Source organism: Canis aureus, chromosome 19 (genome assembly GCF_053574225.1).
Source record: "Canis aureus isolate CA01 chromosome 19, VMU_Caureus_v.1.0, whole genome shotgun sequence".
Lineage (NCBI taxonomy): Eukaryota > Metazoa > Chordata > Mammalia > Carnivora > Canidae > Canis > Canis aureus.
In genome coordinates this window covers 58,781,909-58,912,230 of record NC_135629.1, presented here as the reverse complement: position 1 = coordinate 58,912,230, position 130,322 = coordinate 58,781,909, and the positions used below count along the sequence as shown (strand labels likewise).

At 66.5% G+C, this 130,322-nt stretch overlaps 8 protein-coding genes and 2 long non-coding RNA genes across 36 annotated transcripts in view; 6 read left to right on the top strand and 4 right to left on the bottom strand.

Moving 5' to 3' along the window:
- Nucleotides 1–37,589, bottom strand: part of SBNO2 (strawberry notch homolog 2) — a 46,671-nt gene extending 9,082 nt beyond the window's left edge. Inside the window, exons 1-14 of one of the 5 annotated variants that reach the window (XM_077860758.1) lie at nt 37,434–37,589; nt 23,851–24,042; nt 19,044–19,117; nt 18,332–18,443; nt 6,366–6,527; nt 4,276–4,359; nt 3,937–4,033; nt 3,415–3,569; nt 3,180–3,313; nt 3,000–3,090; nt 2,776–2,919; nt 927–1,044; nt 709–814; nt 181–334 (exon numbers count right to left, since the gene is read on the bottom strand). In XM_077860758.1, the coding sequence (XP_077716884.1) occupies nt 181–334; nt 709–814; nt 927–1,044; nt 2,776–2,919; nt 3,000–3,090; nt 3,180–3,313; nt 3,415–3,569; nt 3,937–4,033; nt 4,276–4,359; nt 6,366–6,527; nt 18,332–18,443; nt 19,044–19,117; nt 23,851–23,970 (1,551 nt within the window). In that variant the 5' untranslated portion in view covers nt 23,971–24,042; nt 37,434–37,589. Of the gene's footprint in view, nt 1–180; nt 335–708; nt 815–926; nt 1,045–2,775; nt 2,920–2,999; nt 3,091–3,179; nt 3,314–3,414; nt 3,570–3,936; nt 4,034–4,275; nt 4,360–6,365; nt 6,528–10,297; nt 10,458–18,331; nt 18,444–19,043; nt 19,118–23,850; nt 24,043–34,863; nt 34,885–35,758; nt 35,912–37,433 lie in introns of those variants that run through there. The other 4 variants (XM_077860757.1, XM_077860759.1, XM_077860760.1 and 1 more) reach the window with 4 other exon arrangements.
- Nucleotides 37,590–43,384: 5,795 nt separating this feature from the next.
- LOC144291000 (uncharacterized) lies at nt 43,385–49,365 on the bottom strand. Its single transcript, XR_013358454.1, has 2 exons — nt 48,443–49,365; nt 43,385–48,268 (listed from the first exon to the last, which is right to left on the bottom strand). It is a non-coding gene; the product is annotated as an uncharacterized LOC144291000 (long non-coding RNA).
- Nucleotides 49,366–50,824: 1,459 nt separating this feature from the next.
- On the top strand, nt 50,825–71,033 carry STK11 (serine/threonine kinase 11). 3 transcript variants are annotated; one of them, XM_077860740.1, is made up of 10 exons: nt 50,825–51,260; nt 60,615–60,698; nt 61,916–62,005; nt 62,989–63,121; nt 63,229–63,365; nt 64,031–64,158; nt 66,218–66,275; nt 66,415–66,611; nt 69,136–69,349; nt 70,013–71,033. In XM_077860740.1, the coding sequence occupies exons 1-10, from the start codon at nt 50,971–50,973 to the stop codon at nt 70,380–70,382; spliced, it is 1,701 nt and encodes a 566-aa protein (XP_077716866.1). In that variant the 5' UTR covers nt 50,825–50,970; the 3' UTR covers nt 70,383–71,033. The 3 variants fall into 3 exon arrangements, with proteins under 3 accessions (XP_077716866.1, XP_077716867.1, XP_077716868.1); XM_077860741.1 differs by having other exon boundaries at nt 50,827–51,260; nt 69,131–69,349; nt 70,013–70,152; XM_077860742.1 differs by lacking the exons at nt 69,136–69,349; nt 70,013–71,033 and adding an exon at nt 66,958–67,174 and having other exon boundaries at nt 50,827–51,260.
- CBARP (CACN subunit beta associated regulatory protein) lies at nt 70,870–84,964 on the bottom strand. 11 transcript variants are annotated; one of them, XM_077860731.1, is made up of 13 exons: nt 84,199–84,964; nt 82,817–83,828; nt 82,356–82,469; nt 76,837–76,946; nt 76,621–76,760; nt 76,380–76,444; nt 76,231–76,280; nt 75,937–76,081; nt 75,615–75,786; nt 75,272–75,460; nt 74,647–74,857; nt 73,315–73,498; nt 70,870–72,445 (listed from the first exon to the last, which is right to left on the bottom strand). In XM_077860731.1, exons 3-13 carry the CDS (start codon nt 82,400–82,402, stop codon nt 71,392–71,394), a joined length of 2,367 nt encoding a protein of 788 aa, XP_077716857.1. In that variant the 5' UTR covers nt 82,403–82,469; nt 82,817–83,828; nt 84,199–84,964; the 3' UTR covers nt 70,870–71,391. The 11 variants fall into 11 exon arrangements, with proteins under 11 accessions (XP_077716857.1, XP_077716855.1, XP_077716862.1 ...); XM_077860729.1 differs by lacking the exons at nt 82,817–83,828; nt 84,199–84,964 and having other exon boundaries at nt 82,356–82,707; XM_077860736.1 differs by lacking the exons at nt 82,356–82,469; nt 82,817–83,828; nt 84,199–84,964 and adding an exon at nt 79,884–80,465 and having other exon boundaries at nt 75,272–75,419; nt 75,615–75,710.
- ATP5F1D (ATP synthase F1 subunit delta) lies at nt 80,197–82,302 on the top strand. The gene is made up of 4 exons (XM_077860755.1): nt 80,197–80,355; nt 80,682–80,835; nt 81,465–81,553; nt 81,707–82,302. Exons 1-4 carry the CDS (start codon nt 80,215–80,217, stop codon nt 81,827–81,829), a joined length of 507 nt encoding a protein of 168 aa, XP_077716881.1. The 5' UTR covers nt 80,197–80,214; the 3' UTR covers nt 81,830–82,302.
- Nucleotides 84,965–85,230: 266 nt separating the features above from the next.
- On the top strand, nt 85,231–94,493 carry MIDN (midnolin). Of its 7 annotated transcripts, none has more exons than XM_077860743.1 (9): nt 85,231–85,390; nt 86,599–87,225; nt 88,247–88,334; nt 88,511–88,573; nt 90,576–90,704; nt 90,790–91,104; nt 91,232–91,442; nt 91,637–91,897; nt 92,503–94,493. In XM_077860743.1, the coding sequence occupies exons 2-9, from the start codon at nt 86,993–86,995 to the stop codon at nt 92,778–92,780; spliced, it is 1,578 nt and encodes a 525-aa protein (XP_077716869.1). In that variant the 5' UTR covers nt 85,231–85,390; nt 86,599–86,992; the 3' UTR covers nt 92,781–94,493. The 7 variants fall into 7 exon arrangements, with proteins under 7 accessions (XP_077716869.1, XP_077716872.1, XP_077716871.1 ...); XM_077860746.1 differs by having other exon boundaries at nt 85,232–85,390; nt 91,298–91,442; XM_077860745.1 differs by having other exon boundaries at nt 85,232–85,390; nt 91,295–91,442.
- LOC144290998 (uncharacterized) lies at nt 92,935–95,971 on the bottom strand. The gene is made up of 3 exons (XR_013358453.1): nt 95,741–95,971; nt 94,370–94,416; nt 92,935–93,323 (listed from the first exon to the last, which is right to left on the bottom strand). It is a non-coding gene; the product is annotated as an uncharacterized LOC144290998 (long non-coding RNA).
- Nucleotides 95,449–107,990, top strand: CIRBP (cold inducible RNA binding protein). 5 transcript variants are annotated; one of them, XM_077860752.1, is made up of 8 exons: nt 95,450–95,690; nt 104,260–104,380; nt 104,462–104,568; nt 104,680–104,818; nt 104,910–104,991; nt 105,109–105,179; nt 107,511–107,641; nt 107,822–107,990. In XM_077860752.1, the coding sequence occupies exons 1-7, from the start codon at nt 95,556–95,558 to the stop codon at nt 107,513–107,515; spliced, it is 660 nt and encodes a 219-aa protein (XP_077716878.1). In that variant the 5' UTR covers nt 95,450–95,555; the 3' UTR covers nt 107,516–107,641; nt 107,822–107,990. The 5 variants fall into 5 exon arrangements, with proteins under 5 accessions (XP_077716876.1, XP_077716878.1, XP_077716880.1 ...); XM_077860754.1 differs by having other exon boundaries at nt 95,453–95,690; nt 104,910–105,003; XM_077860753.1 differs by lacking the exons at nt 107,511–107,641; nt 107,822–107,990 and adding an exon at nt 105,579–106,349 and having other exon boundaries at nt 95,453–95,690; nt 104,910–105,003.
- Nucleotides 107,991–108,786: 796 nt separating this feature from the next.
- Nucleotides 108,787–110,350, top strand: FAM174C (family with sequence similarity 174 member C). Its single transcript, XM_077860756.1, has 3 exons — nt 108,787–109,085; nt 109,447–109,563; nt 110,009–110,350. Coding segments are annotated over exons 1-3 (402 nt in total). The 5' UTR covers nt 108,787–108,801; the 3' UTR covers nt 110,010–110,350.
- Nucleotides 110,351–115,377: 5,027 nt separating this feature from the next.
- Nucleotides 115,378–129,890, top strand: EFNA2 (ephrin A2). Its single transcript, XM_077860727.1, has 4 exons — nt 115,378–115,520; nt 124,130–124,443; nt 127,806–127,871; nt 128,402–129,890. Exons 1-4 carry the CDS (start codon nt 115,378–115,380, stop codon nt 128,521–128,523), a joined length of 645 nt encoding a protein of 214 aa, XP_077716853.1. The 3' UTR covers nt 128,524–129,890.
- The last annotated feature ends 432 nt before the right edge of the window (nt 129,891–130,322 follow it).

Here is a 130,322-nt window from a genome sequence, read left to right as displayed (position 1 = left end):
TAAAGTCCCGGAGGAGCTGCCCACGCCATCGAGGCGCTGGCCTCCAACCAAAGACCAGGCAGGCAGGCCCGACAAATGCTGTCAGGGGCCCTCTGATGACAGATTCCGAAGGTGACGGGCACGGTTCCGATGGGAAGCATACACACGTGTCCACGTAGAGGCTCCCGCCGCTCTACCTACCAGCAGCGCCGCGCGGTTGTAGACACGCTCGAAGGCCGGGGCCAGCGGGATCTCCTCGATGCGGAAGGTGACGCCGGAGAAGCTGAGCTGACGAGCAATGTACATGCCGCTGACCTTCATGTCCATAGCCACGATCTCCATGGCACCCACACCCCTGTGGACAGAGACAGGGCCACCCGACCACATGCTGGGTCCCACTGATCAACAGAGTGACTTGGTGAGAGGGGGAAGGCGCAGCTGCGGGTGAGGAAGGGCCAAGGACACAGACAGTGGAGGATGCACATGCAAAGGCCCCCTGGTCAGCTTGGGCCGAGGCGGGGCAGGTGGCCAGGAGGGGCTCCGACCCCCAGAGTGATGGGAAGCACCGGGCAGACAGAGGGTGAGATCGGATGTTTAAGATCCCTCTGGTTGCTGGACGAGTTCAGGCCAGGAGGTGGAGCAAGCACAGCCGACATCAGGCCCCAGTGTGTGAGGAGCAGGGCCCCGATGGTCCCCGCCAGCCCGTCTCGGGCAGGGAAGGGCACCCACCTCTTCTCGATGGCGTGCAAAAACTCCTCAAAGGTTCGGAAGGGCGTGCCGTCGCCCCAGATGCCCAGGCGGCTCATGTAGATCATGTTCCGGGGCTCAGAGGCACCTGGGTTGGGGCGCTGTGGTCAGCTCCTCTGGCCCACCAAGGTCAGGGCCCTGGACACAGCCCCAGGAAGGACTCGAGGGCTGGATACAGCACCCCCCACCTGTGTGCCCACCTGTGGCGCTGGCGTAGACCACCCTGGCCAGGGGCAGCTTGTTCTGCAGGTCCAGGACAGCCTTGCCCATCTTCGTGGAGCTGGCATTCTTGGCTTTGTGGCACTCGTCAAACACGATCTGGTGCGGGAGGGGTTAAGGACTGTTCTGGAAGGCGGGCAGCCCCAGAGGCCCTGGCCTGATGCCCCAGGGGGACCTCAGCAAGGTGCCTGGAGGCCGTTGGGGCGAGGGGGGAATAGGCATGAGGCCCCCTGAGCACTGCTGGTGCACGGCTGACGGTGATGCCTTTATGAAGACCTTAGGGAGCACAGCGACGCAGACACGCACACAGTGAGCAGAGAAATGGGGTCTCTGAGCACGGGGGGCGGGCTGGGAGCAGGCCGGCATCCTGGCTGTCGCTGTCCCCCCAGAGGAGGAACTCTGGGGTGTCTGCGTAACTGCCCGCAGACGCTGAAGGCACTGAGCTAACGGACTGCAGCACGGGGTGCGGGAGGCACGGTCCACGCAAGTATGCGGATCGTGAACCTATTCTAAAGCAGGGTGTTCCTGCACACACGTGTGCACGTATACATACGACGTGTGTGTAAGTTCACTGCAGAATTTACGAAAATAAGACTGAGCGGCAGGGGCAGGAGCACGAAGCAAGCACGCAGCCTCCGGGGTGTTCTGCGTGCTGTCATTTGGCCAGGCGGTGCGTGCAGAGGGGTCACCGGTCCCGTCTTGAGGCCCGTGGGAGCCGCTCTATAGCCCGGCCAGTGTCCGACCACAGTAAACCCGTGACCTGCCCATCGAACTGTGAGGACACAGAGGGCCAGCGTCCCTCTTCCTATCTGTGGCTGGGACCAGAAGCGACAGGGGCTTTTGGAGAGTGCCGGGTGGCCTTGGGGCCAGTCACCCCGCTTCTGGGAACGGGCCCGAGGAAAGAGAAGCAGTGATGGGGCACCTCGGCCGGGCCCGACCACTCAGGGCTGTTTACAACAGGGACGCTGGAAACCCCCGCAGTGTCCCTGACACAGGGAAATGGCTGAGTAAGGACAGGGCGGCAGGACACGTGGTGATGAGCAAACATGCCCAGGGAGGAGGAAAGTGACGTGCCAAGGTACACAGGGCACAGCGTCTGGGGCGGAACATCCTACGCAGAGCCCCCCCCCCCAAACCCTTCAGTGAGGGCCGGGCCCTGCCCCAGAGCAGTGGCAGCGGTGCCGAGACAGCAGGCCCACCAGGGGGCAGGGCCCCGGGGTATGGAGCGGGCAGCAGAGCAGAAACCCCCAGTAAGGGCCGTGGGCCCCACACCGGGCACCTCACTGGGGCAGACGGACAGGGATCTGCTGGCAGAGTGCTGCCGACACCCGATGTGCGTGACGGACAAGCGGTTAACACACGACCCACGCCAGACTGCCCCGCTTGTGCTTAGACCTTCTTGCGTGTAGCTGGAGCCCACACGGATACCAACACCTACCAACGGGCCAGCAGAGCCCCCAGCCCCGCAGCCTGGCCTCCGGCCCCACTGTCCCCTAGCTGCCCCCCCAGTGGAGGGGGAGAGGAGGAGGTGCATTCCTCACCTCCTCCCCATTCCTGCAGCCACAGGCACCCGCCCCCCCGGGCCCCTTCCCACGCCTGTGGTCAGGGGTCCGGCCTGCTGGAGCCAGGAGGCCAGGCAGACAGCAGAGGACAGCAGTGCTCCCTGGGGGCGACCTCCTGCCAGGAATTCCTTGCACCCACGGCTCCACCCCTCCCTCTGACCCCCACCCCCACACCCCCTCTGGCTTTCCGGCCCTCCAGTTCACTACTGCCTAACCGCCTAACCCGCCTGGCCCCTCGCTCCCTTAGACCCGCCTCCAGCCAGGATACGACGCCGTCGAAGGCCTCCCCGCACCACTCCAAGATCTGGCGGATGCGTGTGCGGTGCTGCCCGCCGGCCTGGCTCTCCCCGATCAGGGCAGAGTAGGTGGCGAAGAGGACGCCCTCTGAGGTAGTGTTGTCGCCGTACTTGATCTGGGGGAGAGGGGCGGGTGTGGGGGCGCGGCCGGACTGAGCTGGGGGGGCCCCCCCCCAGGAGGGGCGACCCCACCCACCTTGCTCAGCGCGTGCACCGCGATGCCCCGGGCTTCGATGTCCCGCAGGTCACGCTCCGCGTCATACTTGAGATCGTTGGAGACGCTGAACCTATGGGTACAGGCTGGTGGGTGCCACGGCGCCCACTCCCCCCGCCCGCTCCCCCGCCCGCCTGGGTGGAGGGTGGAGGGCACACTCACCACAGAGACTTTTTCCGGCCCCGTAGGTAGTTCTCCAGGATGATGCCGGCCACCGTGCGCCCCTTGCCGACGCCTGCGCCATCGCCGATGAGGAAGCCGGCCCGCTGCCCGCTGGGGAGCAGGACCTCGTGTTGCTGCAGGCGAGGGAGGCGGTCAGGGCCTGGCAGGCTGGGCCTCCCCGTGCCTGGCGGGCCTCCCACACGGGACGTGGGCTGCACGGGAGCCCCGGGGTCACCTGGCAGGCGTAGGTGATGGCCTCTAGCTGCAGCGCCGACAGGGCCCCGCTGTCCGAAGCGGGCAAGGCAAGCGTGTAGGTGATATCTGGCGGTGGGACACTGGACAGTGTGCTGGTCTCCACCACGCGGTCCGGATGCTGTTTCCCGATCTTGGCTGGAGAGGCACAGCCAGGGGCAGGTCAGGGGCAGGTCAGGCTGTCAGGGTTGGTGGCCAGGGGCTAGGGTGGGCTGGGGGAGGCTCCCAGAAGGGAGAGGGGCAGAGCAGGGTCCAGGGGAGGGGGCCCATTGGTGCTTTGCAGATCCATAAACTCCTGCTCACAGAGGAACGTGGGCTTACTTCTCAACTACTCTCTGCTACCCCCGACGTGGGGATGACACAGCTGCCCCCAGGCCTGCCCACAGCTCCCGAGCCTTCCCCCCTCCAGAAACCCAGGAGTCAGCTGGCAACCTCCAGCCCTGCCCCTGCCTATGGCTGGAGCCCACTGGGGCCATGTGGGCCTGGCGGTGCCGCGGGCACTCACATTTGGACGGCACGTAGTCTGCGTAGGTCTCTGTGTGGCCCAGCTCCTCTCCTTCGTCTTCCTCTGCCTCATCTTCTTCCTCAGGCTGACTCTGAGACTGAAGGTTAGTGCCAGAGCTGTAGCCAGGGCTGGATGGGCCTGTCCTGCCCGGCCCGGCCGGCCTTCCCCCAGGGCGCCGCCTGCGCAGTGAACAGGGCTGGGGAGTGGCCCTCCCGACCCCAGTGTGCTGCGTCCCCAGGGCCTGTTTCCTCATCTGTAGGATGGACAGACCCATCTTCTAAACAGGTGCTTCTGAGCATCTGCCAGGGGCAGGCAGCGCTGCGGAGGGGCCCAGCCTACCTGGTAGCTGACAAGAAGTGGGGTGCTGGAAAGGGAGGACACAGGGTCCTCGAGGCCCGTCCACGGCCCATTGGGCAGGAGCAGCTAGAGGGGAGAGCGGACGAGATGTGGGGAGGAAGCGCCTGCATGGCGCCCCCAGCCTGGCCCCCCTTCTTGCACTGTCTGCATGCCCCCCCACCCCCGCCAGCTGCCTGCCTCCCTCCCACGGCCTGCCAGCTGGTTGGAGCGACGGGCTACAACCCCCATCACGCAGAGAAATGAAGGAAGGACACGTCCCACGTCCCAGACCACAGTCACGGCCTAGGGAGACAGAGCACCTGAGGCTGGTCCAAGGAGACCCAAGAACCTGGTGCACAAAGCGGGTACCTGGGGGCATGAGGCCCACCTGGGGTCAGAGCCCACAGATGGACCAGGCCAGGAGACCCAAACCCTCGGGGACCCTGTCACCCCTGGCCCTCGACCTAGCCACCCTCAGGGAGTGACCACACCCTTGTCCAGTGCACTGAGGCTGGGGGGGCGGGGGTTACTGCTCTGCCCCAGGACACAGTGGGGACACAGCAGGGGCCCGACCAGGGTTGGCAATTCCAAAACAGGCTTCCCCTTAAGATAAAAATCACATAGGTCATGTGGCTGTCCTGAAAACCGTGAATGTGAAAAACAAAATAGAAATGAAATCTAAATAAATAAGGAAAAGAAAAATAAATGAAGAAATCCCTTCCAGGCCCCGCCTCCTCCCAAGACTGGTGACCGCAAGCACTAGGGGCTCACTGCTGGGCACATGTGGAGCTCCAGGGTCCGTTACGGTCCTGGGGGATGACAGGGGTCCCGAAGGGGCTTGGTTGTGAGATAACCCGCTTGATTTTTACTGACTCCAGCTGTTCTCAAAGGTTAAGAACATGCCCAAAGTTTTTGGGAAAAAAAATGTGATGAAAGTACTAGGAGCCAGAAACCCATATTCAAATCCCTGGCCCCTTTTTTTTTAAGTTAACAAAAACAAACAGCCTCAGGCCCGGGTTCCTGGAAGGCTGAGTCAGGGCCCTGGCGGGCTGGCAGCAGCAGGCTGTGGGCGCCAGGCTTCAGCCGCCCTCCTGCCGGCCGCTTCGTGCCGCCTCCGCCTCACGGTCACCGCCAAGCAGGGCGCCGCTCACAGGCCCTTCACCCCGACTGTGAAGGGGGCCTGGGTCGCCCCCAAGGCTATCAAGGGCAGGGACCGCACCAGGTGGCCCTGGGCACCTCCTGTCCCTCTGCCGGCCCCAGGCGGGGCCCCGGGCCTCCCAGACCTGTCCACTCGACCCTGCCTAAGGGGCCAAAGGTGCCGAGGAAGCTCCAGGTGGCTGGGCAGACAGCACGTCCGCTCGCGGTGCCACCGGGCAGGGCTCCGTGGGCTCTGATGAAGAGCCTGCCCTCCCTCCGGCGCACGTGGCCCTCCTCCGCGTTCCCAATGCCGTTTCAGAGCCTCGAACCAGGCTTCTGGCTCCCGAAAGCTCGGGGCTGCTCTCCGGGCAGAGAACCCCGGCCGGGCCCGGATGGGGCGGGGGTCCCTCACCGACGCGCCCGCTGCCCGGCCCTGGCACGCCTGAGGACCCTGCTCACCATCTGGCCTCACGTCACCCACGCTTCCCCGTCAGAGTCCTGCACCAGGAGCTTGACAGATGCCAAGCCAGCTCTTTGGCTCATGGGCTCCCACCCATTCAAAGCCAGGAGCACCCACCCCCCACCTGCCCGCCGCAATGCCTCCAGACCTTGCCCAGAATCACCAGAGGGAGAACCAGCGCTGGAAGCTGCCCTTTGCTTGTCTCCTGGTGAACCCCTGGTGAACCCCGTCTGCCCTGCAGAGCACGGTGTGGAGACGAGCCCCCAGAGGCCGTGAGCAGGGTCTGCCTGGGACGGGACCCTTCGCAGAAGGACGGCTGACGAGCCCAGCGCAGGAGCTGCCCCCTGCCACCCCCGCCTCTGTATTTTCTGGGTCGTGCAGAAAACACGAGGACCCCTGAACCACCACCTCACTGGTGGGCGACCTGGATCTGCCCCCAGCCTGTGGAGGGGTCCCCGGGGCAGCAGCCCGTGCAGAGACCTCAGGGTGAGCTGACCTTGTCTTGAGCGGAGGGGCCGGTGCTCACATCCCAGATGGTGGGCACCTGGCTGAGGCTGTCAGCCGGCAGGAAGTCAGGCGTGTCTGCGATGTCTGAGAGGGAGTCCACGGACGAGGAGAAAATGGAGGCGTTGGAGAGGTCGTCGAGGTACGCGGAGTCCTGGAAGACGAGCAGGATGAGAAGGGCCCAGCCACACGATGGACACTCCTGCCACCAGCAGGGGCGAGGCCCCTCCACCCGCCCCCAGGACAGACCCGGAGCCCACGACGCTCAGGGAGGGACCCAGACACAGGAGGCCCACGGGGTGGGAGTCCACGTGTGTGACACGTGCAGGACGGGCTCCTCCACGGATGGGGAGGGGGCTGGGGGGGGCTGGGAGGGGGGCTGCGGAGAGGGTGAGGGGTGACAGCTGATGGGGATGGGGTTGCCTTTGTGATGGAATGTTCTGGAATTAAGTGACACCGGGAGCATGTGACACTAGTGCTCACATGTCCAGACACAGAGAGCCCCGCACCTTCAAGGAGGAAGTTTGCTGTACAGGTTACACGTAGTTTAGGAACCTAAACTTTTACTTAAAGGTTTTAATTATTTATTCACGAGAGACACAGAGAGGCAGAGACACAGGCCAAGGGAAAAGCAGGCTCCCTGCGGGGAGCCCGATGCAGGACTCGATCCCAGGACCCCGGGGTCAGGAATGGAGCCCAAGACAGACGCTCCACCGCTGAGCCCCCCAGGCGCCCCTAGAAACCTAAATTTAAAGGCTATCGCGGGATCCCTGGGTGGCGCAGCAGTTTAGCGCCTGCCTTTGGCCCAGGACGCGATCCTGGAGACCCGGGATCGAATCCCACGTCGGGCTCCCGGTGCATGGAGCCTGCTTCTCCCTCTGCCTGTGTCTCTGCCTCTCTCTCTCTGTCTCTCTCTCTCTGTGACTACCATAAATAAATTAAAAAAATAAAAAATTAAAAAATAAAGGCTATCGCTGCAATGCCAGGGGTGTTCCCATGCTGCCCCGCCCCAGGGCCACGGCCACGGAGCCCCCGTGAGGACCCGGCTAGCACTGGACACCCGGAGGCTCCTGGACCAGCCAGGAGTGAGCCCCGAGGCAGGCGCCCCACACAGGCCCTGCGGGTTGCGGCGTCCGTGCCACTGGCCACCAGGAGAGGGCAGTAGGTGTCCGTTTCACAGACAGAGACCCTGAGCACCTGAACTGGGGAGGGGGCAGGCCCAGGTCAGGGGGGCGGGGGCGGGGCACAGCCCTCAGCCGACTCCTCACAGGGAGGGAAGCCCCACAGACCCTCCCAGATGAGGCTCTTCTAAGCCAACCTCGTGACAGAGGCCCCAGTCACGTGGACGTGTCACATCAGTGGGGGCATTTCCTGAGCAGAGCGTTGGCCGGCGTGCAGGAGCAATGGAGGGGCCCCCAGGAGCTCCCGGGCCCTGCGCGACTGTCGGGGCCGTTGGAGGGCCCGGGCCAGTGGGCTGCGACGCCTGCACACTAACCACTGCGGGGTGGGGCAGGAGACGGCCAGGGCCAGCCAGTGGGGTCTGGGAGTCTGGGAAGGAAGGAGACCAGTGGGCCGGGAGCCCACCCTGCTGTACCTGGCTCATTCCAGGTGAGCTGGCTTCTAGGGGTGGAGGGCAGCATCTGCGCAGCCCCCAGGTCAGTGGGACCAGGCCCTGGTCTCGGCCAGGGCTGGGGACCGCCCCATTCCACCGGGGAGCTCCCCTCCCATCACTCTGTGCTGGAATCAGATCCCTGTTCTTTGGTGGGGGGGGGGGGGGTCTCCAGGAGATTGCACTCAGCTTCCCGAGGGCCTGTTTGGGCCCCAGAGCACACACAGCCCCGGGACCAGGCAGGCTCGGGTCTGTCGTGCAAGGCCCCTCGGGAGGGGTGGGTGGGGATGGGGCAGGAGCTGCGGTCATCTGTGTGCTGGATGGGGTGGTCACACAGCCCAGCTGCGACTCAGCCTGCGCAGGAAAGACCACCCTCGGCCACGTCAGTAGCGTGAGGCTGTGTGCCTGGACCCCGGTGGCTGCCGGCATAGGGGGGCAAGAGGGGCCACCACTCGCTCCCGCCCCTGGGCTGCACCCACCCTGGACCCACGGGAGGAAGACCCTGGCCGGACCTGCCAGCCTGGGCAAGTGTGGGCGAGGAGGCAGCCAGTGGGGGCAGGACCCGCCCGGGCAGGCAGTGGCCTGGAAGGTTTAGGAGTCTGCAGCACAAGGAGGCAGGAGGCCACAGCGACCCGAGAGGCCAGAGGCCACCGTGCCATTCCTTGGGGTGCCCAGTCCCTGCGCGGGGGCCCAGCAGCCAGCGCCCAGAGGGGCCGGGGGTCGGGCGGGGGCGCCGAGGTGCTAGGAGGGGTCTGGCCCGCTGACCCTGAGGCCTGCTCTCCGCCCACTGGGACCTCCTGGGACTCTGCCACTTCTGGGAGGCTGGGGTCAGAGGCGGGGAGGCCACAGAAGCGGGCCTCTCGGTCCCTGTGAAGCACCCTGAGGCAGGGACCCCCTCCTGGGGCTGGCGGGGGCGGGGGCGGGTACAGGGGCCAGGGGTCTTTGCTAACATCCCCATGGAGCGGCGTCGGAGCGTGGCCTTCCCAGAGGGCGCCACCCAGCCTGGTCAGGGCGACAAGAGCCCCTGAGCCCATCAAGCTGGCAGCCCCCAGAGGCCCCGAGAGGCGGCCCTGCTTCCTGAGGGGGAGACAGCTACGAGCCGGGGGGCAGTAGCCCTGACGAGGGCAGGAGACTAATGGACCAGCCAAGGTGGATGCTCAGGGTGGTCCTCCACGGGGACAGCACCCCCGGCCAGGAGACCAGCGCCAGCGTCCACAGGGACCCCGACGGGGCAGCGCGAGCAGGGCTCTTCCCTCAGAGCTGTCATGGGACGAGCCCGGCCTGGGGACGTCCTGCAGGACCCGGCCAGTCCTCCTCCCGATGCCCAGGGCGTCCACACGAGGATAGGTGGACAGCGTGTCAGCCCGGAGGACAGAGGTGCCATGAGGGGTCCTGAGCAGGGGACACAGGTGCCGCGGGGACCTCTGGTTGATGATGACGTATCGGTGCCTGGTCAGTGGGGACACAGGCAGCGCACTACGGTGAGAAGGGGCCGCGGGGCTCGGTGCTGTCCCCTTCCTCCCATGGGAGACGCTGCTCCAAGGTAACGGGTTCCACCCACTCTGGGGATGCCGCGTTCCCCGGATCCCCGACCCTCCCAGACTCTTGGGTCCGAGGGATGCAGGGCCTCACGGGGGTCACCGGGGGTCCCCCTCAGCCCACTCCCTTACGCAGTGGGTAGCAGGAAGGGCCCGCGCGACCCACTGCATCAGGACGTGATGCCCGGTGGCCCCAGCAGCCCTACAAGGTGATCCAGTCACAGTCACCGTCCACGGACACCCCACGGAGACGTGCTCGGACCCCAGGCCCCCACCCTACTCGGTGGACTGCAGCCCCTCGGGGGCAGGGAGTGGCGATCACCCTGACAGCTTGGGGGACCAGGGAGGCTACAGGGTCAGCTACCGTGGTCACCAGCTCTCAGAGTTTGGGGTTCCCTGGACCAAGCGAGGACCTGGTGGGACCTGGTGCAGCCGCCAAACGGTGTCCCCCAATTCAGCCAGAGACCAGCGGGCCGGGCTGGGCTGCCCCCAGACCCCTCTGGGCCTCCCTGGGGGCGCCGCCCCGACCCCAGCAGCGCCCGGCAGACACAGGTGCGTCCGCTAGCCCTGGGCAGGGCGCCCGTCCTGCTCCCCGGGGGGCTCCGCCAGCCGTCCGGGGCGGCCACCCTGGGGCGGGGGGCGGCGGGCGGCCGAGCGATCCCAGCCCGCGGAGCCGGAGCCGGAGCCGGAGGCGGAGGCGGCGGAGCAGGGGGAGGAGCGGGGCAGGGGGAGGCGGAGCGGGGCGGCGGGCGGGGGAGCGGGCAGGCCGGGCCTTACCTGGTTGAGGGCCGCGAAGTGCAGCCAGAACTGCAGCTGGGACATGGCGGCGCGTCCCCGTCCCCGTCCCCGTCCCCGAGCCCGAGCGCGGCCGGGTCCCCGACGGCGGCTCCCTCATCCCGCGGCCCCGCTCCCGCCCCGGCCCCGGCCCCGCCGCATTTGCATGTGGCTTTAGTCAGCGGCGGCGCCTACTTCCCCTCGGGCGCGGACTTTCAGGAAATGATGGCTGCCTGGGAAGCGCCGATTACCGGCAGGGCCAGGATTCCTGTACTGGGCGGAATCTACCGCAGGCCCCGGCCCCCACCCGCGCCGCCCGCCGCCCGCCTGCAGGGACCCGCGGCCACCCGGGCCTGTGTCGGGGCCCCACTGGGCGCCCCCAGCAGGCCCTGCCCGGGCCACGGCCCCACCCGCGGGCCTCCCCCGTGGGAACCTGCCCCCGCCCCCTGCTCCTTGTCTTGGAACCTTGCCAAGGGGTACGGCTGTCCCGACACCCCGCTCCTTCCTCTCCCGCCGCCCCAGGCCCCTGGGCCCTGCACACAGCGGACACGGGCAGGGCAGTGCCCTCAAGCTCCGAGTGGGGTCACAGAGCTTGCACCAGGCCCCAGGCGCCCTGTCCCACGGGAACAACAGCTGCGTTCAGCAGCCCCGCTTCGGGGGATGGTTCTGTGTGGCGGTGTCGCCCCTCGGCCGAGAGGAGCGAGCTCGGGGTCACGGCCACCTGCGGGGCCACGGCCTGGTCAGGGCCTGTGAGGGGTCACGGGCCTCAATGCCGCGGGTACAGCAAGGCCTCCCCGGCCGCCCCCCGCCTGTGTGCACCTCACAGGCCGCAGACAGCACACCCCCCGCCTGGCCCCGGCGCCCGCGCGGCCTGTGAAAGGGAAAGTACCAGCAGCGACACCCCAGCAGGCGGCCCAGCGCCCTGGGCCCAGGCACCGCACCCCAGAACCCGGGACACGCGGCCTGCCCGCAACATACGATGACAAGTGGCGGCGAGGACGCGAGGACGCGAGGACGCGGAGCCATCAGAACCCCACCAGGCCGGGGGCCGTGACCTGGGGCAGCCACTTCGGACACGGCCCCGCAGTCCCTGGAAGAGCCGCACACAGTCATCGACCGACCCCGCGGTTCCGCGGCTGCGCACGCGCCCGGGGGGCAACGAAGACGCGCGTCACACAAAACCCATCGCACGTCCACGGGGGATGTGACCCAGCCACGTGCGGGAGCGTCACTCGGTCGCCAGTGGGAGCGAGGCCCCCCCAGATGCCGCCCCGGGGACGGACCCCGAGTCCCCAACGCTCGGGGAGGGAACCAGACACAGGAGGCCCCACGGGGTGCGAGTCCACGCGTGTGACACGTCCAGGACGGGCTAATCCACGCACAGGGAGGGGCCTGGGGGGGCCGGGGGATGACTGATGGGGATGGGGTGCCTTTGAGGTGATGGAATGTTCTGGAACTGGATAGGCTGGTGGGTGCACGACCCTGTGAATTTGACCTTGCAAGGGTGGATTTTCCTTTACTTTCTGTAACGGTTTTTATTCACTCATTCTTTTTCTTTCGTAAATAGCCTCTACCCCCAACACGGGGCTCAAACTCAAGACCCCGATATCGTGAGTCCCACACTCCTGATTGAGCAAGCCAGGCACCCCAGAAGCGTGGATTTTGACTCTGTTTTAAAACAATCACGAGGAACAGGGGATCCCTGGGTGGCGCAGCGGTTTGGCGCCTGCGTTTGGCCCAGGACGCGATCCTGGAGACCCGGGATCGAATCCCACGTCGGGCTCCTGGTGCATGGAGCCTGCTTCTCCCTCTGCCTATGTCTCTGCCTCTCTCCTTTTCTCTCTATTATAAATAAATAAAAATTAAAAAAAAAAAAACAATCACGAGGAACCAAAGTAGAAGACGCACAGTGCGTACACCAAGCTCTCATCGTTCGAGGTAACAGGCATAGAGTCTGTCACGTTGCCAAGACGGATTCTGACCTCTGACTTCCGTCCCCGAAATCTCAGCGCCACACAGTTCACTGATGGGCAAGGGTGGCCTGGACGAGACTGGGAAGCCAGCACCCACCGGGCCACCCTGTCCCCTGGCGTCACAGGCCTGCGTGACTATGTGCCTGGATGGAGGTGGCGGGGCTGCTCAGCCCCAGGGGAAGTCACACTCGGTGACCTAGGCACACGCGCAAGCAGGGCTGCAGCCGAGGACATGACTGGCTCCGTCCCTGTCTGGCTGCCTCGGAGCTGTGGGGCCGTCTGGCGGGGCCCTCTCTGGCCCCAGGCTGACCCTCTGTCCTGTGGCCAGCCCGGGGGGTGGAGGGACAGGCATGGCCCAGCTGCCCTGTGCTTCCCAAGAACCCCCAGTCTGTTCTGGGGCTCCCCGCTGCCTCATCCCAGTCCTCCCCCAACTGGCGGAGCCTCCGGAGGGGCCCTTGGCCCCAGAACCGTGAAGGCTTGCTCTGTGGTTTACCAGAGCCCCACTTGGGGTGCTTTGTGGGGGCTGCTCCAGCTCACGTGGCGCCCTAAGGAACTGCCCTGTTAGCCTAGAGCTGTGGGGACAGTGGCCTCAGCCAGAAAACTGCCCCTGAGCACTTCACGGTGTAGCAGCCGAGGGGCGCTGGACCCCGACCAGGGGCTTTCTGCAGGGCCCACTCTCCAGGAGCCTGTTCATGCAGTAGCCCTGGCCTCCCAGCCCCTCACTTCCTGGTCCCCTGGCTCCGGGAGTCCAGTGTCTGTGCAGAGACCCTCTGGGGACAGCCATGCTCCTGCTCCGCTGGCCTGTGGCCCTCAGGACAGACCACGGGCGGGGGTCCCGGCCGGAGCTGGGGGAGGGCTCTTGGCCGCGGCTCAGTGTGAGCCGAGCCAGGGGCTTCCGTAGAGGAGAAACGTCTTGCTCACTCTTGCTGCCAGTAACTGCTGGGGGCCTGCTGGTGGGGGTGAGCCTGGACCTCTGATCCCTGCTGAAATCCATTTGCGGAGCAGTCGATGCCGCCCGCCCCTCAGCGGAGAGCTGCTGAGAGTTTGCAAAGCACTTTTCTGAGCTGTGACCTCATCCTTGCTTCCCAGAAGCCCCAGGCTGGCAGACGGAAAGTGTCCGTACTGGGTGGATGCAGGACCCACCCGGCATGCCTAGAGGGACTTTCAGGGCCGCTGCCTGCCCCGCTGACTGCATGCTGCACACATGTCAGTGTGCAGGCTCCCCCCAGCTCCTCCAGGGCCTGGCCAGGATGTTAGGGGTCCAGGTGGACTTGGGAGGAGGGCTCAGGGCAGCACCCGCTCCTAGGGCACGTGTGCCAGGCAGCGTGAGAGGGCAGAGCGGCCACACCCACAACAGGACCCCAGAGATAACCAGGTGGGGAGAACGCAGAGGAGGGCTGATCTGCAACGCTGAGTCGTCCCCCGCACCTGACCTCAACATGTCCCCAAGCAGTGCCCCCAATCAGATTCAGCCACACCTGGAACACAGGTCCACACGGAAGCTTGTTCACGGGTGTTCACAGCAGCACAATTCACAATCACCAAAATCCACAGTGTGGGAACCACCCAGGTGCCCATCAGCGAGGAGCAATAAACGGAACACATCCCCCACCCACGGGCGCATCCCTGGGCCCCCGAGCAGGAGTGAGGCGCCGACACGCCGCCCCAGGGATGGACCCTGAGCTCCCGACGCTCAGGGAGGGCTCCAGACACAGGAGGCCCCGCAGGTGGGAGTCCACGTGTGTGACATGTGCAGGACGGGCTCGTCCATGCACGGGGAGGGGGCTCGGGGGCTGGGGGCTGGGGTGACAGCTGGTGGATCTGGGGTTTCCTTTTGGGGTGATGGAATATTCTGGAATTACTGGAATATTCTGGAAGAGGTAATACTCACATGACCTGCAAATTTACTAAAAACCACTGAGTTGATGTGCAATTCACATCTTAAGAGTGAAGAAGGAAAGGAACGCCATGCACCCACGGCAACGCCCAGCCCTCCCAGGGTAGGAGGTCCCCACGGGGCCCCTCGACTATTCGGGTCACCGGCGAGAGCCGCAGGTGCCAAGTCAGGAGAGGCCCTTCCTCGGGGAGGCAGGTGGCGTGAAGGCTGAGGGGGGTCTCCATGGGCTCAGCCTGGACCACCCCTACGGCTACAAGGGGGGACAGGGACGGACACTCCCGAGGCCAACACAGACGCAGGGAATAGGACGGCACCCGACCGTGGCCCAGGCCGTCAGCAACACGTGACTAGGGACAGGGAAGGGACAGCTCTCCCTGAGGAAGCCCTCCCAGGGACCAACACACAGGAGCAAGGACAGAGCCCGGTGACCGTCACCGTAGGGCACACTCTCCGGTGCAGGGTGAAATCCATCGCCACCACCACGAGGGCCGGGGGCCGGGGGAGGGGGCAAGGAGCGGAGGGGGCGGGGGCTCGGGGTCAGCACCGTCTGCGGCGGGGGTGCGGGTGGGACGAGCTGCAGGCGACGCCCGGAGGGGACACGGCGCCGAGAACACAGCGCCCCTCGCACACAGGGGCCCCGGAGCCGACCGGGCTGCTCTGGTGCTCACGGCGCGGCAGGGTCCTCGCTGTGAGGACAGACCAGGGCTGTGCCCCACGGCGACGCGCCAGGAAACCCGAGGGCGAGCGGGGCTGGCGCTCTCGACAGACCGCGACTACCCTGAAGTTCATTTTGTTACAAAAACCTTCAAACACACAGAAAAGGGTGTGAGACCTTGAGGTTTTAGACGAGCCCTGGGCGCATGTTCCGGCCTCCACACGGGGGCCGCCGCAGTGGGTCCGTGGGACCGGCAGGCTGCCTCGGAGCTGCCCGGAGCAGGGCTTAGCCTCGACCTTCTGCATTCCCCACTGCGGGGTCCCGCGGGATGTAGGCCCCACCCAGAAGTGGTAAAACGGGAGCCCCAGGGCGCCCGGCCGGCTCAGTCAGTGGAGCATGTGACTCTTCATCTCAGGGTCGTGAGCTCAAGCCCCACTTTGGGCGTGGACTTTACCTAAAAATAAAAATTAAAACAGAAACAAAACCACCCCCTCTGGGCCCATAGAGGGGCACAGTCAACCTGCCACCAGCTGGCTCCTGTGTGGAAGCAAGGGAGGGCCCCAGGCCCCACAGTGTTCAACCGTCCAGCCCTAGTGCCATCAGACGGAAGGCAGGCCCTCAGACCGAGGCTGGAGGCTAGAGCAGCTGCGGCTGCGAACCAAGGGCACACGTCCCGGGAAGGTGGGGGAGGGGCGCTGACCCCGACGGAAATTGGGAGAGAAGCTTTCTCCTCGCAGGCGACAAGAGTCACACTGCTCATCTCCTTTCTCTTTTTGCTCTGGCTGCCAGGAAACTCAGGGCTCGGGTTCAATTAGGAAGAGGTACATTGTCCTGTAGCTTTGTGTGCACCTCTCGCTGCAGCCCAGCTCCAGTTTGTTTTTTTTTAAGATTTATTTACTTGAGGGCAAATGAGAGAGTGCACGAGTGGGGGAGGGGCAGGCAGGCTCCGAGGAGCAGGACTCTGGGCTCACGACCTGAGCTGACGTCAGATGCTTCACTGACTGAGCCACTCGGGGCTTCACACAGACCTCAGTCTCCCGTGGGTACTGAACAAGCTACCACACACGTCACGGCCCACAACGGCACGCGTGTTACCCTGCGGTCCTGGAGTTCAGAAGTCCAAAATGGAGAGCTACGTCCCCCGGGCCCCAGGAAGACCCCCTGCCCCCCACCTTCCAGGAGCGCCCCCTCCCCAGCCCCTCCTCCGTCCTCAACGTCAGCAGTGCGGGGTCTCCCCGTCTCTGGGGTTCCCCCCGCCTCCTTCTCGGGGGGACCTGGTGAGGACACCAGGCCCCCGGGAACCCAGGGTCACCCCACCGTGGGGCCTCGACCAGGAGGTGACATGCTGCAGGAGGTGACATGTTCTGGGTCAGGTCCCAGGACCAGGACGGGGACATCCTCGAGGCTATGGCTTCGCTGGTCATCGTGGTATGTCACCTGGTCAGGCAGGAACAGAGGGTGCCCGCGGTGGGTCCACTGGCCGAGGCTCAGTCTCCTCTGGCACCCTGCCTGGCTTGGCCCGCAGGCCCAGGGGTCACGAGGGGGGGATGGAGGCCAACAGGGCCACAGAGCCCTTCACCCCAGCTGAACCCTGGCCTCACATCTGTCTAACCTCACGCTTGGCACCGGGGTCAGATTCTGCCTGAATGCGGTTCTGCTGCTTTAGAAGCAGGATTCAGGTCCGAGGCCCCCGTGTAGGGCAGGCCGTGGCCGTGTTCAGCAGGCGCTCAGTAACGTCGGCGGACGGAGGCAGCTGCTGTCCGCTCCACCAGGGAGTGACAGGCAGCGCCCCCAAGGCTTGGGGAAGGAACCGTGTTGGCTCTGGGCAGGCCGGATGCATGAGCGTGCTGCGGGGGGGCTCAGTGTCCTCAGCCTGTCGCGCAGGTGACCCCCCGCAGAGGACACAGGTCACAACGTGGCAGGTCTGGGACGCGCGTGGAGGACCTTGGCCAGAGCTCAGGGCCAGGGACGGCAGGCTCGGGGAGGGTCTCAGGCCAGGGACCGTCGGCCGCTGCAGCCCCTCGTGGAGATCAGTGCCTCCCGGGCTGAGCCTCAGCAGCCACTAAACCAGGGAGGCAAAAAAAATAAAAAAATAAAAAAATAAAAAAATAAAAAATAAACCAGGGAGGCCAGCGTGTCCTCGTGCTTCATGGCCGCAGAAGACACCGAGTGCACCTGGCAAGGCTGGCGGGCCGCTCCACAGGCCCTCCCGTGCCCCTTGTACTGACACCCCCCGGGAGGGTCGAGGGCCAGACGAGCCCACCGTGCTCGCGTCTCCTCCAGGCCCAAGATGGAGGAGGGCTTGCACAGCAGATGTGTCTGCTCCCGTGGTCCTGCGGGGCGGACATCCCGGTCAAGGCGGTCAAGGCGCCCCAGGCCACTCTCCCCAGGAAGCTCCAGGGAAGGCCCTTCCTGCTGCCCCAGCTCCCGGCACCTCTGCCATGCTGCGGGCTCACCGTCTCCGCTGTCGTGCTTTCTCCTCTGTGTCCCACCAGACCCACTGGGTTTAGGGCCACCCTGCTTCAGGATCACCCGGTCCCCATCTTTAACCAAATGACATCTGCAAAGCCCCGGTTTCCTCATGCGGTCCTGTTCTGAGATTCTCGGTGGGCTTGGATGGGTGGGACGCTGGTGCAGGTCCACGGCCCTGCTCGGCGCTGCATGGACACCGGCTGGGCTCCACGAGGAGGGAGCCAGGCCGAGCTGACCTCGCGTGGGCCCAGCAGATGCCAGCTGGCGGCTCTGAGCCTCATCCTCCCAGACGGCCACCCGGCCGGCCCCACACGCCCCACTGCTCAGGGAAAGCTGCGGCGCAGGGGAGCTGAGACCCTGGGGCCAGCCAAGCCGGAGAGCTTCCACACGGGGTGCTGGGCGCCCCCAGCTGCGGGGGAACCAGTGGCGCCAAGTGCCCCACATTTCTGAGGACACCTCACCACTGCCAGGCTGCCGCCGGCCCCAGCCTCAGATCCCACCCAGGCCCTTCCCACACCTCTGTGGCACCTGGTTTTCAGGGCCCGCCGTGAGGCACACTTGCCGGAGTTGCTCCACCTCGTTCCCCCCCAAAATGAAATCACACGAATCTCTTCCTTCGGTTCGGCCGGGTTACACTGCCAATGGCGGCCGTTCGGGGACCTCAGCGCCAACGATGGCGTGTGCACCTGACGGAGTGTCGCTCTGGCCAGGCACACGGGCAGCGTGGCGGACCCTTGCTGAGATACCGAGGCCCAGACAGAGCAAGCACGGGGGCCTCTGTCCAGGGCAGGAAGGTGCTGCGGTTTGGGAAAGTGGATCGGGCACTCCCGGAGGCTGCCCCACAACCCACGCCTGGGGCACGAGCGGCAAGCTGACGGGGATGTGGCCCCGCCCCAGGTGGGAGCCGCGGGGACACCAGCCGTTCTCAAGTACAGGCCGCGGCTCCACGGGGCCCAGAGCCTGGCCAGGGCTGCCAGTGCGAGGCAGGGGCCTCCTGGGCCCCAGGGCACCGAGGGGTGGCTGTGGCTCGAGGTCCCTACCTGAGGAAAGTCACCCGTCTTTGGCAGGAAGCTAGGGGTGGTGGTGGAGGGTCCATAGCTGGTGTCGGCGCAGGGCTGGCTGGCGATGAAGGAGGTGGAGCTCATGAACTGGCTGCGGGAAGACAGGGAAGAGGGGCAGGTGTCGGGACTGAGGGAGCGCTCTGGCACCTGGGGAGCTCAGCTCGGCGGAGAGCCCACGTGCCCGCGACCAGGGCACAGTGCCCCGCAGAGACCCCGAGGCTCCGGCTCCGTGCTGCTGGGCCCTCTCCGCAGGCGGCTCCTGGGCCTGGTGTTGTCTGCGTCTGCTGCCCACCCACCCCCGGCCCAAGCTCCTACTCACTTTGCAAAACCCCTCCTGCCGCTGCCCTCTGCAGGAAAGTGCCCTCCCAGCTCCTGTGCCCCCAAAGTTCTCACCCCCCACACCCCGGTCAGCGTCCCCCTCCACCCCCGGCCAGAGGGAACCCACAGAGCTCTTCTCCCTTCTTCCTGGCGGGCTCTTCCTGAGACAGGCCACAGCTGGTCAGTCTCAGGGGCCTCCATGTGGCCAGAGCCTGGCCCACGACCCCCTCCGCAGGATGCTGAAGCCCTTCGCTGGCCGTGAGCTCTATTCTTGTTTAACCAGTGACCACAGAACCTAGAAAGCCCTTGAGGGTATGGCCACGGAGTGGGGCGTGCTGGAGCGTGTCGGGCCCTGGAAGCCACAGGAACTTACTGGCTTTCGCTGGAGAAGGCTGGGTACGGCGTGGGCGAGAAGGGACTCCACCAGGAGCAGTGCAGCATGGTGTTCTGAAACAGAGCGAGTGTCAGGAGCGGCCCTGCTACCCCTGCCCGGGCAGCTTCACCCAGGGGTTCCCCATCTGGGTCGTCCGGGAGGGCTGCACAGCTCCATGCGTCCATCTGCCCGTCTGCACGGGAACCCACCCAGTGCAGCACAGCACAGCAAAGATGAAGGAACCTCTCGGGGTGTGTGAGGGGCTCTGAAGGCAGGGCTGGGACTGGGGCAAGCAGCACGAGGCCCAAGGGACGTCTGTGTGGCAGAGGGCTTGTCAGGGGGCTCCCACCAGCCCCTACCAGGGGCCTGGCCTTCTCAGAGCTCCCTCAGGCCAAGCCTGTGTGGCCCAAGGCTGCAGCACAGGTGGGGGTTCTGGGGAGCCTGCTTTGAGAAGCATTCAGTGGATGGCTGGAAGGAGAGCCTGAGGTCCGCGGGGGCTTGGGGGGACCCTGCACTGGGCTTTGACAGGACCAGCTTCGGGGAGGACGGTGGACACTCGTGGCCCCCGGACGAAACAGGTGGGTTGTCCCACCCTGACACACAGGCCTGCACACAGCATGGCCTGTGTGGGATCACGTCAGGGCGGTCCCTGCCCGCCGCTGGGGAGAGGCCTGATGGCTACAGTCGCTGTCCCCACAGGGACGGGGGACCAGCGGGCGTCCTGCGCTCAGTAAGGCCGCCGGAAGCAATCCCCAGCCACCGCTTCCTGCTGTCTGCAGGGCTCTGCACACAGAGCTGGCCCGGAACCAGCCCAGATGGCGGGGAGACGAGGAGCCTTCCCGGGCGCCTGTGTCTGGAGGAAGGAGCCGGCCCTGACTTCCCACCAGGGTGCGCCCCCCACCCCGACCCCACAGGGAGAACCAGGATGCAGGAAGGAGAGAGACACGCCGTCAAGGGGTCCCGCCTGCTGTTCCAGAGTCTGCACAGGCTGTGAAATAACCCTATCGAGACGGAGCGGGACAAACAGCACAGGACCCTCCCCAGCATGAAGGCTGGTGGGATGAACACTTAGGAGAAACCGTGGAAGCCTCTGGAAGGCTCCCCTCTGGGAGAGCAGGCTGAGGTCACCCCAGGGCCCTGGTCTAGGGTCACTTCTCTCCAGCCCCGTTCAAAGAGAAGAATCCAGGGGTGCCCAGCTGGCTCAGTCAGTGGAGCCTATGACTCTTGGTCTGGGGGTTGTAGGTTCGAGCCCCACACTGGGTATGGAGATTACTTTAAGAAAAAAAAGAAAAAGAAAGAAAGAAAGAAAGAAAGAAAGAGAGAGAGAGAGAGAGAGAGAAGAAAGAAAGAAAGAAAGAAAGAAAGAAAGAAAGAAAGAAAGAAAAAAGAAGAAAGAAAGAAAGAAAGAAAAGAAAGAAAGAAAGAAAGAAAGAAAGAAAGAAAGAAAGAAAGAAAGAAAGGAAGGAAGGAAGGAGAGAACTCCAACTCCAGAGAGGGATGTAAACTTCCCAGGGCCACAGGCACTCCCAGAACATTCTGTGAACTAGCATGAACTGTCCTGAGTGCACACAAGGCACCACGGGCCACTCGGGACCCACAGCAGGCAGAGCCAGCCTTGAGGGGGCTCCCCCGCCTTTCCTGCTGTGCCCAGACCCCCAGGTCTCCTCGGATTGATGCATCGTCCAGGAAGCCAGGTGCTAGCCCCAGCGCGGGGCTCTGCGAGGCTGCCAATCAGGGCCGCCCGAGTCCTCCCCCAAGGGCACACCACACAGCCAATCAGAGCCTTCCTTGGGTTTTTTCCCCGGGGGGGCCAGAGGCGTACCTCTGCCTTTCCAGGGCAGGCCCCTGGGACGCGACTGATCTCGAGGTGGGCGCCTGACCCCCACCAGCCAATCCGAGCCTGCCTGGGGAGGTTCCAGGCTTTCCTCCCCTGGAAAGCCACATGCCCTGGGACATTAATCCAGAGCTGCCTGGGCCACGTGTGAGCTGATGTAGGAAGGTGACACTTTTCCTTGGGCAGCAGATGAAATACAGCTGTCAGATAAAATACAAGGTACTAGGGGATCCCTGGGTGGCGCAGCGGTTTGGCGCCTGCCTTTGGCCCAGGGCGCGATCCTGGAGACCCGGGATCGAATCCCACGTCAGGCTCCCGGTGCATGGAGCCTGCTTCTCCCTCTGCCTGTGTCTCTGCCTCTCTCTCTCTCTGTGACTATCCTAAATAAATAAATAAAATATTAAAAAAAAAAAAAAAAACAAGGTACCTAGCGAAACCGAAATTTCTGACAAACAGTAAATAATTACAGTGTAAATACTAAGTGGGAAACACACTAAAATATCGCTTGTGTTTATGTGAAACTTAAGTTGCATTAAATGTCTCTATTTTTATTGCTAAATCAGGCCACCGTTAGTGACAGTGACAGTCCTGGGGGTCGGTCCCCTCCTGAGCTTGGTTCAGCCCAGCTGGGACAGAGGGGCGGGGAGGAGTCTGACCACACACACATCCGAGGTCAACACGAGCTGGATCGGTGTGGCCTGCTGGGGGCGGGTGCCCTCCTGGTTGGAGTCCTGCGGGGACAGGTTCCGTGTACACCCCGGGGACGGGTGGCCCAGCCTCAGAAGCACCATGGAGAGCGCTCCGCTGAGTTCTGACAGCCGAGGGGCTCCTGGCCAAAGTGGGCTCGGCTCACAGAGGCATCTCCCTTGCATCGGGTACACGTTGCGGCCCCAGGTGCCCCTCCGCGCCACCATCCGGGAGTGCTGGCATCCTAGACACCACCCCGGGCCACCATAACGGTGGCATGATAGGCGCACGGTCCTGTGGAGCTGCCCCAAGCTCGGCGACCCCACCCAGTGCTCTCTCTGATCCAGGAATCTGATTCAGAAGGACACCCCCGGCCTAATCCACTATGGGGGGGGACATACTGGTGCTATTTACAGCAGCAGAAAACTGGAATCACCCCAAAAGCCCAACAATAGGGAAATAATTCAGCAAACCATGGGATGCTGACAAGAGGGAAACATTATAGGAATGACAAGAGCACTCTCTGAGCCTACATAATGGGGTGAGAGCGAGCCCTGGGAACGCACACGTCTACCACCGCAGACCAGGTGGCACGTGGGGAACAGGAAGGCATCAGCCACGGCAACGTGGCCGGAAGTCCAGAGGGAGGCGGGGGGGATAGGGAGGGTCAGAGGATGTGTGGCCACGGCTCCCACAGGAAGGGCAGAGAGAGGAGGCACGCCGCGGGGTCTGGGACCCTGGCCAGAGGCACTGGATGCCAGCCACGGCCTGGGATTGGCGTCTTCAGCAGGAACTCATTTTTGCCCTCCCCAGGCGGTTGTGGCCCCTGCTAGTAGTTCGGATTCTATGCCCATTATGTCAGGTGACAACGCGGGCACACCTGGACACAGGGTGAATTCTGGGCCCACAACTGCTTTCCAACACCCTGATTACAGACCCAGGATGCCTCCTGATGGCTCTGGGCACTTCACCCAGAGCTGTGCCTGACCCTAGTGGCCCACTTCCCGGCTCCTCTGAAACCCAAGCGTGATTCTCATGATTCTCGCTCTCTCCTGCCACCTGGCCGCCTCCCAGTCCAAAGCCAGCAGGATGGAGGGGACGGAGGGCCCCGTGGCAGCCACAGCCATGTGTCCCTTGCTGCTGTGCCCTGGCACCCCTCTTCCTGCCCTCCAGGCAGCTCTAGTCTCCCTGCTGAGAAACAGTTTGCTTTTCTACATCAGAAAGAACCCTGGTTTTGCCCCAGAAGAGGGGGCTCCAGGCCTGACTGGAGCAGAATTCTGGATCTTTCATACATTCCACCATATGAGGAGGCCAGGCTGGACCCTACGTGGCTTTGTTACTTATGATACTTCATCACACTCGTCAGAACTTAGGAGCAACTGAGGTGCCGTTCAGTTGTGGATGGACAGACTGCTCCACCCAGACAAGGGAGTGTCATTCAGCCCGGAAAAGAACCGAGCCGCGGAGCCAGACACAGGGAAGCCACACACCCGTGGCTCCAGGTCTAGGACCTTCTGGAAAAGGCGGAGCCGTGGAGGAGGTGGTGACAGGGCCTGTGGTGCCCGGGGTGGGGATGGTGCTTCGGTGGAGCAGGGGGTCTGTAGGGCCGGGGCCTCCTCTGGGCCATGCGGGGACGGTGGCTCGGTGTCTGTGACATTCATGTGAACCCACAGGGCGTGCAGCAGCGACGGTGAGCCCTGGTCACCCACGGGCTGTGACCGATAATGCCCTGATGCTGGTCGTCAGTTGTTAAGAACTTAGCATGAATGTTGATGCAAAACGTTAACAATGGGGAAAGGAGGGTGTGTGGAAACTTTGTGTTTTATTTTCCTGTAATCCTAACACTGTTTAAGATGTAAACTTTGGAGCCCCCGGTGGCTCAGTCAGTTAAATATCTGACTCTTGATTTCCGCTCAGGTCATGATCTCAGGGTCCTGGGATCGAGTTCTGCCTCGGCCCCGCACTCAGCAGGGAGCCTGCTGGAGACTCTCCCTTCCTCCCCGTCTGGCCCTCTCCCTCCTTCTCTCTCTCAAATAAATAAATAAATAAGTCTGTTAAACTGAAAATAAAAAAAACTTGAGCGTCCCCCTGAGCACCAGTCGTGGCCTTGGCAAAACAAACCTGGTGGCTCACGTTCGAGAAACTCGGTGGCAGCTGAGGCCAGGGGTCCTCCTCTCTCCAATGCTGGGGGCTGGGACATCCCCTCGAGGCCCCAGAAGGGAGGCTGCAGCTGCACCCCCAGGGCGGCGCCCACCCTGGGCCGACCTTGGGGTGGCCAGCACTCACCTGGACACTGGACCCGCACAGCGGGGTCTGCAGGGGGGGTGGGCTGTAGAGGATGCTGCCCGCTGGTGGGGGCTCATGCTGAGGAAAGTCCCCGTCCATGGCGGGCCCCACTGCCAGCATCAGGTGGCTCCACGACCCAGGCCGTGGGGGCGTCTATCTGGGCTTCTTGCTCCTCGGTGGCGGCATCATGACCTGAGGAGACACGGCACACGCCGAGGTCACCCTGTGAGGCCCTACGGGCGTGTGCACACCCCGCAGGGACAAGGGAGAGGGGGTGGGCTTGGGGCGGCGGGCCCGCATCCAGGAGGGAGGGTGTGAGCCGAGGCTGCCCAACACTGCAGGGTGGCCAGGGCGCCTCTGGGTTCCCAGCCTCCTCCCAGGGGCTGTGCTGGGGCAGGGCGGGGGCCTCTAGCTCAAGTCCAGCCTGAACATGCTTGAGCAGACGCTCGGCTGCCAGGACAGGACCTGGGCTCGGCTCCCACCGCCACCTGGTGGCCCCTCCTGGGGACACTGGGCCTGGACTCCTGACCACCAACCCGCCCTGGGCATCAAGTGCCACCCAGTGGGGCTCCTGGCCACAGGGAGCGGTACCTGGGGCAGCACGGAGACAGGCTCCGGGGACGGCCCCCAGGATGGTGGCAGGCCTTCCAGAGCGGCTGGGCCACCCCACCCCTGCTGTTCACACGGCCATGTCAGGCTGCCCGGCCCACCCAGTAACAAATAACTCGGGCCCTGGGGGGCCGCTCCTGCCACCCACGGAGAGAGCCACGGGCCCTGCTGTGAGCCGGGACCCTCAGCGGCTCCCACGGGCCTGCCTCTGTGACCCAGTCTCAGGCTGGGAGGCAAAGTCCAACCCTGTCCCTCTGCAGCCAGGCTAGGCTTGCAGGGGGGTCCCAGGGGAGCCAGGGCCAAGCTGAGGCAGGAAGGGGTAAGGACACACAGCGGCCCCGCCGAGAAGCCTCTGGTTCTCCAAAGCGGCCAGGAAGGTGCCGCGGGGCTGACAGCAGATGCACAGGATTTGCCACCCGGTTCCATCTGCCCCCGGCCTGCGCCCTGGACTCCCCTGGGCCCCACCCACCGCTGCTGGGAGCCCAGACCCAAGGCCGGCCGGTGCACCTCCTCGGGCAGGCAGTGGCTGAGGACATTAATCACACAGGGGGCAGGAAGGGGAGGCAGCTGCCACTCCCGGCCAAGCCCTGGATGAAGAAATCCTCGGGACTTCCAGTAATCACTGTCCGCCGCGGCAGCTTATGCAATCCCTCAGGGGGCGGGGAGGGGCTGCCTCTACCCCAGCTCCGGCCAGAAGAGGGGCCTCCGGGCCGAGCTCCGCTGACTGAGGCGTCTGGGCCCTCGAGCCTTGGCGCTGCCCCGCTGGGCTCCAGGCCTGCACCGCTCCCGCCTGCTGCCAGGACCCCACTTCCACAGTGCCCGTGGGCCCGGCCTGCTCCCGCCTGCGCCTGGGCTCCTGCGGGCCGGGGCCCGGGACAGACTGAGCAGCCCGGAGTGGAAAGTCCTCGGGTGTCCCTTGACAAACACAGCGAATGGTGATTCAGGGTCTCGGCAGTTCCTTTGAAAGATTCTGGGGTCATGCAGACAGAGTCAGAACCCAGCTCAGCCTTCCAACAACCGGATTATTGTCTGACAACTCAGGGCACCGCAGCTGCGCTGAGCCCCAGGATTGCTCAGCAGGAGAACTGGGTTGTTCGGAGGTCCACGGGCAAGGCTGGTCAGGCACTCAGCAGGGACCAAGGCCTCTGCAATCTGGGCCTTGCCACTTAAGTGACCACTGCCTTCACTGAGGCCCCAGAACTCTCCTGGATTTGGGGGATTTCCCAAGGGGGCTCTGTTCCCAGCACCCGGGACAAGAGTCAGGCAGGAATGACCTTTACTCAACAGAGAAAGCTCACATAGCTGACCACAGGTGCTGGCTGGCTTGCCCTTGTCCCTGGGGTCGGATCACCAGCCCCTTCTCTGCGGCAGGTATCCTCCCCCCACCCCCACCCCAGGCAGCCTGATAAACCCGGTCCATGCCCCGCCCACCACAGCTTCCCTCTCTTGGCAGCCCCGTCCTGGAGCAAAGCTGAACCCCTTCCCACAAACACCGTGCTTCCAGGCTCTGCAGCCACCGAGCCCTGGGCTGCCCCCTTAGAAAGCACCATCCAGAGGCCAGAGGCCAAGGAGCATGGGGGTCTACTACGGGCAGCTTCCCAGGAACCCCAGGAGAAACGAAAACATTTGTCCACACGAAACCTGTATGCACATGTTCACAGCAGCATGAGTCACAAGAGCCAGCGAATGGAAGGACCTGATGTCCATCAATAGGTGAATGGAGGGCAGCCCGGGGTGGCTCAGCCGTTTAGCGCCACCTTCGGCCCAGGGCATGATCCTGGGGTCCCGGGATCAAGTCCTGCATCGGGCTCCCTGCATGGAGCCGGCTTCTCCCTCTGCCTGTGTCTCTGCCTCTCTGTGTCTCTCATGAATAAATAAAATCTTAAAAAAAAAAATAGGTGAATGGATAAATACAACATGGTCTATCCACGCACGGGCACGAACAGGAGGTGCCCACATGCCGCCTGGGGACAGATCCCGAGCCCCGGACACTCAGGGAGGGAACCAGACACGGGAGGCCCCACAGGGTGTGAGTACACGTGCGTGACATGTGCAGGACAGCCTCGCCCGCAGATAGGGAGGGGGCTGTGGGGGCTGGAGGGGTGACGGCTGGGGGGGTGGGGTTGTTGGGGTGATGGAATATTCCAGAACTAGATAGTGGTGATGTCTGTATAACGTTAGGAATATAGGAGGGGCACCTGGGGGGCTCAGTGGTTGAGCATCTGCCTTCGGCTCAGGGTGTGACCCCGGGGTCCTGGAATCGAGTCCCCCATCGGGCTCCCTGTGGGGAGCCTGCTTCTCCCTCTGCCTGTGTCTCTGCCTCTCTCTGTGTCTCTCAGGAATAAAAAAAAAAAAGTCTTTTTAAAAAATTAGGAATACAGAAAAAACACTGAATTGTATGGTTTGAAAGAGCGAATCTTACGTTGAATTAATTTCACCCCATGCTCCCCACCACCCCATGCCCTCGGAGGCCACCCTACAGTCCCCCGTTCCTTCAACACCCAGGTTCAATGTCACTCTCGCCACCGCAGAGCCTCCACAGCCTCAAGCTTCCTGTTCCCCAACCCCCCAAGTCACTGGGGCAGCCCCCAAACACAGCCCTCCTTCCATCTACCCTCAGGACTCCCTGTCCCAGCCCCAAACCTTCTGGCCTCGGCTGACTCCTCTCATCTCCCACTCCATGGTGCTGCCCGGGAGCCCTGCTCCTGAGCCCCCAAACATGAATGTCACTGGGCAGTCCAGCCGCCTTGGGTCCAAGCCCAGTGGGTGCCAGGTGGGGTCTCGGGGCACAGAGGGACGTAACAAGACCGCACCCAGCTGGGTCAGAGCTCAGCACCCATGCAGTGGGCCCAGTGTGTATTTTTAGAACATCCCATGACAGGTGAAGCGTGGGTGCTCACAGGCCTGCACTTCACAATCGTGGTTTATGTTCACAGAATTTCCTTCCGAGATCAGGTTTTCAAATGAGTCATTGTAAAAGAAAAAGACCAAGGAATCAGCGGCCCAGACAAGACAAATGGGCAGTGCAACGTGGGCAGAGGCCGAGGCCTGGGAGAGCCTGACCCGCAGCCTGACCCCCTGGCCCCCAGCCTCTCCGCTGACCCCCTCAGCCCTGTCACCCCAGCTCTGCTGGCTCAGCCCCCCAGACTCTAAGCAGACCGTCCCGACCCCGCCTGGGGGTGCCCAGACCCCGCTGGCCGCCTGGACTGCCCACCCACCGCGGCTCGTTGCCCCATCTGCACCCTGCCAGGCTGGGATGAGGCCGCCCCTGGGACTGCGTCTCGGGGCACGGGGCCTTGCTGGCCCCCCACTGGGCACACCATGGCAGCCTCTCTGGCCACCTTTCCACTCGGCTGAGTGAAGGTCCTGGGATCCCAGGGTGGGGCGGGGGGGGAGGCGGGGGGGGGGCAGAGGCCCTGGTAAAATAGGAGGCCTGATCTTGGGGCCCCACCCTGGCCAAGCAGGACCATCTGGGGAGGGTCCGCACATCCCCGCGGGCAGGGAGCCACCGGTCAGAGCGGCCGGGGCCGTCCCCAGCGCGGTGCCCAGCCAACATGGGCCCTGCCGAGGCCGGCGGCGGGAGAGGCCAGCGGCCCTGACACGGCTCGGTGTGGGGTGAGACCCAGCGGTCGGTCCTGGGGGGCACCAGTCCCGAGCTGAGGTCCTAGCTGGGTTCTGGGCGTGCCTCGGCTCACCCAGGCCTCCGACGGGGCACACGCCCCAGACAGCTCCTCCGGGGGGTGCTGGACCCGAAGACTGAAAGCAAGGGGAGGGAGGAGCTAGGGTCCTGAGGGAGGATGGTGGGGCGTGCTCGTTGCTCCCTCACCGACGGACTACTGAGGCCAGAGCGGCGGGCAAAGCGGCGAAGGGGGGCCGCGGGCCAGACAGGGGACTGAACCCGGCTGGCGGGGGACAAGGGTGGCCTTGGAGGAGCGCGGGCCCAGTGGAGGGCGAGCAATGGGGCAGCAGAGCTGTGCGCAGCGGATGGTCCATAAGTTCACGTCCCCTGGGAACCTGCGAACAGGTCCTCACCCGGACACAGGGTCCCTGCAGTTGTAGCAGGCAGGGCGGGCCTGGTGCCAGGACAGACAGAGAGCAGGTGCCCCGTGCCTCTGAGGCAGGGGAGTGAGGTGGCCCCGGGCCCCCAGGAAGGACCCTCCCCAGGAGCCTCGGGAGGCAGCCCGGCCCCGCCACACCTCCACCTCAGGCTTCTGGGCTCCGGCCTGGGAGACAGGAAAGTTCTGTGGCTTAAGGGGCCCAGTGTGAGGCCAGTTGTTAAGGCCACCCCCCAACATTAGGACTGGAAGGAGAAGCAAACCCCAGCTGGAGCCCTCCCCCGCCCAGTCCAAATCCCTGTGACCCCTGGGGGCCGGGAGCTCTGCTGAGGGGAGCTCCGGGGAGGCTGGCACCAAGCATGTGACCTCACATTTCTAGAGTTCCCAGGAGGCATCTGAACACAGCAGCTCTGGGATGCCAAAGACGGGCAGGGGCCTAGGCCCCGTGCACAGGCCAGGCCGGGCAGGAAGGGGAGCCCCCCCGCCCAGGCCCACCCAGAGTCCCCACTGGAGAGCACAGCATCCAAGGGCTGAACTTCCGGTTCTGTTACCAAGCAGTGAAGGTGACCTGTATAGGACCCCACAGGCCCCTGCAGGCCCGTCCCCCAGGAGCACTGCCCCAACTGATGGGGCTCCCACAAAACCTCCCGTCCTGCTGGGTCAGAAAGAGAGGGCGTGCCGGGGATGGGCACGAGGAGGAGGCCCCAACAGCGAAGGGTTTGGCACAGGCGGCGGCCACGCTGGGCTGGGCTGGGCAGGGCCCCCCTACATCTCTTCCATCCCAGACCACCTCAGCCCTGGCCTGGCGCAGCCAACACCCAGCTGAGGGCAAGACCAGGGAGCTGAGAGTGAACGGAGGTGCCCCGGTAGGAGGACCAGCACGCGGCCCGTTACCCCAGCCTGAACCCCGAGAGCAGAATCAGCAGAGCTAGACCACGTGGGGGACACACACAGGACCCGCGGGCCACCCCAGGAGCTGAGGGCAGGGACGTGCACGTGCCGAAGGACAGACCCAGGCCCTGCAAAGTGTGAAAGGCCAGCCCTGCAGGAGAACCTGCATCTGGGGAAGCAGAACGGGTCCCAGGTGGTACGACCGGGGAAGTGGTGTTGCCCCCCAGGAAAACACGGAGCGCGTGGAGCTGGCTTCCGGAGATCGGGGGTCACCGGTGGCTCGCTGTCCGCTCCGCAGTCAGCACGTCTGCTGGCCATGGGCCCACAGACCCCTCTGCCCGTCAGGGGGACCAGCTGCCCCAGAGCGGCCGCTGTGACAGCCCCACGAAGGGCACAGCAGGTGATGCCCCGAGCCCGTCAGTGGGGCCGACGCAACTTAGGTGATTCCTAAAGCAACTTAGGGACAGCCAGCCGGAGCGGGCCACGCCGGAGTTCACGAGGACCGGCCAGCGGCGCGCAGCCCGCGGGGTGGGCAGCTTCGGGGGCACACAGCCCTTGGCACCCCACGAAGAGCCCTGAGCACGGGGCCTCCTCGTCATGGCTGAGGACATCAGAGCCTGGGCCTCGGGGGCACCCCGGGTGCCCCCATTTCCGGGCCGGGTCAGCCTTGCCAGGGAGGGCCGAACGGCTTCCCAGGGGGCGGTACCCACCGCCTGCCCAGCGGCGGGACGGCGCTCCGGCTGCTGCGCCCGCCAGCCCCCACCCGGGGGTGGCCGACCTCCACACCTCGATCCGCACCGGCACTTCCTACGGGCGCCGAGCACCTTCCACGTGGCTTCTTCTGGGAAGTGTCTACTCAGGTCTTCTGTTTACTCGCGGTTTTTAAAAGGCTCTATATACACTGAGTTTGTGGTCTCCCGTGACACCCACGTCTTCTCCCCGTGAGCAGGTATTAGGCCAAATCCCGCTGGCCCCAGACTTCCTGGTCCTCGGACTCCGATGTGCCCCACTCTGTCCCCCCTGGTGCTTGCTTCAGCCTGGCGGGCGTGCCAAGTGTCTCTCCCGAGCCCCCCAGAGAGCCCTGAGCAGGACACAGCAGCGCCAGGCGAGTGGCCTGACCGGTCAGCACCCCCGCAGCCTCCTTCGGTCCAGTCTGGTGCCAAGAACATCACGAGGGACCTCTGCCCAAACCCCAAGAGGCGCTGGTGTCCTGCAGGAAGACTCCTCCCGGCTCTGGCTGGCCTTGGGCACAGCCCCCGAGCCGCGCAGTCTCACGCGCCCCATCCCCAGCAAACGCCAGCAGGGGGCTGGGCCCTGTGCCGCCTCCGGAAAGAGGGCAGAGGCCCCCCAAATCACAGTAGCAGGAGCCCCAAGAGCTCCGTCTCTGTTTCTCCCGTGGCAGGCGGCACCCCAGGCCTGCCTCGTGTCCCACAGGCCAGCAGTCGGGCGGGCTTGCCACCCTCGCCCGGGGCCCCCCGAGCCTGGGCTGCGTGCGGGGCCTCTGCGGAGATCTGCCTCCCAGCGCACGTGGCTGTCAGCAGGACAGAAGGCCCGTGTCCCCGCCACTGGCAGCGGCACACAGAGGCCCACTCGAGCCTCGAGTCTCTCGCTCCCCTTCGGCCTCCGTTGGACAAAGTTCTCTGCCTTTGAGAACCGCGTGAGGACGCTGGGCCCCGGGGAGTCCGGGGTCACCGCCCTCTCGGGGGCCTTGAGCGACCTGGCCTCTGGGGCCACCGCTGAGCTGACCGCGGAGCTCAGGTGGCGCGTAGCCCCTAGGTGGACCGGTGGCCCAGCCTCCCTCACACTAACAGGTTCTGGGGACAGACACCCCAGCACGCCCTGGGGGGCCGGCCAGGCGGGGGAGCCAGCTGGGCGCGCCCAGGGCTTCCAGGGGGGCTGCTTCTTCGGGAGGAGCGGGTCTCGGCTCGGGGGTGCAGCCCTGATTCCTCCGGCCGCCGGCCCTCAGGTCCACCTCCCGAACGCGGCGCCTTGCTCCAGGTCCCCGCAACGCCGCCCCCCCGCCCTCGGGGCAACCTGGACCCTTTGCCAAGGCTGTTCCCAACAGCCCTGCCAGCGACCCGGGGCCCCGTCTCTCCGAGCCCCAACCTCAAAACCGTGGGCCGAGTTCCTGGGCGGCCGGAATCTGACGGAAACCCCCTGAGAATGGCCATGGGCAGCTCACGTTCACCTGAACGACGCCGGGGGAGGCTCCGATGCCCTGCGCTACGGCGGTGCCCGGCTCAGAACTGCGCTGCGACCCGGCAGGGGAGGGAGGGGTCCCACACGGCCACGTCACAGCTCCCAGGGCCAGTGGCCAAGGAGGACGTTCCAGGCACCCTGAAGCCGCCCCACTGAGCCCCTGGTGCCCTGCTGAGCTCCAGCCCCACGTGGACCCCGCGCAAACCAGCCACAGACAGATCGGGACGCCCGCGGCGCCCCAGTCAGAGACGAGGGTTTGAGCGGGCCAGCGCACTGCACCTTGCCACCGCCACACCTGACACTGGCACCTGCGGCCGCTGGGAGGGTGAGGGCAGCCTTTCCTTAATCTACGTCACGGGCGGAGGAAGACGCGTTCTTGCTCTGGCTAGACTCCAGGCTGCAGGTTGGGGGCGGGGTACCAGCCACTCCTGGCACCCCTGGGCCACCCCTGGGGCAGGGAGTTCTGCCCCACCTGGTGAGTCAGTGCCATAAAAGTTTACTGCCCGCTGCAGACCTGCGGCCGGACCCACTCCCTTCCTCCTGGCAGCCCAGAATCCTACGTCAGTGGCCTCTGACCCTCTGGACTGGGGCTCCAAGAGAACAGGAGCGACCTGCCTTCCAGAATGCGGCACACGCGGCTCTTGAGATGCACAGGCCTGGGAACAAAGGCGAGGAAGGCCTCTTTCAGTTTCACTCAGGCACCTGTTCCTAAGGTGACAAAGGCCGATCCTGACGGACAACCCGGGCGCCTACTCTCAATGCCACCGCACAAGGAAGGACACGGCATCCACAGCACTTAGCACAGGGAGCAAGTTCTGGAAGGCACGGGAGCCTTGGCAACGGTGTGCCCAGGGTGGCAGCAGGGGAGGACACCGTCCTCGTGAATGGTGGTGGTGCCCCTGCTGCAGGGCTCTGGGGGCCTGCAGGTACCAGCGTGTGGGGCTGCCGCAGACACACAGGCAGACCAGGAGCCCCGGGGAGGTCGGGACACCCAAAACTGCCCCCATCGCACAGCAGGGCCCAGTTAAGTGCCTTTCCCTGCCAGGCACCTTGTTGGCTTTCCCACGTCCCTGCCCGCCCTCCTGTGGACAGCATGGGAGCAGGGCACTCCTGCAGCTGACCGAGGAGCTACAGCACATGGAAGACCCGAGCTGGGACCGCTCGGCACCAAGTCACAGGAGTCACCTGGCCTCATGGGGGTGGGGGCACGGCAGCCAGGGCACTCCGCAGGAGAGCCATTCCCGTCTCCTCCAGGGCCCAGGCTCTAGGGAGGAGCTCCCCCGGGGCCTCCCACCCAGGGCACCCAACACCCGAAGTCCAAGTGCCCCCAGGACTACTTGGTACACGACACAGATGTCCACCCAGAGCAGACCTGGCGCTTGGCGAGGGGCTCCCAGCCTCGGTACGGCGGGGAGGAGGCACTTCCTCCGTCCTCCTCATGGGGCCCGAGGACGCCTGGCAAACCGACCAGTGCCCGCGTGAGCTGCTGCAGGGTGCCGTGCTTGGGGCCCGCTCCCCGACCCCTGCCCACCCCCGGTCACAGCACATGGCCATCTGACGGGCAAGGACAGGCCCTGCTTTTCTCGATAAACATTTTGTTTTGTGGAGGCACAACTCACAAACCATATACTTTGTGCATTTAGAGTATACAACTCCATGGTTTTCACATGTTCAGAGTCGTGCAACCATCATCTCTAGCTAGTGCCAGAACATTCCATCAGCCCAAAAGAAACCCTGTCCCCATCAACTGTCACTCCCCTGCTCCGAGCCCCCTCCCCATCCATGGAGGAGCCCGTCCTGGACGTGTCACATGCGTGGACTCACACCCCGAGGGGCCTCCTGTGTCTGGTGCCCTCCCCGAGCGTCGGGTTTTGAGGTCTATCCACATGGTAGTACATAAACAAATGATAAGTTTTATCTCTGCCCGCCCCCCCCCCCCCCCGGGGCCTGGCAAGCCAGAACAGCAGGCGATGGAGCCTGAGCATCATAAATCAGTTCACCCTCACCCAAGTCACCTGCCTCGCAAGGGAAGCAGGGGACCTGTGGGTCAGCTGTCACCAATGGCAAGAGGATGAAGGAGATTTGCTCAGCAGGATGGGAGAAGGGGCTGATCCCAGGGACAGGGACTGGGGCCCACTGGGGGAGAAGCAAGCCTTGGACACCTGGGCTGCACTCAGGTATGAGCAGGTAAGGAGGAGGCAGCGGGGCCCGGAACGGTCGGGGCAGCCATGCTCCCTGGCTACTGGACTCCGTCTCCCCCCGTGGACCCCACAGCCCCCGGCTGTGGGTACAGTGGCTGGAGACACTCCAAGCCTGCGCCTCACAAATCCCACGCCCGTGACGGTGTTCTGCAATGTCTACACACGACACGACATACATGTACACCTGAAAATGTGCAGCGCGTGAGTGTACTCACGTGGACACCCTCCTCTGTGGGTGTGCACGCTACACACACAGACGCACACCTGTGCTTGCACACACACACTCACATGTCCATGCGTGCACGGTGTTGGCACCACGGGGGCTGCCTCCCCACCCTGCACGCCAGCCTCACGGGGTGTTTACGCTTCGAGGTGACCTCACCCCCACCAGCCGCCCCGCAGCAGCAGCGCAGCACAGCCCAGGACGGGCCGGCAAGCAGATCCCCGCCCCCGCCCAGCAGCCCTACAGGCCTCTTATCCAGGGGAGGCCATCCTGGGAGGGAGGCGGCCCCCGGGGACTGGACACAGTTGCCTCTTTATTCCCGGCCGCGCTCGCTCGGGCAGCGTTTCCGGCCTGGCCCTTGCTGGAGGGGCCTCTGACACTTTGCTAGAACTAAGCCGGGCCAACCTGAGCTGGTCTCGCCCCAGTGGGAGCCGGGCCTGCAGGGTTTGGGGACCCAGGCTCCGTGTCCCTCCAGGTCAGGCCAGTGACTGAACCAAGGTGACGCGTGCAGCTGGAGGACACCGGCTCCAGCCCACCCCGGCTTCGGGGGCACTGCCGGGCCTGCGCCCCCACGGCCCTCCGGGGGTCTGGGCCCCCTGCCCCTCTGCCAAGACACACCCCCCCCAGGCAGGTGCAGCCTGCTCAGGGGTTCAGCGCTACACAGAGGCCCCTCCCCCCGCTGAAATCCCAGGATGCCTGCCCCCGGGTCCCCACCGTCCCCACCACGGCGGCTGCACCAGGTCAGGTCGGCGTCTGGCAGCTGCCAGGCTCCCCGGGGCCTGGCGGCATCGCCACATCCCGTGTGGGGCCCGGGGCGCTCACCCGCCTCGCCTACCCGCCTGCCCGACCCGCCGGGTGCCCAGATGCAGGCTCGGCGTCCTCAGGGCTCCGCCGACGGCTGCCGGAGGGGCCGGGGTCCAGGACACGAGCTGAGCTCCGAGCGGCCGGCGGGCGCCCCGGGGGACTCCGGGAGGCGCGGAGGAAGGACCGCGGGCTGGCCCCGGCCCCAGCTGCCCTGCCGACCGCCGGGCTTCCCACCCCAGCAGGCCCGCCCTGCTCCCGGCGGGGTCGCAGCCGGCCCGGCCGCTCCTTCCCGGCCTGCCCGAGCCCCGCCGAGCCCCGCCGAGCCCCCCGCCCCGGGCCGGCAGGGCCCTGTTCCCCCGACCCCGGCGCGGGCGGGGCGCGCCCTCCGAGAGGCGGAAGTCGGGGAGCCCCGCAGCCCCGGCCGCGCGACCTCCCCCGGCCCGGCCCCGGCCCCCGCGGCCGCGCCCCACCCACACGCCGGGCAGCCCCGCGGGGAGGGGAGGCCGGGCCGCGGCGCCGGGCAGCGAGGGCGGGAGTCGCCGCGGAGCCGGGCCGGGGCGCGCACCGGGCGGGGGTCGGGGGTCGGGGGTCGGGGCGGGCGGGGTCAGGGGTCACCCAGGCGGCGTCGGGGTCAGCACGGAGGGTCCCCTTCCTGGGCGGCGGCGGGGGGCCCCCGAAGACGGACGGAAGTACAGGGGGCGCCGCGGGGCGGGGTCAGGGGTCACGCGGGGTCGGGGGTCGGGGGTCGCCAGGAGGGCGGGGATACGCCGCCGCCTCCCTCCGCTCGCGGCCCCGGAACCCCGGCACCCCCGGCCCGGGCGCGCGCTTCCGCGGCGGGCGGGGCCCCAACGGGGCCGGGGAGCGCGGCTCAGGGCCGGGGCGGCGGCGGCGGAGCCGCGGCGAGCGTCGGGCCGGACGCGCCTCACCTCCGACCTGGGTCCGGCCGGGCGCGGAGCCCGCGGCGCCTCCGTCTCCGAGCTTCGCTTCAGCCGCGCTCACTTCCGGGTTTCGGGCGCCATCTTGGGGGCCCCGCTCACTTCCGGTCATGCCGCGGGGCGGGGCCTCCAGGGGGCGGGGCCTCCAGGGGGCGGGGCCCTGCCGCCTTCCCGCGGGGCTGGGACTCGGTGAGTCACGGGTTCGCATCCCGCCCCCGCCCGTTTCTGTTGGGACCCCGGCAGGTGGCTTACCTGCGAGCCTGTTTCTTCCTCTGGCAAACGTGAAGATGGAGTTGAATCCGCCCCACCCCTGCGCTCTCGCACCTGACCTTTCGGCCACCGGGGTCCTCCCGTAACCCCGACCTGAGCTCGAAGCCCCCTCCTCGGATACTCCCTAGAGACCCTCAGAAACGGCCGCCGCGCCAGCGTGCTCTCCCTTAGTTGCCTCTGTCTGCACCCCAGTAGGAGTCTGGGACCTCGGGGACCCCCTAACATGGAGCTCAGCGCGCAGGGCAGTCTGGGGCGCCCCACAAGCCACCCCAAGGGCGAGCAAGGTCTTCTCAGGCAGCCCGGGGACTTGAGATGCTCCCCAGCTGCCCGCCCCCGTTAGGGCGTCCCAGGGCCTGGTGCAAACGAGGCGGGGATTGGCGGCAGTGCCAGGAAGAGGGTGGGACTCGCCTTTGGCACCGACGGCAGGTTTCCTGTGACTTGAACCCTGCACTGCGGAGTGGGCCAGGCCGGTTCGGGCAGATCCAGTCTGGGAGGCACCACCCCTTCCGTAGCTGCGTTTTCAGTAGTGAAAGCACTGTCCCCACTTCACCGTCAGCCACAGGCCTCCTGTGCCCCGTTCCAGGCCTCTTTCTGTGTGCTTGCTTGCGTATTTTGTGAACTCTGTGCCTGGCCTTGAGCCGGACAAAGTTGGGGCCCCAGAGGACTCGGCGCTCAGGCCCGACCCCCCGGAAGCTCCCAGTCTAGGCAAGATAGAGGCAGGACCAGATACTCCCATCTGCCCAATCAAGCCTGGGGCCCAGGGAGGGGTGACATCTCTGCCTAGTGAATTCCAGAGGAGGAGGGTATTGAAGCTGGGGCTTTGAAGTTCAAGTAGGAGTTTGCCAGATAGACGAGCGTAGGAAGGGCGGTCTGGACAAATATGAGCTGTTCACAAACATGTAAAGGTCCATAAAGGACATGAGTATGCTTAAAACCTGTTTGCCCCACAAAATCCCCAGCCAAACCTGCAGGCACAAGGAACCGATGGGGAAACCGAGGCCCAGAGAGGAGAAATAATTCATTCGGAACGAGCTCTGCCTCGGTATGTGTAGCTTCTGGCAGTTTGGGTTGTAGCTTTGACTTTGAGACTATTTTTCGTAGCTAATGAAAATAAACCGTATTGAGCAATAAGCAGTTAAGATTCAAAAGCACGAACAAGCTGACATGGGGGATAGATGGCTTCCGGTTGCATTTTCCCATTTCCTCCCACACGGGACCGGCCGCAAAATTTGTGGCGCCCGGCGCGAAATGACGGCGGAGCCCCTCGTTCAGCAAGTACTGAGAAGGTCACCGCGGCGACGGCAGAGCGGCAGAGCAAGCGCGGGGCCCCGGGTGCGAGGTCTGGGCAAAGCCCCGGGTCACACCCGCGACGTCCCCAGGCGGGGACCGCCGTTACCTGTGTGTCGCTGGCGGGCGCGCGGCGCTGCGGAGCCGTCCAGGAGCCGGCCCGGGGTCACGGAGCGAGCCGCAGGGCGGCATGGACGCGACCTGTGCCACGTCCACCTCGGGAAGCCACAAGGTCCCTGTGGGTAACTGCCTGGAACGGGGGCAGTCTGCCCGGCCGGGGTGGGTCCAGCCGTCTCCGCAGGGAGCAGCTGCCAAGTCCGGGGATGTCTAGGGACTTAGTCAGATTCGGGGATTTCCAGGGAATCGCAAGAGGCAGCCTGGGGGAGCCGCAGCGACAGGGCTCCCGAGCCCGAGGCCCCGCCGGGGGGCCCAGCCGGGGGGCTCCAGCGCCCTGCGACCCCCGACAGCGCCGCCCCCCACCCGTCAAGCAGGCATGCGCGTGGGGCGCCGCCGCCTTCTAGGTCCCTGACACAGCCAACAGGGCCCAGCGCCCGGCGTCAGGGACGTTTCACATGACCCCGTGGACCCTTCCTGAGGACGGTCCACAGCCACCTGAGTGAGCGCTGAGCGCCAGCATCACCGCGAGGAAGCCTGAGGCCGGAGTCCGGAGACGAGGAATTGGTTTTTTATATCGGGGGGCAAGAGGCGGGGATGGGGTCTCCCCCCCGACAGCCACAGCTCTCGCGGCTCAGGTGGCAGAAGGCCTCCCCCGAGGGCCGGAGCCCGCCCCGTGGTCAGATGCGCCCCCTCCCCGCTGCGCTGGCGACAGGGCTCGCGGAAGGCCCCGGGCTGCGCGGAGAGGCTGTGCCGCGCCGAGAGCCTCCCGCAGGCCGTCCCTCTGTCCAAGTCCCCCCCAGGGGTTTTGCCCCCGCTCGAGGCAGTAGGGCCGCCAGGTGCCACACGGGGCACCCAGGTACGCGGAGAACAGGGTTTCGGGGGTTAAGTGCGACCCCCGGAACACTCGGGATATACTTATGCTAAACAAGCAACAGCTGCGTGCCCCAAGGTCACGTCTAACTGGAAGTCCCGTGATTTTCTTGGTGACGTTCAACGACCCAGTGTGGGGACACCACGGGCAGACATGGGGTCCCAGAGCCGGGCCAGGTCCCATCCGAACCTCAGCGCTGCCACCTGCCACACGGGCGCGGCCACCGGACCTGGCGCGGCCAAGGCGCGGGTGCCTCACCGTGCGCGTTAGCCCTTGTGGCTATAATTGTTTGGAAGCGCAGAAACCTTCAGAGAGACCCGAAAGTCGGGGCCCCTGGGGGCTTCCCTGCGGGTCGAGGGGGAGATTCCCGGGCCACCCCTCTGTTTCCCCGTCTGGGAGGTGCCGTGGAGGAGACCCCTGGGGAGGACTCCAGGGCTGGGCCCATCCTGCGGCCTGGGAGACTGAGGCAGGTGGAGGGCTCACCCCGGGAGGAGGAGCGGGGCTGCCAGGTGGCTCCAGCAGAGGCCCTCAGACCTGGGCAGGTGGGGGGGCAGGTGGGCGCTGTCCCGCGGGTGGGGGCAGGGACAGAGCCGCTTCCTGTTTCTCCACATTCTGGAAAGCCCCGGCGTTCCCCGGCAGTGGGAGCGCCTCCCTGCCGCCCTCCCGGCCCTGGGTCCGTCCCCACTTCTCCTTTCTGCACCCACTTCCCCCGCCGGCCCCGGCCCCTGCGGCTCGGCTCCTGCCTCCCCTCTGTCCTCTCTGCCCGCGCCTGCTCGGCCCATCCCTGCTCCTGTGCCCGCCTTCTCTCCCTCTCAAGCCCCCCCCCCCCCGCCTCCCGCCCCCCGTGGTGTAGAAGGGGAAACTGAGGCAGGAGCCGGCGGCCCGCCCGGATCCCAGCAGCCACATCCGTCGCCCTCCTGCCCCAGAGCTTTCTGGGTCTGCGTCCCTGTCTGTCACCCCGTCCAGCCCCCACCTCTGTCCCCCGCCAGCCTGGCTGCCCGTCCAGCCACCTTCCCAGACGCAGGCCCCGCAGGTCGTCGGGCGGCAGCTCTGCTGGCTGGCTCAGGGCCCCGCGGCCCCTGGTCCCCTCGTGGCCCCACCTGGGCCCCCAGGAGGGTCTCGCCCCCGCCCGACCGGGGCTGCCTCTGAGCCAGGACCGATGCAGAGAACAGCAAACCTGTCTGATGGGTTGGAGATCCGCCCCCGACAGGATCGGGACTCTGCGCTGGGCTGGGACACCGGCTGCGGGGTACACGTGAGCCCTGCCCAGGCGGCCTCCCGGGGGTGGTGAGGCTGTGGGGGCGGGGGGACCCTCAGGGAGAGGGCTCAGAGTGTGGGGGTCGATCGGGAGGCCTGGGCCCGGGGGGGGGGGGGCTGCCTTTATCCTGGGGGCAGCAGGGGGCTGGGGCAGAGCAGTGGCAGGGTCGGTCGGCGGGGGCTGGAGGTCGCTGCAGGTCACTGCATGTGCGAAGTCCTGGGACACTGGGGCCACATCCCGGCTCCTCTGGGGACAAGACGTGGGTCTGCGGAGGCTGATCTGCGGCCCCGAGGCCAAAGGAGACTTCGAATTTCTTTCCGTCAGGGGCCTATAGTGAGCGGGAGGAGAGTTGGGAGCGGGCTGGGGGGATGAGGGCCCTCAGGAGGCCTCCTGACCCGTACTCACCCGCAACCCCGGGTCACAGGGGAGCTTGGCTTTGTCCCCGGAGCACTGGGGAGCCATGGCGGACATAGAGCAGCAGCAGGGGTGCAGGTGAGCACAGGGGATACCTGGGGGGGTCATGAGACGGACAGGGGGAGGGTGACTTGAGGCCTGGGGCCTTGCCATCACGGGAAGCATCTCAGGGGACAGGGAGCGGGGCACGCCCAGGATGCTCCCAGGCCGCGGAGGAGCAGGACGGAGCCTGCGCACCCTGCCAGGTGAGAGCCCCACCCGGCCAGCGTCCTCTGGCCTGTGCCAGCCCCGAGCACTGATGTCACCGTCCCCGGGACCTGCCCTGCCCTGGAGGGAAACTCCGGGCCAGCTGGGGCCTGCTGACTCACATGCAGGTCCCAGGTGCACCCCAGGAGCTAGGCTCCGCAGCGACGAGGACCCCACGACCCCACGGCCCTCTGCCCCTGGGCTGAGGAAGGAACCGGGCTCCCCTCCCAAGTCACAGTCCCCATCAGGGTCTGCAGGGCCCACAGGCCAGCGCTTGGGGGCGGATGTTGGAGCTGGCCCAGACCTCCTCCCCAGCCGGTCACCTCGGTCACCTCACGTCCCACGGGCAGAGGGGAGCCTTCGCCGGACAGCACCTGACTGGACACTTCCTGGGTTCAAATCTTGGCTCTGCCGGCCCAGTGGCTGCGTGACCCCAGGCAAGGGATTTAACCCCTTGGTGCCTCAGTGTCCCTGTCCACAAAACGGGGACAATCCTAGTACCTCCTTGGAGGGTTTTTATGAGAATCTGGCAAGAACCACTTGAGCAGGGCTTGGGGCATGGGGAGGACTTTGTGGTAAAAATCTTTAAAGAAAACAGGGCGCCCGGGGGGCTCCGTCGGTGACGCGTCTGCCTTCGGCTCAGGTCACGATCCCAGGGTCCTGGGTCGAGTCCCGCATCGGGGCTCCCCACTCAGTGGGGCGTCTGCTTCTCCCTCTACCTCTCACCCCTGCTTGTGTTCTTTCAAGCTCGCTCTCTCTCCTGCTCTCTGTCAAATAAATAAAATCTGAAAAAGAAAAGAAAGAAAAACAATTCACGGCAGCATGATTCATAATAGCCAAGAAGTGCAAACAGATGAACGGGTACACACAGCGTGTCCCCCGCGCACGGGCACGTCCCCGGCCTCGAACAGGAGCGAGGCGCCCCCACCCGCCCCGGGGATGGACCCCGAACCCCCGATGCTCAGGGAGGGGATCAGACACAGGAGGCCCCGCAGGGTGCGAGTCCACGTGTGTGACACGTGCAGGACGGGGAGGGGCCTTGGGGGCTGGGGGCTGGGCAAGGGTGAGGGGGACAGGGACCTGGTGTTTGTAGGGATGATGAAAATGGTTTGAAGCTGCTGAGTGCGCTCCACGCAGGTGAATCGTATGGTTGAAAAGGCTTTTATGTCCTGTGAACGTCACCGAAAGAAAAGCAAAAAGACGAGGGTTGCCCAGCAGCCTCAGCCCTTGCCTCAAGATCTTGCGACTCTTGATCTCGGGGTCGGGAGTTCGAGCCCCACGCTGGGTGTAGAGTTTACCTTTAAAAAAAAAAGGCTTAGGGGATCCCTGGGTGGCTCAGCGGTTTGGCGCCCGCCTTCGGAGAAGCCTGCTTCTCCCTCTGCCTGTGTCTCTGCCTCTCTCTCTCTCTCTCACTCTCATAAATAAATAAAAATAAAATAAAATAAATTTTAAAAAGGCTTAAAAACCAGACAATCGCCACAGGCAACCAGAGGGGTGATAGATGTCACAGCAGGGTTGACACCTGTGCCCCGAGTCACAGATACGCTGCCAGGGTCAGTCGGGGCCGTGGCTCTGATGGACGGGCCGGTTCAGGGGGCCCCGCAGCCATCGAGTGAGTGCGGAGCGGACAGCAGGGGCCCCGAGGGGCCGGCGGGGACGGCACCTCGCCTCTGTGCTCTTCCTCCAAAACCCGTCACCCCGGTCTCACCCAGAGAGTAACACTGGACCAACCCCAGGCGAGGGTGCCTTGTAGACCCGACCTCAACGCCGTCCAGGCTCCCAAGTCAGGGGAAGTCGGGTACGCTGCCACGTTCCGCGGGCGCCTAAGACGACGTGACAAGTGTTGTGCGGGATCAAGCGTCGTGCGGGATCCTGGCGGGGTCCTGGGGCAGAACAGGGGCTCTGGGGGAACCACAGGAACCGCAGACGGACGGAGGACATTCGTTAGTCGTGTGCCGGCACAAGCGTCCCAGGCTAATGTCAGAGGTTCACAGCGCACGGAAGGGCGCCGGCACGCCAGCCCTCCACGCGGCCTTTGCGGCTCTCCTACAGACCTAAGCCGATAAAATAGTAATAACTAACAAATAAATAAACATACAAATAACTAAGTAAATAATATTAAAACCTGACCCCGTCAGGCTGCTGCTGCTGCATGGGGCTCCCTGCCCAAGGCGGTGAAGCCCCCCGGGCCACCGGCCGCACTTCCACGTCCAAAACCCCCTGCGTGAGTCTTCTCTCCCAGGTTGGTTAGAATCTTTTGGTTGCAAGTGACAGAAATCGCAACTGAAACTAGCTTTCTTTTTTTTTTTCTTTCTTTTTTTTTTTTTGTAAATGGGAATTTTTCTGCTCCTGGAACTGAAAGGTCCAGGGATAGATCTAAGTCACGGTTCTCCCTGGAAGCACTGCTGACATTTGGGGCCAAATGGTTCTTTGCATCGAGCAGATGCTGGGGGTGCTGGGGGTGGTGCTGAGCAGCCTCCCTGGCCCCCATGTCCTCCGTCCCAGGATCCCCCCAAGTGTGACAACCACAGACATCCTCAGACACCACCCAGTGTCCCCCCGCTCCCCTCCCCGAGGATGAGACCACTGATCAGACTGCTTTCAGGCTTGGCTCGATCCAGGACATTCATCTATCTCTGCACCTCTTGGCTCCCTCACGCAGCCTCTGCAGACCAAGCCCGAAGCTTGAAGGAGACTGTAGCTGCCCTGAGAGATCTGCGGGCGGGTCCAGCCTGTCACCCTTCACGACATAGACTGCACGGCACCGAAACAGACCTTTATGTTGGTTGTTTTTGTTTTTGTTTTTTTTTAGAGATTTTACTTATTTGACACAGAGAGAGCACAAGCAAGCATGAGCGGGGCAGAGGGAGAAGCCGACTCCCCGCTGAGCAGGGACCCCCCCCGATTGGAGATTGGAGCTCCATTCCAGGACCCCGGATCACGCTCTGAGCCCAAGGCAAACGCTCAACCGCCGAGCCACCCAGGTGCCCGTGGATAAATAAGTCTAAATAAATAAATAAAGTAAGTAAGTAAGAAGCTCCATTCTCACGACCCCGAGATCAAGAATCACAGGCTCCACTGACCGAGCCAGCCACGTGACCCACGACTTTTTTGTCTTTAAGTGGCGGAGGAAAAAAAAAGGTCAGAAGAAGAATCGTTTTGTGACACGTGCAATGTTGTGAGATTTCAGAGCCCGTTAACGAAGGTTGATTGGCGCAGCCACGCGCCTCCGTCTAGCTGTCGTCTGCGGCTACGTTCAGGACACAGCCAGCAGAGCCGAGCGGTTGTGACAGAGTCCATTCGGCCCCTAAGGCTGAGAGTATTTGGTCTCTGGCCCTTCAGAGAGTAGGTGAGCTGACCCCAGCTCCACGCGGCCGTGCGTCGTCCCCGGGCAGTGACACAGGCATCCCTCCAAGCCCGGGAGTCTCCTCTGTTGATTGGAGGATGGTGAGGGGAGGAAGGACCTCGGCCTATAGGCCAGCAGGGAGCTTTGGGTCAGCGTGTGTCAACCACGACTGTCACTGTCCCCCTCAGGTGGCCTGGACAGAGGGCCTCCTGCAGCCTTCCTGGGAGCCAGGTAGGAGGAGAAAGCCGCACCCGCATACCGCACGCCTGCACGTCCTTGTGTGTCAGAACCACGGTGCAACCTCATACAGTCACCCCCGATGGGGTGCATCGACAGCGACCTGCACCTTGAGTGGGGGGTGACGTGTGTGTTGGGGTGGGGAGCACTTAGCCAGGAGGGCCAGGGGTAGGGGTGATTCTGAGGAAGTGACAGTTGAGCTGCTCACCTTGACCCTCGGGGGAAGCATGTCGCAAACAGCGGGAACAGCAAGTGCCAAGGCCCTGGGGCAGAAAGGACCTACGTCTGGCTACGGAAGATGAAAGGATAACGACGCTGCAGCATAACAACCCCCAGCCTAGACCAGAGTGGCCAGGCCACACCGAGATGGTGGGTCCCTCATCCATGACCATCCCTCCACGTGCCTCTCGCCCCACAATCTGGCCTTGCCTGGGTTCCCCAACTAGAGAATGGGGACTCACACCCAATAAGGTTCTGGAGCATCGGTTCTGTGCTGGCCTGGCTGTGTGTCTTGCCGGGCAGCATGTGTCTGTGAGTCCCAACCCCTTGTGAGTGATGGGCCTCTGGTCCCAGGGAGGGGGCCCCCTTCCAGGCATCGGCTTCTGGGAAGTGTCCTCAAGCCTCCATCCTGCAATTCAAGTTGAGAGGCGTCCACGTGGGGCTGAGTCTTGGGGAGCAGAGAACGGTAGGCAGCCAGCATGGGGACAGCTCCACGGGGACCCCCTCTGCCCACGACCCCTGGAAGAGCCCCCCACCGGGCTCCCAAGGCAGCTCTGGCACACAGCATGCATATTCCCAAATGCAAAGGAGGCTTGAAAGGATTTTGTGGCAAGAAATGAATACCTGGAGGTGCGAGGGGCAAAACTGGATCCTTTTCTGGGAAGCACTGGGGGCAGAGGGAAGGGGTGTGCGGGGGCTTCGGGAGTGAAGGAAAGATCTTCTTGTATTTTAAAGGTTTTTTTTTTAACGTTTATTTTATGGGGGAGGAGAAGGGAGGGGGAGAAGCAGGCTCTGGGGTGGGGGGACCCTTCCTGCCTCTGGGGGCTCCAGGCACCCCTGGGCTTGTGGCTGTGACTCCCTCCGTCTCTGCCTCCGGCGACACCTGGTCATCACCATCAAATTTCCCGAGCGTGTGTCTTATAAGGACGATTGTCATTAGATTCAGGGTCCCCCTCAGTCACCGAGGATGATCTAGTCTCAAGACCCGTGACTTGATTTCAACAGCAAAAACCTTATCTCCGAGTGAGGTCACACTCACGGGCTCCGGGGACTTGGACGGGGACACCCGTCAGGGACCACCCACAGCCCCACGAACCTTGCGGGGACTATAACTGCCGCGGCCGTGCCAGGGCTGCCCAGAGCCTCAGCTGGCACATTCCGTCTAGGGCGGCCCGAAGTGAACTCCTAGACGTCACGCTCTTTCTCCTATAGGTGACGCTTCGTTGTGTGTGTCTCTACAGCAGAGTCCCACCCGGGGACACCCGGGCGTGTCTGGGATGCCGTGGGTGTCAGCACCGGGGGCACTCCTGGCATCGCACGGGGAGGGGGGTCTGGGGACCCGGCTCAGTCCCCGGAGGCCCCGGGACCCCAGAGAGGACGACCCCGCCCCCCGCAGGGTCCTCGGGCCTGGGGAAGCCGGAGCACCTGGCGTAGCGACAAGTGTGTGACTCTGGGCATCGCCGCCCCGTGACCGTGTGTGGGACAAGACCCAAAAGTGGTGACAACGGTGATAATCCAGAGAGTCCCGCCCTGAGGGGTGAGAAGGGGGTGTCGAGCCCCGTGGTGTGCAGCGTTTCATCCTCACGTGTAGACACACGCAGACACACGTGGACGTGCACAGGGAGCCGCACCGCCCCAGCCCGCAGCCGGCTGCAGTCCCCGCCCGCCCCCTGGCGGCCGCAGGGCCCCCCACACCCTGCCCCTCCCGGCCGCGCCCTAACCTGGAACCCCGCGGGATTCCCGGGGGAGGCTCACGTCCCCTTGGGAGCACCCGTGGGGCTCCTGGGGCCCCCACTCTGTGGCTGAGCCGGTCCGTGAGACGGCTGGGCCTGGGCTCAAGAGCCTGGCCCTGAGGACACCCGGAGCAGAAGGGGACCCAGGTGCAGCAGCCCCGGGTCGGCCGCCAGGAGGCACGCTGGCTTCCTGTCCTCGTTTAGGGAAGGGGGTACAGGGAGTCTGGGCCTCGGAGCTGGCGCAGTGGGAGGGGCAGCAGCGGAGGCAAGGGCCCCGCTGGGCACAGGTGTCTGCGTGGGGGTCACGGGCGGGCAGGGGAGAAGAGAGGGTGAGGGGGAGCGTGGGAGGACAGGAGGGCGGCGGCAAGGCCAGAGCCCTGGGGCCTCACGGTTTAGTCTCAGGCTCCACCGATACCAGGGCTCTCCCACCTGTGACCTGGGGCCTGGGCCTGTAGCCTGGGACCCCCCATAACCTAGAGCGTCCACTATAACCTGGGGTGTCCCACTATGACCTGCCTCCCCACCCCCTGGAACCTGGAGTCCCAGCTCCACTGTGGCCCCGGGCAGGTGGCTGGCTGCCTCACTCAGGGCACCTGTGATGGAACATTCCATCACCCCCGAAAGCAACACTTTCCCCATCAGTAGTCACCCCCGTTCCCTTCCCATCCCACCAACAGACCTCCTCCCAGCACCCCCACCCCCCTCCCTGCGTGTGGACGAGCCCGTCCTGCATGTGTCACACACGCGGACTCACACCCGTGGGGCCTCCTGTGTCTGGTTCCCTTCCTGAGTGTCGTGGGCTCGGGGTCGGTCCCTGGGGTGGCACGTGGGCACCTCGCTCCTGCTGGCGGCCCAGGGACGTGCCCGTGGGTGGGGGACACGCTGTGTGTACCCGTTCATCTGCGGGTGGACGTTGGGTATTTTCCTCACTCCTGGCCGTCGTGAATCGTGCTGCTGTGAACACGCAGTGTACCAGTTTCTGTGTGGACACGCGGGCCCGCGCCCACGAGAAGAGCAGCCGGGCCACACGGAAGCACGGACACACTGTATTTAACCTTTTGGCATTTTTCCAAAGTGGCTGCACCACTCCTACCAAATTTCCAGGTTCTCTATGTCCTTGTCAACGCTTATGATTGTCCATTGCTTTTGTCACAGCCATGCCCGTGGGTGTGGTTAATTTTAGTAACATGTTTTACTTTATTTTAAAGATTTTATTTATTCCCGAGAGAGAGAGAGGCAGAGACCCAGGCAGAGGGAGAAGCAGGCTCCATGCGGGGAGCCTGAGGCGGGACTCGATCCCGGGACCCCAGGGTCCTGCCCTGAGCCCAAGGCAGACACTCAGCCGCTGAGCCCCCAGGCGTCCCAAGTGTTTCTTTTAATCCAACCTCTGAAATCCTCATGTGATTGTGCATCGGTGTAAATTATCAACAAGACGTCGTAGAAGTTCTTACCTTTCCATGCAAAGCCTTGGAAATTGTGTGTAGTCACAAGAACATGTTTGGACAACCACTCTATAGAGCTTAATAGACACGCGTGGTCAGTGGCTACTGTCAGGGATGGCACAGCTCTCATAGCTGAGGACACAGAGCGACAGACCCAGTCCTAGTCCCAGACAGCTCCAGTCTAGTGCCAGAGACGGAACAAAACCAGGTAAAGGAAGGTATGGGACAACTTCTCATGGTGACAAGTCTTGAACAGGAAATCATACGGGGCTGTGCTGCAGGGAGTGCCCCGGGGGGGCGGGTTCCTGGGGGGGGGTGCATCTGAGCTGACCTGGTGCCTTCGTGGACTTTCTACAGTGGTCACTGAACATGTCCTGGGTCCCTTCTGTGGGGACTCCTGTCCATCAGGAGAGGGGGGTGGGCTCCGGGAAGGCCCGGGAAGGCGCGGGAAGCCTACCGACGCCGAGATTTCCGGAACGCGGGGTGTAAGCCAGTAGCCACAGCAGTGGGCGAGACCAAAGGGATCGAGCTGGGCTGCACCCCGTCCTATTCTGTTCTACGGAAGACATCGTCTAAAAGTGGTGTCCCCTCTCCTTGAAGCGTTTGGTGGAAATTCACCAACGAAAGGTCTAGGCCTTCCTTGTCTTTGTTGAAAACATTTTCACTGCAGGTTTCCGTTCATTCTGAGATTACGGTGATTATTTCCTCTTGAGGGAGCTCTCGTCTTGGGGTCCTCCACGGTGCTGTCCCATCGCAACAAGGATGTTGGATTTACTGGCACAGAGTTGTTTCCAGTACACGATCCTTTATCATATCTGCGGCGTCTGTAGGGACATCCTTTCGGTCATTCTTGACGTCGCTCCTCTTTCTTGGCCAATTTGGTCTGAGGTCCGTCATTTTCTTCAAAATCCTTTCAGAGAACAATTTCTTGGTCTCATGGGTTTTCCCCGATGGTTTTCCGCCCTGATCTCTGAGATGTCCTTGGTCCGGGAATGGGGTGAAGCCCATGCACGTTGTCCCCCACATACTGTCCCCCGGTGTACGGTGTTCCTCAGTGCACGCTGTCCCCTGGTGCACACTGTCCCTCGCACGCTGTCCCTTGCATGCTGTCCCCCGGTGCATGCTGTCCCTCACACGCTGTCCCCCAGTGCACGCTGTCCCCCGGTGCACGCTGTCCCTCGGTGCACGCTGTCTCCTGGTGCACACTGTCCCTTGCACGCTGTCCCTCATTGCACTTGTACCCTGGTGTACGCTGTCCCTAGCACGCTGTCCCCCGGTGCACGCTGTCCCCCGGTGCATGCTGTCCCTCAGTGCATGCTGTCCCCCGGTGCATACTGTCCCTCGCACGCTGTCCCTCAGTGCACGCTGTCCCCCGGTGCACGCTGTCCCCCGGTGTATGCTGTCTCTCGCACGCTGTCCCCCGGTGCACGCTGACCCTCGCACGCTGTCCCCCGGTGCACGCTGTCCCTCAGTGCATGCTGTCTCCCAGTGGATGCTGTCCCTCGTTGCACGCTGTCTCTCGTTGCACGCTGTCCCTTGGTGCACGCTGTCCCCCGGTGCACGCTGTCCCTTGCACGCTGTCCCTCGTTGCACGCTGTCCCCCGTTGCACACTGTCCCTCGCACGCTGTCCCCCGGTGCACGCTGTCCCTCAGTGCATGCTGTCCCCCGGTGCACGCTGTCCCTCGCACGCTGTCTCTCGTTGCACGCTGTCCCTTGTTGCACACTGTCCCTCGCACGCTGTCCCTCGGTGCACGCTGTCCCTCGGTGCACGTTGTCCCTCGCACGCTGTCCCCTGGTGCCTCACGCACGCGGCCGTGGGTACCCGGCAGGTCTTGGGCTCAGAACCGCGGCCTGCAGCCCACCCCGGAGTGCCAGCGCCCCCAGTCCCCAGGCCCGGGCTGGGGCGAGTCCGAGCTTCACGCGGGACGGGCCGACGGTTCCGGGAACACAATCTCGGAGGACGTGAAGGCACAAAGGCGGGGAAGGACGGCCCGCCGCAAGGGAGGCGCGGGGGCTTCCTCCAGCCCGCGTAGCCCAGCCTGCCGAGCTGCCGCCCCCCCTCCCGGCCCCAGCTCCCGGGGACGCTCGGCACCGGCCCTCGGCCGCGAACGGACCGCTCCGGGCACTCTCGGAGTCATCTCCACGCCCTGCGCGGGGTCGACCTCACGCCCCCCCCGCCCCCGCGCCCAGCCCCGCAGGCTCCGCCCGCTGGCCGGCCGCGTGGCCCCGGGGCCCCCGAGCCCAGTCCCCCGGCCCGCGGGCGCGCTGCCCGCCGCACAGCCGTTCCCAGGCGGCCGTTGTCGCCCACGACCCCCGCCCGCCGCCCCGCGCCCCTCCGAGGCCGAGCCGCCGCAGCGACTCCCCGCGCGCCCGCTTCCCGCCAGCCCCGCCTCCCCGTGACGGGCGCCTCGGCGGCCCAATGAGCCGAGCGGTAGCCGCCCCCGGGGCGGGGCCGAGGGTGAGCCAATCCCCACTTGGGCGCCCGCCTGGGTCCAAACGGCCCAATCGGCGGCGGCGGCGGGGCGGGCCTCGGGGGCGGGGCCTGCCGCCTCAGCCAATGGGCGGGCACGCCGGCGGCGGCAGGGGCGGGCGTGCGGCGGCGCGGCGGCGCAGGGCGGGGGCGGGAGGTAAACAAGATGGCGGCGGCGTGTCGGGCGCGGAAGGGGGAGGCGGCCCGGGGTGTCCGCGACTGAGGCGGGGCGCGGGAGGCGGCGGCGGCGGCGGCGGCGGCGGCGGCGGGCGCCGGCCGGCTCCGCGGCGCCTTGCATGGGCTGGGCCCCCGCGCCGCCCCGCCTGCTCCACGCGCGCGGCGGCTGCGGCGGGGGCGCTCGCCGTCCGGGCCCCGGCGGCCTCGGGAAGCCCCGGCCCGGGCCTTCGGCCTGCGCCGCCGCGGCCGCTCGGAGCCCTCCGGGTGCCCGCGCCCCGCGGCCCGCGGCCGGCGGCGTTCGCGGCCGAGAGCGAGCGCGGGCTGCCGTTTGGGGCGGGGGGCGGCCGCTGCGGGGGCGCCGGCTCCGACGGAAGTTGCTCCCCGCGGCGGGAGGGCCCCGGGCAGCCCCCCGGCCCCCCGACGCGCGCCCGGGGCTGGCGGGGGCGGACGCCGCTGCGCCCCGCGCCGTCCGGAGAGGCGCCCGCCGCGGCCTCGGGCCCCCGGGACGGCGGGCCCCGCCGGGAGCCGCCCCCAGCAGCGCGCCCGGCCGCCGGCACCGCTCGGCTGCGCAGCCCGGGGCCCGGGGGCCGGCGGGTCGCCGCGGGGCCCTGTCTGGGCGCGCGCCCCGGCCCGCTGGTGATGCCCGGCCCGGAGGGGACTCGACCCGGCCGCAGCGGCGCTCGTCCGAGGGTCTGAAGTCCCTGGAGGATGACCTAGCGCTCGGAAGCCCCACCGGCCTCCGGAGGGCCCCCGTGGACGCGCCGGCCCGGCCCGCAGCCGCGAGGCGGGCAGGCACCCAGACTTGCGACGCCCCGCGCCCGCGGCCGCCGGGGCTCCGGGCCACGCGCGCCTCTTGAACTCACGACTAGTACAATCGTTTCTTTCCGGACAGGGGTTTTCCTGGTTTTTTTTTTGTTTTTTTTTTTTTTTTCGATTTTTCCTTTTTTTGCATTTTTGTTGACTTTTTTTTTTGGGGGGGGAGGGAGGGTTTGTTTTCGGGCCTTTTATTTTGGAGAAGGGAATTTTAGGGGGACAAAAGGAAGAACCGCGCACCAGGGGCAGCAGATAAGGGAGATAAGGGACCGCCGGCCACAGTCGGAGGCGCTGGGTCCAGAATGGATGTGGCCGACCCGCAGCAGCTGGGCATGTTTACGGAGGGGGAGCTGATGTCCGTGGGGATGGACACGTTCATCCACCGCATCGACTCCACGGAAGTCATCTACCAGCCCCGCCGCAAGCGGGCCAAGCTCATCGGCAAGTACTTGATGGGAGACCTGCTAGGGGAGGGCTCCTACGGCAAGGTGAAGGAGGTGCTGGACTCGGAGACGCTGTGCAGGAGGGCTGTCAAAATTCTCAAGAAGAAGAAGTTGCGGAGGATCCCCAACGGCGAGGCGAACGTCAAGAAGTAAGTGTGGACTTCCTGGGTCGTTGCGCGGGCAGCCAGCAAGGTCGGTCATCCTCCCCCCTTTCCTTCTTGCTTGTTCCCGTTCCTTAAACTGTCGAGGTGCCCGGGCAGCTCCTGTGTCCTCCTCCCCAGGGCAGGTGTTGTTGGGAACCTGCTCAGGTACCGTGCGGCGAGTCAGGCCAGCTTGCGGCAGCTGGGTGTCCCCTTCCTTCCGATGCTGGCGTCCAAGCCTTTTCCAGATGAGGGTGCGTCCCATCCCCCCCTTCACCCTCCCAGCTGTCGAAAGAATTTAGGTGCCCAGTGTAACCAGCCAATGTTTATTTGGCTCTGAGAATTTGTGTTCCTAAACGGCCCTGGCCACCACCAGCAGGTTTTCTGCGCAGCGCAGCGTGCAGCTGTTACTAGGGCCAGGCGAAATGCGATTTGTTTACCCTGTTGGAGGGGAGCCCTGCGGTTGCCAAAAATAATTGTTTGCCCTGGCTTATCGGTCAGCAGGGGGTAACTCAGCCTTTTCTTACTCACTTGGGATGTGACACCAGACACATCCGTGACTGCAGGCCCAGGTGACTCCCTGGGAGAGGAACCAGATTGTGTCCTGGCAAACTTTTTACCCAAACTTCTTCAGGCGCGTCAGCCCCTAGGCGTCGCAGAGGTGTTGAAGTCTGTGCTGAAGTCTCCCCAACCCCCAAGGATGGGGGGGGGTGCGTCTCCATCCCTCTCGCTGATCTCAGGAGGGGGCGTCCCTCCTCATGGCTGCCACCCACTGGGTCCCCGCCCCGCCTGGGCTCCTGCTCCTCCCAGCCTCCAGTTTCCCAGAAGGGGTTTATCTCTCGGGCCAGGCAGCAGGACTGACGACCTTGGACATCCCTCCAGGCCCATCCTGGAAAGTGCTGCTCCCCTATCCGCGTGCACCTCCCCCTTCCTGGCCGGGTTGGCTCTCACGCAGAAGCTGAGCTGTGTTCCCTCGCTCCGGGCTGGCTTGGGTCTGGGCGTGGTGAAGCTGTGGATGGAACGGGGAACCCAAACCGGACTGGCTCTGCTGTTGATGTGCAGCTGGCCGGGGCGGTCGTCTTCCCGTGCGGTCCGAAGGCAAGCCTGGCGGTGTTGTGGCGAGGTCTTTTTATCCCTAGTGACCTGAGGGATGCTTCATTGGTCGCCCAGCCTGTGGGCACCGAGAAGGGATGGCCGGGTGCCCTGGGGCCAACCTCTTACCTGTGAGGTGGGGTGGGGGAGACTGAGGCAGGTGGCAAGCCAGCGCCCCCTGAGGTCCAGGTGACCCTCACCTCCAGTCAGAAATCCCCATTCAACCCCTGGCTTCTAAGTCCTGTTGGCTCATTAAGCCAGAAGCACCTGGGAGTTATGTGGCCTTGGGCTGCCTGTTTGCCACCCTTGTGGGTTGGGGGACAGTGAGCTCCTGCCCTGGAAACAGCTCCTCCCCCAGTGTCCCAGGTCCATCTTGGTCCTCCTGGCTCCTCTTCAGTCTCATCCCCTGATACGTGTGGGCAGCAGGGTGCCGGTCCCTTCCCTGCTAGTTGGAGGCAGCCGGGTCCGTGCAGATGTTCGGGTGCTGGCTCCTTTGCTCCGTGCTGCTGGGGCTTCCCCAGACCCCAGCCTTCTGGGAGCAGCGCCTCGAGGTTCCCAGAATCCGTGAGTCCCGTTCAAGGGCTAGGGCTGGGTTCTAGCACCAGTTGACCTGTGGCTGGGGCACCCAAGCCCACCCTGCTAGTGGTTCTGGGGCGGCTGGTGGCAGCAGAGTGGAGCAGGCCCCAGGACTCTGCGGACCCCTGTTGCAGTGGACACATGCCTGTCTATGCTGAGGCACAACGTACCTGTTGTGCGGGCACTCGGTCATGACGCGCGGTGTGAGACTTGACAAACGGCACACACCCAGGGTCAGACTGCCACCTACAAGAGTTCCCTGATGCTCCATGGAGACACATGACCAGAACCTGACTGGGGGGTTGACGGGCGCTGGCGTCCCAGTCTCTGCTTTCCTGAATGGTCAGCAAGGCCCCCAGAGCTGGTGGAGACATCTGGGTGTGCAGTGTTGGGGCTGCAAGGCGCTCGGTCCTGCAGTGTCCATCAGAAGAACCTGAGGGGAAACTGAGGCCTGGCAGGTGCAGTGTTGGGAGTCCCCAGCTGGCTTGGCAGTTGGCATAAGGTGTCACAGTGGTAGGGCACTTGGCCCGTTTCATCAGCTCAGGACCCGGCTTTCATGAGAAGGAAAGGGGTGTCCTTGCAAGAGGAGGTCTGGGCTCCCGGGTCAGCCTTGCTGCCAGCCGGCTGCAGGGAAAAAAAGGCTCCTTTGTCTTCGAGAGGCTTAATAAACTCCAATTGCTTTTTCCCAAGTGAAGTGTCCGGAACCTTCCAGACAAGCCTCAGGAGTCCCAGCTTGGACTAGAAGCTTTTTTTAAAAAAATGACGTCTGTGATCAAGTTTGGGGGGAGGCTCAGGACGTGCCCACTTTGTGTGGTTTTCTCCCAAGAACTGCTGTGGGCCTGTGCTTGCCCCCCTCTTCCTCATGCTCCTTGAAGCTAGCATGTTTTTATACAGCAAGAGAGTTTCAGAAAGCTTCAAGTAAAAAAAATATATATATCAGTCATGAATTCAGAACATGTTCTCTTGTCATATGTGTTCAAGTTTTTTTTTATCTTTTTATAGATAAAACTTTTTATAGACTCACCAATTTTATTTTAAAGAATTGTATTTATTTACCTTTTTTTATGATAGTCACACAGAGAGAGAGAGAGAGAGAGAGACAGAGAGAGATTGGCAGAGACACAGGCAGAGGGAGAAGCAGGCTCCATGCACCGGGAGCCCGATGTGGGATTCGATCCCGGGTCTCCGGGATTGCGCCCTGGGCCAAAGGCAGGCGCCAAACCGCTGCGCCACCCAGGGATCCCTATTTACTTATTTGAGCGCGTACATGAGCAGGGCGCTGGGCAGAGGGAGAGGCCGACTCCCTGCTGAGCTGGGAGCCCGATGTGGGGCTCCATCCCAGGACCCCAGGATCGTGACCTGAGGGATGCTTCATTGGTCGAGCCACCCAGTCACCCCTCATCGTTTTTATTGTTGTATTTTTATCCCGCATCATTTGTAGAAGATAAGTCATGTTCACTTGTTTTTCTGACAGGCAGCAGAATCACATGGATTGAACCCATAAGAGTTGGGAAGAAGGCAAACGTTTGTGGAGTCTCCCTCACTCCCTCCTCTCTGGGGGCACTAGGGGGATCTGCTGCCGCGTGTCCTGCCCGTGGGGTTTTGTGCGGGTATAGGCAAAACTGCACGTTCTTCCCCTTTTGCACAGTTGCTTCCCCGGGCTGGCGCACTTCACAGGGCAGGTAGTAAACCGGCTGGGCCCTGCAGGCCTCGGACTGCTGCACGTCCGTGCTGGAGCAGCGGGAAGGCAGCCACAGGCCGCAGGTGTGTGACCCAGTGGCTGCACCCACGACAGTGTGCAGACGCCACGACTCACTTTTCAGTCTCGTGTGTTACAAAACATTGTCCTTTGTGGGGTTTTCTTCTGTCGGCTGTTGAGAAATGTGGAAATCGCTTGCTGCTCGCTGCCGCCGTCTAGTCGCGGGGCAGTCACTGTGGCCTCTCAGGCGTGGTTCTTGGACCCCTGCCCTTCCGGCCCAGCCAGTTTGCTTTTCTAATGTCAGGCTTCTAGGTCATCCCCATGGCGGCCTTGTTGGGGTGCAGCGCTCCACCGTCAGGCCTCACCTGCCTCCTGCTGGTGGCTCCTGTGCTGCGTTGGGGAATTCCTTGCTTTCCCGTCCCATTGCAAGTGCAAGGGTATTTGAAGGGCATGTCAGCTCAAGTGGAGTTTTTGGGTCAAAGGGAGCACGTGTGCGTTTGATAAGCTATGTCCAGAGTGCCGGTCCCCCTAGCGTCCCCAGCCGGTCTCCTCCAACCAGATTCTCGGTCCTGAGTGGCCAGGAGCACGGGTCCTCGCGGGCGGCAGTGGCCTGTAAGCAGGTGTGGGTTTCCAGGCTGGGGCGTCAGTGAGGCCGGGGACCGCCTTGTGGTGATGGGCACATAGTTGGATCTGGACAGTGAATGATTGGGCTTTCAGTCCACAGTCAGAGCCCAGGACTCTCGGCTCTTGTTCTTGTCCCAAGTGGCCTCTGCAAGGTCCCAGCATCTGTCCCTCCCCACCCCCGCCCCGTCCTGGGAAGGGTTCCACAGGGAGCCCAGGCTGGCCGGCTGCCAGAGGCGGCAGCAGGAGGGCGAGGTTTGTCCGCGCGCACACCCACGGCCAAGGGCCCGGGGCCTCCCTGAATGTCTGGTCGGTCCCTGTGGGGGGAGGGGGAGTTGATTCTGAACCGTGGGAGCTCAGGGCCACCCTGGGCTCTGGGGACGTGTGCCAGGCCTGGGTGTATGGAAGGCTGCCGAAGCTGCCCTTTTCCTGGATCCGCCGTGTGGCTGGACTGTGTTCTTTAACGGCTCTATTGATACGTAACTCACAGAATTCAGAGCGTTAAGGTGTAATTCAGTGGCTTTTAGTGCTTAACCAGGTTGTGGAACTCAGCACCACCTGACTGCAGAACATTCCATCTCCCCAAAAGGAAGCCCCGCCCCCATCAGCTCCCAGCCCTGCCCAGCCCCCCCTCCGTCCCCCCCCACAAGTCCCCTCCCCGTCCTGCACGTGTCACACACGCGGACTCCACCCTGTGGGGCCTCCTGCGTCCGGTTCCCTCCCTGAGCGTCGTGGGCCAGGGCGGCGTGGGCACCTCGCTCCTGCTCGCGGCCGGGGGACACTCCTGCGTTCCGTGTGTCCATTCACCCGCCGAGGGGTCTCGGGCTGCCTCCGCTTGATGCCTTTCCTGACCCATGCTGTGGGGGACGGGTGTAAATATCTGTGAGTTGCACTTCTAGCAACTTCTCTTGTTTTAGTCTCCCTCCCCGCGCTGGTCGTACGGCTACGGGGATCTGGCCTGATGTCCTTCCACCTGGGCCGCGGTTGCCCCTCGCCTGCCCCTTAGGTGCCCAGGGGACCTGTCCTTGTCTGGAGGGGAGTGACATGTGGGGAGTTCCCTGGGCCGGCTCAGTGTCCCTCTGGGGTGTGTGGAGCCCTTGCTTCTCAGCAGTGGCCCTGGGCCTGTCCCTGTGCCCGTGTGTTTTGTTCGGGGCTGACCTGACCGTGGAGGCAGCTACTTTGTATTTCACTGTAAGCTTGAGTGGCTTTATGACCCTCATTCAGTTTTTCTTCTGGTTAATCAACAAGTGAACGAAGCAGGCCACTTTGGTGAGGCAGCAACGCCGGCGGGTCCCAGGCGGCGCTGGGGGGAGGCTGGTGACCACAGCCCTGAGCCCTGGCGGGGAGGCGGGCCGGAAGCTCGGCTTCCTCTGCCTTCACTTCCTGCATCCTGGCTGAGCTTGCTTTTCCTTTTTCTTTAAACGTTGTTTTTCCTTGGTTTTGGATCCGAGAGTGACTTGTAGGACACGTTGGAAATACAGAGGTGATAGAAACCCCTCCGCCCACCCCAGAGGCCGCTGGGCAGGCGGCGTGGCGGGCCGCCCTCCTGCCTTCTCGCCGGTGAGGCTCTGGCCGTGCGCCCCCGGTTCCAGCCTCGGCGCGGGGCTCCCACTGGCCCTCCGTCAGGCTCTGGGCTGTGTCCCTTCTTCCCAGTGCACATGAGGTGCCGTGTTTGCACACGATGCGTCGGTCGCAGTTAACCGAGCAAACGCGAGCGGTCCCGCACACCGCGTGGGTCAGCCCAGTACATGAGAGGGGCGCCTTTTGTTCTTTCAGAACGTACTTTACGGGCATGGGAATAGGAGCGTTGGGCTGTTTTGTTGCGGAGGAAAGGGTGCTGCCCTCTGCTCTGCAGTGAGCTGCTCCAGGAGGATGGACCCGGGAGGTGGTTTCATCCTGACGGCAGCAAGCGGACGGGGAGCCTCGGCCCAGGTTGTCTGAAGACGCGAGAAGGGGAGAAGGGAGTGCAGAGCCGTGGGCTCCCCCTCTTACCCATAAGGACGTGGAGTGAGCTTTCTGGGGGCCCCTGGACTCGCAGTGGGGGGTCCCTGCTCCCAGAGGGAGTGCAGTTGTATTGGCCATCTGTGTGGGGACTTTATGTACGTACGTACGTATGTATGTATTTTTAAAGATTTTATTTATTTATTCATGAGAGACTCACAGAGAGCGAGAGGCGGAGAAGCAGGCTCCATGCGGGGAGCCCGACGTGGGACTCGATCCAGGACTCCGGGGTCATGGCCTGAGCCCAGTCAGATGCCCAACCCCTGAGCCTCCCGGGCGCCCCTGCATGGGGAGTTAGAAGCGTGGTCACAGGCGCCGCCCACCAGGGGCTGCGTGGAGCTCAGCTCCAAACTCCCCAGCCCTGCTTCCTTGGCACCTGCCCCCACAGGTGGTTGCCATTCGGCTGGATGAAGGAAAGGCCTCCTTGTCTCAACTCACGTGTTTTATTTCTATTTTCTTAATTTTTATTTTATCTTATCTTACTTTTTTAAGTAGGCTCCATGCTCAGTGTGAGGCCTGAACTCACAACCCTGAGATCAAGAGTCGGGTGCTCTATCGACTGAGCACGCCAGGCGCCCCGTTGACACATGTGTTTTAGTTGTGTTGCAAGTACCTGAAGTGATCTCTTTGGATGAAGAGGAAGCGTGCCCTGAGGAAGTTTCTGGGGCGGGGAGGTTGGCATGGACAGCTCAGAGGAGCGGCCAGCTGACCCGAGCTGTTGCGGTGTGTCGGGAACCTCAGTCCAACACTGGGGTCAGTGCTGATGATTTCTAGTCCTGTGTGCGTTCCCAGAAAGCTAGAGCTTGGAGGGCGAGCGGTCTGTCCCTGTGGCTGACCCCTCTGTCCCTGATGGCTACGCAGGGCTTACTAACCCAGCTCTCATCCTGCATGGATGCTGTCTCACTCCTGTGCCTCTGCTGGATCCACCCCGGCTGCGACTCCTTGACAGGTGCCCACGCAGCTGCCTCCTAGCTCTGGCTGCTGACCGGGTGGCTCAGTGGGTGTTTGTCTGATGGATGGACAGCAGGTGCCAGACAGTGGTCTCTGAGAGGAGCTGCTCTGCACTCACACCAGGCAGCACATGGCAGTGCCACCAAAGGCTGCTGGCTGGGGGCTGCCGGCGGGCCACACCATGCATCTGTCGGGTGGAAGTAGAGTGTGGCGAGCCAGTGGGTGGAGAGTCTCTGGGTCACAGTGAGCCCTGGGGACAGAGGCTGGGGTGGGAGAGGCAAGGCAATGGGATGGTTTGGGTGGGAGGGGGTGGAGGAAGGAGCGAGGGAGGATGATGGGCCTGGGTTCCAGGAGGACCTGCCCTGGTCCAGAGGGGCTCGACGGTCTGCTCCAACCCATCAGGGACCTTCTGATCCCTTACAGCAGGGCTCCCACTGACATTGTCCCGCCTTTAGAGGACGGTGGGCTATGTCTGTGGCTGTCAGGACTGGGGGTGCTCCTGGCACCAAGTGCATGGGGGGCAAGGATGCTGCTGACCCCCCACAGAGAGTGACCTGCCCCGATGTTAGCAGTGCTGTATGGGTGAAATCCTGGGCTAATTATTTGGAGAAGAATGGAGTCTGATCCCTGCTCACCCTGACACTGGACACCAGAGTAAACCCTCAGGGGTCAGAGGGTGCCAACCAGGTGACTGCAGCGTCTGTGAGTCACCGCCACTCAGGGTGTGTAGTTAGGTGTGTGCAGCATCCCAGGACCTCAGGGGTCAGACGGGTAGGGATACCATCTGAACAGTGCGGAAGACCAGGGTAGATTCTTGTGTCCCGAACCGTCTGGTGGGGGATGGGAACAGGTTTGGTCGATGAGTTTGTGGGGAAGCAACCATAAGGCTGTGCTTTGTCCGGTGAGTTGATGGCCTCCTGGGCTCTGGGTCTGGGGTCTCCAGCCTGCGGTGTGGGGCCGTGCACAGATGCCATTTCTGGGGCCCTGGAATCTGTGTCGCAGTAGCCACTGATGGTTCCAGGCATCGCAGCCCTAAAGGGCCTGCACCCAGGAGGATTCATGCACTTGGAAAGGGTGGCTGTCAGGAAGGGCCTCCTGGAAGAGGCCGCCTTCTCACAGCCTGGACAGCGGGACACGTGTGACCTGAGCCTCTGAGGGGGATGGGGCCTCCCCAGCCCCGCTGTTCCCATGTCCCATATTTGGGCTTCCTGGGGAGGGCTTTAAAAAAAATCTTGGTTAAGATATTATTCATAGCCCTACGATTTGATGGCATTTAGTGCATTCCTAGGGTTCCCCGTTATCTTACGCCGGAACATTTCGTCTCCCCAAAAGCAACCCCATCCCCATCAGCCATCACCTCTTGCTCTCCCAGCCCCGGAGCCGCCTCCCCGTGAGTGGACGAGCCCATCCTAGACGTGTAACACGCGTGGACTCCCACCCCGTGGGGCCTCCTGTGTCTGGTTCCCTCCCTGAGCGCTTTGGGCTGGGGTCAGTCCCCGGGGCGGCGTGGGGGGGCCTCGCTCCTGATCGTGTGCCCGTGCTCAGGGGATACATCGAGTTTGTCCGTTCGTCTCTGGATGGACTCTTGGGTTGTTCCCCCCATGGGGCTTCTGTGCTAGTGCTGCTGTGGACACGCACACACGGTTTCCATGTGGTTGTCCTTGCTGTTGTCCCGGGGGGGTGTCTGCAGTGGAGCTGCGGGTTCAGCTGGTGACTCAACTGTGTGAGGAGGTGCCGACCGTACCCGCCCCCCAACCCCTGCTAGCGGTGTGGCCTGCTCAGACCCTGGACAGGTGGAGCGTCAGAGGGCCATCTGCAGAGTGGGCAGCCCTAGGTGCAGGCCGTGGGGCCATTCTGGTGGGACTGCTCTCTCCCCACACTGGGCTGGAGCAGCTGAGGTCTTCGGGGCTCTTCTGGAAAGGGCTCTCTGTCCCTCCTGCAGAGCTGTGGGGGTCCAGGGAGAGGAAGGGAGTCCTCATGGAGCCCGTGCGGCTGTGGCACGGTGCCTGGGGCTTTGTTCCTCCGGAGAGGCACGGAAGGTTTGTTGGGCAGACCGGGATAGCCTGGCCTTGCTGGGTAACGGAGCCCCGGCTCCTGCACACGGTAGGTGCTCACCCCACACTTGACCTGCTGCCCTATATACCCCATCGCTCTGGCCTCTTACAAAGAAAAACTGTTCCGTTAAAATGTTTAGAAAGCATCCTGATTGCGTTGTCCCATCGAAGCCCCCGGCTCAGGGAGAGACCCTGGTGCTGTCACTGCGCACTGCCGGCTCGGGAGGGGCAGCAGAAAAGCCCGCCTCAGAGCCTGCAGTGTCCCCTGCGCGGCACCCAGAGGGCGAGCTTCCCCTTCCTCCTGAGCCGGGAGCCGGCTGTGCTGTTCTCACCAGAGGGTCGGCTGACGCCTCTGTGTTTTGTATTTAGGGAAATCCAACTTCTGAGGAGATTACGGCACAAAAACGTCATCCAGCTGGTGGACGTGTTATACAATGAGGAGAAGCAGAAAATATATCCTTCTGGCAGCTGATCCGCTGGAGCGCCAGGTCAGGGCCCGCTGCGGGGGGCTGGGTGGGGCTGGGACCTGCCCCCCGTGACCCCGTGGGAGGCTGGCAAACCCAGGAGCTCCTGAGGTAGCACCGCCCGGGTCGGAGGGCCCTTTGGGCCACTTCCTCTCGGCGTGGATGGGCCAGCAGTCGGCCTTGTCCGGCCGGTGCCCCAGGGCATGGACCTGAGGACACTCGGGTCAGCTGCTGGGTCCGTAGAGTGTCTTTAGGCCTCCTCTACTTGTGTGGGTGCTGAGGCCCTCCCTCCACCCCCTGCCCCGGAGTGGGAGTGCTAGGTCTAGGTGGCCCTGGGTTCATGGGGCCTCATGGTGAGTGCTCTCCTCGTTTTGCCCTTCAGGGCTGCTCTGTTTGGGGTACAACGCGGGCTGGGGAGTGTGTCATTGTGCAGGAATGTTCCCTGGGAGTGTCCTTTGTCCTTGCCTTTTGCCCTTTACTCTCTGGGGATGGGCTCCATCTCTTCAGGGCGGTGTGGCTCTGGCCCGCTCCAGGTCTAGCACGCAGGCCTGTGGGGCCCCGAGGTCTCAGCGAGCTGCTGTCTTCCCACAGAGTGCTGGGCTCAGGGTGATGGCCTTTCCAGCACATGTCTCCTCTGCCCTTGCTTTCAGGGCCACCTCTGCCGGAGACGGGGTGAGGGCTTTGTCCTCTCCTGCTGGCCTGAGACACTAAGCTGCTTCCAGGGTGGCTCAGCCACCCCTCGGCCTCCATCCCCCTCGCTCCAAGGCCCCGTCCTCCTCCCACTCAGAGCCCCTCGTCCTTCTGTGTTTCCCATCAGTTAGCATGCCCTTGTCCTACCTGCCCCCCCGCCTCGTGTCTCGCAGGCTTGGTCCCCTTGCCTCCTCTGGGGCTGGGGGTGGAGCTGGAGCTCCTTGGAGTGTTCATCACCTGGGGAGGGCTGCTTGTGGGTCTGGGGCATTGAGCCCAGACCAGGCGGCCACAGACCTCTACAGGTTGACTCTGGGAGGGTCAGTGGAGGCGCTGCAATCCCTCCGTCTTTCCTGTTGTCTTTGGGTGCTCCTGCTTATCTTTGTTAATGCAGCCGTCAGATGCAATCGAGGTCTTCTCCCCCAGGCCCTCCCCACGAGCATAGTACTCTGATTCCTGGGAATGTACCCTGCCTGGGGTGGGGGTCTCTGCCAATCCATGGTTTCCTTAGCACCGCACGTATATGGTGATGGAGTACTGCGTGTGTGGCATGCAGGAGATGCTGGACAGTGTGCCGGAGAAGCGGTTCCCTGTGTGCCAGGCCCACGGGTAAGTGCTTGCTGCTGGGGCCCTGTGGTTGCCCCTCCCTCCTGTGGGCTTCAAGAGCCAAGTCCTATGTTCAAACAAGTTTTTTTTTCTTTTCTTTTTTTTTTTAATTTTAATGAGAGAGGTGGGGGGGCAGAGGGAGAGACAGTCTCCAGCAGATTCCCTGCTGAGTTCGGAGCCTTACATGGGGCTCAGTCTCAGGACCCTGAGATCACAACCTGAGCCGAAACCAAGAGTCAGGTGGTAAACCGACTGTACCCCCTAGGCACCCTTCAAATGGGCTGTTCTGATCGCCAGTGAAATGGAAGCTCAGATGTGTTTTTTAAGACTCAGCTTTGGCGGTTCAGCCTGTAGCACAGTGAGCCTGGCTGCTGTGGAGAGCAACCCCTCTGCATACCTCCCTGCCCTGCTGTGCTCACTGCTCAGGTGTAGAGACCTCTTGGTCCTTGAGAGCTCCCTGACAGTGCCCTGAACTGCCACCGGGCAGCTGGGCCTCATGGGGAGTCCTGCCACCCTGCCCCCTGTTGCTGGCCTGTGGTACGAAGAAATGGGGAGCTGGTAGGGTGAGCCTGGGTCCCTGGCCCCAGGGTGCGCTTCCGGGGAGGCTGCATGGTCATGTGCCTGACTGATCGGAGGACACAGGCCAGGCCTTGGGCTGACGGGGGGCATAAGGAAGGGCCGCCTGGTGGGGGAAGCAGCTGGGGTCCAGGGAGCCCCTCTCTGCCTTCCCCAGGAGGCTCGGGTTGGAGTGGTTGTCCATTGCCCTTGTGGGGCAGGAATTGCTTGGCTTGGCCAGCATCCCTCTGGTTCCCTGTTGGGCCACCCGTCCTGTCATTCCTGTTTGCCCGGCCCCAAGGACCCCCACGCCGTGGTCTTCTGTCTTTGCTCCTGCTGGGTTATCCCGGGTGGCTGTTGCACTGAGGGAGACCCGATGAACGAGACCGCAGCATCGGTGGGGGCAGGTTATGGAGGTCGTGTCCCTGCAGGTACTTCTGCCAGCTGGTAGATGGCCTGGAGTACCTGCACAGCCAGGGCATCGTGCACAAGGACATTAAGCCGGGCAACCTGCTGCTCACCACTAGCGGCACGCTCAAGATCTCCGACCTGGGTGTGGCTGAGGTGGGTGCCCGTTCTTTAAGACCTGGGGTTGGGGGGGACCCGGGGGCTGCTCCCCAAGGGCCGCTCTCTGAGGGCCGCTCCTCAAGGGCTGCCTGGCATCGCTGCAGGCCCTGCACCCCTTTGCCGAGGACGACACGTGCCGGACGAGCCAGGGCTCCCCAGCATTCCAGCCCCCTGAGATTGCCAATGGCCTGGACACCTTCTCTGGCTTTAAGGTGGACATCTGGTCGGCTGGGGTCACCCTGTAAGTGCTAATGGGCCTCAGTCCCCCCGCCCTCCCCCCTCTCAGGGGCCCCTCCTGAGCAGTGCTGAGTGGGCACCAGGGTTCTGTGGGATCCCCTCCACTGCAGAGATGCACGGGCCTCGCCCAAGCGCCGACAAATGCTTGCTGTGTCGGGCAGGCCCCAGTGGGCCCTCCCCTCCCCTCTCCTCCGCCCCTGCTACAGGGCAGCTGCTGGCCGGTGTGGTGATCCATTCTACTTTTTTAATTTTTTGAAAGGCATTTTATGTTATGTTATTGTTATTTGATTGATTGGTTGTAGCTTCCACACGGGGCATTGAGTAGCCCAGTGCAGGGCTTGAACTCACAACCCTGAGATTGAGAGCTGAGGGTAAGAACAAGTCAGACACTTACTCGACTGAGCTACCCAGGCACCCCCGTGTTATTTTACTGAGGGATAATTCACATAGTACAAGAGCCACCTTTTTAAGAGCTACAATGCAGTGGGTTTTGGTATTTTCAGAGCGGTGCAGCTACCTCCACCATCTATTCCAGAACATTCCAGTCACCCAGTATGAGGCCCCACAGGTGCGGGGGGTTTAAGGCTCCTGTGCCAGGCTGGTTCCAGGCCAGGGCCGCGGGAGAAGCCCCAACTGACCGGGCCTCTCTCCTTGCCCTCGGGGGCGAAGCTATAACATCACGACAGGCCTGTACCCGTTCGAGGGGGACAACATCTACAAGTTGTTTGAGAACATCGGGAAGGGAGACTACACGATCCCGGGTGACTGCGGGCCCCCGCTCTCGGACTTGCTGAGAGGTGAGGCCCTTGAGACGGCCCCTGTGGGGCCGGAGGTGTCGGGAAGGGGCTGATGGGGGCCTTGGGGGTGTTCTGCAGACCGCTGGCCTCTGGAGAGCTGCACCTCCTCTTGCAGCCCGGCCCCGCCCTGGCTACGGGCCCCAGTTAGTGGAGAGCGGCGGGGGGGGGGGGGCTGACCCTTGCCTCTGAGGCTGGGAGGGGCTTGCTGGCAGCTTTAGGCCTTTGTTCCACCCTCTGCTGACACTCCCACCCCCAGGAGGGAAGTAGCGGCAGTACCCCAGCCCCCTCCTCTGGAGGCCCTGGGCCTCTTCCTGCTGCATATCCCTCGCTGTGCGGCAGGGGGCGCCGTCCGTCCACAGCGGCGAGGCCGTCCAGTTGGGCCCACCAGATGGCGGGGCACAGCTGGCCTCCTGACGTGGGGCTCGAACCTGTTCCGCTGAGCCGGTGTGTGGTGATGGCACACGTGCACGCCCCTAACCCCCAAGTGTCCCTGGTACCTGACAGGCTGCCTCGGGTTCCGCTCGGGCATGGAGGGAGGAGCTCACGGGGAGCCCTCAGTCCTCCCCCAGACCGTGTGTAGCAGAAACCGTAGATCCTGTGACCCCACAAGTCCTTGAGAGTTTCTGATAACAGAGTCAGGGTGCTGGTTACGTTTTGGTGAGAGTGAAGCAGAGCAGGAGCTGGTCGGCTGGGCCCCGGGAGCTGGCCCGGCAGGTGCGGCCCTGCCCCCGTCCCCCGGGCCGTGCCCCAGCCTGCCTGCAGCTCGGCCCTGGCCTCCCTTCTGTCCCCCAGCTGTTGTCGCGTCCGTCCTCGAGTGCACCCCCAGCACAGCCCTCGGCCCTGAGGCCCGCTCTGCGGGGGGGGGGGGGGGGGGGGGGCACCGTGGAGACCGGCCCGGGGCAGTCGGGCTCTTTCTCAGTGGGCGCCAGCTGACTGGGGTTTTCTCTACTAAGTCTTGTCGGGGCTAGAAACCCCCATCGGGCTGATGACACACCCCCAGTCCGCGTCCCGGTCCCCAGGGCAGGCAGCGCGGCTCCATCCTTTCCTGCACAGAGGCCTTTGCCCTGAGGCTGAGGGCGCCGGCCCGCGGTCTGCACCTGCGCCTGTGCTGCTGCCAAGCCTGCGCCAGGGCCTTAGTGTTGGGGTGCTCGCTCCCGAGGCTCTTCCCAGAGCCCGGGCTGGGCGGGCTGGCTCCCTGTGGCTCCTAGAGCACCACCCTGGCCCTCAGGCCTGATGTCGGTCCTCCTGCCTGTGCGCTGAGCACTGAGGCCACGACCCACGATCTTACCTCCTCTTCTGCCCCACTCAGACCTTCAGGTTTTTGAGCCCCTGGCTCTCCAAATCGCCACGCATGTCCTGAGATCAAAGCTGCCCTCCATGTGGGTGAGGTGCAGAGCTCTCAGAGCTGTACCCCTCACCCCCCCATCATGCTTGGGAAGCTCCACCCTCCCCCGTGGAAGGGGGAAGCAGAAGCTGCGGGCTCCAGGGTAGGACCTGCCCCTGGCGCCGCGCTTGCATGAACATCCGCCGCGTGTTGCCTCATGGCCTCCCGTTCTCTCCTGCTGTCTCAGGGCCCGTGGGGTCCTGGCTAGGAATGTTGGTCACCAGCATCACCGGCCTGCTGGCCCGTGCCGGCAGACAGCAGGCCTGCCCGCGTGCTTCGTCGGCCTCCGGCCCGTGGGCAGGTTGTGCATCCTGGGATGGGACTGTGCTGCGTGAACAGCATTCCCCGTCCTTTGGCCATCTTCCCGCCATCCCCACGGCCTGCGGCTTTGCTGCTTTCTGCTGGGCAGGCCCGTGGGGCGCAGGGCCCAGACAGCCCCTCGTGGTGTGGCAGGGCCTGGGGCTGGACTCCACCCGTGTGCCCCACGCCGGGTCAGCCTGTTGGTGGAGGCCAGGACTGGGCAGGGTCGTGGAGGGGTGGGGCTGGAGGGGCTCCACTCACACTTGGCAGCGGCGCCGCCTCCTGGGGGTGCCCTCTGCACACGGGCTGGGGCAGGGTGGGGCAGGGGCTGCGTGCCCAGCGCTCACTCCCCGCGGCCCGCTGCTCTTCCGTCAGGGATGCTGGAGTACGAGCCAGCCAGGAGGTTCTCTATCCAGCAGATCAGACAACACAGGTGAGCGTCCCCATGGGGTCCTCCTGGGGGGACGGGGATGGGGGCCCTTTCTGGCACTCGGTCTCCTGCGTCCTGAGGACAAGAGCTGTGCAGGGGGCTGGGCGGGCCCACAGGCCACCTGACTGGCCGACTTCCACAGCTGGTTCCGGAAGAAGCACCCGCCGGCTGAGGAGCTGGTGCCCATCCCGCCGAGCACAGACTGCAAGGACCGCTGGCGCGGCATGACGGTGGTGCCCTACCTGGAGGACCTGCATGGCTGTGCCGACGACAACGGGGAGGAGGACCTGTTCGATATCGAGGACGACATCATCTACACTCAGGACTTCACGGTGCCCGGTGAGTCCGGCAGCCGCAGGTGCCTTGTAGCTTGGCCTCGGCGTCCACCTGCCCCATGGCAGAGGTCACGTCCCCGCCGGCCCTGACCTGACCTCAGCCCCGGAGGGCCTGCCGCCGGCATGCATAGCCCTGGGGGTTGTGGCCGGCTCTCCCCTCCACCTCAGAGGCAGGTGGGGATCCTGGAGGGCAGAGGCCACCGGGGCGCCCTCCTATGCCCTGGGGGGTGCACACCATGTCCTGCCAGGTGGCGAGAGATGGGGGAAGCCCTCTGATGGCCCTGAGAGGGTCCAGTGGCCCTCCTGGTGCCTGGCTGCCCACCCTGACGCATGTCGCCTTGCTTCCCCAGGTGGCGAGGAGGCGTCTGAGGCAGGGCTTAGAGAGGAGAGAGGCACGCAGAAGAGCCAGTGCTCAGAACTTTCTGGAGAGGAAGCTGAGGCCGGGGACGCAGAGGAGCTCAAGGCCTTAGTGTAGTGCTGCCCTGCCCCTTGACCCCCCCAGTGCTGCCCGGTGCCTCAGAGGCCAGGCCTCAGCACCCCCCCACCGACCCTCACTGACCCTGCCAGGTATCTGAGGGAGGCCAGGGCCACTGCCCCTGCTGCCCGAGCATACCCCCCACTCCCAGTGTTCGCTGTTCTGTTCTGGGGCCCGTTTGGCAGGTTCCCATCATAAATTTTTGCCCCACTGCGTGTGTGTGGGTGATACTTGCTTCCCTTTCCCTGGCTTGTTTGCCAAGCATTAGGTTTTTATTGTAGGAAAACGGGTGTGAGGGTGGCCTGTGGTGGGTGGGGCCCCTGGGAACACCCCACTCGGCAGTAGTGCTGGGCGCCCAGGGCTCTTTTCCTGGCAGTGCCAGGCAGAGTTCATGCATCCACGCCTGCAGGGGATATGCTGGGGGGTCCGTGGTGCCCGTCCCAGCCAGCTGCAGGGCCATGGTGAAGCTGGCACCTGCTGGACCCCAGGGTGCTGCAGCTTTGGCTCAGCCGTTTCCCTACAGGGTCCTGGGGCCCCGAGTCCTGGCCCTGGAAGCCCTGGCCTTTTAGAGGCCTGTCCCCCATCTAGAACAGGAATGAGGTGTTGCGTCAGGTCCTCGGGAGTGACCCCTGCCGGCGGGCCGTCCGCTGTCCCAGCAAGGTGGAGTGAGGACCCGGACAGATCCCCAGAGCCTCGCCAGACTGCTGACTGCAGATACTGGCTCAGCCGGTGTGAGAGGCCAGGGCGGCCTTCTGTGGCTGCGGACAGCTCTCCAGGCTGGAGGCAGATGCCTGGCCCGACACAGTTGTGCTCCGGGACCGGGGCCACCTACTCTGACCTCTCGTGGGTCCTCCGTGAGCTGTGCTGGGCCCACGCCCCCTCTTCGCTCCAGTCCCGGTGGTGTGGTCACCCTCAGAGGCTCTCACTGCTTAGCCTTGGACTCCTGGGACTATCCCCACTGTGCAGAGCTGCCACCCACCCTGAAAGCTGGGTGCTGGGCATTGGACCTTGGTGGGTGGTTGTGGACGATGCCCCGGCCCTTTGAGGATAAAGAGGCCAGATCCCCAGCCCAGCCCCCCACCAGCCATAGTTGCTGTGCCAGTGGCTGGGCTCCGGGTGGTCCGTGCAGAGCTGTAGTACCCAGTGCCCACTGGGTCCCTCCTCCATCAGAGCAGCCCACCTGACCCCCCCCAAGAGCTCTCCCTGGCAGGAACCCGTCATCAGTGAGGCGCTCTGACCTAGGATGCTGCCTGTGTGCATTGGGGTGGCTTAGGGCAAGAGCCTAGAGGCTGCTGAGTCAGATACCGGGGACCGATGGCCTAGAGGGGGCTCTGCTGGAGAAGAGGTGGACTGCAGGCGGCTGGGGGCAGCTTCCCACTCGTGTCCCGGGAGAGCGGGCTCTGGGCAGCAGGCCGATTTTCTTTGTGAACTGAATGAGCCCCATGGGCCTGGGCGGTTGGCTGACCCCTGCACGCCTTCCTGCCTCCGTACCTCGGAGCATAGGAACGCAGCCAGGCCCGTGGCCCCCGGATGCCAGCAGGGGCTGCTGCTGCCTGGTAGCAGGTAGGGGCACGGCAGGCCCTGGGCTCTGATCTCTGCATCCTGTGCCCAGTACGGGGAGGTGAGGCTGGCCTAAAGGGGAAAGCTGAGTATTGCGCACCTGGCCGGAGCCCAGCCCCTCCCAAGCCCCACGGGGGCCCACTGAGGCCTGGCCTCCACACAGGTGAGCGGGCCCAGCCCAGAGCCCTGTGCCCCAGGACCCTGGTCCCTCACCATGTGCTGGGGTGGAGGGTGAGTGGGGCAGCCCACGCCCACCTGAGTGCAGAAACACGGCTCACACGTGAGCAGGCAGGTGAGCATGGGCTGCGCCCCCGCCTTGGCTGGCCAGCTCTGAGGCCCTTGCTCCCTCCAGCTGGATGAGGGGCCCTGCAGGCAGGCCCTGGGCGGGGCGGGCGGGGCGGGCGGTGGAGGGGCCGGGCGGGGTGGGGGTGGGGGCAGGGTGTTGGTGTTGGGCCCCTACCAGCCCACACTCGCCCTCTCCCTCCTAGGACAGGTCCCAGAGGAGGAGGCTGGTCAGAACGGGCAGAGCCGGGGCCCCCCCAAGGTGGTGTGCATGAACGGCACAGAGTCGGCCCAGCTGAGCACCAAATCGAAGGTGGAGCGCCGGGCCAGCGCCGCCTCCAACCCCGCCCGCAAGGCCTGCTCAGCCAGCAGCAAGATCCGCCGGCTGTCGGCCTGCAAGCAGCAGTGAGGGTGGCTGCCCACAGGTAGGCTGCTGTGGGCACCCGTTGAGGGGGGCACCTGGGATCTGGGTCGGAGGGAGAAGAGGTCACTTTCCCCAGGACACTGGCCATTCGGGTGGGGGTTGGGCAGCAGCTCCCACATGCAGGCGGGGGCTCCCCCACTCGGCCTGTCCAGCCAGCCGTAGGCGATGCTGGACTCAGCCCAGAGGCATAGGAGGCACCGCATGGATGCGTGGGTCTTTCGGTTTGGCCCAGGCTGTCACCCCGGTGACTGCCCCCCCTGGGTTGCCCCTGCCTGCCCCAGTCCAAGAAGGCGTGTGTGGTGGGGCATCAGGCCCATGGGTGCTGGAGACCCATCATCTGCTCAGGGTGCAGGCGGGGTACCTTCTCCCAGGGAGCTGCCCCCCCCCTTCCAGCCCTGCAGTGCTTACCTGCCAGCATCACAACCAGCCAGGTGGTTTGGGAGGCCCCCAGGCCCGGCTTCCCCTGTGGAGGGTGGTGCTTGACTCGACCCGGCAGGGAGGGAACTATGGGGTGGCGGGCGCCTGGCCTCTCTGGACATCTCACAGCCCCATATGAGCAGGCCTCAGTTTCCCTAGCCTACAGCGGGCCCCAGGGTGGGGTGTGCCTCCTGGGATGCAGAGCATGCGTGCTGGTGCGGGAGTGACCGGTCTGTTCCGTCTGCAGCCCGTCTCATGGACCCCCAGCCAGGTGCCACGGCCCAGGTTCTCAGCCTTCCCGCCGACCGCTGGCCCAGGCCTGCTGCCCAAGAAGGCCACCACCGCACCCTCCTTGCCGACCGCCCCTCGGGAAGCCGGGGGCCCTGGAGGGCCGTGGCTGGGGCACAGCAGGGACTGAGGTCTGGCCGCCTCCTCATGGCCAGTGGACACGACCTCCTGTTGACTTTGCAGCCCTGGGCCGAGCCCCTTCCCCGGGCCCGGGGAGGAGGGAGAGAGCCGGCGAGTGGGCCCTGTGGGAAGCCCTTGCCATGCACTTTATGTTCAGACTACTGGTTCTCGCCCCACCCCTGACTTCTTTTTACTCTGCTCCACGTTAGCGCCTCCCACACCTAGTGATGTGTTCAAACCACAGCCACAGCAGGAGCCGGTATGGAGAACAGGCCTGCCAGCCAAGATGCATGCCCAGAGCCCAGGGGAGCCAGGCGGCTGCCTTGTTTTTGTTGTTTGGTTGGTTTTTTCTTTTTTTAAGAAAAAAATAAAGCAGGTGGATTTGAGCTGTGGTTGTGAAGGGTGTTTGGGAGTTGTTGGGTGGCAAGATGTCCTGCGGGCTGGGGATCTGAGTTCAAGCCTGGGCCCCTTGTTTGGCCCTCCCAGCTCAGGAGCAGACTGGGGTCTGCAGGTCTGGCGGGTGGCGGGACCCAGGCTGTGCTGGACATCAGTCCCCTCGGTGGCGGCCAGTGTCCCTCTCGCAGCCCCAGGGCCCCCCAGGCCGCAGCGCAGCCGCTAGGACCTGACTGCGGGCCCCGACCCTCTTGCTAAGGTCTCTATGCGCCTGGGTCCCCAGAGAAAACCCGGACTAAGCAGGAGTGTGCAGTCAATATTTATAATCCACCAGAAAACACGAGAAACTCCATCACTGGATGGTACACAGACGGCACGAAGCTCCGGGGGCGGCGGGCGGGGCGGCTCGGCCGTGGGCGCGGGCTGCCCCATCTTTTGGCAATAAATAAAGCTTGGGAAACTTGAAACCTTGGCCGTTGGGGTGTTGTGTGTCTCCAGACGCTAACGAGTCCTGGCAGCTCTTTGGACGGTGCGACCGCGGCGGGCGGGCGGCCCACTCATGCTCGGGGCGGCGCGGGCGCGGGCGCGGGCAGGGGCGGCTTATTGCTCGGAGGGGGCGCGGGGGGCGCGGACTGCCGCGAGCACATGCCGCGGTGAGGTAAACAGCTTCGGGGGTCGGCGCCCCCGCCCGCGGGCTCCGTGGGCCGGCCGGGGCTGTCCGGTGCCCCCACGCGGCCTGCCCGCCCCCTCCGGTCCGCCCCCCAGGAGAGGCCGCGGCCGAGCGCCTGGGGCCCGAGGCGAGCGCGAGCGGGGCGGGCCCGCGGCTTAGGCCGGGCCGTGGTCGGGAGACGTGGGCGCGGCGGCGACGGCCAGCGCGGGGGCCGCGGCGAGGGGCTGGGCGCCGCGCGGCGGGAACAGTCTGTCCTCGAGGCCGGCCGCCAGCTTGTCCAGCAGCGTCCCCGGGGGCCCGCCGCCGCCGGGCTCCTCCTCGATGACCGGGATGGCGGGCACGGCGGGGTCCTCGCCCGCGCGGCCCTCGGGCGGGCAGTCGACGCTGTCGCCGCGGCGCAGGGGCGCGCGTGGGGGGCGCGGGTCGGGGCCGAAGGGGGCCGCGGGCGCGGCGGGGACGGCGCGCGCCCCGGGGTCGCTGTGCTGCCGGCCGCGCTGCCACTGCTTGCGCGCGTGCGGGTGCGGGTGCGGGTGCGCGCGGGCGCGGTGGCGGGCGGCGCAGGGCAGCGCGTCGTCGAAGTGCGGGTCGTGGCGCAGGAACTCGTGGAAGAGCGCGTCCGTCTTCTCGTCGATGCTGTAGTCGCGGCGCGGGGCGCGGCGGGGCCAGGCGCGCGGGCTGCGGGGCCGGGCGGGCGCCTCGGTGGACGCCGGCGCCGCCTCGAAGCTGCCGCCCACGGTGGTCGTGCGGCCGGCGCTGGTGAAGGACGAGCGCTTCTCGGACGCGCTGGGGAGCCCGTCCTCGCCCGCGCCGCGGCCCTCGATGCTGGCGTAGCCGCTGTCCATCTGCAGCAGCTTCCGCGGCCCTCCCGCCTCGCTGTCCGCGGGCCGTGGCGGGGGCGGCGGCGACGGCGACGGCGACGGCGGCGGGAACGTGGGCGCGGCGGTCCCGGAGCCCGAGCCCGAGCCCGAGCTGTCGCCGCTGCGCACCGAGTCGCGGTCGTTGCCGCTGCTGCTGTGGTCCGAGGCGGCAGCCGCGTGCAGCTCGAGCGAGGCGCGCAGGCTCCAGATGTCCCGGTAGATGGTCTGGGCCTGCTCTGGGCCCGAGTCCCGCTCACCATCAGATTCCTGCTGCTCGCCCGCGCCGCTGCGCTCTTGGGGGGACTCGGGGCTCGCTCCTCCCGCGGCGCCCGCCTCCTCGGCTGCCTCTAGCCTGCAAGCCAGGCCGCAGCAGTCAAGGCTGTGCGCGCCCCTGCGTTTTCTCCCCAGCCGCCCTGACTCTGGGTCTGGAAGGGGGGGCACGGGTGGGGACCCCCTAGGTTTGGCCAGGCTCTGCGGAAAAGGAGTTCTTTTAAAATAAACGCTGCCAGTCCCTGCTGCGGGGTATGCGTTCTGGGTAAACCTGAGCCTTCCTGGCACCTGCTTTTTGACCAGGTCGTTTTGACAGCGTCTGACCAGAGCACCTGCTGGCCTTGCAGACGGCAGCTCCTGCCCTAGACACACCGAACATTCTCCCGTGAAGCTCTCTCCCTAACGTCTCAGCGTAGAAGGGATTGGCCGCGGGCAGACCGGACCAGGTGTAGTCCTGCTCAGCCTCTACTCCTGGGCTCCAGCACCCTGCTACCCCCAGCCACTGGGAGTAGGGGGGTGCTGCTGACAGAAGGGGTCACAGGTTCTGAGAAGGGGCGTTTCAATGCCTCGGGCGCACAGGCAGGCGGGAAGGAGCGCAGGGCCGCCGCAGAGCGCATTGGGCCGTGGATTCCACCAAGAAGCAGTAACATCCAAGCAGGTGCACGCCCCCGGCAGCCCTAACTGGGCGGGCATCCCGTCCTGGGGACCCTGTGGCCATCATCCTGGGCCCCACCTGCCCCTCTATCCTTACCCTGTCCCCCCCTGTTCCCCTCTTCTGACGCATGCTGGAGAGGTGGCCCCAGCAAGGCAGCTTCCAGGGGGGATAGTGGAAGGGGGGAACGTGACATGTCTGCAAGGTGGGGAGAGCCCCCCCCAGGGTAATGTGGGGGGCACTGGGTGCGGCTGGGGCCCACAGGTCCACCCCTAGCACTTCTATCTACTGAAAAATACCTGCCGAGAGTGGGGGATGGGCTGGTGGGGCTGGCCAGAAAGGGGTGGGGGGGCGGGAAGGCCACAGTGTCGCCTGCGCTGGCGATGTATTGGATGAAGTCCATGTGGGGGGCGTCGCCCTCCTCCTGCTCCGTGCTCTCACTGGCTGCCCGCTGCCGCTGGAAGTGGTGCCGCTTGGGGGAGCCTGTACAGGGAACACACGTCAGCCGTCAGCCGGCTTAAGTCCCAGCTGCCCGGGGCCCCACTCCCACCCTAGACCAGCAGGCACCAGCCTGGGCCAGGTGAGCATACACCCGGCATGCAGGCGCAGGGAAGAGCCAGAGCAGGTGTGAGCTGGGCTGTCAAGGTGGTAGCGGTACCCCGGAGCGGCCCTGGCCGCGGCAGACTCGTACCGGACACCTGATGGCGGGCCCTGCTGAGCTCAGTGCAGGAGCCGGACCGCGTGGGAGAACCAGGGACAGGCTGGCGGGGGGCCAGTGGGGGGGCTTCCTGTGCCAGCTCCGCCTCCCCCGTGGGCCCCTGAAGGGCCTGGGAGAAGCTCTGGTGGGAAAGCCTCAGGGGTAGGCAGGATAGTCACCCAGCAAACAGGTTCTGGGCACCTGCGCACCTGCACTCGACCCTAATTACCCGCAGGAATCACGAGCGCCATCTCGGCTCCCAAAGGCACGGGCCCTCCCCTCCCGGCCTGGGGCCAGGCCCCAGCAGGAGGGCTCGCAGCCGCCAGTGCCCCCTCCCCTCCCCTCCCCTGGCGCTGGGCCCCCCACCTCCCCGGGCAGCAGGTGCCCCACGGCCTGTCCCGTCCTGGCGCAGATCCCTGGGCACGGAGAGTTAGACGCCCGGGGGGGGCCACCGCCCAGGACGGCCGCCTCCTTGCCCCGACACTCACTACAGTTTTGGGCTGAGGATAAGGAAGCCCCGAGCACAGGGCCCACGTGACCCACGTGACCAGGGGTCTGCAGGACTGGTGGGGACGCTGTGGCCCACGCGCCAAATGGGCCTGCAACCTGGGGTAGCTAGTTTTATGGGCGCACGCCTACGCTCACACGCAGACCCCGGCTGATTCGCAGCACCGGGCCAGACAGGCTGACGGCCCCTCCGAGCACACCCCCGTCTCGTGCCCTATAGAAGTCCACCAACCTCAGCTACGCTGTGACAACCCCCCGGCTTTCCTGGGGCCACGGTATGCGGCCAGCCGGCGGGGAGCCCGTGGGCGAGGTGCCCCTCAGCGGCACGGACCCCTGCATGGGTGCAGAACCTCCTTCCCTGAGGCTGCGTGGGGCGGCACCTGCCTGACGGCCGGGGCTCTGGTTTCTCCCAAGGATCACCGCTCACCTCTGGTGTCCAGGCTGGATGCCCGCTGGCTGGGGTCCAGCTTCCATTTCTTGACCTTGAAGTAGGGGCTCGCCCCGTCCAGGCTGGCGTGGCGCCGCAGGCGGGTGAAGAACTGCAGGACAGGTCCTGCCCCGGAGCCTGGGCCGGCCTCCCCGGGCCCGCTCGTGGCCCCCGGCCCCACGGCCATGGCGCTCCTCGTACCTGCGTCCGACTAGAAGGAAAGCGGAGCGCTCTCAGGCGCAGCCCCTCCCCTCGCTGCCCCCCGAGCTGGCCGCAGCCTGGGCCCCGGCTCTGCACGCCCGTGGCGGCTGTAGCCCTGCACTGTCCCAACGCGCCCCACCCAGGGTGCAGGGGGCAGACAGCTCTGGGGGGGTGGAAGCTACATGAGCCGCGGCCGCGCTGTTCCCCCAGCCCCAGGCCGAGCAGCTCCCAAGGGTGAGCGTCCAAGAGCACTCGTGCCTGGTTTGGGCCGGGTCCTCACCGCACGCTGTCCCGCTGCCGCAATGCTCTGAGTGTGGGGGCGGGGGGTCATGACTGTACCCCGCGGGCCGCCTAACCCCCCTCTGCCCGTGCAGGGGAACCAGGAGGAGCAAGGGGAGCTCGGTGGGGGAGGCCACGGGCTGACCTCTGTCCTGGAAGGGGGCAGGGAGGGCGGGGGCCGCTCGGGGGCCCTCACCCGGGTGCCTTCCCCGCAGTCGCTGGATGCCAAGGGGCTGATCTCGAAGTCGGCAGGGCCCACGGCTGAGCTGTAGGGGTCACCTGGCAGGGCGGAGCTGGGGCCCACGGAGCGGCCGGTGAGGGCCTTCCCCGGGGGCTGGGGAGGAAGCAGCAACAGGTCAAAGAGCACGGGCGGGTGAGGGGGGCGCTGCACCCGTAGCCCACGGCGCACCCCGGCCAGGCCCCCTGCCCCTGTCCCGAGAGGGGCCCAGCCCAGAGAGTGGGGAAGGGGGGGCCGCCCTCGTAGTCACCTGGAATATGGCGAGGTTGGCCTTGGGGGCCGCGACGGCGTGGGGGGGGGGCGTTGCGCTGGCTTCACCCAAGTCGCACTCGTGGATCGTGATGATCTTGAGGGGTGGCAGGTGCAGGTGGGTGAGGCGGGCGTTCTTCAGGTGGTGGAAGTCCCCCTCCGTCAGGGTGTACCTGTGCCCGCACGGCTGCCTGTCACCACGCCAGCCGGCCCCGCTCAGCCTGACCCCCAGGGCCCCCGCCCCCGCCCCAGCTCGGGGAGGGCCAGGCCAGCACCCACTCCCTGCCCCGGGGGCCGGGCCCCCCTGCTGCACCGCCCCTTACCGGCGGCCCTTGTCCTGCGACTTCCGGCTCTGCTCAAACAGGGCCGCCTCGTTGAAGGACACCCGGCGGCCCGTGGAGCTCGTGGACAGGAAGCGCTCCGTCTCCGCGTCCTGGCCCTCCGGGTCCTCCCCCCTGAAGTCGGGGTCTGCGAGGAGAGCCAGAGGGTGGGCCCCGGGCGGGCCGTGCCTGCTGCTGGGCGGGCGGGCGGGGGCCGGGGGCGGGGCGGGGGCCGGGTGGGCACTCACACTCCCGCTCACACACTCACTCGCTCAGCACGCGCCTGTGAGCACCTACGCGTGGGCTCTAAGGAAACAGAGATGAGTCGGAATCGAGCTGCGCCCAGTCTGGTGGGGGAGACAGACAGACACAGCCGGTCAGGCGGCCCGAGGGGGCGGGCGGGGGGCGGGCAGGTGGGTGGGGGCGGGCCTGGCGGGGCGCCGCACCTTGGGCTGGGTGGGCGCCGTTGTCCAGGTAGGTGGTGGTGGTCTTCTCGGCTTCCTCGGTGGCCCTGGGGAGGGACCGCAGGGCAGCGAGGTGGGACGGCGGCCAGGCCGCAGGACCGTCGCGCACACACCGCGCCCGGCCGCCCCGCGCGGGCTCACCCCCGCATGCTGCGAGCACACGCACGTGCGCACGTGTCCCTCCCGCCGGCTCACGCGCCCAGGAAGGCGGCGGGCTGCCCACCTGTCGAAGCGCCGGTGGACCTCCCAGCAGCGCTTGCACAGGAGCAGCACCCCCGACAGCACCACCAGCGTGCCGCCCACGAACAGCGACAGGACCACCACCAGCAGCACGTAGTTGTCCCCCACCGGGTCGGGCTCCGCCTGTGGGCCAGCGGGGGTCAGGACCGCGGCGGCCGGGCCGGGCCGGCCCCTCCCCCCCGCCGCACCCCGCACTCACGGTGGGGCTGCCGGTGGCGTTGTCCCACCTCGAGGTCAGCGCGGCCGTGGCCGCGGCGCTGGCGGCGGTGGCCATGGAGGGCGTGGGCTGCATCTGGGCGCGGGACGGGCCTGGGGGGGCAGGGCTGCTCAGCGGCGGCCTCCCGCTCCGCGCCGCCCCGCCCCGCCCCGCCGACCCGGGGGCGCGGGGAGCCCCGCGCGGAGGGACGAGGGGGCCGCGCGCGGGGGCCAGTGGGGAGCTCGGCGGCCGCGAGTCACGACTGCGGGGCGTCCTCGTCCTCCTCCAGGGCCGGGGGGGCCGAGAGGCCAAAGAAGGCGCATCTGCTCCCGGCCCCGAAGCACCCGGTTCCCATGGCGACGGCGGGCGGCCGCGCGGGGGGAGGGGGCGCGGGGGAGGGCGGCCGCCGGCGGGGCGCGCGGGGCCGGGCGGCAAGATGGCTGCGGCGGCCGCGGCCCCTCGGGGACACTGAGGCCGGGAGAGGACGCGGCGGGGGGAGCAGGCCCCGGGCGGAGCCGCGCGTCCTCCGCATCCTCGGGGAGGGGGCGCGTATGTAGGTCGGCGAGCGCGGGCCGCGGAGGGGCAGGGCCGCGGGGACGGGGATGGGGATCGGGACGGGGATGGGGACGGGGATGGAAACGGGAACGGGGATGGAGACGCGGACGGGGACGGGGATCGGAACGGGGACGGGGATCGGAACGGGGACGGGGACGGGGATGGGGACGGGGACGGGGACGGGGACGGGGACGGGGCCGGGGCCAGCGCGGCGACAGGCGGACTCCGAGGTAGGCGGGGACCGACCCGCAGGCGGATGCTCCCCGCGGGCCCGCCCCTGAGCCGCCGCCGGCCCCGCGCCCGCCGACCCCCCGACTCAGAGACGCCATCGCCCGCGCCGGGCCGCACGGGGGAAACTGAGGCCGGGCCCGCGCCCAGGCCGCTCCCGGGGATGCAGGGCCCGCGCCGCCCCCGCCCGCCCGCCCCGCCGTCTCCGGGCCCGCCGCGCCTACCTGAGCGCCGGGGCGCGCGGCCCACGCGGGGCGGGCGGGCGGGCGGGCGGCTGCGCGGCGCTCCCGGCGGCTCCGGTGCCCGGTGGCCGCGGAGCAGGCGGAGAATTTATGAATGGGGAGCGCGGCGCGCGGGGGCGGCGGCGCGGGAGGAGGCGCGGCGCACGTGACCGCGCTGGCGGCCCGCCCGCCCCGACCGCCGGTGCCACCGAGCCCGGCCCGCCGCCCCCGCCGCGCTCGCCGCCGCGTCTGCTCGCCGCCGCCCCTTCCCTTCCGGCGGGAGCGGGGGGCGGAGCCTGCGCCGCCGGACGCCCCCTCCCCACGCCGGGCCCGAGTCCCCGCCCCCCGCGCCGCCGCCGCCGACCCTGCGCGGGGTCCCGGGGGACGCGGGAGGCGGCGAGGAGCCGGGAGCGCCCGCTGGCCTCCCCCCTGCCCGCAGCCGGGGGCAGGGGTGCTGTCGGCCTGGTGGGGACCAGCGGCCGCGAAGCTCGGGGGCTCCGACCCGCGCCCAGCCCGCTCCTCCGCCCTCAGGGCGTCGTGCCTCGTCCTCCTGGACGCTTTGGACCCCCTGCCCCAGCCTGGCCCCCGCTCACCGCCCTACGGGTCACCCCTGCTCCTCCAGTGAAAACTCACGCTGCCGCTGCAACCCCAGGGCCTTTGCACTCGCTGGGCCCGGCTGGCCCGTTCCCCACTCTCTCCGGCATTCACCCCCCCGGCCTCCTTTGACCCTTTCCTAAGTGGCCAAGTCCCAGAGCGCGTCCCCTCAGCCGTCTTGGGCAACGACAATTCCCACCCCACGCTCCGGTCCCCTGCTCCTTCCCAGGGCCCTGTCGCCCGTTACTCGCTCCGGTGGGCTGTGTCCCTCCTCACCCCTTCCTCTCCCGCAGTCAGGTGAGTTGGCCCAGGGCGTCGCACAAGGCTGGCACGTTGGAGACAAAATTGTGCTTAAGCGAGTAAAGACCCGGGAGAAGCGGGCTTGAGGGAGCAGAACTGAATGTGCAAAGGCCCTTGTCTGAGGTGAGAGTAAGTCTGTAGACGGGCGGGCTGCGTGGCGGGGAGCGAGGAGAGCCGTCGGCTGGGTCCCCGCAGCAGTGACACGGTGCCCTGGCCGAGTGCGAACCCGACTGCAGCAAGGACAGGGGCGGGGGCTGCGCATCCCAAGGCGGCAGTGGCTGTAGGGGCCCCCCTGAGCACACCTGGAGATTTCCAGGCCGGCCCGAGGCTTGCGGCCTCAGTTTACCCCCTGGCCCGCCTGCAGTAGGAAGTGGGGAGAGCCTGCCTAGCGGCTGGGACCGAGAGGCGGACCGGGGAGGTGGCGTGGGCTTCCCGCCATGGGGGCCCGGGCCTGGGAAGACGGGGCTGCGCCCAGGACGCTTCCCCAGAAATGCGCACAGGGCTCCCGCTGCACACGCGGCCCAGGAGCCGGGGTCCAGGCAGGCCCGGCCCTTCCTGCTGGGAGGCAGGGAACGGGGCGACACCTGCCCCTGACCCCGACCCGGGCGCGACCCTGCCTCCGCGGCGGCCTGCACCCCTCCCCTCGTGTGGGCCCCAAGCCCGTCCGACCCACACTCCGCGTTTTGCCGGAGACCCTACATGTGGGCCCCCGGGGGTTGGCCCCGGGCGCCACCTGCGTGGACGCGGGGGCGAGGCGGTGACGTCAACGCTGCGAGCGAGGCTGCGCGAGCCGAGGTGACGTCAGCGGAGCCCTCGGCCGCCCGCGCACGCGTCCGTGCGTCAGCGGCGCGCGGGGGCGGAGGCCGGGCGGGGGCCGGGCGGGGCCGCGGCGAGAGCATCTCCGGTCGCGGAGCGCCCTCTGCCGGCGCCGTCGGGAGTCGCATCCTCGCTGCTCGCTCCGCCTGCGCTGCCCTCCCGACACGGCTGCGTCTCCGACAGTCGCAGCCGACCCCATCCCGGACCCCGACGCTGCTTTCCTTTTATCTCAAGTATTTTTGGGGGCTTCTAACGTGCCATGCGATTGGGGTACTACTCGGTACACTAAATGTTTGGTAAACGTCCGCACACCGGAGCCGCAATCTTAGTATTCACCTTGATGGCTCGAGCGCCCGTTGTCCAGCGAGCGCCCCCAAAATCATGAATTCAAGTGACCGCTGCTCCGCGGAGGTTTCTGGTCCTTCCCATTGACATCCATCCCACCTTGCCACCCGGAGGGCCGCTGGGGCTGGAAGAAAACTACGATCCCCAGCATGCCGCGCGCGGGGCGCACTGCGTCGTTGCCAGTGTCGCGCGCGGCTCGCCGGGAGTCGTAGTCCGCGCGTGCGCCGTTGCCCGGACTTCTCTTCCCAGAGGTCCCCGCGCGCCGTCCTCCGCGTCCTCCAGGCTGCCCGCGTTCGGCCGGAGTCCGCTCGCCGCCGTCGCCATGCTGCCCGCCGCGGTCCTCCGCCGTCCCGGCCTGCGCTGCCTCGTCCGCCAGGCCCGCGCCTACGCCGAGGCCGCCGCGGCTCCGGCCCCGGCCGCGGCCCCGGGACAGATGTCCTTCACTTTCGCGTCACCAACGCAGGTTCGGAGGCGGGTCTGGCCCGGGCGCGGCGGAGACCCGGTGTTGCCCTGCCCGTGCCCCTCGCCGTGCCCCTCCCCTGCGCGGTGCGGACCCCGGGCCCACGCCCCCCCCCGCCGGCCCTGGCGCCCCGCCCCCCGCCCGGTCCCGCGCGGTCCGGGGCTCTCGCCGCAGGTGTCTGCGGACGGGCTGGGGGGCTCGGTGCCGGCGCGGGGGGCATCCGGAGGGCAGCGCGAGCGCCCTGTCCCCTGTCGGGGCTACAGCTCCGGGTCCTGGCCCGCGCTGGGAGGCCGGCCTGCAGTCACGCCTGCTCTCGGTGTGTCTTCCAGGTGTTTTTCAACGGTGCGAACGTCCGGCAGGTGGATGTCCCCACGCAGACGGGAGCCTTTGGCATCCTGGCGGCGCACGTGCCCACCTTGCAGGTCCTGCGGCCCGGGCTGGTGGTTGTCCACGCCGAGGACGGCACCATCTCCAAATACTTCGGTGAGTCCAGTGGGTCCGGGCTGGGTTCACAGAGCAAACTTGCGGCTAAGAAGCTGCCAGGGAGGGTCGCCTGGGGGGCTCAACCTGCCTTTGGCTCTGGGCGTGATCCCAGAGTCCCGGGATCGAGCCCCGCATCGGGCTCCCCGTAGGGAGCCTGCTTCTCTGTCTGTGTCTTTGATTCTCTTTGTGCGTTTCTAACGAATGTATAAGCAAAATTTAAAAAAAAAAAAAAAAGCTGGTGGCAGATCAGGGTGGGAGTGGAGAGGAGACAGGTGTCAGAGACAGAAACCAAATCTGTCTAGCAGGAGCCGGTTAGGAGGGGTGGGACACTGGATCTCAAGACGTGCTTCCACCAGCACGACTCCCACGTGCAGCCAGGATTCCCATCCAGCTCCTGGCCATCTTGAGCCTAGCTGAGCTGCTGGGCTGGTGGGTGAAGTGCAGGCTCTGCTATCTCTGTCTAGCCCCAGGAGGTGCGTCTGGGCCCCGTGGGCACTTTCCCTGCCCTGCAGGTGTCTATTTTCCACACTAAAGCCTAGGGGCAGTCTGTGGAGTCACTTCTATAGTTTGGGGGCTGAACGTGTCCATGCAGGTGGGTGTGGAGGCCTGACATCATCTTCTTCCTGTAGTGAGCAGTGGCTCAGTCACGGTGAACGCTGATTCCTCAGTGCAGTTGCTGGCTGAAGAGGCTGTGACACTAGACATGCTGGACGTGGGGGTGAGTGTCTCACAGGAATCACGTACCGAGGAGGCCAGCGTTGTGGTGGAGGTCACTGGCTTCGGGGAAGGGATCCCGAGTTTGGGGTGGGGGTGGCAGGCAGCAGGCTGGGGGGGCCCTGCTTGGTCCTCACCCACTCCCCACTTTCTGCAGGCAGCCAAGATGAATCTGGAGAAGGCGCAGTCGGAGCTGTCAGGGGCAGCGGACGAGGCTTCCAGGGCTGAGATCCAAATCCGCATCGAGGCCAACGAGGCCCTGGTGAAAGCTCTCGAGTAGGCGGTGCGTGGCCCTTGCCAGCAGGGAAACTGAGGCCCATGTCCCTGGCAGGCTGGGCCAGCTCCCATGGGTCCAGAGTGATGGCGGGAGGCGGGATGGGCGGAAGGTGAGAAAGCCCCTAGAGGGATGCGCCCCGTGCAGGGCGCGGTCTTGCCCAAGCTGGCCTCCAGGGGGCAGCCCCGTTAAGCTTCCTGCCGGGAGCAGCCTCGTCAAACCCGGGAAGCTGAGGCTCCATGGGGGGGTTGGGGCTGCTGACTGGGGCTGAGCTCAGAGACCTTGCTCTGCTTTTTTTTGGGGGGGGGGTTACCCCCACCGTGGGCTCACTGTCCACCTTCCAGCCCGTCGCTACCCACCTGATGCGCCCCTGCCATCCTTCTGGCCCCGTAGACCCTGGCGTGGAAACCCATTCCCAGCCACTTCCATGGGACAGCCTGTCCCCAACTCGAGCTTTCCATTAAAAACCGGGGACCTGACTCGTGTACGCTGCTTTTGTCTCCTGCCTGGGACGGTGTCTTCACGACCTCACCTGGCCTTTTCTCCAGCCGTGTGCGTCCCCGCGGTGGGATGAGGCATTAGATACCAGCTTCAGTCTCCAGGTCTCCAGAGTCTGGAGGCCGCGGCCCAAGAGGTCCTGGGGCGTCTGTAATAAACCGGGGAGTGGGGATGTGTGGGGAGCATATCCAGCGAAGCCAGGGGCGGTGGTGGGCAGGGCGTTTGCCATCATCCCAAGAGGGCGGGGATTGGCAGAGGTTGCCGGGCGGCATGGGGAGACAGCAGGCGGGGGCGGGGCGCTGGGCCCGGGCCAGGCCTGGGCTGCTGGACAGCCACCTGGGCCTCTGCCAGGTTTCAGGCTGTGCCGTCTGCCCTGTGGCTCCCGGGCCCGCCCCAGCCACGCTGGGAAGAGGCGGATCCTGCCTGCCCCACAGAGGCCCGGCCCTCTGCTCCCCCGGCCTGTGGGTGGCCCTGGCTGGCCGCGCGCCTCCTCACCAGTGGTGTTGGCACCTCTGTGCGGTCCCGGCCCCTGGGCTGGCCCCAGATGGGGTGGAGCAGCTGGGCGGAGGCAGCCCTGGCACTGGGCAGCTTCTGTGCTGCTCCATTTCTTCCCTTTTGCAACCGCAGGGGTGGCCCAGAAGCTGACTCTGGGTGGCCAGCAGCAGATTTCGGGGGAGGGGTTCTCTCACCCCCTTTTCTAAGCCCTGAGCTTGAGCCAGGCTGGCAGGAGATTCCAGGGGGGTGAGTGTGCAGGGGAGTCCGGGTCTTCCTATGTGTCATCGGCAGCCTGGAGGTGATAGGGAGGCCACCCCTGGGCATGTTGTCAGCAGAGATGGGCTGTGTACTTGTGTGTCACGGTCCCGTGTGAGTGACTGTCCCGTGGCTTCATCAGAGGATAAAGGTGGCGGGAGCTGTGCTTGTGGGGGTCTGCGGGCCAGCTCACAGCTAGGGGGCCTTTCTGTCTGGGCCCCCCCACTCAGGCTGGTAGGCCCAGGCGGCTGGCGCCCACTCCCCCAGGGGCCCCCAGGCCAGAGGATGCCACGAGAGCCACGGGATCCCAGGTGCAGGCCCGCTTGTCCCTGTTCCCTCGTTTTGGGAGGCTGGGTCCTAGAGCTCCTGCTCAGGCCTTGGGACCAGTAAGACCAGGGACGCAGTGTGGGGCCCAAGGGGTGGTCGAGGGGCACAGCAGTGTGGCCAGGACAGCAGCACTTCCATCCAGCTGGCTGGGCCAGCACCACCCACGCCCCGGTCCTTCTCCCAGACGCCTGTTTCCTGGGAGATCTCAGCCTCCAGGTGCGGGTACGGCTCCGGATACAGCCAGGATTCCTCAGCCTGGTCCTGGGGTGGAGGCCCCAAGGCTGGAGCAGGTCCTATGACCAGGAACCGGCGACCACAACCTTTTCCTCGAGGGCAGGCTCCCAGAAGGGTTTGTTCCTTGTTGAGGAAGGGGTTCCCCTCGGACTGCGTGTGTGCTCCCACCCAGGACCAGCTGGAGCACAGGGATGCTCTGAACACGGAAGGAGCAGGAAGTGGATGGAGTTAGTGCGTCTGAGGAGTTGGCCCTGGCTGGGTCCCTTCCTGAGAGCAGCGTCCCGCCCCTAAATGTGCGGGAACCCTTGGGGCCCCGATTCCAGGAGGACCACCCACTCCCCTGGTGGCCTGAAGGGCAAGGTCTCAGACCCTCCCGAGGCCACACACCCCTGTGTGCCCTCGCCAACACCACCTGCCGTATGTGGAGCTCCCCCAGCCTGGAGATGCTCCGGCTTCCGAGCCCACAGTCCCCCCGCCCGGCCTCCAAGGGAGGCCCTCACGGCGCCCCGGCCTCCTCTCCAGTGTCCGGCACTCCCTCAAGCCTGGCTTTGCGCCTGCTGTCTTACTTTCTGGATCCCTGTCCTCTGTCCCGCCACCTCCATGCCTCAGCCACAGTCCCCGGCAAGGGATGACGGTTGTCTCAGCTTCTGCTTGCAGCCCAGCCCTGACCCTGTGGGGCTGGGAGGGTGTGGGTGTGACTGGGTGGGGGGCCTGTCAGACGCTGCAGGAGCACTGGGTGGGAGCTGGAGGGAGACCTGGAAAGCAACACCGCCCCGGGGAGGTGGCCAGGCCAGATAAAGTGAGAAACCAGATAAACGGACCTGGGGTAGGGGAGTAGGTCCTGGGGTCCCCTTCCTTTGGGCAGAGGGAGCAGGAGAACTGAGAGGCCCCGTGCCCATCAGGGTCATCCTCAAAACGTTCTCTACCCAGACAGCAATGTGGTGGGAGACACCGCACGTGTCCCGTCTTCACCTGCTGCTGCGAGGCCTCAGTGGGTGGTCTGTGGAATGGGTAGGGCGATCCTGCCCACCCCCAGCCCCCCTGGGCGCTCCAGGGTGAGCGCGCGGGAGGCCCGGTCTCTGCAGCCACGGGGAGCGCCCAGAGCCGCAGGAACAGGCCCGGAAAGGTCACGGCTGGGCGGCTGGTCCCCGGCTGCACTAGGCAGGCCTGGCGCAGGTTAATCGCTCCATAAACGCCTTCTGAGGTCACCGTTAAGGGATGCAGGCGGCCAGGCCGCCGGGGCAGCTGGCTGGGACACCCCCACGGCAGGCAGGTGACTCCGGCCTGTTTTCTTGGACCGCGGCCGCTGACTCAGGCACCCCCTCCCTGCGCTCCCCCGCGCGGGCGCCCCCAGGCGGAAGCACCCGGCCTAGGGCGGCAGGAAAGGGGGCGGGGTGGGAGCCAACCTGTGCACCCCGAGCCCGTCCTGGGGATCCGGCCCCTCGGCACGGCGTTCGTGGCCCAGGCCTCCGTGGCATCGATGGAGCGGCCCCCAGTGTCCCGGCGAGGCTCGAGGGGCGGGTGGCTCGATCCCCGGGCGCCCCAGGGCCCGGCCTGCAGGCAGGGGCGGGGGCCCGCCTGCGTCACCGGCCGCCCGGCCCTCCGCCCCCTGCCCGCCCAAACTCCACCCCGAGGGAAGGCGGTGCGGATAAAGGCTTGGGGGCCGCCCGCTCGGCCCCAGACCTGCCCCGCCACCGCGCGCCGTGCCCGGACGTGGGTCCACTCGCGACTGCTGAGACCTCGGACTAGCCGCGTCCGGTGAGTGCGGGCGGGACGCGGCGGGACGAGCACGGTGTCCCCCTCTGGGCTCGGAGGGGCGCCCCACTTTTCTTTGTTCGGGGAGGCAGGCGGGGCTCGGGGTGTCTCCGGGCCTGGCAAGCCCCTCGGGTCGCGGGATGGGAGGGGCTCGGCGCGGCCAGCACCGCCCCGGCGAGACCTCAGCCCCCGCCCCGCCTCCCAGGCACTCTTGCTACCCCGCGAGTGACCTTGAGCAACTTGCTGTCGGGGCTCGGGGTGCCCGGTCGTGCGGCCCCCGCCTCCTGCGTCGGAGGCTCGGGCCCCTGGCGGAGGTCCCCCCGCGCCAGCCGTGCCGCAGCCCGCCCCCCGCCCCCCGCCCCGGGGCAGCCTCCTCGCCCCCTCCCCACGGCTCCGGCAGCGCTCCCGGGCGGGGCCGGCAGGGGGCGCGCCGGCGCTGCTGACTCACCGCAGCCCCAAGCGGCGCGCGCGGGCGCAGCCGGGGACGCCGCGTCACGTCACGGCTCGGGCGGGCGCGACTCGGGAAGCGGGCCCGGCCCGCGGGACAGGGGTGGGACGCGGGAGGTGCAGGCGCGGGAGAGGCCCTCGGGCCCCGGCCCACGTCACCGGGGCGCAGGACCGCCCGCCACGCCGCTCCTCGCCGGGCCCTCACGCCCCACGGGTGGGGGACGCCCGCCGGCCGAGGCTCCTGAGCGCGGCCCGGCCGCGAAGCGCGGGGATCGCCTCCCGCTTCCGCTCGCGGCGGCTTCCCGGACAGACGCGGGGGGGCAGGTCCCCGGCTTCCTGCCCCTCCCGGCGCGGAGACCGTGCCCGCCCCCACGCCGCGCCGCCCCGGCCGGGACCCCGCGCCCCCGCCCCCCGCCCGCCGCGGGCCGCGGGCCGCCTGCCCTTTGTTGCGGGCCGTATGAATGGCCCCCGGCGCGGGCGGGTGGAGCGCGGGGGCGGGCCGGAGCGGCGCCAGCCCCGCCCCCGCCGAGCTCCCCTTGGCCGGCGGGCCGGGGGCGGGGCGAGGGGCGGGCCCGCGCGGCCACGTGGGGCAGCTCGGCGGCGGCTCCCATTGGCCGGCCCGCGCGGCCGACTGGGCGTTCGGCGCGCGCCGATTGGCCGACGCGGGGCCGGCGGAGTAAGTAGTGAATGGGAGGGGGCGGCGGCCCCGCCCCTTGGAACGTTGATACATTATAACTTTTTTTTCTTGTTACTTTCACCCCCAGATCTTCCAAGCGGCGGCGGCGGCGGCGGCGGCGGCGGCGCGGCTGTTGCTAAGGAGGGGACGCGCGGGGCAGCGCGGCCCGAGCGGCGGACGGCACCGAGCGCGGCCTCCTGAGCGGCGCCCCCTCCTGCGGACCCTCCCCCACGCCCGGCGCCCGTGAGAGCAGCGGCGAGTGCCGCCCCCGCCCCCGGAAGGCGCCCCGACGAGCCCACGCGACCCCGGAGCGCTGCTCGGATCCGTGACTGCTGGCCTCCTTCCGCTCCGCCCCGAGGACTTTGTCGGAGGGGACGCGCGCGGACCGCCCCCCCAGGGAAGCCCCCCTCCCCGCACGGCCCGGAGGCGCGGCGAGGATTGGCGGCGCCCCGCGGACCCCAGCCCTCCTGCGCGGGCCGGGGATGGAGCCGCAGCCCGGCGGCGCTCGGAGCTGCCGGCGCGGGGCCCCCGGCGGCGCCTGCGAGGTGGGCCCGGCGGCCGAGGCGGCGCCCATGAGCCTGGCCATCCACAGCACGACGGGCACCCGCTACGAGCTGTCCGTGCCCCCGGACGAGACGGTGGAGGGGCTGCGCAAGCGGCTGTCCCAGCGGCTCAAAGTGCCCAAGGAGCGCCTGGCGCTGCTCCACAAAGACACGTAGGTACCGCGCGCCGCCCCCAGCCCCGCCGCCCCCTCGGGCCTCGGCCCCCGGGCGGGAACAAAGAGCGCGCCGCTCGGGGAAGGAAGGGGGCGGCCAGACGGGGGGCGGGGGCGCGCCGCGCGCTCTCGGGCGCCCTCTGCTCGGCCTTGCCTGCCTCGGCCCCCTCCCCCGCCCAGGGTCGCTGCACAAAGGCGGCTGCGAGGGCGGCCCCCTCCCCTCCCGGGAAGGCAGGAGTCCCGGGTCAGCGTGGGGGTCCCGGCCGCGGGGGGGGGGGGGGCGCGGCCGCCGCCTTCTCTGCCTGCGTTCCCGCTGGCTTCCGCATCTGCTCGGTGCCCCCCTCTACGTCTGGCTGTTTTCTTCCCCTACTTGCGTCCTTCTACCCCCCTTTGTTCTAACCACCGAGCACTCCCGCAGTCTCCCCCTCCCCCCTGGTATTTAAATCGCCTCCGGGCCGGGGAGCACTCCCCCCGCGGGCCTCCAGGGACATGCAGTGTCCATCCCCAGCGGAGGGGCCCCGGTGGGGGAGGGGCGGGTGGGGGAGGGTCTCCTTTGTCTGAGCCGCGGCGGCCTGCGCCGGGGAGGGAGGGAGGAGGGGGAGCCCGGCCCCGCAAAAGACCCTAAAGGCTAAGCCCTGTGGCGCCCACAAAGAGGAGCCCCGGGCCGGAGTTACTGAATTAGAGGCCGGGGCGGCCCTGGGGTGAGGGGAGGGTGGCAGAGGGTGGCGCGGGTGTACTAGCGCTGGGGGGGATGAGAAAGTGCTTTGTCGGGGTGCAGAGGTGGTGCCCCAGTACAGAGTTGGGGCCCACGGGAAGGAGGTTTGAGCTGCTGGCACGGGGGGGCTCTCAGGGCCAGATGTTTGACACTTCCCGTCCCCCCCCCTACACACACACACCCCCACCCCTCTGGTCTGGAGGCCAGGAAGGGATGGGGTGGGTCGCCCGTATCTCCCCCTGTGCCTGGGCTTCCGCGTCGCTGCCTTGTCTCCTTGGCCTCACCCTCTTCCTTCCTCCCCCCCAGCCGGCTCAGTTCGGGGAAGCTGCAGGAGTTCGGCGTGGGGGATGGCAGCAAGCTGACGCTGGTGCCCACCGTGGAGGCGGGCCTCATGGTAAACGGCTGGGGCAGAGTGCCCCGGAGGCTCTGGCGCAGGCGGGCAGCCCCCACCCGAGAGCTCGGTCCCTAGCACCCTCCCTGCCAGGGCAGCCCCTCCAGCACGCAGGTCCCCTGCCCCGGGCCCGGGCCCTCCGACCGGAGCGCACGCTCAGAGCAGCTTCTCTGTTTCAGTCGCAAGCCTCGAGGCCGGAGCAGTCGGTGATGCAGGCCCTGGAGAGCCTGACCGAGACGCAGGTAAGCCCCGCGCCGGTCCCTCCCAGCCCAGGGGGAGGGCCCCGGGGGTGTTCGTGCTCCCGGGAGACCGCGGGGAGGGAGGAGACGCGCCGCCCAGCCTTCCTGCCAGTTTGGCCTGGTCACCCAGCTTCCTCTTCCTCCTCCCCCCTCGCACTCACCACCTGACCTTGAGGGCCTTCTCTCCCACGGTGGCTGCCATGGGGGAGGGGGCTGGGCTTTCACAAGCCGGCCTGTGGGGGTGACCTTGGCCCCGCGCTCCCACACCCACACCGGGGCCAGGCCCCCAGCCCCATAGTGAGGAGCACCCCCTCCGCAGCTGCTGCGGTTTCCCCACGGCGACCTTTTGTTGGGTTTTTTTGTTTTTGCTTTTTTGTTTGTTTGTTTTTTAGTTTCTGCGGGTGGAGGGGGCTGGAGGGGCCAGCCTGGGTGACACTCCTTCCGCCTAGTTTGACCCCATTGTAAGGAGTGGGGAGTCACCCCTCCCCCTTCTCCCTTTGGCCTTTGTTCTCTGCCCCAAAAGGGGGAGGGGGGCACCCAGCCCCAGGGCCATAGCCTAGACAGGATGTTAGGAAAATATTTAGCAACTGGCCAGGAGCTGAGGAGGAAGGCAGGGACTGGCCCACAGCCGGGTTCCCGGTTTTGTTGCAGGCTTTTTTTTTTTTCTTCTTTTTTTTTTTTTTTTACCTCCTCCTTTCCTCATTTTTCTGGCGGCGGGGCCCTCCTCCCTGGAGGGTGACACAGGCCTCAGCTATCCGCCTGCTGCCAGGGTGGGGGAAGCAGGCTGCTGCCCGCCCCGGCTAGGGGGTGGGCTGGGCTGGGCTGGCCGCAGGAAACCTGCTCAGCGGCTTCCCTTCCTCCTGCCCTGAGGCCCTCGCCCCCTCCCCGACATGTAGCATCCTGTCCTCACCAGCTCGCTAGCGAGGAGGAAGAGGGGCACTGGAGCTGGGTGGTCTGCCATCAGAAGGGCTGCTGGGATGGAGGCAGAGCCGGGGTCCCGGGCCCCGGGTGGGGGCTGCGCTTGACTTCCTGGTGAAGATGTGAACGGAGCTCTCTGCTCACAGGGGGCCTGCGGTTGGCAGGGGGGCCAGGGGTGTCTTTGGTTCACATCCGCCCCAGGGTGCCTGCGTCAAGAGTGGGGGGGGCACTGGGCGGAGTGACTGGGCTCCCAGGGCTGTTTCCCCGCCTGGCACCGAGTCATGCCCTCCTGTTCGCCCTCCCCAGGGAGGAAGTTGCAGGGCGGAGGGGTGGGGGGGGACTCCCCAGCTGCTCTTGGGAAGCCACCCCAGGCCCTTCCTGCAAGGGGAGTCTCTGGGGCTGCGGGGGGTGCCATGCAGACCAGGCTTCAGGGTGGGGGCTGCGCACTGCCCGCCTCCCTCGCCTCCTCCCCACGGCCCCCAAGCAGAGAAGGTTACGCCAGCCGCTGCCAGCGGAGGGCTGGGAGGCGGTGGTTCTGAGTCATCCCGGCCTATGTCACTTCTCAGAAACCTCCACCCCCCCCACCACCACCACCATCCTGGCCCCTGGGGAAAGCTCAGCTCTGGCCAGGCTCCAGAGGAGGAGCCCGATGCAGACTGGGCTCGGATGCACCCCCACCCCCGCCATATTTGAGGGTTTGTGTTGGGGCTAGCTGTGTTGAGGTCTCGGGGGACGCAGGCCTCAGAACCATCAGGGCCCCTCCTGCACTAGCTAAGCCTCCCCCTCAGCCTCAGCCCCACCCAGGACAGATAAATATTTATCTTGAGAAAGCAAAGGTTAGGAAGAAGAATTTGTCCAGGAATTCCCGCCCACTTGCTGCCTGGGTGGCTTAACTGGGAGGGGGTCTGAGATTGGCTCCCCTCCCATATTCACAGGCAGAGAATTGGGGGCCGGGAGGGTGGGGTTATTCGAGGGCAGCGACTGCTGACTGGGCCTTGCCCCCTCTGGCCTCAGTTTCCCCTTGAAAGAACCAAGCTGGCCAGGGAGGGCCAGGCCCCCCCATCTGACCCGCCTCTGTCCCCCACAGCCCCCAGTGGCGCCCGGGCCGGGCCGGGCTGGCGGAGGCGTCTTCCGGAAATACCGATTCATTTTATTTAAGCATCCGTGGCACCGACAGGGACCCCAGAGCCCAGAGAGGGGCGGCGAGAGGCCCCAGGTCACGCAGCGCGGGGGGCCGGGGCTGGGCCGGGCTGGGGGCGCAGCAGGCTGGGGCCCTGGCGCTGACGGGCCCCTCTCTACAGGTCAGTGACTTCTTGTCCGGCCGCTCGCCGCTGACCCTGGCGCTGCGCGTGGGTGACCACATGATGTTCGTCCAGCTGCAGCTTGCCGCCCAGCACGCCCCACTGCAACACCGCCACGTGTTAGCCGCAGCCGCCGCCGCAGCCGCCGCGGCCCGGGGGGACCCCAGCATGACCGCCCCCGTGTCCTCTCCCTGCCGGCCCGTGTCCAGTGCTGCCCGAGTCCCCCCGATGTCCAGCAGCCCTGCCCCTGCGTCCCCCTCACCTGTCACAGCTGGCTCTTTCCGATCCCACTCAGCTTCTACTACCTGCCCCGAGGTGAGTCCGGGGAGGGCTTATTCTTGCAGCCGGGAAGGCAGGGCTGTCCCTGGACTTCGGGGGACGGGCGGGGGGCTCCGAGTCCCAGATACATGCTTTGTATACGAAAGCTGCCCCCGCCCCCCAGACTTTGGATTCCAGGGGCTGTCCTTGCACCCTGCAGCTTACGGGCCTCCCTCCCCCTGACCAGCAGATGGACTGCTCCCCGCCTGCCAGTTCTGGTGCCAGCCCCACTTCCACCCCCGGGGGGAGCCCTACCTCCCGCTCCCGCAAACCCGGCGCTGTCATTGAGAGCTTCGTGAACCACGCCCCGGGGGTCTTCTCAGGGACCTTCTCTGGTAGGTGTCTCGGTGCCCACGTGTGACCCCACCGGAGATCACGTGCTGGGGGTGGGCAGCGTCCCTACCATTCCCCGCTGTGTGCCTCACCTTCCACCCTGGGGTCCCACCTATATTTGAATGTGGGCCCCCTGTACTTTGGGGGCCATGTGTCAATCTCTCAAGCACTCACTCCCCCCCAACGCCTCCTGCAGGCACACTGCACCCCAACTGCCAGGACAGCAGCGGGCGGCCACGGCGTGACATCGGCACCATCCTACAGATCCTCAATGACCTTCTGAGTGCCACACGGCACTACCAGGGCATGCCCCCGTCCCTGACCCAGCTGCGCTGCCATGCTCAGTGCACACCCGCCTCGCCTGCCCCGGACCTCACCCCCAAAACTACCTCCTGTGACAAGCTGGCGGCCACAGCCCCGGCCTCCCTGAGCCAGGCCCGCATGTGCAAGCCCCTGGGTAAGTGTCCAGCGCGCCCCACCCGTCCTTGGGCTGCTCAAGGCCTCTCTGTGCGCCGCTCAGAGCAGCTGACCCGCCGGGGGGGCGGGGGGGCAGCAGCTGCTGCTCACCATGCGCTGCACGAGACTGGAGAGAAGGGAGCATGTGTGTTGGGGGCACAAAGTGTCCTTGTCCTGCCTGGAGGGGGTACTTCCTCCCCCCCCCACCTTGTCCAGATGGCAGGTGGAGCCTCTGTGAATGGTCGAGTCTGATGAAGGAGGGGATCAGAGCCGCTCCGGGGGTAGCCTGTGTCCCCCAGAGACCCGCTTATCCCCAATAAATCCCGAGTCCTGCGGAACAGTGTCCGCCTGGTGGGCCCCGGGCCCAAGTCACGGAGGGGAAACCAAGGCAGCAGGCCGGGTGCCTCCCTTCGGGGACAAGTAGCCCGAGGGCTCGCGCTCCACCCCCTCCGGGCGCTGGCCTGGCCTGGCCTGGCCTGCGTGGAGATCGTGCAGGGGCCCCCCACCGTGGCTCGGGAAGGCGGGCTTGGGCCTCCTGTTTGGGGGGGCGGGGCGTGGTCTCCGCATCCCGAGGGGCTCAGGGGTCACGTCCCTGCCTCCTTTCAGGGGACCGGCTGCGGCAGACGGAGAACCGCGCCACGCGCTGCAAGGTGGAGCGCCTGCAGCTGCTGCTCCAGCAGAAGCGGCTCCGCAGGAAGGCCCGGCGCGACGCCCGGGGTCCCTACCACTGGCCGCCCAGCCGCAAGGCCGGCCGCAGCGACACCAGCGGCGGCGGGGGAGGCGGCGGCCCCAGCGAGGCCTCCGGCCTGGGCCTCGACTTCGAGGAGTCCGTCTGGAAGCCGGAAGTGAACCCCGACATGAAGTCCGAGTTTGTGGTGGCCTAGGAACCGCGTCCCTCGCCCCAGCAGCCTGGGCCCACGGTCCCCGGCGAGGCCTGCGCGCGGAGGGCAGGCGGCCGGGCAGCGGGAGGCCCCTCCCTCCCCGCCAGCTTCCTTCTGGTTTTTTTGTTTTCTCGTTTTGTTGGTTTTTTTGTTTTGTTTTTTGTTTGTATTTTTTTTAATTTCCATTCTTACCATGGTTTTCCAAACTCTCCGTGGACTTGGCTCCTGCCTCCCTGTTCCCCGCCTCTTCCTCCCGTCGTCGCGGCTCCCGTCCTCGGCCTGAGCTGGGTCCTTCCCCGCCCACTTCCCAAGCTCCAATATGTAGCAGTCACTCCAGATGGTTGAGAGTGGGACGAGACGAGGAAGCCGCCCCCACCCCTTCAGGTTGAAGTCAAAAACGTAGATGCCTCATGATGCACTTTACAGACGGGCAGGGCCTGGGAGGGAAGTCCCGCTGCAGCTGGCGGCCCGCGGCCCGGCGACGGAGCCGGCCTGCACGCTGCTCGGCCGCTTCTCCTCCACATCTGTGCTTTTTTCTCTTGGTCTCTTTTTCCAGGAAAAAAAAAAGAAAAGGCGCTTCAGTAGGCTGGCCCCAGCCTGCCTTGGGGTTCAGGTGGGGGCGTGGGGCCCTCTCCTAGTAGGGAAGAGAGAGGGAGGGGGACAGACCAGCCGCCAGCCTTCGCGTCCACGCACTGTGCCATTTCCTCCTGCCCCACCCCCTTTTTGTTCTGAGCTTGGGGTATTTATAGACTATTAATTTTCTGAGCCAATAGTGGTTGGGAGTCTCTTGAAAACTCGGGAGAGAAATGGTTGGGGGCACAGGGGAAATGACCCCCAGCCCTCCTTCCTGGCCCAACCTGAGGGATCTGGGCCTGTGGCTGTGTCTGCAGGCCCTCTGGCAGCCAGGAGGGGAGGGGGTGCTGAGCTGTGAAGCCCCCGGTAGGGGTGACGCTGTGTAGCATTAACCCCCTTGGGGGGGGTCGCTGCTGGTTTAAATTGGACCCTCCCCACTCATGCCCTTAACCCCAGATTCCCCTGGGGCAGAGGGACAAGCCCCCTACTGGGGCCATTTCAATGGGGGTGGAGTTTTTTTTTTTCATTCACGTATTTTTTACTGATAATGGAGATGATCGGGCCCTGCCCCCACCCCCAGTCTTGTCCTTGCCCCAACTTTCTGTCCTCCAGACACCCCCACCCCCCACCTATTCCTTCATCCTATTGTAGGTGAATCCCCCCCCATTATGTGTTTAAAGTTAATGGTTTCGGATGTGAACATCATGTGTTAACTGTAGCTCTGTAAACTTTTTTGTGGGGTGGGGTGGGGAGGGAGGGATCAGAGGGTAGGGGTCAAGGATTTGTTTTTTGTTTGTTTTCATTTTCCAAAAAAAAAAAGAAAAAGGAGAAAAAAGGAGTGGGTTTGTTTTTGAAGAACTGTCTTGGATACCTATTTAAATGTGTTCTGTTTTGTTTTTTTTTTAACGATTTTTAAATAACACCTGTGCCTCCGCGGGTCTGAGGGTGGAGGCCCCAGGCAGGAACCAGCCCGCCCCCCTCTGCCCTCACCAGGGCTCCCCCAAGAAAGCATTACCCACCCTCGGGGTTCGGGCTGTGGGGTGTCCCGGCACCTTGCGTGAGTTTCCTGTATGAAAACAAAATTGGGAAAGATAAACCTATACCAACACCGTGATTTCAAGTAATAAACAGAAAATGAAACAAGTGAATGTGCTGCCCACTTGTGGGGGTGGGGGGGTCTGGGCCATCCCAGAGGAGTCCTCCAGAGCGCGATGGGTGGCCTTACATAACTGGGAGTGGCACGGTGGGGGAGTCTCCCTGAGAAGGGGGCCTGGGGTGATCAAGTGGCCAAGCGAGATGCTGGGTCCTCCCGCTGCCTAAGGCGGTGGGAGCTGGAAGGTGGACTAGGGTTGCATCCCAGAACTGTTCCCACGTTCCTTCCCCTCCCCGGCTGGAGGTGAGGGTGGGCAGGAAGTCGCCCCGGCAGGGGAGGGAGGGGCCAGCCACTTCCCGGTACCCAAGGCCGGAAGTCCTGCAGGGTGTGGGCACAGGGCTGCCTGCTTACATGTGCCCTGGGTGGGGCCTCCGTTCCTGGCTCTGGGAAGTGGGCTGGGTACCTGCCCCTGGAACCGTCACCAGGGATACCTGGCCGCACACTCTGGGACTCAGTTTCCCCAGCCACTGACAGGGAGGCTGCTCCAAAGGCTGGGCCAGGCAGATGGTATGGCCTGGGTGGGCCCCTGACCTGTTGACCTGAGCCCCCTCCTGGCTGCTGGGCCTCCAGAAGCTCTAGCAGAAATCAGTGATTCCCCAGGGCCTGGGGCTTGCGCTCAAGGCCTCTCTGGCCTCACCGTCCCAGCCTCGGGTGAACTCTCACCCCTCTCTGGCCTCACCCTGGCCTTGCATTCCAGCACTGCCCAGCCCTGACGGTCATGCATCAAGCCTCCAGGCCTTTGTCCGGGCCATGCCCTGTGCAGGAACACCCGTGTCCTGGCTGCCCTTGCTCTGTCTGGGTACTTCCTCAATCGGCATCTTCCCAAGGGTCGGGCCGGAGGCACATCCTCTGGGGTCCCACCCTCATCCACGTCAGGGCTGGGCAGGGACAGGACAATAACAGCATCATTTCCCATGTCCTGCCACCTGAGAGAACTAGTTAAGGTCTCACGTAATGGATGAGGAAACCCCAAGCCCAGGGAGAAACTTCACTTGCCCTAGAGGATCGGGGTGTTTGTTAAATCGGTGAACACCCCTCCCGGCGGACCACTGATGGCCCAAGCCCTTGCCCGCCCAGCCCCGCTGGACCCCAGGGGTAAGGGACACGGGGCCTGTCCCAGGAGTGTCCGGGGAGCGTCTCCCGGAGGCCCAGTCACTCCGGAATCATCGCAGGCGCACCACGGGAAGGTAGGATGTCCCCCCCACCCCCACACGCCATCAGGCCGATCCCTCCAGACCTCAAAGTCAACGGCCACAGGTTGGAGGTGTGGGCGGGACAGCTCAGGTGGAAACTTCCGCCCACGCAGCTGCCCCTGGGGTCGGTCAGGGCGGAGGGCTGCGCCCAGGTGATTCCACAGGGCTGGGTGGGGGATGTGGCAGCAGGTGTCAACTGAGGCAGCCGCTGAATCACAGGCTCAATCGGGGCTGTGCGCGCTGCAGGGCGGGGGGCAAGTGCCCTGCTGCCGGGAACCCACCCTCTGGGCGCTGCCTGGCGCCCGGCCCGGAGTCCAAGGGTCGCGGCCCTGCCCTGGGGTCCCAGGAGGGGACGACACCCGCTGGGGGCTGCGGTCCGCGGCCTCCTCCCCCACCGAGTGTGTGCAACGCACACACGTAGCCAGGGCAGGGCGCCCGGCCCGAGCGAGCCGCGGCCAGGAGGGCCCGCAGGCCAGGCCACGAGAAATAAAGGTAAACTGAGGCCCGGCGAGGGCAGAGGCTGCGGAGATCGCAGGGGGCGGTGTCTGCCCTGCGCCGCCCCCTCCTCCCATTGAGGAAAAAGCTGAATGGGAGGGGGTGGCCCCCGGAAACCCGCAGGAATGGAATCGCGGTTTCCACGGCAACGCGCCGCGAAACGGGCCTGACGTCACCGTGGGGAGGGCGCCCCGCTCGCCCCCGGCCGCGCGTCGGGGGGCCCAGGCCCCGCCCAGCGGGGGGCGCCTCACTGGTGGCCGCGCCCGTCGCTCCTGCGCGCGCACCAATCACAGCGCGGCCTGGGCGCCGGGGGCGGGGCTGCGCCGGGGCGGCCGAGTGCGCAGGCGCGGCGCGGAGGCGGGCGGCCCCCTCCCTGCGGTCGCGCGTCTGCAAATTTGGGGGCGGGAGGCGCGCCGAGGGTCTGACGGCTCGGCAGCGCCCGGACGGAAGAGGGGGCGTAGCGGGGGGCGCCGCACGTGGACCCCCGCCCGGCGCCTCCGTTCGCACCCCTCCTTCCCCGTCCAGGCATTGTCTGCTGCCCCCGCCTCCTGGGCTCGGTGACGCGACCTCCGGGCTGGGGGAGCCCTGCACCCGGGCGGGGGGACAGCGCTCGGCCGAGCCGTGGCCCCAGGAATAGGAGTCTGCCGAGCGTTGCAAGAGGGAAGGGGTGCCCCTAGGGGGGGAGCGTGCACGCCGGCCTGGAGACGGCGAGCAGGTGCATGGGGGCTGCGAGCTCAGCTGGGGGAGGGCAGGGCGGAGGCGAGGACCCGAAAGGGGCGATGCCCCAAGGGTGCGGCTGCGATGGACAGTGGCCCCCGAGGAGGGGGGCAGGAGGGGCCAGCGGAGGCCCCGACAGCCAGGGGGCCGGCGGCTGGGCCTTCAGCCTGGGCGTGGACGCGAGGCCCGAGGACGGGAAGCCGGGGCGTTGTCCGAGGGGGGCCTCCCGTTCCTAGCGGGGAGGGGGGGTGTCAAGGAGGCTGCAAGAAGCTGGGGGTTCGGAGGGGGGGAGCGAGTTTTGCTGTGACCAGGAGTCCACTGAGGGCAGGCAGCTGTCAGGGGGAACAGGAGCAGGCTCCCGGGTGGGGAGCGCGCAGGCCTGAAGGGCGCCCCCCCAGTGCAGGGTCGGGCTGGCTGCCAAGGCGGGGAGGCTGGTCTGGAGGCCTGAGGCCAGGTGGGCAGTGCTCCTGGAGGACGACACAGCCGTGGGCCAGCAGGACAAGGTCACCGGGGTCACTGTTTTCTGCTTGAGGCCAGAGTCCCCGGAGGCGGCCAAATGGGTAACTGGGGCTGGCCCCACGGTTTTGGGATGCCAAAGGCCAGGATCAGGGCCTCCGGCGAGGGGCGCTGGGGACACGGCCGTGCGCGGTGCCGTCGGGGCCAGCTCCCGCACCCCCAGCACCCGGCGGGTGCCTGAGGCACAGCCGCCCCCACCGGGCCCCATGGGACCCGCCTACCTCTCCCTCTCCGGGCACCTTGGGAATGGGAGTTACCAAGCCACAGCCAAGGGTGCTGGGGCCCAGCCCAGGAGTCTTGACTCCAGCCCCACCCACGGCTGCCCAGCCCTGGGAGGGCAGGGGACTGGCAGCCTCTGGTGTGACCTGGGACAGGTGAGCAGCCCGGCCCCGGTGTGGGGGTGGGGCTGCTGTCACCTGGGGCCCTGTGCCAGTGACTGCCCTCCTGGGTCTCTGACCCTGGCTTGCTGCCTCGACTTCTCTCCCCTGTGTCTGCGCCTCCTGCCTCTGGCCTGTTCTCTTTTCCTCTGGGCTTACTCACTTTCTCGGGCTCTCTCTATCTGGGTCTCTATCCCCCCGACTCCGCCCCCTCTCTGGGGGCCCCCTCCCTCACCCCCGGCACACATTCCAGCCTCCACCCCCGCCTGGCCGTCCCTCCCTGGAGCCAGCTGCTGCTGCGTCGGGTGCCCAGGATGCAGGGAGTGGGCTCAGGCTGGGTCAGAGGTCGGCGCGCGGGCAGGGGCTGTAGGGGGCACCCCCTAACTGCTCTGGAATGTGGGCGGGGCCGCCCGCAGGCCTGGGGAGCCTCGGCTCTGGGCAGCTGGCTACAGCCGAGCCGCACACGCCCCACCCCCCAGACACTGCCCACAGGCCTGTGAGAGAAGGAGCGCAAGCCCGACTCCCACACGGGCCCCTTGCAGCCACCAGCCCGCCCTCCCGCCCACGCTCAGAAGTGCACCCCTCAACAGTGAAGGGGTAGATGCGGCTCCCCCCCGCAAGGCCAGGTTCCTGGCTCTGCCATACACGGCCCCCCATATGCAAACACCCGCGGACACCCACACTGGCTCCAGCTCACACCTGGATGCCACCACAACCTCAGTCAACAGTGTGACTCTCAAAACAATGGCACCCCCATTCTCACCCTGGATGGAGACCTCCCTCAAGAAAACCGCAAAATTGAAAGTCGCACCCGGCAGGGGCAGGCGCTCAGATCCTCAGAGACTTCTCACCCAAGGCAGCACCCTCCCCCAAACACAGCCCACTGCTCAGGCCACAGGCTGCCCACGTACCCTCGGGGGCCCCAGGCCCACCCGAGGGGCAGAGACCTGCTGGTCTGGGGCGGGGACAGGCGGGCTGTGCCTCCACTGCTCCATCCCCGCTGAGACCCTGAAGAAAGGGACGGGAGCATCAGACCATTTTCACAAGAAAGAGCAAAGAACCCCAAGTGCCTCTTCGGGGTGCCCTGTCCCTGGCTGACACCCCTGCGTCAGGGTGTCCTGACCCCAGGAAGTGCTGCTGTGCGCCCACTTCTCAGATAAGCGCCTGACCCCAGAGAGGGGTCTGGCAGCGCAGCAGGGTGCCTGGCCGGCACTGACCCAGGGGAGAGATGTTCCGAGCCCGGCAGCCGCCTCCAGCAGGCTGTCCTCTCCCAGCCCCCGCAACTGCCGGAGGGGAGGGGGGTGGTCTCCATTTGGGCCACTCCAGTGTTGCCGTGGAGACACCACGACCCCCAGGAAGGGGTCCCTCTGTCCCTCCTGCTGCCTGCAGGGAGCCTTTGTACCGGTGACATCTCAAGAGTGGGGCCAAGGTCAAGTGAGCGGATAGGACACTTGTGGGAGACAGCTCCTCCTCCCCCTGGGGGTGGGGGGCAGTGAGCCTCAGCCCTTGCCCAGTCTCAAAACCCTAGGGGTTGTGTCCCCAGCCCCAGCCAAGGCAAGCCGCGGGGTTGTCAGCACACAGGCTTTGTGCCCCGCTCTGGCAGTCCACGGGCATCTGCTCTATGTTGTACCATGCACCGGGTGTGTGCTTGCCCCCACACTTACCGCCACACGTGCCTCCGTGTCCCTTGGTAGAAGTGAAGGGGTCACCGTGGGGGTCCCTGGAGCACCCCGAGTACCGCAAAGCAAACGTGCAACCCGACGCAGGCCCGGATTCCCACAGGCATCTGACCTAACCCAGGTGGGCCGCAAGCACACAGTGCGTGTCTGTGTGTGTGTCCTGGGCCCCACTCCCAGCCCACCACATGCGGTCACCAGCACCAACTGGGCGCTGCCTGGCCTTGGCAGTCCCGGGATGGGAGCCTGGGCAGGGGCAGAGGAGCGGCGGCCTCCACATTCCCAGGCCTCCACCCACGGGGGCCCCACCAGGGCCCCCCACCCCCGGTCCTGCACAGTGTCCTGGGCTGTGGAGCCCCTGTCCTAGGAACAGGAGGGCCGCTGGCACCAGGTGCAGCTCCCATTAGCTCACGGGGTGGCAAACAGCTGAGTTTCCTGGGTTCACAGTTGGTGGCCACCTGGGGCCTCCTGAAGACCTCGGAGGCCCCCACCTCCTCCTGCAGGTAGGAATAGGGTGGGGGGCGGTGTAACTCTCCTGCGGGGTTCTGGCCTCCTGCAGCTGTCCTGTGCCCTGGGAGACCCCGGCCACTGCCGACACGTAGCACTTGTGCCCACCCCAGGAGGCATGAGTCACGCCACCAACCACAGGCACAGAGGCTCTGTCGCAGGTCACACACACCCAGCCTGTCTGTGACTGATCCCACATCCACATCCCTCGTGCACACGCTTTGGGGTCTGTGTACAAGCCCCTTGCGTCCTTGCACTTGGAGCGCCACGCAGACATGCTTTCGAGGGCGCACACATGCACGCGTACGTGTGCCTGCCACGCACACACTTCCATATCCCGGCGCGCACACGGCCCCACTTTGGCGTCCACACAAGCACAGTCCCCAGCAGTCCTTGTGTCTGTTTACCCACGACTCCCCAGCTCGCCCGCACACATGTGCACCACACCTGGCAACGCGCACACTCATCCGGGCTCCGCTTCCCCCACCCTGGCTCTGGGCCCTCCGGCTTTGGACCGGGCGGGCCGGCGTCGCTGCCAGGACGGCCCCAGTGCGCGCCCCCGCCGGGAGGCCGCCAGGTGCACCGGCCCGGCCCCCGCCCCGCCACCGGGAGGGGGCGATAATTACGCGGCCTGAGGGTTCCCCCCCACACACGCGCCTTTCATCCCGGCCAACGCCCGTCCGGGGCCCAGACGCTCATTACCGCCTCCCGCCCGGTCATTAGCCAGGGTCGGGGGAGGACCCGGCGTCCAGGGGCCCGGCCGGCGGGAGGGCGCGGGGGGCGCCGGGCGGGGCCGCCCTGCGAGACGTGGCTCGACCCGGAGCGCGCCGGCCGGGACGTCCCGGCCTAATCCCCGTCCCGCCGGGCAGGCGGCGAGCGCAGCGCGTCCAGGCCGCGAATAGCAGCCTCTGCCGGGCCCGCGGCTATTTTGAGCCCATCCTCCCCAAGCACCCCCGCCTCCCACCCGTCCCGGCGCGCTGGGCTGCGGCGCAGGGTCGGGCCTGGGGGCGGGACAGGACCGGGTCCCACGCTGGAGCGCGCGGCGGGACCGGAGCCCCCGGCTGGTGACAGCGAGGCCGCAGCGCCCCCTCGTGTCCGCGGGGAGAGCGGGGCGCCGCGGTCGCGGCCGCGATGGAGGGGAGGTGGTCCCAGACCCCTGAGAGCGCCCCACGCGCACCCACAGGTGCAGGGGACCACAGGGACCGCAGGTAGGGAGACAGGCAAGGCGCCAGACAGGCGAGCACAGGTTTGCACACAATGCCCAGAGCAGGCGCACCTGGCGACAGGTGCCCCCAGGTCGGGGTCCTTTCTGTGAGGGGACCCCGGGACACCCGTGGGTACGCTCGGAGGCGGGTACCCAGCACCGGGCCCCGGGATCGTAGTAAACGTTTAATAAGCGTGTGCTGGCGGGATGAGGGAATGAATGAAGGAGCAGAGCGAGCGCTTCACAAAACCAGGGGAAGCCGCCTGGGAAGTGCGAGCCGCGGCGGCGGGGCGGGCTGCTGCTGGGCCACCGGCTGCAGGGAGGGCGGGCCGGGCCGGAGCTCGGAGCCACGGGCGGGCGGACTCTGCCGGAGCACACGGGAGGGTGGCGGGGAGGCCTCCGGGGCGCTTACCTGGCCCCAGCTCACCTCCGGCAGCACCGCCCACCCCCCACGCCCCCGCGGCTTCGGGCGGCACAGGGAGCTGGGAGCTGAGGTCTCTTTCGGCTCCTTTTAATAACCACCCTGCGTGAGAGGCTGACGCAGCAGCAGGCCGCCTGTGACGGGGAGTCGTAAGGGAGGGGTGGCACGGGGTGGTGAGGTGCAGAGGGGGTGGCCGTGAGTCATGAGCTGCTCTGGGGGAGGGGGCTCCTGAGCTCAGGCCATCCCACTGATCCCGTCACTGGAGACCGTGTCTGTGCCTGTGCCCCTTGCTTTGTCAGCCAGACCCCCCTGGGGTGGGAGTAAGTCTGAGGTCTCTGGTGGGCCTGGAGGTCTCTATTCCCAAACACCCCCAAGTCTTCTGCATAGGGTCTGCCCTCTGCACACTTTCTAGAGCAGGGCTCCAGCGTGCAGAACCCTTCTGCACTCGTTTTTTCCACCCCACAGAGGGGTTCCAGGGCCACGGGAGGCGACGTAAACCAAAGCCTGCACAGCGGGGGCAGATGGTGGCCTTGGGACTCCCCGGGAGCAATCGTGGGAGTCAGGGTCCCCACAAAGCTGGTTCTCCTGATACCAGAGATCTTGGAAACCCCAAACAGGAAAAAGCCACAGGGGAAGGAGAGAGCATGGCTCGCCCCACCGTGGGTACTGAGTCTGTTAGCGAGCACAGCCGTGCGCGGGCAGCAGGCAGGAGCACCTGCTGAAGGGGAGGCCAAGGGTGAGACGAATGTTGGGGCGCAGTGCTGGCCCCAGGGGTGAGGTTGGGTGCCCAGAGTGGGGCCCGCCTGCTGTCTAGAGCTGGAATGTACAGAAGTGTGTGTCTAGGTGAGTGTGGGGTGTGAGCACCACACCAAGCCGGGAGAAGTCAGGGTCGGGGTGGAAATGAGGTGTAGGTGCTGGTGGAGGCTTGTAGGCCAAGCAGGCTGCATCAAATTGGGGTGCCCCGGAGTTGGCGAATACTGGGGTCCATGCACGTGGGGTTGTCTCATCATGGGGTTTGCGTGGGCCTCGAGGCCGACGACACGAAGTGGTGTGTTCAGGAGCCTGAAGGTCGGTGACGTGCGCAAGTCTATCAGATTGCTGTTGGGGTCCGGGGGACTGACAGCGGGGCTCCGGCGGGGGTTGGCGGCGACTGCCGGGGCACAGCACAGGTCGGAGTTGGAGCAGCACCAGGGGAATCTCCATCAGGTTTGGGCCCGCAGCAGCCAGAGGCCCCTTTGTTCCCCGCCGCGGGCCTGGAGGGGAGCTGGGGGCGGGCGTGCGGAAGTGGGTCAGCCCCGCCCCGCCGCGCGCCGGCCCCGCCCCCTAGTCGCGGGCAGGGCGCGTGCCCGCCAATTAGCGCTCCCGGAGGCCGCGAGCGCGCGAGGGGGGCGGAGCCAGGACAGGCCCAGCCCCCGACTCATGAATATGAAGTGCGGCTGCGGCTGCCGAGCCCACGGATTGGCTGGCGCGGGGCAGGGGGCGGGGACCCGCGGCGGCGTACATAAGGCCGGGCGCTCGGCGGCCCCCCCTCACTCGCGCGTTAGGAGGCTTGGCTCGTTGTGCTGCGCCTTGTTCCCGCCTGCGTCAGGGACCTTCCCGACTCAGTGGTGAGGGCCCTGGCGGCGCCGGTTCCGCGGGCCCGGGGCGGCGAGCGGCCTGCGGCCGGCCGGAGGAGGCGGGACGGCGGCGGCACGCCCCTGGGAGGGGGCGGTGCCGGGGCGGGCCCGGGGTGGAGTCCGCCCCGCCGGCGGCGGATGGGCAGCGGGACACCGGGCCAAGCTGTGTCCGGAGGGCGTCTTTCCCTCGGGTCTGGCCCTCCGCGAGCGGGACGCCACCGCAAAATGGCGGCTGCGAGCGCGAGGCTGCGCCCAGCGAAATGGCGGGAGTGCCGGGTGCCCGGATGGAGTGGCGCAGGGCGTGCGCGGGGCGCATGCGCGCGGCGGTGGGCGGGGCCACATTGCGTGGCCTGGGCCGCCGCTCCCGGTTCCCCGCTGCAGTCGCGCGAGGGCAGCGCAGTTCCGGCGCCCTCCGAGTCCCCCGAGCTAGGATCCGAGTGGCGCAGTCCGCAGTGCGCTGTGGCCCGTTTCCGGAGCTCTCCGGCGGGGCCTCCCCCAGCCCGTAAAGAGTCGGCCCGAGTTGGCACCCGCCCCACGTGCCGGGCTCCAGGTCGAGGCCCCGGGCTGCCCCCCGCCCCGCGCCCAGTGCCCAGCCACCCAGCCACCCAGCCCTCACAGGCGCCCTACACTGTGGACCAAGCACTTGCCCTTCCCCGCCCCGGTGGTCAGGTTGGGATCTAGGCCCCTGCTCACAAAGGGGGACACCCGATGTGTGCCCAGCCGGTGACGGAGGCCGACGCCTGCCGTACACGTCCCTGCGGCCGTCGGCCCGGCTGAAGCTGCGGGGCCCCACGGCCAGGGCAGCATGAGGAGCGCTGCAGAGCCGGGCTGCGGCCCCCGCCCTCGGGGAGCCCCCAGTGTGGGGCCGTGCAGAGTAGGGGCAAGAGGTGGGGGGGGGGCAGAGAGGGCAGAGAGGTCGTGCCAGCCTTCCCCCAGCAAGCCTGCGTCCTTTCTGTGAGGGGCTGCGGGGACGGGGACGGGGACCGGGACCGGGCGGTGAAGCCCCCGGAGGATCTCAGTGAGGATTTCAACAGTGTTTGCCGCAGGCCACCATGGCATCAGATGAAGGCAAGCTCTTCGTTGGAGGGCTCAGTTTTGATACCAATGAGCAGTCGCTGGAGCAGGTTTTCTCAAAATACGGACAGATCTCTGAAGGTGAGGCTGGTGCTGGGCTGGGGGCGGCGCAGGCTGCCCGTGGGGAGGACCGAGTGCAGACTGCAGATCTCTCCTGTACAGTGGTGGTCGTGAAAGACAGGGAGACCCAGCGATCACGGGGCTTCGGGTTCGTCACCTTTGAGAACATCGACGACGCCAAGGATGCCATGATGGCCATGAACGGGAAGGTGAGGGGCTGCTGCTGTGAGGTGCAGGAGGTCCCGGTTTGCAGTGCGGGAACCCCACATCCCTGAGGGAGGGCGTGCAAATCCCAACCCGTGCAAATCTCTGGTTTCCAGTCTGTGGACGGGCGACAGATCCGGGTAGACCAGGCTGGGAAGTCGTCTGACAACCGATCCCGTGGGTATCGAGGCGGCTCTGCTGGGGGCCGTGGCTTCTTCCGAGGGGGCCGGGGCCGGGGCCGTGGATTCTCCAGAGGTGAGTGCTGTGCTCAGGGCCTGTGGCCCTTAGGGACATGGTGGGGACATGGCTGGTAGCCACAGTGCTCACTCCTTGTCCCTCTCTGCAGGAGGAGGGGACCGAGGCTATGGGGGGAGCCGGTTTGAGTCCAGGAGTGGGGGCTATGGAGGCTCCAGAGACTACTACAGCAGGTGACGGCCAAGGTCCTGCCCAGGGTGTGCGGGAGGCTTCTCGCTGGATGCCGGCGCAGGGCAAGGCGGCTCTGTTGTCGCAGCTGGTGTGAGTAGCTTGAAGTGTCTTTCTTGCAGCCGGAGTCAAGGCGGTGGCTATGGTGACCGGAGCTCGGGCGGGTCCTACAGAGACAGCTACGACAGTTACGGTAAGTCACGCTCCAAGGGCACCGTGCTGCCGGGGCTTGCGGTGGGAGCTCAGTAAGCCTTGGCGCCCTCCGCGAGCGACGCTCAGACTTTGTCATTGTGCTGGCCCGTAAGGGACAAGACTGCCCTCTCGGTCTCTGTGCCAGCAGCGGTTTCTACCACCAAACGTAAAGGCAAAAGCAGACTGACAAAGAAGGAAAGGGAGAGTGAGGGCCCCCCTGAGCAGCCAGCATCAGTGCATGTGCGGCCGCCGGCCCGCCGCCCTGCCCTCCGCTGTTGGGGGGGGTTGGTTACTCCCCAGGCTGCGGGGCCAAGCCCTCTAGGTCTGGACCCGGGCGTGGAATGCTGCATCTTGTCGCGTGCTTCAGTGCCTTTACACTGTACCTGCTTCTTGTTCTCAGCTACACACAACGAGTAAAAATCCTTCCTGCTCAAGATCGTCCTTCCAATGGCTGTATATTTAAAGATTTTGGGAGCTTCGCTGAATCGTTAATGTGTAGTGAACACACCTCCTTGTACCCCACTTTTGTAGTCTTATCGGTTCTGATCTTGTCAAACACAGCCTGACTGCTTCTGACCCCCAGATGGCCTCATTACTAGACTTTTCTTTTTAAAGAAGCGCTGTTTTTAAGGGTTTTAAAAACGTTTTGAAGAGCACTTCATATTTTCCTTTTTTGTTTTTACTATGAGCCATAAGTTTTTTAGGAAATCATTGGGGGTTGCGTGGGTTTTGGTTTTGGTTGTGTTGCCTTTTTTGTTTCTCTTTTTAGTGGGGTCAGGCCCGTGAAGTTGGGTGCCCCAATTCACTTCTCTTAAGATTGAACGGACTCTGAATCCGCTTTTTGTCGGAAGCTGAGCAAGCTGTGGCTTTTTTCCAACTCTGTGTAACGTTTCTGAGTGTAGCGTGGTAGGACCCATCCTGGGGCAGTAGTAGCAGAGGTGCCCTGGCTGCCCTGGGCCTGGCCTGTGCGGCCCTTCTGTGCTGTGTATGACCCACAGTAGACTTGCAGACGTCCCCTCAAGAGGTTCTTGAAAATGTTTATTTATATTGTCCTTTTTTACTGGAAGACGTATGCATATCCCATTGATGTTGTATTTGAAGTGGTTAAGGAATTCTTGTACGCAGTTTTCTTTGGCTTTACGAAGCCGATTAAAAGACCGTCTGAAATGAACCTTGCTCTGACAATTTCCCTTTCATTGCACAACACACTCCCTGCTACGGGTTCGAGGCAGTTGGAACTGAGCAGAGAGCAGTTTGAGAAGGCGGTCTGCCGGTCCTGCCTGAGGCCCTTGGAGAGCTAGACAGGGAAGGCAGGATAGACGGACGCTTGCCGGGCCCCTTGTGACAGCCGACTGCCATTGGTCCCGGTCAGGTGAGAAGGTGGGTGACGGGGTGGGCAGCTTAGCAGGGGCGGTGGACACTCGGGCATGTGACGCTGACCCGGACCGCCTTAGTTCAGGAGTCAGCCAGAGAGTGGACAGCAGGCAGTGTCCCTGGGCGACCACAGGATGACCGGCTCGTTAGCTAGCTCTGCTGTTGCTTTACAAGTTCTGAGCTTTCACCGCTAGCCTATGGAAGCTGCAGCCCCTCGGAGGACAGAAGTGTTGTGCGCCCAACAGAAACCTCTGAGACGCAAGCTGCTCCCTTGGCTAGCTCATATGTGGAAATAGCCCTGTAATTCGAGGTAACTCCTTTTGCTCGTGTCCGCATCCCTCCTCTTGTCAAGAGCTCATTTGAAAGTAAAGTTATGTACCTGGGGAATGTTCCTTTGACTGTTTTTCCTTTTCCATTTTTCTTTTCTTTTTCCTTTTTTGTTTTTTTGTTTTTTGTTTTTTAAATCAAGCTAGCACTAAAGTCAGACCTCGGCCGTTGGCCTTTCCCCGCCTGCAGCCAGGCGAGCGGCCTGGGCAGTCACGCCTCAAGAGTAGTTTCGATCCATAAGCAGGATTGGAGACCACCGAACGCCCTGCCTTTTGGAATTTTTGTTCATCAATTGACCGTCTTTTCCAGACCTCCTTACCTCAGGCTCCTCACTAGCTTTCTCTGATGTCTGTTGCCGCCATGAGTTTTTCCCAGAGCCCACACTCTTCTCTAAGCAGCTCCATCCCAATTGGGTAGCTGGCTCTGCTTAAGGGTGGAACGTGGCCTGGCCCATCTGAAAGGCGCAGGCCCACCCTGGGCACGCCAGCCTGGGACGGGGCCTCTGCCAGGATGGCCCCGATGACTAGCTTGAGACCCTCCTAGGAGCTGTGGATGGTTTCAGGGGAGGTGGGGAGGGGCAGACACGAGCTGTGGCTGGGACACTGGGCGTAACGCTTCTTTGCTTTGGCAGGTTGAAGGGAAGCCATTGTGACTTGGAAGGGTGGCCAGAGTGCAGCGATGACCTGGGGTCCCTGTCCCAGGAGGAACTTCACCTGGAAGCAAGAGCCAGAGGCACGGCTATCTGTCCTCACCATGTTACCTGTAAGTGCTATCATGAGGTGGGTGCTTTGAGGCCCTTTGGCCCTGACAATGCCTGGCCCACCTGGTGGGTTCTCCTTTCCTGGTCTCCTGCTCTACTGTGACGCCAGCTGGAGGCTGCGTTCTGGGGCCCCCTGCCGGTACCAGCTCTCCTTTACGCCCCCCCTGCTTCTTGTCTTCCAGCAGGTACTTCACTGGGGAGGCTGAGGTGCACGGATTCATGATGCTCCGTGAGGACAGGTGTGTGGCAGTTGGCACCACACGTATCTGGTTCTCCCCCCGATTCTCCCCCTCGTCGGTAGCAGGACCTGGAAGTTGGATTTGAATAAAGGGCTGGTGTGTCCGCACAGAAGTCTGAGTTTGGCTTGGGGTGCGACCGTGGGGTGTTTGGGGTGGGGAGTTGTCTGCTAGAGAAAGTCTCTCTCTGGCCTCTGTTCAGGGCACAAGCTGGACCCAAGCCAGGACCCGGTCACTTTGTTGTCTCCTTGGGCAGTGGTTGTAGGTTTTGACGGGCAGTGAGGCCGAGAGATGGTGGTGGACCCCAGGCCGCCTCATGTCAGGTGGGCACCTGTCTTCCAGGGTCTTGGCAGAGTGGCCCCCAATCTCCCATCTTGTGTTGACTGAGCTTGCGTTCTGGGTTGGTTGCCTCCTGCCCGGTTCTGGGGTGCAGAGCATTGGGGCTGACCCTTGGTTGGGATGCCTTAGTCCTGGGCCACTCCCCTCCACTCTCAGTAGGACTGGGAGGGCGGCGGCGGCAGGGAGCCCCGAGTCCTCCCACAGGTGGGGGCGGCCCCTGCGGAGAGCCAGATGCCCCCCACTAGCTGGACAGCCCCTCTCCCAGGGGGAGGAGAGCCGGGGGAGCACTCCGCGCGGGGTGGGGGCTCCAGGCCGCGGGCCTCGGACCCCACCGTGCTAGCCACAGGGAGGAGCGGAGGGCGCCCGGCGGCCCCGGTCCGCGGGCGGGGGAAGCCCGGGGTGCGCGCGCAGTCGGCGGCCGCAGCGCCTGTGGGCCCCGCCCGGAAGCGCCCGAGGATCCGCTCGGCAGGGGGGCGGGGCTCCGCGAGCGCTAGGCCCCGCCCCCGCGGGCCATTGGCCGGGGCCGCCCCCGCGCCGCTGAGTGACGGGCGCGGGGGGCGGGGCGCAGGCTCCGCTTCCGCCGGGCCATGGGGCCGCGCGTGCTGCCGCCGCCGCCGCTGCTGCCGCTGCTGCTGCTGCTGTCGGCGCTGCTGTGCGGGGCCCAGGAGGCCGCGCCCCCGTCGCCGCGCCCCGTGCAGGCCAGGCTGTCGCCATCGCCCGCCGTGACGAACGGGAGCCAGCCGGGCTCGCCGCACAACAGCACGCACGCGCGGCCGCCGGCCTCGCCGGGCTCGTCGCTGCTGCGCTTCTTCTACGTGCTCACGGGCCTCAGCGGCCTGGCCGCGCTCTACTTCCTCATCCGGGCGTTCAGGTGCGGCCGGCGGCGGCCAGTCCTCGCGCGCCTCCCGCCTCACGTGTCGGCGCCGGGCCCCGCCCCCGGAGCGCCGTGGCCGGGGGGGGGGGTGGGGGGGACCCGGGCGCGGCCCCTCCCTCCGGGTCGGCGGCCCCGCGTCACCCCGCCTGGCCGCGCGCCGCCTCGGTTCTGCGGGGCCCGGGACTCCCCGCCGGCCGCCAGGGCCCCGGGGTCCCGCCGCTCGGGGAGGGGCCGGAGCGGCGCCGGGGTCGCGGGCGCGGAGGGCGCGGAGGGCGCGGAGGGCGCGGGCGGGCTGGGACGGCCCGCGGGCTGGCCGGACCCCGACGCCGGCCCTGAGCTCGCCTCGGCCCGCCTGCAGGTTGAAGAAGCCGCAGCGGAGGAGGTACGGCCTCCTGGCCAACACCGACGACCCCACGGACATGGCGTCGCTGGACAGCGACGAGGAGATCGTCTTCGAGACCCGGAATCTGAGATGGTAGCGCGGCCCTCGCTTCAGGCTCCCGGGAACCGGGCTTGTCGGGGGGAGGGGGCCACCAGCCCCGAGGCCTGCCCCGGCCGACCCGGAGGCCAGGATGAGTGTCGGGGACAGTGTCGTGGGGCCGCCGAGGGGCTGGCTCGGGCTCGGGCCCTGTGCCCCGGCGGGGAGGAGGCTCGGGGCAGCAGCGGCCCGAGCAGTCGCGAGCCGCCCTCCGGGACAGGGCGCAGGCTCGGAGGCCGGGAGGCCGGGACAGCGGGCAGGGCGCTGCTCTGAGCTGCCGGGCCCGCGGGGGCGGCGCTGGTGCCATCCGGGAACCCCTGCCTGGCGGCGGTCTGGTGGGGCCTGGCGGACTCCGGGGGACGCTGGACAGCGGAGGTCTCTGCTGGTCACTGGCAGGGGGAGCCCCAGGCACCGCGGGGTCTCACCCCCCCTTCACCCCTAGATGCTCCGGTCCAGGAGGCGGCCTTTCCAGAAGCCCCAGGGAGAGGACAAGAGGCGGAACGGGCTCCCGGGGCGCGTGGCACCCCGCTGATCCTCCTGCTGGCTTCGCTGCAGACTCCCAGAGCACCGCTTCGGCCCTACCCTTCACCCGGATGCCGCCGTGCAGGATGCTGCGTGCAAATCAGAGGCGCCGGAAGCCTCACGCGGGCCTCAGAGACTGGGGGACTGTGGCCTGGGTCACTCCACTTCTGCGGGGGACGGGGCGGGCTGAGGGACCTGTCTGGGACCTGTCTGGGAGCTGTCCCGCTGTGCTGGCGACAATAAAGGCAGCAGTGGCTTGGTAGCTGGACCTCGACTCCGCGCAGGCCCCACCCGGTGCGCCAACCCACAGGCGGTGGGTGCGCCACAGAGCAGGGCTCCATCTGTGCCTCAGTCTCCCACCTGTGACCAATCCGGGCTTCCTTGGGCTTGTCCCTCTGCCCCAGGGGTCCAGTGAGGAATCCCCAAGGTAGACGGGGAGCTGGGGAAGCCCTGGCCTCACCCGCCCAGATAGAGGCCTTGCCAGCCTGTGCCCCAAAGCCCAGGGGAGCTCCTGCGTTTGCTGGTCAAAGCCCACGTGCAGGGGCTCCGTCCCTGGAGCCCCTCCAGGCCGCGCCCCCCAGTGTCCCCACCCGACCCTGCTCACCACCCCGCACCTGGGGGTGTTTCCCACGGAGCTCTGGGGCAGTAGTGGAGGGGGGCCGGAGCTTCCTGTGCTCCAAGGCCCCCATAGCGCTCCTGTGGGAGCTGCACTGAACCTGAGCCCCCAGCCCCCGCGAGTTTATGGGTTTCCCCGTGGGCCTGGTTCCCTCGTGAGCTGCTGCTCCCGGACAGGTGGTGGTTCTGGGCTGGCACCCCCCACCCTCCCTGCGATGGGTCGTGGGGAGTCTGGGGGGAGGGGCTGCTCGGCCTGGAGGCTCCCCAGGGTCTTGGCCGGAGGCAGCGCAGCCGCGGCGCGGTGAGGAGCAGCCACCAGGTGGCAGCCTTGTGCCACGCAGCCTCCTCCCTGCGGCCGCGGGGCTGCGGGCGGTGTGGCCGCCTCCTCCGCTGGAGCCGGGCGGTCCTGCGGGCAAGAGGCTCAGCGGACCCCCACGTCGTCCCCGCGTCCGGCAGCGGCGCGCTGCTGTCAGCCCCGCGGGCCCACCCGCCGCCCTGCTGGGGAGTGTCGCTCCCTGCCTGCTGCCGGGGTGCAGAGAAGCTGTCGCCGGGCCAGCCAGCTGGTGGGCGCCCTCTGCAGCTGGGGTCGCTGCCCTCGGCACCTCTGTTGGCCTCTGCACCCCGAGTCTGTTTCCCCTTTCTCCGGCTGGCCAGCTGGTGCCTCCAGGAAGTCCTCCCTGACTGCCGCTCCCGCCCTGCTGTTTGGGAGGGTCTCGCACTCCGGGTCCAGTGGGTTCTGTGTTGAAGCTCAAAGTGAAGCCAGAGCCCCTGGGAGACCCGGACAGGTCACACCCGCCCACTCGGGCTCTTCCTCCGTCTGTTCCCACCGCGGGTCTCTGTCTCTGCATTTTTGTCCTTGTGTCTTTCTGACTCGGAGCCTCCCGACGGTTTTTCTCCATCCATCGGCCCGGCCTCTCTCACTCGGTCTGCGTTTCCGTCTGTCCCCCAGTCTGTCCCCCGTCTCTGCTTCCGACCCATGGGGACGCGCTCTCAACAGGCGAGCAGACGCCGTGCGCAGCGCTCTCGCCCCGTGATCCGCGTCCCGCTCCCGCGGCTCTGAGCGGTTTTTTGAGCTTCAAAAGGCACATTAATTACCCTAATGAGGTCAGGAGAGACCCCGCGCTCTGCCACCCGGAGCTGGAGCTGGGAACGCGCCAGTGGCCCCCGCCCCAGCCCGGCTGCGCCGAGCCAGCCCATGGGCAGCGTGGGCAGCGTGGGCAGCGTGGGGTGCCCCTGCCCAGCGGCCGTCAGCGCGCCCCGCGCCCCGGATCGGCAGCCTCGGCCCAGGCGGGAGCGGTTAGCGGGACGCCCTCAGCGGCTGAAAGCCGGGGAGCCGCCTGTCAGCCGGAGATGAAAGGCCCCGCGGGCCGGGCCCCTGCGTGCAGGCGGGCGGCCCGGGCGGGCTTCCAGCACCTTCCTCCACCTCCCGCACTCAGGCGGACGCGGTGCACGACGCACGTGGCCACACCCATGGGATGTACAGAGGACAGGCGGCGCTGTCCCCTGCTGCGGAGCCCCAGCTCGTGCCAGCTGGGGGTGCACAGACCCCCGCCCCTCCCAGCACCCCGCTTCCCCACCGCGGCGGGCGGCACACATGGCGCGGCCAGGGCCCGGGTTGGGGTTTCTGGCTCTTGCCTGAGCCCGGCCTCGCTTGTCCATCCGGGGAACGAGGCGGGTGGGAGCTGGCGCCTCGGGCTCCTTAAAGGGGTGTCCTACAGCCAGGCTGACCTGGGCGCCGGCCCGGGGCCGGGGTGCAGCAGGGCGTCCTCCCAGGATCGCAGGGGCCTCCTGCGGGCTCCCCGGTCTTCGCACCCGCCCCCTGGCCAGCCAGGGCTTCTGCCAGAGCTGGGGCAGGAGGCGGGGTGGGCCTGGTTCATCCTTCACCGAGGAACTTCTGCATCGTTCTACCTTCCTCCCTGGCGCCGTGGCCTTCGAAGGCGAAAGGGCGCCGGACGCTGATCCCAAGCCGGGGGACTCACCCAGCGGGCCAGGGTGGCAAGCGACGTGCTGCGGGTGGTGGGCGCTGGTCTGCGGGTCACTGGGCGGCAGGCAGCAGGTGCTGGGCCAGGGCGCCGGGGGTGCTAGACACAGGCTGGGAGCCAAGTCTGGGCCTGGCCTGAATAGGACCCTCCCCAAGTCTGGGGCCGACCCCCAGGACCAGGGTGGACAGGGACAGACCCCCCCATCTGTTCTGGATCTGGGCCTGGGGCAGACGGCCAACCCGGAGTGACCTCTGACCTTGCCTCAGCCTCGAACCCAAGACTGGCCCCTGTCCCCAGAGGGAACCTGATCGCTGACTCTTGACTCCAGGGGAAGCTTACTCCAGAATGCCCCCTGGCCCCAGCTGACCCCCTGCTGGCTGCGCCTGGAGGCTGGGAGGGCCGCCAGCCCTGGGGGGGCACAGGGCCTCTTAGGTGCCCAGGGCGGCCCCCAGCAGGGCAGGAGTCCCCAGGGGCGCTGGGCAGCCGGTGCTGTGCCCCCACCCCCACCTTGCCCGGGGCCAGGCCTCAGAGCTGCCCTGCCTTCCCCTCCCCAGAGCCCCTCCTCCAGGAGCGGCCGGCGGGCGCAGAGAGGTTGAATGGGGGACGCGCGCCTTTGTTCCTGTCCCTGCTCTGGCTCTGACCTTGAGAGAGAGACAAGAACAGAAGGAAAACAGAGCTTCAGCTCAAATCCGCTCAGGCAGCGGCAGTGGCGGCTCTTGCCTTGGTGGCCCCTGCATGCAAATGAGCAGACCCATTGCGGGGCCTTTGCCGGGCAGTCCCCTGTGCCTGGTGTGCCCTGCCCGCCTGGGCTCCTCCTGCCCCCTGCAGGTCCAGGTCCTGCCGGGTTTGACGGAAGGGACCCCAACCCCAGCTGTGAGGGCCCATCCAGTAGGAGGACAGAGGTTGCTCCCAGAAGGCCCCTCTTTGTCAGGCAGGACACTGGACTGGGCCGGGCATGCTGGCACCCCTGGGCTGCTGGCCCTCCTTCCATGCCTGTCCTGTCCTCCAGAAGGGACCCCACTGGGAGCGACCGCCCTTGTGCCCTCCAGAGAGCCAGCCGGGTCAGCCTGCGTGGAGCGGGGCCCGTGTGGCTGGAACCCAGGCCCTCCCTCCAGGGGTATCCAGAGTCAGTTTGAAGGCCCTGCCAGGTGACGCTGGGCCAGTCCTGGGCCTCTGTGGGCCTCCTGGGCCTGCCCTGGCCACCATCCTCTGCAGAGCCCCCTGGGGCAACCCTGGGGCTTGGTGACATGTGGTAAGAGGACAAAACTCAGGAGCCAGAACGTCTGGAACAGATGGGCTGAGTTCCCTGGAGGGCAGAGGACTGAGCACCTTGTCGTGGTTGGGGTGGGGCGGACATGGGGAGGGACAGGCCTTGATGGATGAGCAGAATTTTAATGGCAAGAAAAAGGGAAGGACTCTCAGGGTCCAGCCTGAGCAAAGGAGAAGCTCGGGTCACAGGTGGGGTCCACCCACGGCACGCTGGAGGCATGTGGCTGGGGTGCGGGTCAACCGGCCAGGCTCGGGTCTCTGCGGGTTCCTGCAGGGACGTTCCTGCAGGTTCCTGCACACGGGAGCCTCCCAGTTCAAGAGAGAGGTCTTGCCTCCTGGGCCTCGCGCTTCGCCAGCCCTGGGCGCGAGAAACAAGCCCAGAGAGGGGACCGCTTTGCAGCCGGCACTTGGTGACGGAGTACCTCTGCCAGCGGTCCACGAAGACGGACGGCCGGGAGCACAGGGCCCGTTCCTGGCCGGCAGGCAGCCCCCGGGGGCGAGCACTGTCCGCTCCCTGGACAGGTCAGGCTCTCCGGGCCTCTGCTTCAGCTGCGCCCTCCGCCCCAGTGCCCTTGCTGGCCGGCCTGCCCTGTCAGATGTCGCCGGGGGGTTGACTTCCCGAGCTGCCGCTCTGGGTGCCGCGCTGCTTGGATCCCACGATGAGCGGGAAACGGCCACAGAGCGTCCCGCCCCTACTGCTTGCCCCGCGCCCTTAGGAGCTGAGTCAGGACTCGGGTTCCCTTTTCCAGAAGAGGAAGCAGAGGTGAGGAGGGGGGAAGCTGCAGTGCTGGGGGCCCTGGGGGTCGGGGAGGCCTGCAGTTGCCTGGGGCTTAGGATTCGGTGGGGTCTGGAGGAGGGAGGGGAGCTGGGGCAGCGGCGCCCGCGTCTCCTGCTCCTGGGGGGGCAGCCTCGCAGACTGAGACTGCTGGGGGGCCCCGGGCGGGGCGGGGGTGCGCGCGTCCAGGCGGCTCCTCCGGGCAGGCTGCCCCACCGGGCCGGCCGGGCGCGGAGTGTGCGGGGCGGCGGGCGCCGCGGAGGCAGCCGCAGCCCCCGCCCCCCGCCCCCCGCCCCGCGCGGCCGGGGCGCGGCAGGAGGGGGCGCCCGCGGCCCTCCCGGCGCTCGGGCGGGACAAAGGCCGGAGCCCCGGCCCCTCCCCGGCGGCTGCGGCGGCGGCGGCGGCCCGCGCTGCGAGAGTCCGCGCGGCCGGGCCGGCGCCCGGGGCGACCCCGGCGCCCCGCCCGCCGCCGCCTGCCTTCCCGGCGCCCGAGGTCGCGCGCGCCCCGGCGGGGGCGGCCGGGGATCTCCAAGCGCCGGCGCGCCCTCCTCCCGCCCGCCCCGCGCCCGCCCGCTCGGCGGCGGCGGAGGAGGCGGAGACGGCGGGCAGGCGGCGGCCAGGCGAGCGCGGGGCGGCCGGACCGGGGCCATGGCGCCCGCGCAGCGCCCGCTGCTGCCGCTGCTGCTGCTGCTGCTCCCGCTGCCGCCGCCGCCGCCCTTCGCGCGCGCCGAGGACGCCGCCCGCGCCAGCTCGGACCGCTACGCCGTGTACTGGAACCGCAGCAACCCCAGGTGAGCGCGCCCCGGGACTCCCGCCCTCGCCGCCTCCGCCGAGCGCCCACCGACTTGGGGCCCCCGGCCCGCAGGAGCGCGCCCGGGTCCGCCCGGCCGAGGGGTCCCCACGCGGGGCCTCTCCGGGGAGCCCCGCCAGCCTCGGAGTTCGCGGAGGTCCCCGGGGAGCCCCGCGGCGCAGCGGCCGCTGGGGGACCTCGGCCCGGCCTCGGCGGTGCGTCCTGCCCGCGGGGTCCCCGCGTGAACTTGGGGAAGTTCATGTTCCTCCGTCCCCGCCCACACCCGCCTTCACTCCAGGGGTCCCTGGTCCCGCTTGGTGGAGACGGGGACACTGAGGCACTGAGGGGCTGGGCGGCAGTCCTGGCAGTCGGACCCGGCGGCACCCTCTCCCGTCTTCCTGGCACTGACGGGGAAACTGAGGCACAGAATGGCCCAGTGGCTGGCTCAAGGTCACGTGACGGGGGCAGAGCTGGGGTGGGGACCCCCGGTGGCCTGGTGCCCAGCCTGCTGCGCCCGGCTCGGGTGCCCTGCCTGCCCGCGCGTCCTCCTCGGCTGTGCTGCTGAGTGCAGCGTGGGGGGCACGAGTGCCTGTTAATCGGCGTGGGAAAACTTCGCCGGGGATGGACGGTGCCCTGGACGTCGGCAGAGCCGCCTGCGCATCTCAGGCGCCCGAAGGCTGGAGTCGGCCGGGGGTCCCCTGGGCGACGGGGCTGGGAGCGCCTCTGGCTCCGGGGTCCCCCGCTCTGGGTTGCGCGGTGTGCCCCTGGCCGGCCAGCCTCCCTGCTTCCTGCGCCGCTGCCACTGGTCACTCTCCCTCTGTTTCGAGTGCCGGCCGAGACACCCTCCGGAGCCCACTGTCCCCTGCCGTCCTCGATCCTCGGGCAGAAAGTTGCATAAAGGGCCGTCTTTGAGGCAGACTCTGGGACAAGGGTGGCCAGTGTCCTGCTGTGGGGGGCGGGGAGCGCACCCAGACACCCCCTCGTTGCCCAGCTGTGGGGTCGGGCCCCGGGGCCGAGGGCAGAGACCCCGGGCCGCAGAGGGACAGCTGGGCCACCGCGGAGCGGGTTCCCTGAGCCGCCTGCCCCGCCAGTTACATGTGGGTTTGATTAAGGCTCTTCCCTGCGGCCGAGCGGGGGAGCCCGGTGGGCAGGGGGGAGCCCGGCGGGCAGGGCTTCCCCGGCCCAAGTTTTTGGTTTCAGCTTTGGAATCTCCGTCCTAGGCATGGCCTGTCCTTTGTTCTAGCAAACACCAAACACACGAGGAGCCTCAGATGGGGACGAAGGGGGTGCTTGGGGCCGCCTGCTGCCCCACCTGCCACGGCGCTGCGGGCAGGACCCCGGCCGGGGAGGGAGGCAGCCCTCCCAGCCGGTGCCTGGCTCTGGCCGGCCGCTCGGACGCCTCCTGTGGTGAACCTGAGAGCCCGTTCCAACCAGCTGACCGAAGGCCTCGGTGGCCTCGGGACCCCCGGGAGATTTGCCGTCCAGGGGTGGCCGACCCGGAACCTGTGCCCCGTGACGGGGTGTGTGTTGGACACGGGAGGACGGGTGGTGCTGGGCCTCAGATCCAAGGGCACCGGGCAGTGGAGATTTCCCGAAGGCACCCAGACCTGGGGACGGCTGCCTGGGGCAGGGGTTCGGGGTCGGCCCGCAGGCCCCGAAGCAGGAGGCAGCCCCAGGGGCAGAGACAGGACACAGGCCTGGTCGGGTCAGTGACGGATCAGTGGTGGCGGCAGGTGGCGGAGATGGGGAACCGCAAGGACGGCGGGGGTGGGGGCGTGCCTGAGAGAGGGGGGCGCACACAAAAGGCACAGCAAGGAAGGGGGTCAGGGTGAGGGCCGGGCACCCTGGGGTGCGGGATGGGCGGTCAGTGGAGGAGCCCGTGGGACGCATGTGCTCACATGGGGGATGCTCAGGCACAGACACCCTGCAGGTGCCAGCACCCTCGCCCGGCCACCCTCGCCCGGCCAGGCCTCGTACCTGCACCAAGGTAATAAGCATGTGGCTCCGGCGCCCGAATCCCGTGCTCCTGCTGTGCAGCGCACTTCCTGCACGCCCGCAGCGGGTGGACGCCGCCGAGCGAGCCCTGCACCCACCGCAGCGCCGCGGCGGGGAGGGGCCGTGGGTCCGCTTCAGCCACCGGGCGCCCCCGCACCCCCCCGGGCTGGCTGTCCGGCCGTCTGTCCGGCCGGCCCCTACCTGGTCACCCCCGGGCCGGCCGCTGGGGGTCCCGGGCCAGCTCCCTCACGCGGGGCCGAGTGCCGCGGCGCGGGGAAGGTTCGGGCGCGCCTCTGTCTCAGGCCGTGTGTAGCTGCGGGTTTTTGTGTCGGATACGCGGGGATCCTAGGGCCCCGGGAGGTGCACACGCATGTGTGTGCGGCAGGGTGACGCATATGCCTCCGTGTGTGTGGGGGCCCTGGCTCTGGCATGTTTGCACACGTGTCCTGGTGGTTGTGCCAGAGTGCATGCATGTGTTTGCACAGCGGGTCTGTGTGTGCAGCGTACGTGGTGTCTGGGGGCACACGTGCAGATCTGCGTGTGCCGATCTGTGCACAGGCACAACGGGGCTGTCGGGGGGGCGCACACATGTGTCTTCGGCGCATCTGGGAGTGGAGCGCACATGCGTGTGTGTGTGTGTGTGTGTGTGTGCGCGCACGGCCAGGCTCTGGTCGGCGCAGAGCCTCCGCTCAGGGCGCAGCCAGGCCTCGCAGATGGCGGCGCGGCTTGCTGTCCCCGCGTGTCCGGCGGCTCCTCCTCTGGCCCCCTGGAGCTGGGTGGGGGTGTGCACCGGTTCTGGGGGATAACGTGCGTGGGTCCCGGGGGCCCCGTGCTGCCCACGGCGCGGAGGGGCATGCAGGTCCTGAGCTGGCGCCACGTAGGGCGCCCACGGCCACCTCGGAGCCCCCCGCCCGGGAGGAGACCCACAGCCGGGGCCGCAGAGGTGCGGGCTGGGGCTCTGCCGGGCAGGGGGCTTCGGCGGCCGCCCTGATGCCAGGCGGGGTGGCATCTGAATGGGGCTCCGTGTGCTTCTGGGGGTGCGCTGGGAACATGGTGACTCGACACGCACCCTCCCCGTGGCAGAGGCGTCGGGCACCCCTGGGCCCCGTGGCCCTGCGGCCTCGCCTGGACCTCTAGGGACAAACGGCCGTGACCACGTGATGCCAGATTTTGTCGTACGAGGGTTTTTTGTTTCGTCTGAGGGGGTTGGTGTGGCGGCTTTCAGGGCTCAGACAGCGAGGCCCCGTGTGCCTGGGGACAGGCCCGGGAGCCGTGGGGAGCCGGGGATGTCCGGGCGCGACCTCAGGCGGCGGTGGGCTGCTCGGAGCCTCGGCATTGCCTTCGGGAAGCGGGCAGCAGGTGTGCCAGGCCGCGGGCAGGACCCTGGGGCGCAGAGGGACAGCCGGGCAGCTCCTGCGGGGAGCGCGGGGGGCCCTGCGGCCGGGCCCCAAGGTCGCGCTGATGGCGACTGTGCACCCGAAGAGCGGGGTGAGGAGCGGCGGTGCGGGGTGGGGTGGCCCGGCACTTCCCCCCGGGTCTGACGGGCGGGGGTCCTTCCCTGCTCCTCCCACGGTGGACGTCCTGGGCACTGTCCCCACGTGGACACAGGTCGGGGCCGATGCCGGGGTGCGCTGTACGAGCGGCAGCTCCTGGCCTCCAGCGGCCTGGGGGTGCCCACCCCCGGACCCCTGGGCCCCTGGGACACACTTCTGTGGGGTCCGTGGGTTCCTCAGGGTCCCGGGTGCAGGTTTCTCCTGGGACAGCAGGTGCACTAATGGGGTGCGGCTTTCCCGAGGCCCTGCCCTGCGCCCCGTCGGCCGTGACAACCCCACGCCCCTTCCCCCTCCTCAGGGAGGGGCCCCCAGCCAGCCTCGCCCCGGGTGTGGCCCTGGGGGGGCTCGGCTGTGTGCCCCGCACCGCCCACCGTGCCAGGGACGGGCTGAGCGCGGCTGGGCCTCCTCACACCTGAAGGCCAGGTGTGTCCGCGCAGCCGGTCTTGGCCCGACTGTGGCTCTGGCTGCCGGCTGGGTCTCCCCCATGCCTGCTCTCTTGCCCCGCCTCGGTCTCCCTGTTGGGCCTGGGGCCGTGGCTTCGGGGGCTCCGTCCCCACATGAGCCAGGCTGTCGCTCACTGCCGTGGCCTCGCGCCCCGTCGGACCCGTCTCGCCGCACCAGGGAGTGAGTCACCTGGGGCCACAGGGAAGTCAGGCCCGAGTGAGGGGGTGTCGGCCCTCAGCCTGCGGAAGACCCAGGCCCCGCGGTGGGGCTGCCCCTGTGCCCCCGCCCGCACCGCTTCAGGCCCCCCCACGCCCGCGGCCCTGGTCACCCACACGGCGGACCCCGCCCCCGCCCCACTGTGGGAGGCAGGCGGCCATCGGATGGGAGATGTCGCCCTGACCCCCGAGAGCTAGGCCTGGGCGCTGAGGCCTCGGCTGTTGGCCCGGGTCCCCACGGGCACCTGTCGGCCCCTCCCTGGGAGCCGGGGTCGGGCTCAGACGAGGGAGATGGTCCCGAGGCCTGCGGGGGCGCGCGGGGCCTTGGTGTGCTGCCCGCCTCACCCCTGCCAGGTTTCTGGTCTGGGGCGCGGCACAGCCCTCCCCGCCCCCCGCCCCGTTTTGGGTGAGACTCCTAATTAGTTGCTTTGCTATTAGCGTCTAATGACTTGACAATGGCCCGATTGAAACTAATTAGCTGCAGGCCCTGCGGTTGGCAGGGTAGGGGGTGGCGGGCAGGGCCCGGTCCACCAGGGGCTGGGAGGGCTGCCTGGAGGAGTGTACGCGGAGAGCAGGAGTGGGGGATGGGTGTAGCCTCCAAAAGCCTCAGGAGCCCTCTGTCTGGGAACCCATCCCAAGTCAGTCATTAACCCCTTAGTGAGAATTGCTCTCTATCTGCTGCTCCCACGGAGCATTTGCACATCACGCTTCTGCGCTAATGGAGAAAATGAAAGCTTTGTCTTGCTCGCACCGGCTCGGTTTTGGGGTTGGGCCCCTCCCCCGTGCAGGCACCACCCTGAGCAGGGCCCAGGCGCCCGCCCGGGTTTGCCCGCCAAGTTGGAACCGGGAATGCCAACGCAGCGCAGCAAGGCCATCGCTATTTTAGAGCTGGGGGCGGGGGGAATGGTCCACTTCGACAGCCAGAGCTTGGGGGGATCGGGGGGCTTCTGGGACCCGCCTGCCTGGGGTCCTCGCCCCATGGTGGGCCACCGTCTGGTCCCTGCGACTCTGGGACCTCAGACACTTGTGTCTTTTTCGGCCTTGTTTGATCCACAAACATGTGTTGAGGGCCTGGGCTGGCAATGAGGGAAGGGGCGGCGGAGGAGGAGGCTGACCCCAGGGTCCAGGAGGGCAGACGGCGGACCGCGTAGAGGTAAAGTTTTGAGGCTGGTGGAATGAGATAAGTGATGGAGAGGAAGCAGGCAGGTCAGAACGTTCCAGGCGGAGGGAACAGCATGTGCAAAGGCCCTGGGGTGGGGACAGGAGCAGCCAGAAGGCTAGTGTGGCCAGAAGGGAGTGACGGGCGGGAGGGGGGGCAATCACCCGGCGACCTGGTGTAGGGCGGCAGGGCCTTCGGGCCTCATGACCTGGGAGGACTGTGGGTTTTATTCTGACTGACGGGGAGCTTTGAGCCAGAGGATCCCAGGGTCTGATTTACATTCAGAAAAGCCGAGCCCTGGATTTTGGGAGGCCCCGCCCCGTGGGGCCCACGTATCCAGCCCCGGAATCGGCGAGGCAGCCTCAGTTTTAGGTGCTTTTTTAGATGATACGGGAAGGGGGAGGATACTGGTCTGACGCAGGGGAGGAAGGCGTCCGGGGAGGGAGGGCAGGGACCAGGGGGATGGGGGGTGGGGGGTGCTGCGGCAGCCCCACCTCCACCCTCCAGGCTCCATTGAGCGGAAGCCCTTTCTTTGAGGCTGTGTATCCCCTGCACCATGCCAGGGAGGGCGGGGGAAACTGAGCCCCAGAGGGGCAGGCCCCGGTCGGTCGCCAGCACCTGCAGCTCGGCCCTACCCCCAGCCCGGCCGGTGGGCGGTTCCCTATCTCCACCTCCCCTGCGGCCTGGCCTGGGTGGTCCTGGCGGGCGCGTGGCCCCGGCTGCCATCGATTGGCTGATCAATGGGGCTTTCAATGGGCTGGGAAGGAGCAGAAATGACTTCTGAAAAAGCCTGGAGTGGCGTCTGCATCGATCTCTCCCAAGGGGCTGGAGAGCACCGCCAGTCCGCGGGGCAGCCCAAGGGACAGGCGGGGTCACTGCCTGACCCCGTGCTAGCCTGGCCCTGCGTCAGCACGACCCTGGCCCCTGCCCCAGGGCTGCCCTGCCTGTGTGCAGGGCCTACCGTGTCATGTGTATGTCTGGGGTCCCCCTTTAGCCTCAAGGACCGTCCCCACTGTGCACAGTGTAAACTGACACTTGGAGGATGAACCACGAGAACCAGCGGGGCGCAAACTGGTGCCTGAACCCAGAACTCTCTGCCGCCCCCACGGGACCCCGTTTCCCCAGTCTCCTTGCTACACGCCCTGACTCCGCAGACGCCATCCCACCACCGGCACCCCCCTTCCCGGACGAGCCCAAGAGCCGACCTGAGACTCGGAGTCTCCATCTTAGCCACAGGCTTGAGGTCTCCGTAAGATCTCTGGTGTCAGAGTGGGAAACTGAGGCACAAGTGAGCAGGTCTCCTGCTTGCCTCGCTCCCACCCCTGGAGCCCCAGAAGCCCTCCCCCCACCTGAGTGTCCAGTGGCAGGGGCCAGTGGGGGGCCGGCCGATGCCATCTGATGATCCAGCACCGCTTGGTGCACTGTGCCAGTGAGTGCACCCGCATGGGGGGCTCAGCATGGCTCCCTGGACCGGGTGGCCGGCACCGTGGGCACAGAGGTGTGGCACGGGGGCGCGGGGTCCCAGTCCCCCTCCCCGCCCTGGGGCTCAGTGCCCAGGCCTGGACCATGAGGGAGAGGGGCAGCCTGGGGAGCCGGGTCCCCCCCCAACCGTTTGGGCCTTTCATGTGCAAACAAGCTCCTGGCAGAGGCCGCTGTCCCACCTGGAGGCCCCCCTGTCCCACCTTGGGCCAGGCTGCCTTTTGGTGACCAGAACCCAGGGGACCCCGCCAGGCAGATCTAAGGGATCCTGGCGCTGTAGCCTGAGGCAGTGGTGGCGGGGGAGCTGCTGGTCCTGCTCTCCGCTGACCTCCAGCCTCGCCAGATGAGGCTAGATTGGGGCTGGGGGGCTCCCCAAGGACGGGGTGCAGGCTGCATGACAGGTGGGACTGCCCGGGTGGAGGCTGGGAAGCAGGGCTGAAGGACAGAGGTGTCAGGGCTGGGGGCCTGGTGGGGTGACCACGAGATTGGGGGACAGTTGTCAAATTCTAGAGGCTCCGGAGGGAGGCCGCTGGACTTGGGGGGGTCACAGTGGAGGAAGGGGTTGAGGCTGGGGTGCAGCCCCCAGCACCACTGAGCTGCCCTGGGGTGCCCTCGCCACGCCCCGCCCCTGCGGGGACACTGAGGCAAGAGCAGGCGTCAGAACCAGCCGCCCCGGGCGCCCAGAGCCCAGCCTGTGTCCCCTCAGCCCCCCTGCTTCTTGGCAGGCGCAGCTGCAGAATGGAAGCTCTGGGGGGCCGCGTGGGGGGCTGCCCGGGGAGGGGGCGCTTAGTCGAGCGGTAACGTGCTTTTGGAGACGGACTTCACGACCGGGCAACAGCTTGTGCCAGTCCCGAAGAGCCCAGATGTCCGGCACCCGGAAGGGGGGTCTCGGTCGCACCCACACCTGCTCCGTTCCCTCGGGATACCCAGAATGCCTGGCGGCCGGGCATCCAGCTAGTGGGCAGGAGGCATAGGGCGGTGCACGGGGGGCGGGAGTGGGGGAGGGGGGCCGGAGGGCGCCGACGGGGGGCTCGGGCAGGAGGGGGCGGGGGCGCTCGGGGAGGAGGGGCGGGGGGGCAGAGGGCGCCGAGGGGGGCCTCGGAATTGCGCCCTGGACCGTGTCCCTGGAACGTGTCCGGCCTCCGGGTCCCTTGGCCCCCAGTCCCCGGCCCCTCTGACCCCGTCCCGGGCTGAGCTGACCTCGCCCCCGGGCCCGCTGGCCCCGCCCCCGCCCCGCGCTGACCCCGCCCCCACCCTTGGTCTGGTCCCCGCCCCCAGCCCTGCGCTGACTCCGCCCCCGCCCCGCTGGCCCCGCCCCCAGCCTTGGGCTGATCCCCGCCCCCAGCCCTGCACCGACCCTGGCCCCGCCCTAGACCGCGTTGACCCCGCCCCCAGCCCCTGCGCTGGCCCCGCCCCGCCGGCCCCGCCCCAGCCCTGCGCTGGCCCCGCCCCACTGGCCCCGCCCCCAGCTCTGCGCTGGCCCCCGCCCCCGCTGGCCCCGCCCCAGCCCTGCGCTGACCCCGCCCCGCTGGCCCCGCCCCCAGCCTTGCGCTGGCCCCGCCCCAGCCCTGCGCTGACCCCGCCCCGCCCCGCCGGCCCCGCCCCAGCCTTGCGCTGGCCCCGCCCCCGCCCCGCTGGCCCCGCCCCGCTGGCCCCGCCCCCAGCCTTGCGCTGGCCCCGCCCCGCCCCGCTGGCCCCGCCCCGCCCCGCTGGCCCCGCCCCCGCCCTGCGCTGACCCGCCCCGCCCCGCTGGCCCCGCCCCCAGGTTCCACGCGGGCGCGGCGGACGACGGCGGGGGCTACACGGTGGAGGTGAGCATCAACGACTACCTGGACATCTACTGCCCGCACTACGGGGCGCCGCTGCCGCCGGCCGAGCGCATGGAGCACTACGTGCTGTACATGGTCAACGGCGAGGGCCACGCCTCCTGCGACCACCGGCAGCGCGGCTTCAAGCGCTGGGAGTGCAACCGGCCCGCGGCGCCCGGGGGGCCGCTCAAGTTCTCGGAGAAGTTCCAGCTCTTCACGCCCTTCTCCCTCGGCTTCGAGTTCCGGCCCGGCCACGAGTACTACTACATCTGTGAGTGGGGGGACGGGGGAGGGGCACGGGGGGAGGGGACACGGGGGACACGTGGGGGGACACGGGGGGACGGGGGTATATGGGGAGGGGACACGGGGGACACGGGGGACACGCGGGGATGGGGTATATGGGGGAGGGGACACGGGGGACACGTGGGGGGACACGCGGGGATGGGGTATATGGGGGAGGGGACACGGGGGACACGTGGGGGGACACGGGGGATGGGGGTATATGGGGAGGGGACACGGGGGACACGTGGGGGGACACGCGGGGATGGGGTATATGGGGGAGGGGACACGGGGGACACGTGGGGGGACACGGGGGATGGGGGTATATGGGGAGGGGACACGGGGGACACGTGGGGGGACACGGGGGATGGGGGTATATGGGGGAGGGGACACGGGGGACACGTGGGGGGACACGGGGGATGGGGGTATATGGGGAGGGGACACGGGGGACACGTGGGGGGACACGGGGGATGGGGGTATATGGGGAGGGGACACGGGGGACACGTGGGGGGACACGGGGGATGGGGGTATATGGGGAGGGGACACGGGGGACACGTGGGGGGACACGCGGGGATGGGGGGTATATGGGGAGGGGACACGGGGGACACGCGGGGATGGGGTATATGGGGGAGGGGACACGGGGGACACGTGGGGGGACACGGGGGGACGGGGGTATATGGGGAGGGGACACGGGGGACACGGGGGACACGCGGGGATGGGGTATATGGGGGAGGGGACACGGGGGACACGTGGGGGGACACGGGGGATGGGGGTATATGGGGAGGGGACACGGGGGACACGTGGGGGGACACGCGGGGATGGGGGTATATGGGGGAGGGGACACGGGGGACACGTGGGGGGACACGGGGGATGGGGGTATATGGGGAGGGGACACGGGGGACACGTGGGGGGACACGGGGGGATGGGGTATATGGGGGAGGGGACACGGGGGACACGTGGGGGGACACGGGGGATGGGGGTATATGGGGAGGGGACACGGGGGACACGTGGGGGGACACGGGGGATGGGGGTATATGGGGAGGGGACACGGGGGACACGTGGGGGGACACGCGGGGATGGGGGTATATGGGGAGGGGACACGGGGGACACGGGGGACACGCGGGGATGGGGTATATGGGGGAGGGGACACGGGGGACACGTGGGGGGACACGGGGGATGGGGGTATATGGGGAGGGGACACGGGGGACATGTGGGGGGACACGGGGGATGGGGGTATATGGGGAGGGGACACGGGGGACACGTGGGGGGACACGCGGGGATGGGGGTATATGGGGGAGGGGACACGGGGGACACGTGGGGGGACACGCGGGGATGGGGGTATATGGGGAGGGGACACGGGGGACACGTGGGGGGACACGGGGGATGGGGGTATATGGGGGAGGGGACACGGGGGACACGTGGGGGGACACGCGGGGATGGGGTGTATATGGGGAGGGGGATACGGGGTACAAGTGGGGGGACACGGGGGGATGGGGGTATATGGGGGACGGGACACAGGGGACACGTGGGGGGGACACGAGCACCACTGCATCTCTACACAAGGGGAGGGGGAGGCGGGCCGTGGGGAGGTGGGTCTGGCTGGATTGTCCTCAGGGACCACCCCTCCTCCCGCCCTGGCCTTGGTGTCCCTGGGATCAAGCTCCGGGTGGTTTCATGCTCCCAGCCAGCCCCGGAGGCCTCACTGTCCAGAGTCCCCATTGTGCAGATGGGGCCCAGAGCAGCGTTGAGCCTGTAAACCCACAGGCGCCCTCCCTTGACCTCAGTGTCCGGAGGGGACCCTGGGCCTCTGGGCTGGGGGAGCGGACAGCCCCCCATCAGCTTGTCCTGAGACCGGGGTGCTCACCCTCCATCCAAGAGAGGAGGGGACAGGCCTAGGGAATCTGGTGCAGGAGCGGGGTGGGGGTGGGGGAGTGAGGGCGGAGCCTGGGACCTGCAGGTCACCCCCTTGGCTTGGCAGCCATCCCCCAGGCCCTCCCCAGCATCCCCCCATCCCCCCAGGATTCCTCAAGGACCGTGGAAGCTGTTTTCCAAAGTGTGGGGACACTGAGGCACACACAGCCTCAGGGTGGGTGGCCCCTGCTCTGCCCCCTCTCCCCTCAGGGGGTCCCCCATAAAGTCCTGATGGCAGGGTGGGGAGGCGGGAGCACAGCGGGCTTGGCCGAGTGCCGTGGGTCCACGTCCAGGTTCCGCTGTGGCCTGGCAGCCCTTTGCTCCCCGTGGACCTTGGCCAGGAGCACGGGGTCTGGGCGCTGCCCCCGCAGCGTGGGGCCTGGGGCAATACCCCTCCAGGGGCCCTGGAGCGTGAGGGGTCAGCGCCTTGCGGGTGCGGTGGGGGGGCTCCAAGGGGGGCCATGTGGAGGCGCCCCTCCCGCCGTCCTCCCTGCTGTGTCCCGCTAAACCCCACAGGCCCCATTCTTCTTTTCTGCTCTATCTGGAATTTTTCCTTTTAATTCACGGACCAAGCGGGTGGAGGAAGGGGGAATAAGGTGTTGAAATTAAGTCCTCGTAATATAAGAAAAATTACATTTTTCTTTCCAGGACGGGAGTTTCATAAAGATAATTATTGTAATTATTCGTCCTATCTCCGTGACAAATGTTATTTTTATTACGCACTTTTTAATCTTCATCTCCCAGCGTGAGGGGCTGCTGGGGCGGGCGGGGGTGGCCGCCCCCAGAGGACGGGCGGTACCGGCCCGCGTGCATCCGCCTGCGTGGACGTGCACACGGGGCGGCTCACGTGTGCAAGCCCCACGGGCCCCCTGGGCTCAAGCCTCCCCCCGCTTCCCTGTCCTGAGCCCCGAGCTGTGGGCCCCCCGGGTGAGGTGGGGGTGCAGCCTCTCTCCCGGGGGCCACTGGCTTTGCTGGCCCCTAGATGGATGGAGGTCGTCGTTTCCCAAGCACTGGCTGCAGGGCAGATGCGGCCCACGTAGGGGTGACTTACCCGCGGGCCGCAGAGAGCAGGCATTTGATCCCAGATCAATCATTTGGTTACACTGATTTTTTGCTGATTGGTTCAAAAAAAACAGGTTTTTAGTCATCACCTTTGAGCCTTGCCCTGTGCTGCCTTGGGGTGAGATGGAGCCAGACACAGACACCCCCGGTCGCTGGGGTCAGGCAGCAGCAAAGGGAAGGGCAGGGAGGGTGTGCAGGAGGACTTCTGGGAAAGAGAGGGCGTTGTGTCTGGGGCTTTGATGTGTGAGTAGGAGTTTTGAGGGTGGCCCCGCCCCTGGCCTTGGGTGAGGTTGTGCCACCAGTGTGGGGAAGGGGATGGAGCCCAGGAGGTCCCGGCGCTGAGAGCTCCTGCCCCACCGACCCCCTGCCCGTGTCTTCCAGCTGCCACACCGCCCAATGCTGTGGACCGGCCCTGCCTGAGGCTGAAGGTCTATGTCCGGCCGACCAGTAAGTGCTCAGGGCCCTCAGCCTTGTGTCCTGAGCCCGCAGAGCCCACTGCGGGTGTGCGGAGCGGGGGCGGCCGGAGCACAGCCCTGGGAGTCCCATGACCCCAGCGGCGGCCGCTGCCCCGGAGCCTCGTTTCCCCACCTGAGTGAGGACAGCACCGCAGACCTTCGGGAGTGAGGGTGGAGGCCCTGGCCTGGCCTGCGCTGCGGCCGCCCCTGCACCCAAGCGTCAGCATCAGGGAAGCTCCCCGGGGTAGACCCGAGGGCCACGGCCCCAACGCTGCAAGCGTCACAGCCGCACCAGAGAACGGGGGTCCCCGCAGCCACGTGGCCTCACCCGGGCGCCGGGTCGCGTGTGTGCCCGCTGTTGGCCGCGCTCGCACTGAGGGCACAGCCCCGCTCGGCCGGGGGGTGCAGCTGAGCCTCGTGAGCTCCAGGGAGCAGAGTCAGGGTGTGGGGCGCAGCCAGCGAGGGAGGGGGCCACGGGGGCTGAGGCCGCCTGGTGACCATCCTGTGTCTGTGTCTCCCCAGACGAGACCCTGTACGAGGCCCCTGAGCCCATCTTCACCAGCAATAACTCGTGCAGTGGCCTGGGCAGCTGCCAGCTCGTCCTCAGCACTGTCCCTGTGCTCTGGACACTCCTGGGCTCCTAGTCTTGGCCCGCCTGGATGGTCCCCCTGGACGGTCCCCCTGGACGGCCTGCCTGCCGGATGGTCCCCCTGGACGGCATCGCCTGGACAGTCCTCCTGGATGGCCCACCTGCTGGACGGTCCCCCTGGATGGCGTCGCCTGGATGGTCCCTCTGGACGGCGTCGCCTGGACTGTCCCCCTGGACGGCCTCGCCCGGACGGCCTCGCCTGAAGACCACACAGACACTCCATTTCTCCCATGACAGGTGCTGCCCCTGCCGGGTGGGGGGCGTCCAGCGCCCCGGGACCCGCCCTGGGGGTGCGTGGCTAAGGGTCCTGAGGCCCGAGGGGCCAGGCCAGCCCTTCCAGAGTGCCGGAGAACCTAAGAACCTCTTGGCAGTGGTTTTGTTTTATGGCGGACTCAGAAAGACTTGAGTTTCTAATTTAATTTATTCCTTGCTGTTGCTGGTGACTTTGGGAAGGAAACAGAAGGGATGGGCGGGGGGGGGGGGGGGGGGAGCTCCCGGTCCCGGGGGCACGGGCCTCAGGAGACCCCTGGTCAGCTCACTCCGTTTGTCTTGCGGGGTCCTGGCTGGCGCCGCCCTGCACCTCCCTCGGGCCCGGGGGGAAGGGGGGAGTGAGCAGTGGCCCCAGGCCCCCCAGAATCTGAGCCCACCCCAGCCCCTGCCTCACCCGCCTCCCTCGGGGGCTCCTTTCCCAGAGTGGAAATCCAGGATGTTTCACTGGAGGCCACAGCCCCCTCCGAGTCCCAGGCCCCCGAGTCTAGAACCCCTTGGGCGCCCCCATGCCCCGCGCAGCCTCACCTGCCGGCCGCCGAGGCCCAGAAGACATGACGTTTCTGTAAATAGAGCCAGCAAGTATATATACTGTGATTTATTTTTACTGTATTCCTAAGGACGGCCTGGAAAGTCTCTCTCTCTCTTTTTTTTTCCCCTTCCCGGGAGGGGGGGCACTTTTTTTGGCGGGGGTGGGGGTGGGGGGACTCTTTAGAGTAGAAGCCACACTTCGCAATAAGCTCAGTTGTCTGTCGGAGCCCCCTCCCCTTGCTCCCGGAACTAACCATGTTTGTAAGAGAAAACAGGACGAAGCAAAACGCCGGGGGGAGCCCACCCCCAGAAAAAGACACCCCCCGACCCTTTAAAGAAGCAAACAGCATTTATACAGATTTCATATTTCTACCCGCCTTTCCTGATCTGTGTTTTCTATATATTCTATATAAGTATATATGGTGCGGGGCTGCCAGGTGGGGCTTTTGTAGGGGCAGCGGGCGGGCGGCGTGGCCACGCCTGGAGCTGGCGGCGCGGACTCCCCCTCCGTTACAATCAACTTTGAATTCTGTATTTTTTTATAATAAAACGAGTGTAAACCTCCAGCGTGTGCATGTGTGGGGGGCCCTCTGCCAGCTGCGGGGGCGGGGGGGACACTCGGAACTTACAGTTTGGAGCTGCGTCCCGAGGCTGCCCGTGGGGAGGGAGGGAGATCGGGGCTCCACCGTGACGGAGTCTCGGGTGCTTGGGGGGCCAGGCCCCGGGATGAGCACTTTGTGGGGCTCTGTCCTTCGTGGCCCTCCATGGGCCTCAGCGCCCCCCCCACGCCCCCGAGCAGTGAGAACAAGACCCCCCAGGCCGGGGGCGGCCGGAGGAAGCAGGGAAGACACGGGGAAGGCGGCAGAGGCACCCAGATTGCAAGCCCCCAGGCCTGGTCCGGGTGCCCCGCTCCCTCGGCCGTATCTGGGGTCCCCGGGGAGGGGAGAGAGGATCTTCAGGTTCCGAGACGGGTCTTTTAGGATCCAACCAAATTAT

What these genes read in the sequence shown, in the direction of transcription:
- STK11 (XM_077860740.1), top strand. Translation starts at nt 50,971, where the DNA reads ATGGATGTGGCCGACCCGCAGCAGCTGGGCATGTTTACGGAGGGGGAG. An exon ending in CCTGTGTGCCAGGCCCACGG is followed by an intron (nt 62,006 to 62,988) that starts GTAAGTGCTTGC and finishes GTGTCCCTGCAG; the next exon opens with GTACTTCTGCCAGCTGGTAG. An exon ending in TCAGGACTTCACGGTGCCCG is followed by an intron (nt 66,612 to 69,135) that starts GTGAGTCCGGCA and finishes CTCCTAGGACAG; the next exon opens with GTCCCAGAGGAGGAGGCTGG.
- ATP5F1D (XM_077860755.1), top strand. Translation starts at nt 80,215, where the DNA reads ATGCTGCCCGCCGCGGTCCTCCGCCGTCCCGGCCTGCGCTGCCTCGTC. An exon ending in CACCATCTCCAAATACTTCG is followed by an intron (nt 80,836 to 81,464) that starts GTGAGTCCAGTG and finishes TTCTTCCTGTAG; the next exon opens with TGAGCAGTGGCTCAGTCACG. An exon ending in TAGACATGCTGGACGTGGGG is followed by an intron (nt 81,554 to 81,706) that starts GTGAGTGTCTCA and finishes CACTTTCTGCAG; the next exon opens with GCAGCCAAGATGAATCTGGA.
- CBARP (XM_077860731.1), bottom strand. Translation starts at nt 82,402, where the DNA reads ATGCCTCATCCCACCGCGGGGACGCACACGGCTGGAGAAAAGGCCAG. An exon ending in CCAACCTCGCCATATTCCAG is followed by an intron (nt 75,461 to 75,614) that starts GTGACTACGAGG and finishes CTTCCTCCCCAG; the next exon opens with CCCCCGGGGAAGGCCCTCAC. An exon ending in TGCCCCCTTCCAGGACAGAG is followed by an intron (nt 74,858 to 75,271) that starts GTCAGCCCGTGG and finishes CTTTCCTTCTAG; the next exon opens with TCGGACGCAGGTACGAGGAG.
- MIDN (XM_077860743.1), top strand. Translation starts at nt 86,993, where the DNA reads ATGGAGCCGCAGCCCGGCGGCGCTCGGAGCTGCCGGCGCGGGGCCCCC. An exon ending in CCGTGGAGGCGGGCCTCATG is followed by an intron (nt 88,335 to 88,510) that starts GTAAACGGCTGG and finishes TCTCTGTTTCAG; the next exon opens with TCGCAAGCCTCGAGGCCGGA. An exon ending in CTTCTACTACCTGCCCCGAG is followed by an intron (nt 91,105 to 91,231) that starts GTGAGTCCGGGG and finishes CCCGCCCCCCAG; the next exon opens with ACTTTGGATTCCAGGGGCTG.
- CIRBP (XM_077860750.1), top strand. Translation starts at nt 95,556, where the DNA reads ATGGCCCAAGCCCTTGCCCGCCCAGCCCCGCTGGACCCCAGGGGTAAG. An exon ending in GGGCCGTGGATTCTCCAGAG is followed by an intron (nt 104,819 to 104,909) that starts GTGAGTGCTGTG and finishes CCCTCTCTGCAG; the next exon opens with GAGGAGGGGACCGAGGCTAT. An exon ending in TCCAGAGACTACTACAGCAG is followed by an intron (nt 104,992 to 105,108) that starts GTGACGGCCAAG and finishes TCTTTCTTGCAG; the next exon opens with CCGGAGTCAAGGCGGTGGCT.
- FAM174C (XM_077860756.1), top strand. Translation starts at nt 108,802, where the DNA reads ATGGGGCCGCGCGTGCTGCCGCCGCCGCCGCTGCTGCCGCTGCTGCTG. An exon ending in TTCCTCATCCGGGCGTTCAG is followed by an intron (nt 109,086 to 109,446) that starts GTGCGGCCGGCG and finishes GCCCGCCTGCAG; the next exon opens with GTTGAAGAAGCCGCAGCGGA.
- EFNA2 (XM_077860727.1), top strand. Translation starts at nt 115,378, where the DNA reads ATGGCGCCCGCGCAGCGCCCGCTGCTGCCGCTGCTGCTGCTGCTGCTC. An exon ending in TGGAACCGCAGCAACCCCAG is followed by an intron (nt 115,521 to 124,129) that starts GTGAGCGCGCCC and finishes CCCCGCCCCCAG; the next exon opens with GTTCCACGCGGGCGCGGCGG. An exon ending in GGTCTATGTCCGGCCGACCA is followed by an intron (nt 127,872 to 128,401) that starts GTAAGTGCTCAG and finishes GTGTCTCCCCAG; the next exon opens with ACGAGACCCTGTACGAGGCC.